The sequence below is a fragment of the Pleurodeles waltl genome, chromosome 8 (genome assembly GCF_031143425.1).
Source record: "Pleurodeles waltl isolate 20211129_DDA chromosome 8, aPleWal1.hap1.20221129, whole genome shotgun sequence".
NCBI classification, from domain to species: Eukaryota; Metazoa; Chordata; class Amphibia; order Caudata; family Salamandridae; genus Pleurodeles; species Pleurodeles waltl.
In genome coordinates this window covers 790,648,851-790,793,029 of record NC_090447.1, presented here as the reverse complement: position 1 = coordinate 790,793,029, position 144,179 = coordinate 790,648,851, and the positions used below count along the sequence as shown (strand labels likewise).

The 144,179-nt window shown below is 43.7% G+C and overlaps 1 protein-coding gene across 1 annotated transcript; it reads right to left on the bottom strand.

The window, feature by feature from the left end:
- Positions 1–30,856: 30,856 nt before the first annotated feature.
- Positions 30,857–143,318, bottom strand: SYAP1 (synapse associated protein 1). The gene is made up of 9 exons (XM_069205037.1): positions 142,944–143,318; positions 115,803–115,921; positions 96,044–96,110; positions 82,187–82,260; positions 70,278–70,417; positions 63,404–63,549; positions 61,870–61,928; positions 48,080–48,224; positions 30,857–33,474 (listed from the first exon to the last, which is right to left on the bottom strand). The coding sequence occupies exons 1-9, from the start codon at positions 143,149–143,151 to the stop codon at positions 33,350–33,352; spliced, it is 1,083 nt and encodes a 360-aa protein (XP_069061138.1). The 5' UTR covers positions 143,152–143,318; the 3' UTR covers positions 30,857–33,349.
- Positions 143,319–144,179: the final 861 nt, after the last annotated feature.

The window sequence follows — 144,179 nt, the reverse complement described above, 5'->3', positions numbered from 1 at the left end:
GGTGTTTTACCTCCGGGCCTAGAGGGCTGGCCCAGCCCAGTCTTGAAAGGTCTCGGACAGGTGCAGACGGGCCCGCCCTTGGCCTGGGCTTCGTCCGCGCGTGTCCCACGGTGCGGGGAAACAGGCAGCGCTTTCAAGCACACGATGGAGCCTGGCCTGGCCCCGCCCCCAGTCTCCTCTGGCAATATGGGACACGGAGTCCCCCACAACAGCATCTCTCCTTCCCGCGGCGCGGGGAAACAGGCAGCGCTTTCAAGCGCGCGATGGAGCCCGGCCCCACCCCCGGTCTCCTCTGGCAATATGGGACACGGAGTCCCCCACAACAGCGTCTCTCCATTCTGTATGTATGGTAGAGCAGTCAGGTCAGTATCTATAGCTGCATATTCAAGCCAGTTTCTACAACGCAGGAGTATGCCACGCACACGTTTCTACAATTCTACACAATAATCTTTATTGCCCCAGTAATTAAAGCGCCTTGTCTGGGCAGCATCCAAACTACCACAGTAAGTAAAGCATGGTGCCTAGGCAGCGTCTTTATTGTGTATGTGAAGAACCACGCTGGGGCCTGTATCTGCAAATCCCCATTATGGAATGCACTATCCACATGACAGAATCCATAACGTTCCATCATATATAGTAACACAAGTGAGCCAGAATGTAATAAATAACACTACCCCTTCGTGAGGCCAATGTCTGAAATGTCCCTGTATGTAAAAAAAAGTTTAACGATCAGGAGTTTGGAATTGTTTGCCTCCTCGCAAGATTTGCTCAATCCAAGCTCGGTTCACGTTGGATGCTGTAATAGCTCTCTTTCTGCCGGCTGAAGTTATATGGGTTTAGTTTTGCTTTACTAAATAATATTCACCTTAGGGAGTCATATTTTTTCACTCTGTGTTTTTTAGGTTAGATATTTAGAGGCACCCAAAAGGCGCTAAACCAGAGGCATTTATTAGCAAACTATTGATTATGTCATTGATAGGGACAATTGGAAAGTAACGGGAAACACATGTCATTTCTAGGCAGAGAAATAATATTCACCTGCACTGCAAGGGAAATAATAACTATTAGTGTGTGTAGCATGGTGAGAAAAACAGAAAACACTCTGCCAGAAGGGTAAGCTCCCTGCAGCGCCAGAGGCACTCTCCCTTCCTCTCCCTACAGAGAGCGCCCAGCCTGTTCCCACATATCCACATACATACCTCATCCTCCTATACTAAATATAATATCATTACCCATCTTTCCCCTTCTCCAGCCCGCTTAGGGGCATGCCAAAACCTCCACCTGCTTCCCCATCTCTCAGAGGCACAGCTATAGTCCCCCTCTCCCCTCGAGAGCCACATCTAACTGCCCCCTCCTCGGTACCCAAAGAGGCAAAACCACCTGCCCAAACCCTCCTGGGAGTGTCAGTGCGGTCTCTCCTACCTCTACTCCATCCAGCAGGTTCTGGGGACGCAGCTGAAATAAGTATGAACATAAAAATATAATGATAAAAGAGAGAGACAGGGGCGTAGCTTGGTCAGTATGATTGGGGGATGTGAGCTTCAGATTTTCCAACCATCATGCGGGCATATGTTATAATACATTATAAGACACAGAGGGCTCATGAGAGGGGCTTAAGGGGCAGTGGAAAGGGAGAGGAATACAGATAGATAGGGGTACTAAGTAAGAGAAAACACAATATTTTTCTAAAAACAAACATTTTTGAATACTCCAAAACAGAGAAAGGGAGAGAGAGAGAGAGAGATAGAGAGAGAGATAGAGAGAGAGAGAGAGAGAGAAAGGGAGAGAGATAGAGAGAAAGGGAGAGAGAGAGAGAGAGAGAGATAGAGAGAGAGATAGAGAGAGAAAGGGAGAGAGATAGAGAGAGAGAGAGAAAGGGAGAGAGAGAGAGAGAGAGTGTGTGTGTGTGTGTGTGTGTGTGTGTGTGTGTGTGTGTGTGTGTGTGTGTGTGTGTGTGTGTGTGTGTGTGTGTGTGTGTGTGTGTGTGTGTGTGTGTGTGTGTGTGTGTGTGTATATATATATATATATATATATATATATATATATATATATATATATATAAACACATCCCTGGTAAAATCCAACAGACACTTCACCATGCCCGACTGAAAGCCTTTGTACCCAACTATTTATCCGAAAATGCATTCATTAGGGTGTGTAACACCCCAAACACCCCGGCCCCTTGAAGCTACACCCCTGGGGAGAGAGCGAGCACATCAATCAGCTACTAAATTCCGCCACATTTTGCTCCTGCATCTTTGTACCCCAGACCTGCATACCCAACCTGCATGTGATGGCTTCTGAGGCTCTGCAAGTCTCTGTTTTAATGGTTTCCCTTCTGGTGATGTCGACCTGCATGTGGTGGCTTGTGAGCCTCCAGACCAGCACCTTGACTGCTCTGACTGAACTCCCAGAATTTTCACAAGCACATTGCAATCACTCTGCATCAAGCACCACTATTTCCCTAAAGCGAGAATTATAACCAGAAAGGTTTGCGACCTTAGCCCCTCATTGGAAACTGCAACTGTCGCTTCTTGGGCTGAAGCAGAGAAGACAAGCATTGGCAATACCAATAGGCTTGGCTTATTAATCCCCTGTTGAATTTAGGTTGTTAGTTAACTGGTGAGTCAATCTTAGTCAAATAACAACCACGTTCTAATGAGGGTAAGTGTCAGGCAACCCTAAATTAACATATGCTCACCCTCTAGTAGCTTAGCCTGGCATAGAGCAGTCAGGCGTAACTAAGAGGCAGTGTGCAAAGTATATTTCAACAGTAAAACAGTGGGGGGAAAAAGGCAAAAAGAATCCACATCAGTTAAGAAAAATAGTGCAGACTTTAATAAATAAAACAAGACCAAAACAACAAAAATCCAATGAGTAGAACGTGAATTATGATTTTTTCAGAGATTAAACAGTAAACTAGCACTTAGAAGCAAAAAGTGCCACCAAGGGAAATCTGGTCACACCGTACCGGGACAAAGTCAAAAGTTCAGGCTGATGCGAAGGAGCGCAGGCTGCCAACATGGACCCAGCTGGGCTCGATGAGCCATAGTGCTTTAAATCCAGTATGCAAAGCAATGTGTCAGTTCTGAATCACACAGTAGAGCGCATACATCACATTGTCAGGTATCGTATTTGACTCAGGATCTTGGTAGCCCTCCCTGAAAGTCTTGTCAACGTTTCCCAGATTCTGGTCCTGAACCTGGCAAAATGAATTGGTAGTGGACACCCTATCTGTGGAACACAAAAGAGTTTCTTGATTGTAATTGGTGTGTAGACCCCTGCATTCTGGTGGAGAAAACTTGGCTGCACGTTTTTGGCCCATCTTTATATTTAAGTTGCAGACATTGGTGTATTCCATAAGCCTGCAATGAGACCGGTTCTGAACAGTTATGGCCATGTACTTATTCCAGTCAAGGTCTTTGTTACAAGGTGCTAGCAGGAAGGTGGCTGGAGGGTTTGTTGGAAGTTAGCAGGTAGGACAAAGCCAACACAAAAGTAAGGGAAGTTGCCCCACGTACTATCTGTTAACTTGGGGAGGGGGTAGCCCTTGCAGAAAGATAAGAGGGCAGTAAAGAACAGGGGGAAACTCCCTGGATTCAAAGAGCCCCCCTGTCTCCTCTTTTTGACACCCAAAGCCTGAGCCACTAAAAAAACACCTCGGATGTCTTGGGAGAGCTGTACAATTCATATATACTGCCTGGGCTTTCTCTATCCCTCCATCTTAGGTAAGCCTTGAATGTAGCAAATACAAAACAGAACCTAGTGATAACAGCCACACTTAACACCTACCTTCCAAACATGCATCTTCTTTACATCTAGATAGGTGAACACATACAACAGCTATGTTCCTCGTGGGTGGGTCAAGAACCCAGTTGCAGGGGACTATAAAACCAATATAAAAAAGGTGGGAGAGGCCAATAGGGGACTCTCCAAGACATGAACTGGTAAATACAGCTGCCTTACCAACATAGACAGTCTCACTGCCAGTACTGTCAATCCCAATAGCCTGGCAAGTTGATGGAAGCCTTAGTCAGGAAGAGGAGGATGCACATGGTATATCCCCCCCCAAAACCAGAGGGCACCCTCTGGGTCTCAATTTGGGTCACAAGTATGTCTCCAGTGGACATGAATAGTCTTTGAGTGAACAAACTCAAGGCATGGGAGCATGTGCCCTGGAACCATGCAGGAATCCTTTCTCCATGTAGGATTTGATATAATTTAGCAATTAAGCAGCTTGAGTGACCCTGAGCTGAAATGCTAATTGCCCAGATTTTTATTTATGAGAGATGCAAGCAAACATGAGGCAAGTTCTGTTATGTCATGTCATGCCATGCTATGTCATGTTATGTAATGTTATAGGTTTTATTAAATGCTCTAATACTTCTACAGTTGCCCTAACACTAAGAAACGGAGCTGAATGTTATGTGGAGGAAGAACTACTGCCTATAAAGACAAGTCTTTAAGGCATCCCTAAAATGTAGCAGTTCCCAAGTTGTGGGCAGAGTTACCAGGAAAGTGTTTAATAGTTCACCAGAAAAAAGTGACTGAATCTCGCCACACCAAGAAGAGATGCATTGGTAGAGCGAAGGATATGCCCCAGTACATATCGGGTAAACTTATTCCAGAGATATGATGGATCTGTGTGTTGTAAGGATCTGTGAGCCTAGGAGACCAATTTAAAAGCAATCCTCTTTACCACCGGGAGCCAATACAATGAATCCAACACAGCAGATGCATGTCAAGGAAGACCAAGAGCCAATTTGGCTCCAGCATTTTGGATGCACTGTGTGTTTTTTAAATAAGCCCAATGACACACCCAGAAAGAGGGAAGTGTGGTAGTCCATATGACTCAAAATGGTCACCTGGACTACCACCAGACAAGCAGGCACTCGAAGGAGTGCCAATATTTTCCTCAGCATTTATAACAACGAGAAGCATGATGATGATAGATGATTAACTTGTCTTTTAGGAGATAGACCCAGCTCCAAATTGCAGCCCATTTTTTACTGAAGTAGCTGAATCAGATGAAAAAGGCCAAGACTACAGCCAGACATTGGAGGAAAAATGTCACAAAGTTTGATGGTGGTGAATCCAAAGGGAACCTGAGGATCGCAGGGGTAAATTGGGTAAGTTTGTGTACAGGAAACACTGCTCCTAAATTCAAAACAGTAAAATCAATGCAATTAAACCAAAAGGTTATTTTTATAATTTGTTCTGATAAATTATATATGAAGATTTTTACTTTTAAAAAAACTTTACTTTTTGAAGGTGCAGTGGGTGTGTAGTGAGAAACGTGCTCAGTGCTCTCGCCAAGTGATACCCACGTGAACAAATTCACTGCCCCAAGTTGGGTATCTTAAAAAAAAAAAAAAGAACACCACCACCCATTTATTTTATATAATATATCTAGGGTCCGTAGTAATAGAGGACATTTCAGTCCCTCGTGAGGTTGGGAGGAGACCATCATAAAGTGTCGTAAGATAAGGAGGAGCCTGAGGCAAGAAAAATGTGGACTGAAAGTACACATGAGGCTGATAAGATAGTGTTACGGTGTGAGGTGTAAACTTTTATACAAGAATAAGTTTATACTCCCACTGTAACTAGTATAAGGGTATACTCAAAGAACGGAGAGTGAAAGTTTCTAAAGGGAAGAGAGTCGCCATCCCTAAAATAAGAGGTCAGGGTTAAAGACATAGCTGGCAAACTGCTCAACAATAACAAAATGTGGAACTGCGAGGAAAACAAGGGAGGGATGAAGAGGTAACAAAATTATGATTGCGATGTTTATCCCGCTGAAGTATGGCTGAAAAGACAATAGAAAAGGGGAGATAAAAAAATCTTTAAATGACCAGTGGGAATGAGTGTGGATAAACAAGAAAAGAATATAAAAAGCATACCTTGCAGGATTACCAATTATAACGGGTGGGAAAATACTGCTGAATACTGGGTCCCAGGGGAGATGTGGAAGGTAATCTAGGGTTCCAAAGTGTGAGTGAAATGAAATTATCCTTAGTGCATGCTACAGGAAAAGTAGAAAGAAAGGCAGATGAGGTGCACACTGTTTCTTACTGTATGCGGGCACAGAGTGCTTCTTTGCGCTCAAAAAAGGAACTGGGGATTACCACACAGTGGTCAATGGACCACAGGTCTGCACATAGGTTGTGCAGTTTGCAAAGGGAGAGCTGTGCCAGCACCGCAGGTCTGCCTGCCAATCGGGCAATTTGAAAAGGGAGAGATGTGCCCGCCTAGAAGCAGAAGCATCCCTTGCTGCACATGCTCCATGAGGAAAGCACTCACTACAATGGAAGAGTAGTGGAGAGTAAAAAAAAAGACTACTTGATCAGAGGAGGATAAATTGCCACCATGTGGAGAGAACACAACTATGTATGTTCATGGGAAGGAAACAGAAAGAATGATAGGATTAAACAGCTGAATCAACAAATTAGAAACATTTGTTAGAAGTAAGAAATCAACAGAGGTCACATGTAACACTACAATATAGTATACATGATGAAGGAGTACAAAAACAGCGAAATTAGAACACTGGATCAGATCCAAAATGTCAGTAATAAAGTGCAGGGCAAAGCCAAGAGAGGAATGATGTTGGAGTCCAAAGCAGTCAAGTTGGAAATTGAAAGCTGATCTGAGGAGAATTCAAGGGTCCAAAGAGAATATGTTCATAATAGAACACTGTAGTTGCTCATATCAAATTAGCCTATTCTTCCTGTCGGTTCAGGTTAGTCCTCATCACTTCCATTCTAAGGATCCATTTTAATTCCTCCTTTTTGAGTAGCTACTCTATCAGGTCATTTTACAACACTGATCACTTGTCATCTCATGTTATTCTCTGTTTGGCCTTCAGCAATAAAGTGCTCTATCAGGGGGATTGGGGCCTTGCATCAGATATAGCTCCGGTGTTGACATACATATTGTAATCTTGCCCACTATTCAGTTCACCACAAGGCACTTTATACTGTAAATTACATTACGGGTATTGCAATTAGAGAGCCCAAGAAGAACTATCTCAATGTTGGCCTGCTGAATTGTTCTTGATTCCATACAGAACTGGCATATTTACACTGGCCACATTTAAAGTGTCCAGTGACTGGGGGTAGTGCACTATAGTGCAAGGGTGCCTAGTTCTAAGCAGGATTGTTTTTGTGCAGGAAGGGACACCTTTTTGCACCAAAATAAACCTGAGAAGCATTTTCCTCTTTTTCTGTTTCCTGCAGACATAAAAAGAGGAAAAAATGAAGAGAAATAAAGATACATCTCCTTGATACGTCTCCCTGGGGAGGCTTGGCATTCTGAAGCACTTACAGGTTTACCAGTATTGGTAAATCTGGTAATGTTTCAGAATCCATGGGTGGATGCATGGGAACAGCCACGCTCCACCCATGGAACACCTCCCAGGGGAAGAGCAATGCAAGACCTTGATTTGTCCTGCCATGCAGGGCCATGCAATGTGGCTTTGCGTGGCTTGATAAATCTGACTTTAGTGTTGTGTCGCCCTTGTGCGGCGCAAGGGTGACGCAACAATATCATAAATATGGGCCTAAGGTTAAAATTGGAGAGAAAGTAGTCTCACCTAAACATTTTCCAGTCATTTCTCCCTTGGTTTTTGGAGTAAGTTACATCTCCCTGAGGCAGTACCATGCCTTTTTTAAGAGAGGGGTTTACAAGTCATTTAGGATAACCGCTGCTGATAAGTTTTTCACCCAATATAGCAGCTTATTTAAAGAAGTCAGATCTCTGATGCCAATATCTATGTATTCTTAGCAGCTGACTATAAGTTAAAGAGTCTTTCAAGGAGCAGGGTGGAAGCTTAAGTATTGCAACAAGGTATTTCTTTCAGTGGGTTCACGGTAGAGTATAGAGTCAATATTTACTTTGTCACATCTAGAAATGGGATCTCCTTGTTACTACTTGTCAAAGTAAAAATCATCTCATAACAATTTTGATTTAACCAAGTATGAAAAGGTGGCCACTGAATCAGCCTTGTCTGCTAGAACAAGGAATCTTGATGAATTCTTCTATAGAGAGTGTACCAAAGGGAACCAGGCAAGGGACTAATGGCGCCTCTCTAGCAACTGCGACCCCACTAGGGAGTAATGGTGTATCTCTGGCAGCATCAACCAACCAGAAGTCAGATGAGCAAGATTGGGACTCACTAAAAGTATGGGGGAGATGAGCAACCGAGGCTTTAGTATTTGGCAACAGGTTTTGTGTGGGAGGTCCCAGCAAAGAACAGATAATAACAAGTTTACCCTCAAAAAAGTTGGCGAGCTTATCTGCCAGTCCCCGTTCATGGTCAACCACTGATGAAGCATACTTCGGGGAAGATAAGGGTCGAAATATTGGGAAAATGTCCTTTGAGGGAATGCCAGCTGATAGGATTTTGTTTTGGTTACCAATCAACTTTCAATAACACAATCATATTTATGGTGCTTCAAGGCCATTTTATTATCCACTTTGGCCGAAGAGTAGTCTTGATGCCAGATTCTTTTCAATTGCTCACACCCACACTTGACCCCTTTCAAAGAGGAAGTAAACAAAGGGCTGAAGGCCTATATATGTTGGAACTAACATTCTTTCGAGGCAGCACTGCATCTAAAGCTGTATCAAACCAGTAGGCATAGCTTTTATAATCTACAGTAGTGGCTCCAGATGTAGGAGCCCTATTTACCATAGTAAGCCTAGGGACAAAGTCAGGAATGGATAACCTACCCCAGGGCATATCAGGAATGGATAACCTACCCCAAGGGCATATCAGCTGTGTCAAGCTAGGTCTATTCTGTTTAGAGGCTATCTTGTTCCTTAGCTTGATGGTAAACCTGACTAGATGATGATCGGACCATCGAGGATGTAATTTTCCGCAATGCACTGTCTTCTTTGGACCAAACATCAACTCTAGCATGCGACCTTTTTAATGCTAAGGACTCAGAACTCTCTCACTGATTTCCAAGAAAGCCATCCTTTTAATAAATTTAAAAGCCATTAGAACTAGTTGACAGTTGAAAGTGGAACAGGTAGTAGCTCAGAAGAGGGTCCCAAGAGAAAGAAGAGCAAGTGGTGATGTGGCCATGGAGGATTATCAGCGGAAATATGTGTGACAGCGTTGAAGATTTTTTTTTAATATGTGGGAGAGCATGGAGGCCTCTATTTTGCCTTTTACTAGATGAGCTGTCTGTACAATTTAATATTCTGTGGCTAGCCTCAACAAGTGACAAGAGAACCTAAATGATGTGGGTCTTTTGCTCCAACCCCAGAAAAATACATGAGCCTGGAGAACATAACTGGCTTCTTGGTACAGTAAATACGGGGCGATTGTTAGTTTACTAAACGTAGGGTGTTCGTTCCATACAAAACAATAGAACAAATAAATCCTCTGTTGCATGCTTATTATAATTGATGTTAATGGGTGTACTATCCAACTTTGAGATATATGCTCTTTTGCTTTCATAATGATCCCACTATGGTCAATTGATTTTGAACATTTGTGGTATGCACTGAGTTTCATGCGTTGTGCCTGGAGACTATTGTTTATAACCGAAGAAACAGATTCTACTACTGGATATATATGAGTAAACATACGTTTTTTTAGAGTATAGGAGCATGGAAAATAATCACAAAAAGATGAAACAATCAGCTGGTGGCCATGTATAGACCGTGTTCTCAGTTGTAGAAGCAGAGCATCTCAGGAAAACGAAGCATGAATTGGCTCACAGTACCAAAGGACGTCCTAGGGGCAAAATTGCCTTTGATTTGATGATAGACATTGGACATTTGCTAAACATGACAAAAGAGGTAAGCTGTTGTTTATCATGCTTTCGACACAAGCGTTTCTCCCACAAGAAGCAGGTCGCTCTCCAACAGAAGAGGCAATCACCCTTTGTTTAAGCTGCACAAAGTCTCTGGATGTCCCCTCTCCACACCGGGAGCTAGAGCGAACCAAGGCTATCCTACTTACTGTAAATACATTCACTAGATGGCGAGGAATTGCACTGCTCATACCACCTGCCGAAAACGTACTGAACATACTGTATCCATACTTGATAGTTTGCTTGAAATCACAAGGGTGTGCTACCCACTTTACTCCCACAATGGTACAAGACCTTTGTGGTACGATTTCCACGGGTCAGAAGTTTCAGAATCATACCACTTCCAAACTGCAGGTAACACTCAACATGCGATTAAAAAGAGACTGCATATGCACATGGCTTTCAGAGGACTATGGGATGAAGCAAATACCTTTTTCCTCTTATCAGTCAAAACCCGAGTTTTATCACAGTAGTGTCCCCCTAAGAGGAACTATTTGGTACTGCATAGCCAAAATGGCATAATTGAAAGGCCCCACCAAGATACAGAGAACAAGATAGCATATAATGCATTGGTGGTGAATACGTTTTTCTTCCAAAGTATAAGGGTGGTAAAATGGTTGGCTACATCACATTTGAAGGCTGCACCAAAAGGAAAGGAAGATATTCTCCCAGAGAAGAACATTCCTAAAGTAAGGCACCTACAGAAACCAATACATGATGCATGAATTGACGATTTACAGGAGGAGCTTGAGGGTCGGCCAAAAAATGAAGCACACAGTAAAATTAAATTTTAGTCTAATGCTGGGACGAAGATAATATCTACTCAATCATCTGTTTCTCTATCACTAATAGTTCTCAGACTCTAGCTAGCAATTCCTTAGCCAAAGGTATCCCTTTGACTCAGAGGGCAAATACAGTCTGCTTCACCACACAGAGGATCAAGACTATCTGCTTTGCCCTGTAGCACCCTCGTAAAGTGTTACAGGGATCTGCCTGTAATAGAGGCCCCTAACGTGACTACTTCTAGAATCCCAGGGAAAAATCACACCATAAGCCCTAACTATCTGATAGCAATCTGGTTTACCACTTCTTTCCAGAATCTTACCAATTTTGTGGATCCCCAGAATCGATTGTTCAGGTGCCTTCCTTCCCACACCCACTCCAGTATCAGTCAGATTTTTGGAAGTCCCATACATGTATCTTTACAGGTGTGCAATACGAGCGCATCTCCAATGTAAAGGGATTCTGTGAATTTAGTGTTTCTGTCTGCTTTGTGTGTTCTAAGAAAAAAATATCTTTAGGTTACCCAATTCCTTCTCCCGATGTCACTTGAGCCACCAACCTTGGAACAGCATACACAGGTATCGGAAAACTGAAGTTGTCAGAGATCTGATGTCTCTTTTGTCCGCCTGCTCCCAATCACCATTCAAATGGGTGAACTAGATACGGTGCATTTCTGCTGCCTCCCTTTCACTCAACACTGCGTAGCAACTTTGCTGCCCTACATTGTGTGAAATGTAAGTAGATGATGCCTCTAAGATCGTTCTTCAATGTTTTTGCGATGAAGTACTGTTATGTATCTCTTTCAAATCCCATAGTTTGTAAACTGGATTCTAAGAATTGCACATGACGATGCCTCAATGATCACCACTTTTAAGGCACCCCTCCGGATACCTTTGCCCATGCCATTAGTGTCTCTAAGCACCATCTTCTCCACTAGCAAATTGTTTTAAATCTTAAAGAGCTTTGCTGGTGTCTGAAGCCAAACATTTGGCTAAACACTTAATTCTACTCCAACCCATCCAAGGCAGACTCAAAACTTAGCCATACTGCTAAATTTATATTACCTAGCAATCTTTCAGAGAGATTTTAAGCTGGCCACCTAGACCTAGATTTACTAAGTCTTTGCATCGCCCTTGCATCGTAAAAGCCGGCTCAGGGCACTGTATAAGCTTACTTGGGATTTACAAAGCCATGCAACGCCTGATTTGAGTGTCCTTGCATGGCTTTGTAAACCCCAAATAAGTCCATTATTTTTTTGTAAAGAAAAGTAATGCAGCACTACAGCTTGCACTCCATTACATTTCACATTGGAAAGTGTTCTATAGGTGAAGCACGGGCATTCTCCTGCATCAACTCATGGACTTCATGCAATTCCAGATCAACTAACACTTGTAAAGCTCAGCTTGTGTGCAATCAGTACACTGACCACAGAGAAGCATAATTATAACTTTCTCTTTCTATGCATGAATTCTGCATCACCCATAACAAGGGGGTTATGCTCTTTACATTGCCTTTGTGCATGAAGGTAATCCTTTCCGGCGCAAATACAATCCTGCCTGAAATGCAGGCACCCTCACACCATAGTGCAAGGGTAGCTCCATTGACGATTGGCAGCCACTAGTGCACCAGCCATGGGAGAGTGCTGATGAGTGCAATATCTTAGCACATATGGAGCTTTCCAGATCTCTCTAGTTCACCCCCAAAGCACTGCCCTGTGTTGTGTGAACGTTTGATAAAAAAAACAAATGTCCCTAGCAAGATTAGTATCCTAATTTAAATGTGTCCTTGCTCCTCTGTTCTCTCAAGTGCAGTTCATCCAAAGTCATTCATCTTGTTAACAAACTGAACAACGTTTTTGCTTGATCTCCAGTAGCAGCCTCACAGGTCCATTTGAATGGTGTTAAATTTGGATTTTAACTCCTACAGAAAAATGTTCCATATGGACTTGTGAAAGTTGACTTGAATCTTCAGTCAGGGAAAGTTTGCAGTGCTGTGCCAGGATGACATGGAGTCTGTTTTGATGCTCTTAAATGTAGCTTGCCTACTAACTGTTCACATTTCTCATTGCCTCCACTCTTACATGTTCACAAATAGAGCATGTTTACAGTTTATGGCTATAGAAGTCTTCTCAAAACAGTGTGCCCCCAAAACAGTCTCTTTCTGCTTTAGGCAGATATGATGGGGCAGAGATTCATATCTAACAGCACGCTTTTTGTAATTGAACCATAAGCACTTGATGGTAAATGTTTATTAAGCAACGCCTCATATTACAACAGAAATACAACATGGTATAGTTAAATAAAAACTACATTTCAAAACAGCAGGTTAATCAAAAACTTGTATGGCATGCTGATCCTACGTCAACTGGATCTGAGCAAATCTCAAACACACATGATTGAGAAAGAGTAATGCAATTTTCCAAAATTACAGTTTCTGTGCAGTGGATGACAGAAATAGAACACAGCCCCTTTCAATATGGTTTTTGTAGTACTTTACTCAATCTCACTAATGTCTCCTGCCAGCCAGCGATAAAGATGAGGAACAAAATATCGTCAGGTGAGGCTAAGTGGCATGTGCAAAAAGGACAGATGGATGGAATGTTGAACAATGTCATACATTTGCCCCCAGTCAGAGAGTTGGGCCTAAATCCATAGTTTTTTGCTCACATACGATTCCAGTCTGGCCCAGCTATATGCAAATCAGTCTTGATCGTGCTTCCCATGTGAACAGTCCAGTCCAGACTACAAGGCCAGGTCCTCCCTGAACCTTAAACACACATCCTGAGACCGGTTTCAGGGTATCAGCCCTCATCAGCCAGGCTAGCTTGAATCTATCTGGGCATACCCATCCCACTTAGGGTGACAAATGCAAAAGGAACAGCTGATGGACGGAATGCTGAATAATGTCAAACATTCACCCCATTCAGAGATCTGGGCCAGAATACATAATTTTTAACAATGGATTAGGATGCAGACTGAATAATTACCAGTGGCTAAGATTAATTCAAGCATTCCATCCATCACTTTTTGTATACTTTAGTATGTCACCCTAAATGGGACAGGTATGGCCAGACGTGGGTCCCATGCACACTGTGTCACGGGAACCTAGCTATACGCAGCTGATGAGTACATAAGGGCAAAACCAGTCCTGTGTTGCTTGTGTTATGGTACAGGAATGGTCTGGCTTGGCAGTACAGGCTGCACTGATCCAACTGGAGCTGAGGCAAGACTGATTTCCATATAGCTGGGTCCAAACTGAGGTGGCACGGTGTGCAAAATAATGATGGATTGGGATGCAGCCCGGGTAATTACCAGGGGCTGAGATTAGCTCAAGCATGCCATCCATCACTTTTGTACACTTTAGTGTGACCAAGTGACAAGGGCATAGTGCACCTCCCCAACCCCACTCCCACCTCTCCTCCCCTTCCACCATAGGCAGCTACAGCAAGATGGAGTTCTTAATTGCCTAATCCATCTGCAAATCAGAAGATAAAAGATCAAACTGATGCCAAAGAAAGACCAGGTCGATAGAAAAGGTAACAAAGGATGGAATGTTAAAAGGAAGGATGTGTTAAAGGATGTGTGGGTGGGTGAAAGGGTGGTTGAAAGTGTGATGGGCGAAATGATGATTGGGTGGCTGAAAGAGTAGATGAGTGCAAGGATATGTGGGGTGAAAGGGTGGATAAGTGAAAGGTACATGAGTGGGGGAAAGGTTGGCAGGGTGGATGGTTGAAAGGATGAGTTGGTGAGTGGATGAATGGATGGGTGAATGGATGGATGATGAAATGGTGAAAGACTGAATGATGGATGTGAATATTAATGAATGACAGAATGTAAAGGTGAAATGGTAGGTACCAGAGGGTGGACAGAAGGATTAAAGGACGAATAGATAGATAAATGCTTGGATGAAAGAACCAAGGAATCTCAGATTCTTCTCTTCGCTGGTGCAATCACAGCTTTGATTTACAGTGGGGAGGTATTTTAATTTCTTTGACACATCCTGGTCAAGTGGCTATGGTCAGACAGCTAATACACCCCCCCTACTGGCAGCATGGTCCACTGGGATTGCAGATCTTTAGATCCATCACTGGTGAATGTTCCATAAACACTGGCGTGGAATTATTTGTCTGCGTTAGATAAAGGGGGTGAATACAACACTTCAAAAATGACATCTTTTAATTTACTAACATAGGTGGGGAGACAAGGAGGGAAGCAAGCCAGGATACACCCTCGGAGAATGATATAGTCTGTTATTCAAGATCAGTTTTGGTCCACTTTCCAAATAAAACCAAACTTTTGAATATAAATAATTCCTTCACGCTAGAGAAAAGGTGGGTGTGACAATTATGGTATGATGAGGTTTGGCAGAGGAGGCAATACTGACAGTCTTCTAATATCCTTCTTGACTTGTTTCAGAACTTCGAAATGCTGGCTGAAATATGAACAGCAGGGTGATAAAGGTCACTGTGGTGTGTTGAACCTGGTATCAGCTCTGTCTCTAAGAATCGATCCGTTTATTTGAGGATTTGAAGACAGATATGAGGACTATATGCGGTATGGCACTGCCCCACCCAATGCTTAAACTGTAAATAAAAATGTGCCAGTGCCCAAAGCTCTTGTCTGAAACATGAGGCTGCTGCAATTAAATACTAAGGCAGCATACTCCTGAAGCCATCTCGGGCCTCTTTAATCCATTTACAGCCACTCCCTGTCCCTTCAGCTCACTCTAGCAGCTTTCTGCTTTTCCCTTTGCGATGCTTTTTAGTGTTTCTCTTCCTCGGTCTTTCTCGTATTGTTTCTTTTGCTTGCAGTATGGAAACCACCAGCTCAAGTTAAGCACTGGTCCCGCCTCACTCATGAGGCACAGTTGTCATTTCTGGACCCCAGGGATCCATGGACGATGTGTGAGGCTGCACCAAAGGGGATCGGCCCCTCCATTTTCTCCACAAGTACTAAGCACTATATAGCTCACCTACATGTACAGACTGCACCTGACGTATCTGTGTCTGGCTCTCATGAACTGAAGCAATTTGCAGGGAATGCACGCACTTCAACAAGCCTAACCAAAGCGGTCTTATAACTGGATGTTAGACGCTGCTGTCATCCAATCATAAGGGAGCACAGCTCATAGCAATCAGCTGCCGGTCCATTATTGTGTAAGCAAGGTTTGAAAGCATATCCATCGCTGCTTTCCTTGGACTTTCTATTACTTCGCAAGCTACATGCTTCTTACCCTCTCTGCGGCACAAACAATGCTTTAAATGGGAAATTGGAAGTTTAGGTACTCACTATGTAGGGTACCTGTTTTCTCCTCAGATGTGTTTTCTCTCCCATTAAATGAATTGCAGAAGTGAGGAGAAGTGCTGGTACTCTCCCTGTGAAGTTATAAGTGTAGGTACTGAGTACTGGACAGTACCTGTCCACTTAAAGCCCCGGCGCACAAGAAAATATGAAACATAACCAAAGGCCGGCAGGAAATGTAATCAAAACCAGTAAGTTAAAACACACACACCTGTGCTGCCCACCGTATCCCTATTGCTATGCAAGAGATGGAAATAAAGGGAAGAAGAAGTGGGAGAAGAGAAAAGTGTACCTCTGTAATAGTGTTTTCAGTGCACCCACACCAAAAACAATCAGGGCAAAGCCAATAGGTCTCCACTACAGAAGATCTGTTTAATTTGTCATGGTTTTTAGTGATGTTGTATGGGATGGTACAGTCAGGGCTACTGGAATTATGCAATTGCACGGCTGCTGTGTTTTCTGCATAAATGTGTATTTAATCTATTTGTACTGTTTTTATATAGAAAATATTCGACCAGAAGGTACCTAAGGCTTTACATAAGCTGCAGCAACGTCACGTATTTTTCAGAGCACTGTGAGACGGATAGAGCGCTGGGTGCAGCGCTCAAAGAATGGAATTGTGTTGTTCCTGGCCGCTTGACTTTTCAGTCAACTGCACTCTCGTTTCCCACCACCGGGTGGCGCATGAGTACCAAATGTGAGGACAGATTTCTTATGGTTTTTTTTTCCTACAGAAGCACTGGCGTGAATCTTGGAGAGTCAGCTTTCAAGGAAAAAAGATAACATTTTGGTGAAAAAAATGAAGTACAAAAAATTAAATGAGGATGAAAATGAAATGTTTAATTTAATAGGGCGGGGACCTGATAGCAACATCCATTCTGCAATTTCCCTTTTTACGGGCGAGCGCAAATCGCTCCGTCCCGTGTTGTAATCTCTTTTTGGGTTTCAAACTACACCCATGCTACGTCAGTCTCTTTCATTGGTTCGTGGGCCTGCCTTTTAAAATCTGCTTGCCTCCATTAGTGGAAAGCTTACATAAGTCATGCCTTTTCCAGTGTTTAGCCCTCCGAGCACAGCAACCAAGTCTCGCTGGGCAGAAGTCGAGCGCTTTGCATGACATCGACCCTGTTACATAGTTAATTGCACTTTTGCAGGTTAAGTAGATAATTGCACTTTTGCCGGTTACATGGATAATTGCACTTTTGTCGATTGGTTTCACTACAAGTGAACTTTTATTTCCCTTTGTGTTTCTGCTTTACACTGACGGTGGCCGTCAGCTCGCTTATGTGAAACATTTACTTTTCTGTTTATATGGCAAGAAAAGTCCATTAAGTTATGTGAAACTGTTTGATTTTCATTTTCAATTTATGGGGCAAAAAAAGTCCGGTTAGGAGTTTACAATGCTAATTGCTCGAGCTCAAGCAAACGCGAGACCCATTGCTTTGCAAATGCTTGTTCTACTTCCTCCCTGGTCTCAAGCACCCACCTTGCTTCGCCAGTACTTCTTGCTTTGTGTCTGTTCAAGATCGTTATTGAAATGATGTTTCCAAACAAGAAATGCAAGCAAGATCATGTGTTCCAATAACAATCACAGCACGGCTTAGTAGCTTTCAATACACGAACCATAGCCCACTGAAGATGACACACGTAATGCATGAACGAGGTTTCTCACTCACATGAACAATTTGGTCTGCAGCAATGTCTATTATTAATGCGTGTGTCAGTTCTAAAGAGGTGAAACCAAAAACCACCCCCAAAGCCCTCTGAGCAGTCCGGAGAGATGGAAAAATCAAACCAACTGCTGTCACTGATTAATGCAAATCAAAGAAATGAGGGTGACGAGGAAGCCTACCAATACTAAGTAATAGGTGGACTTTGTAGGAGACTGGCCTGGTTTGTAGTGGGTACCTTAGGTATGTACACCTTATACCAGGTCCAGTTATCCCTTATTAGTGAAGTAGTAGTGTTCTAGCAGCTTAGGCTGATAGGGGTAGCTATAGCAGAGCATGCTGAACTAGGAGACATGCTAAGCTCATGCAATACCACTTATAGTTACACAGTACTTACACACAAGCAAAGACAATACTCATTGTTACCAAAAATAAAGGTAGTTTATTTGGGTGACAGTACCAAAAATATCTTAGAGGCAATACTCTTTCTGGAGGTAAGTATTATACACAATGTATACACTAGACACCAAAATAAGGCAAGTAATTAGACATAGGATAGTGCAAACAATAGGAAATGCTATAGAATACAATGGGAGAAAATAGGTCTAGGGGCAACACAAACCATATACTAAGAAAGTGGAATGCGAATTATGAATCCCCCCCCCCCCCCCCCCAAGACAAGTGTAGTGTGTGCAGAATCGCTGGGAGAGTAAGAATACAGCAAATGTAAGTAAATTACCCCACCCCAGAGCCCAGAAAAGCAGTAGTAAAGTACTGCAAGTTTCCTTAGGACACACTACACCTCGTGATATGGATTATTGCAGTAACCAACCAAATCTGCAAACAACAACTGCTGGATTTGTCGACCTGAAGACCTGCAAAAGAAGGGGACCAAGTCCAAAAGTCGAAAGAAGTTCCAGGAAGGACAGGAGCCCCTGCCAACCTAGAAGAGGGTGCAAAAGAAGAGTCCCCGGTTGGACGAAGACTGCAGGAATGCACCCTAGGAAGATGCCAGCGGGTTCCTGCGTGATGCCAAGGATGTCCCACAACGTGAAGATGGATGCAGACGTGATTTCATGTTGGAAGTCGCCAACAAGCCTTGGTTACAACAAAAGTGCGTTTTGCGTCAAAATGGCGCTGACTGGACCCAGGAGGGACCTGGGGACCTCAACTTTGTGTGAGGAGGAAGAGGGGGCTCTCAACACTTCAGAGAGCCCTCAGAATGCCAGGCAGCACCCACGGGAGTCCCAGGACACGGGTACAAAGGAGGTGCAAAACGCCGTTGGTGCAGCACTACAAAGAAGGGTCCCACACCGCCGGAGGTCAACTCAGCGAGTTGAGTGTCGCAGGATAGAGGGCTGGGGACCTGGGCCAGGCTGTGCACGAAGAAATTTAGCAAATAGTGCACAGTGGCCTCAGGAGGTGACGAAGACGCGGTGCACTGGGTTACTGTCGCTCTCAGGGAAGGCAAGGTCTTACCTCCCCCAAATTGTCAGCAGGACCTCAGGACAGTCCGTGTCAATGGGGTCCACCCTCTGTGTTTCCAGGAGCATGCTTGTCGCTGTGGGAGGAGTCCAGGAGGGCCAGTTGTCGACTTAGGTGCCTGCGTGAGCAGGGAAGTGACTCCGCCACCACACAGGAGATTTTTCGGGCCTTCTGGTGCAGGATGAAGACAGGGAGTCCTCAGAGCATACGCACCGTGGAAACTGTTGCATTTGCTGGCTGGAGCTGAAGTTGTTGCTGTTACAGAGGTTCCTGGAGCAGGCTGCGGTTGATCCGAGGTCAGAGGATGCAGTAGTAGTTGCAGAGGATTTCTGCTGGAAACTTGCAAGTAGAATCTGGAGAGAACCCACAGGAGGGACCCTAAATAGCCCTGATAGGAGGATTGGATACCTTTTCAGGTAAGGACCTATCTGGAGGGGTCTCTGATGTCACCTGCTGGCACTGGCCACTCAGAGCCCTTCAGAGTGGCCCCACACCTTGCAAAGCAAGATGGCTGAAGTTTGGGACACACTGGAGGCGCTCTGGGCACCACCCCTAGGGTAGTGATAGACAGGGGAGTGGTCACTCCCCTTTCCTTTGTCCAGTTTCGTGCCAGAGCAGGGAACAAAGGGTCCCTGAACCGGTGCAGACTGGCTTATGCAAGGAGGGCACCATTTGTGCCCTTCTATGCATTTCCAGAGGCTAGAGGAGGCTACCCCTCCCCAGCCTGTAACACCCATTTCCAAAGGGAGAGGGTGTAACACCCTGCTCTCAGAGGAAATGCTTTGGTCTGCCTTGCGGCGACTAAGCTTCTCAGACCCCAAGAGGGCAGAACCCTGTCTGTGAGGTGGCAGCAGCTGTAGCTGCAGTGCAAGCCTCAGAGAGCTGGTTTGGCAGTACTGGGGGTCCATAGTGGAGCCCCCAGGATGCATGGAATTGGTCCCCAATACCAGATTTGGAATGGGAGGACAATTCCATGATCTTAGACATCTTACATGGCCATAGTTGGAGTTAGCATTGTGAAGCTACATATAGGTATTGACCTATATGTAGTGCACACATGTAATGGCGTCCCGCACTCACAAAGTCCCGGGAAATGGCACTGAAGTATGTGGGGGCACCTTTGCTAGTGCAACTTTGCACCTAACCTTCAGCACGTAAAGGTTAGACATACAGGTGACTTATAAGTTACTTAAGTGCAGTGAAAATTACTGTGAAATAGTGTGTGCACTATTTCACGGAGGCTGCAATGCAGGCCTGTGGAAGGGTTTGTCTGAGCTCCTTATGGGTGGCAAAAGAAATGCTACAGCCCGTAAGGATCTCCTGGAACCCCAATGCCCTGGGTACCTAGGTACCATATACTAGGGACTTATAAGGGGGGTCCAGTGTGCCAACTGAAATTGGTAAATGAAGTAATTAGCCTACAGTGACAAATTTAGAAGCAGAGAGAGCATAAGCACTGAGGTTCTGATTATCAAAGCCTCAGTGACAAAGTCAAGCACTAAACAGACACACACATTAGGCCATAAACTGTGAGCACGGGGTCCTGACAAGCAGGATGCCAGTGAGACAGGCAAAAACATACTGACATACAGGTAAAAATGGGGGTAACATGCCAAGGAAGATGGTACTTTCCTACAGACTCCAAACCCTTTACAGATTTTTTTTTTTTTTTTTTTTTTAAAGAACAATAGCAAAAGTGCATGCACTAGGCGAGATCTAAAAATGGCAATGCACAGCTTAGCAAGAAGCAGCAACAGGGCTGAAAAGTGGTTAAGGCAAAGATAGTATTTAGTTTTGTCCAGTACTTAATTTGTAAACAAAAATGTGCCGGTGCTCAAAGCCCTCCCCTTAAACACGCGACTGCTGCAATTAAACGTGCGAACACGGAATACTGAGGCAGCATAATCCTGAAGCCATCTTGGGCCTCTTCAATCCATTATAAGCCACTCCCTGCCCCTTCAGCTCACTCTTGCAGATTTCTGCTTTCTCCCATTGTGAGGTTTTTTCGTTTTTCTCTTCTCCCGTCTTTCCCATGAGTGTCTTTTGCTCACAGTAAATGCTTGAGGCAGAAAAATAGGTGCAGGCCCTCAAAATAAGCACAAACGAAGCACTGGTTTTGCCACTTCTTAATCCCTTAGGTCTTCTTTATTAACACTACAACTACCCTCGGACGCCTACTGGATGCCCCACAGAAAAAAGTATTATAAAAAGGTTGCACTTGGCAGAAATAAATGCTTCCTTCTCTAAAGAATCAACAATGTGAAAAATAAATAGTGAAGTTTAAAGTTCCTGCTCTAATTTTTTAAGTTTATGCCTTTGAGAAGGTTTTAGCGGTCTTGCCAGATTATTGGTTTTAAAAAAACATTACCTTAAAGAGCATACAACGTAGAAGAGCTTTTGCTCTGGCGGATTCATCAATTGGTCAGTTAAACTGTCATTCACATTTTGCTTCCACTTACCACAGTAAACAGCACGAGGCAATGGGTCAGCTACCCACTTTATCTACCCATTGGCTCGGTCTCTTCACTTTAGAGTGACTACACAAAGCCTATGCAGCTATTTAAATACCAATAAAGTCATTTGCCTGGATTGATTTTCAAAGTTTATAATAAAGTGCTTAAGTGGGATTGTAACATTTGAGGTGACATGGTTGAGTGTTTGGGTTGGTGGTAATTTATTATTGTCTCCTTCAGAAATCTTGATATTAAAATGCAAGGAAGCCCTGCTGAAAAAAGGCTTGCTGTTTAAAAAGCATCATTAGTAAAATAGCATTTTGCAGAATGTTTGTAAATCTATTTTTTAATTTCAAGCATAAAGTAGTCAATTTTAGGTGATGGCATATTTTTTTTCTCCCCTTTTTAGGGTTGAGCTTGCAAGTGCATGCACTACCGCATACATCTCTGTGGTGTTCAGACGTAAAAGTTTAGGTTATGTTTGAACATAGAATGTTCTAGTATCTGAACATAGAATGTTTAGCGATTGAATGTACAGTTTTTGTAATACTCTGGGTGACAGCTGGTGTATGGACTAACGTGGTCATGACATGTCTGGTGGCTCCTAAGGATTAAACCTACCTTCTTCTTCAAGCGTGGTAATTATCTTTATACCATTCACCACAGTCTCGTTTGTGAGACTCTGTTGTGTACAGTAAAGAGCTTGGAGCCCACCCATTACTTACCATTTATTGGCTTGCATGGCACTCTTTACTGCCTCATAATTCCTCACTGCAGGCCAAGCATCATTTCTGTTCCTCTCAATGGCGCAGAGACCGAGGACAAATTGATTAAACTTAGTCAGTGCCCATTCACTACTCCAGACATGTTTCAGGTACTATTTTGTTCTTTTTAACTTTTAGTGCTCTGCAAACAGAAAGCTTGTTACTGGCAAAAAAGTGCCCAGCAGGACAAACAAAATTGCAAAGTTTTATTACTATATTTTATTTTATTTTATTTTATTTTGCCAAGTCGTATTTTCTCACTTTGCAATCATGGTTTTTGTTTTTGCTTGTATGCGAGGTTCTCAAAAGATGATGATTGTCTTGTTCTAAATATTGCAAAGTGACATAATTCTTTCTTATATGTAATTTCTGAAATGATGCTCTAACACATGATCGACCAGTACGCCCTGATCTACCCCACTCCAGTCTGCCCCACTACAATCCATGTCAATCCACCCCACACCAATGCACCTCACTCCAATCCAAACCCCCTCACACCAATCCAATCCACTCCAACCCATCCCAATCTAATCTGTCCCACTCAAATCCAAAACAATCTGCTCCAATCCAAAAGAATCTGCACCACTCTAAAGCAAAACAATCTGCCCCAATTTAATCCAATGAAATATGTCCTACTCTAATCCAAAACAATAGGCCCCAATCCCATCTACCCCACTTGAATCCAAAACAATTTGCTCCACTGCAATCTGCCCCAATCCAAAACAATGTGCCTCACTGCAATCTGCTGCACTCCAATCCAAAACAACCTGTCCCACTGAAATCCAAAATAATATGCCCCACTCCAATCTAAAATAATCTGCTCCACTCCAATCTGGCCCACTCCAATCCAAAACAATTTGCCCCACTCAAATCCACCCTACTTGAATCTGCCCCACTCAAATCCGTCCCAATTAAATCCCAAACAATCTGCTGCACTCCAGTCCAATCCATCTCATTCCAATCCAATCCACCCCACTCCATCCCAATTCACCCCATCCAATCCACCCCACTCCATCCCAATTCACCCCATTCAATCCACCCCACACTGACCCAAATCCATCCCACTCCAATCCAAAACAACCTGCCCCACTCCAATCCAAAACCATCTACTCCACTCTAATCTTCTCCACTTTAATTCAAAACAATCTGCCGCACTCCAACCTGCCCCACTCAAATCCCAAACAACCCACTCCAATCCAAAAGAATCTGCCTCACTACAAACAGCCCAACTCCAATCCAATCCACCTCACCCCAATCCAATCCAATCCAATCCACTACATCCCAATTTATCCCACTCCAATCCAGTCCACCCCACACCAATTCAATCCACCACAATCCAGTCCAGTCCAGTCCAGTCTACCCCCTCCAATCCAATACACCTCACACAATCCAATCCCCCCCTTATCAATTGTACTCTAATTCACCCCACAACAGTCCAATCCACTCCAATCCAAAACACCCCAACCCACTCCAATCCAATTCAATCCACCCTACTTCACTCCAACCCACCCCATTCCAATCCACCCACGCAAACCAATGTCACCCCACTTCAATCCAATCCACCCAGTTCAATCAAGTCCACCACTGCCCAATCTACTTTACTGCAGTCCAATCTAGTCACACTACCCCAATCCATCCCATTCCAATACAATCCACTTTAATCCACTCCAATCCAGTCCAGTCCACATTAATCCACCCAATCGCAGTCCAGTCCACCGCACACCCAACCACCTTAATCTATCCCACTCCAATCCAGTCCATCCTACTTCAATCAATCCAACCCACTCCAATCCACCCCACTTCAAACCAACCCACCCCACTCCAATCCAGTCCACCCCACTCCAGTAGACCCCAGCACAATCCTATCCACCCCAATCCAACCCACACTTAATCCAATACACCCACCCAAATACACCGCACTCACTCCAATCCACCCAACTCCAATCCAATTCACCCACCCCAATCCAATCCACCTCACACCACTCCAATTCAGCAGAGTTCACCCTACTCCAATCCAATGTACTTTCATCCATCCCACCCCCTCCAATCCACTCCCTCCAGTCCACACCACCCCAATCCAAAATAGCCCACCCCAATCCCATCTACCCAACCTCTAGTTCACACCACCCCAATCCAATCCACCCTGCCCCACTCCACCCCAATCCACGCTACTCCAATCCAGCACACTCTACCCCAATCCAATGCACCCAACCCCAGTTCAGTCCACTGTACTCCAATCCAATCCATCCAGCCTACTCCACTCCAATTCACCCCACTCTGATCTACCCATGCCAATCTACCCCACCTCAACCTAATCCACCCAAGTTCAGTCCACCCCACCCCAATCCATCCAGCCCACACTACTCCAATCCACCCTACTCAATCCAATTCATCCCACACCGATCTAATCCACACCACCTCTATACAATCCACCCCAATCCAACCCACACCACTCATATCCACCCCACCCCAAACCACCCCTCTTCAGTCCAATGTAATCCACCTCACTCAATCGAATCTACTCCACCCCACTTCATTTCAATCCACCACACTCCAATCCATCCCACCCCTATCACTCTAATCCAAACCACCCACCCAATCCAATCTAATCCACCTAACTTGAATCCACCCCAATCCAGTGCATCTCATCCCATTTCAATTCACCCCACTCCAATCTAACCCACCCCAATCCAATCCAATCCAATCCAATCCAATCCAATCCAATCCAATCCAACCCAATCCACACCCCCTCCCCTTGACTCTCTGCCACTAAACCACAGAGTTCTTCTGAACTCTATGACACTCTAGTTCCCCACTCCACTCTGACACTCCATGCCACTATTAGCCATGCGCTTCAATTAAAAAAATATGCTTTACAGCATCTCGGCAAGTGCAGGCCTATTGACTTTGACAGTGTTTGTTGCTAGATATTGCCTACAGACAGATTTGACTGTCTCCCAAACCTCATGTAAGCAAAAACCTTCATGAATATAATATTACATACACTGATGGGCTTTGCTTGGGTCATCCTTTTTCATTCATTTGTATCTTCAACTGTCATCCACATTCTGCTTCAGCACACATTTTGATTCAGTACACACGACGTGGCAATGGTCCATCACACATTAGCCACTGGCTTTCTGGTATTGTGAATAAAGGCTTTTTAATTGATCAGATACATTTTTGCCTAAAAAATGAATTTTGAGCCAGAGTTAGTGGGCCAATATTTTATTTTGACAATTTGTTTTTTCTATTCTTTATACTTTATTTTTGTGGTCTTCCTCATGCATTTATGCAATGTTTTCCGATGATGGGAATACAAAACAAATAGTATCTTTTCTTTGTGCAAATTAAATTAAAATGTTCCTGTGATGTGCATTAAAACTAAATAGGGGTTTTATAGCTGCCCTAAAAGCACCATCCTGCCAGGAAGGACCCATACTGTTAAAGCTGTATGCCACTTTTTTTATTTTATTTTTTATCACAAACATTAATTAGGCTGCCACTTTTAGATAGTGCTATGGTTTATTTTTTTGTGCATGCCTATGCAATAAAAAAAAAAAGTTAATCATGGCACCTACTTGCCAAGACCAGACCTATTGGTTTACCAATGCATGCCAATGTACAAAATTGAGAAATTTGAATGCACATTTTTACCATTACTTCTGCAGATTTCAAAAATTTCCCACATATTATAGCAAATAGGTTTGTAGACTGTGAAACATTTTTGCAGCTTTGAACCGCCTCTAGCAGTATCCTTACTGCAACATTGACTACTAATATGGTTGTCTTAAATAGATAGTGGATAATTTAATAAATTTGGACCACATGGCCCCAAGTCGATGCCGAATTAGCCGCTCTCTTTGATTTTGCCAAAAACGGATAGGTCTTTCCAAAGGTTTAGATTCTTTTCTTCACTTAATCAAGAGGAACCGTGGAACAAGATACACTAGAGAAGACAGTGTTTATCTGTCACCACAACTGAACTGTCAGCAAACTATCAAATATAGTTCTGAATCAGTTACCCTCAACTCCGCAAGAAGGCTACACCACCAGCAGGTGATGGTTTTGAAAAACCCATTGAGTGAGGTAACACTTCCTCAGTAATTATAATGTAGATCTACTTGTGAGGGTCCCAGGTACTGATTACCGGTTCTGGTAGTAGGTTACCTGTAGTCTTCTGTGGTGTGGATGACACTGCATTTTGTTGTAGACACAGAAGACTAATAATGGTGAGACCCATGCAAGTCAGCTCACCGTGGATACTCCTAGGTTTCTAGTTTTCAAAAATGTGCAGGCTGGCTAGGTTTCTCTAGGTGCCGGATGAACTAGGGTCCAAAATCTAGAATTACCCACATTGGAAAAAAAAGGGTAAGTTTTCAGAGGAAAAATGCAATGTGCACATGTGGCATTATGAGTCGTTTCCTGTCCTGGGCACTAGGTCTACCCACACAAGTGAGGTACCATTTTTATTGGGAGACTCGGGGAAATGCTGACAGGAAGGTTTGTGGCTCCCCACAGATTCCAGAACTTTCCACCACAGAAATGTGAGGAAAATGTGTTTTTTTGTCAAAGTTTGAGATTTTCAAGGGATTCTGGTTAACAAAACGTGGCAAGACCAATGCAAGTCAGCCCCCTCTGGATACTCATAGATTTCTAGTTTTCAAAAATGTACAGGTTGGCTAGGCTCACATTTTAAATGTACAAAACCATAGAAATTCACCAGTTATAGCGCTACCTCAAGTAACTATAACTCGTTCCTAAGGTGACTATAATTCACGCGCTGCCATACACAGTTATGTGATCAATTTTACTGTAGATATTACAGTGACTATCAATTATGTTATCAAAAATGTAATGAGTGCTGTAATTTGTCAGGTAGTTAGTAGTGCATGGTGAGGGCACGAGTTATAGTTACCCTAGGGCACAAGTTATAGTTACTTGAGTTAACTATAACTGGTGAATTTCTATGGTTTAGTACGGTTAAAATGTGAGCCTAACTATAAAGTCGCTGTAACCTGTGTTTTTAGGTGAATATCTATTTTTTTTAAACTCTATTTCCTAACTATAACGTCTCTGTAACCTTTTTTCAGTGAATTTCTCATTTTTGTTTAACGTATACTAATTTCTATTACTATATGTTAATCCAACCACCGCTTGGCAACAGGGCTAATCCCCCATAAACACCCAACCTTGCACCAAGCACGGCCTTAGCCTGGGTGCAGCGGAGGTTACCTGAAAGACCTAGCCTGCAGCCAGACCCTGCGGCCAACTCCTTTAACCACCCAACACCATGCTGTGCACAGTCCTTTGGCTGTGTGCAGCAGAAGTTGGCCGTGGCCTATCTGGGTGTCAGAATAGGTGTGAGAGGGTGCATCTGGGGCTGAGAGTGGCTGTGAGAGTGTCTGTGTGGGTGTGAGAGCTTGTACATCAGTGTTTTAGTGGGTGGGTCAGTGTGTGCGCGGATCTGTGAGTGGGTGGGTGCATGAGGCTCTCAGTGGGTCTGTGAGTGGGTGTGTGAGAGTCTGAGTGGGTCTGTGAGTGGGTGCGTGAGGGTCTGACGGGCTGTGAGTGGGTGCAAAAGGGTCTGAGTGGGTCTGTGAGTGGGTGCGTGAGGGTCTGAGTGGATGTGCGAGTGGGAGAAATTGATTGAAAAAAAGTCAGAGAGATAAAAAAAAAGTGAGGAGAGAGAGATAGAGTTTTTTAGGCTTTGATGTATGATTTACTTAGAATGAGATATTTCTTTACAAATTAAAATAAAAAATGTGTCATTTTTTAAAATAAAACTAATTTGTACTTTAAAAAAATCTAAAAAATCAACACTGAGCTATAGGTTTTTGTTTTTTTTCTTAGCCCTTTATGGGCTATCTGGAACTGCGGGGAGCCCTCAAGAGCTCCCCCGCGGTCCCTCCATATTTATTTATTTATTTAAATTTTTAAATATATTTTATCATAAAAATGCCCTAACGGGCTATCTGCAGCGTGGGGGAAGCCTTAAGGCTTCCCTCGCTGTGCCATTGCTTCAGCAAACAAGGAGCTGCGTTGAGAGCAGCTCCATGCTTGCTGGTGCATTTCATCTCTGTCCCCTGAATGCGTGTAGGGCACAGAGATGAAAGCTTCGGAATTAGACCGTAGAGCAGGTCCCGCTGTCAAAACCTGAAGTGTTTGCTGTGGCTTGTCTGCAACTAAGCCCTAGCAAACAGCTATGTCCAGCTATGTCCTGGGGGTGGGCACCCTGGGACATATCAGGAGCTGGCCCCAGGGACCACCAGTACCGCCAGTCCCTCCAGTGGAGGGAAACTGGCAGTGCCAGCGGGCCGACCGTGGTCAAACCGCCACGGTCATAATGTGGAGGTCTGACCGCCACTGCGAGTCTTAGGCCTCATTATGAGTCTGGCAGTCCTAAGTGTATTCTCAACCTTGATGAGGGAACTGAAGAGCTCAGAAACAAGTGCGCTGTTTATTTCTGACCAGCAGAACCAGGAGTATCCAACTTTTCTTTGTTATAAGAGCTACTTATGTTTAATGAAAATCATCCCGAGCTACTAACGTTACTAGTGTAGTAGTAGTGACTACATCAGACAAGATTACATTAGTGGCCACCCTATGCAAGACTAATAGCTGTAATCACCTCAGTGCGTCAGGCAGTGTTGCCTGCAATAATGTAAAAAAAAAAAAAAATTAAAAAAAACTGTCAATTTGGAATACATCTACATGGGTAATAACAGCCATAACTGCAATGCCACTGGTACCAAAGCAATAAAGTTAATTATAAGCCTCCCCACTCTCACATGACTTATCGCTCAAATATCAGTGTCAAAAGTGTTTTGGTAATTAGGTAATTTTTATGAAAATATTAGCTAAAAATATAGACATATTTGTCTCAAATATACACTATCAATGTTGGTGTATATATAATTTCGCCCAAGCTAACACTTCCAATTAAGTAGGATGAGCTGCCCAGAGGAGAGCTACATACAGGTAGCTGGAGAGCTACCAATAGCTCACAAGCTACTCGTTGGAGAAGCCCGAGCAGACCACTGCTTGAATACTCTAGCAGCCAATAACTGTGTCTGATGCCAGAACAGACAAAACACTGAAGTGGAGAGATCAGCCGATCAGAGGACTGCCTCCAACGGCCCTTGTGATACAGCAGAAGCAAAGTACATAGCCCATAAAAGTGTGCATTATAAGGCCGTTCCTGCAAGGTCACTAACCAAGAGCATTCAATCATGCACAGACAGATCTTGAAAAAACAATCTCTTGTGTGCACCAACCAACATGTTTATCATTGACATCTCCTAAGCCAACCATACAACTGTTTCTGTTGACAACACAAACCACACCCCTTGGCTAGTTATTTGCCTGTTCTGACAACTTCAGATTTTATATGAAATTAAGTGTTGGCTCAAACGTCATACATATTCTTTTTGTCTAGCATTCTGTTCACACAGTTATGTCCTTCCGCCAAAGCTGAGATCATGCATTTGTTGATAGCACAGCTCTTTTGTTAACAAGCACTAGCAAAGGCAATAGTGCTTGGCTACAACAGCTATTGGTTTTTCAATGTGTTTAGCAATTCTGTACAGCAGCTCAGCTAAAACTAATAAAAGAAAAAATGTCTATGGTGTGGCCGGATTTGGCCATGTCATAGGGCTTGTATCATTATCTGCTTTACTGGTGGGAGGAAAGGAAGGGCGGGTGGGTGCATGCGGGACTACACGAACAAGGATGGATGTGGGGAAGGAAGGGGAATATGCAGCGAGAGCAGGCCTTGTCAAGGCACTCTATTTTTTTATAATAACAAGGTGGGGGGCGGCAACATGGACAACGGAGGGAGGGAGGCGCTCAGAGCAAGCAGAAGCAGACTAACTGAGGAATGGAGGGAGGGGCTGAGAAGAAGCACATGGACAATGGAGGGTGTGATGGAGGTACTGGGGGGAAGCAGATGAGCAGAAGGTGAAAGGCAGAGGATGGGGCAAGCAGAGTGGCAATGGATGTTGGGGGCAAGCAGAGGAACAATGGTGGCAGGGAGGGAATGCGGCAATCCGAGGGCAGAGAAATACATGAGAGAGATGGCTGAAAAAACACTCTCTTCTAAGGTGCCTAAACACAAAGAAAAAAGTAGCATCTACATAAAACACCAGTGGAAGGATACAAGTAATGCACCATGCTTCGGGGAGGAAGGAGGCCTATAGCGGATAGCCAGTAAGAATGAAGAAAATAAAAGTGTCAATACAGCCACCTAGTGGCAAGCAATGGGAAGCCTCTCAGCTCAGTGTTCGAAAACAAAGGATTTTGATGAGATAGCACATGCGCTGTCTAGGCAACACCTAAAAAGCAGCTTGAGAAAAAAAATATATATCTGCTACCACCTAAAGCTGTAGACAGTTCACAGTGAATGGTATGTGTTTGTACTGCTTTTAGTAAACCTGTGAGTTCAAGAAAGGGGTGAACACTACCAAAATGTAAGGTAATTTAGCCATTGTGCTTTCTACCTTCAATAACATCAATATGTTTGAGTACTTGATTCAAATGCTGATTTATTTCCAGACCTGAGAGACAATAAAACATGGAAATGCTTACTGAAAATTTATTTAGTAGAACGTGGTAAACTACTATTAAGATTTTAGGGTGCATTTTATGAAAACAATCATACAATTTTACAGGTCATTTACTATGTCATTTTTGAAATAGCGAAAGAAAATCATACCTGTATCTGAAAGTTGTCATCACACCAGGTGTAGACAAGAATTCTTTACATCAGATATTTTAACCCTTCATAAAATCACCATGGATTTACGCTGTCAGTGTTTACTTTTAATAATTTAGTAAGAGGATTTTAAGCGTTTTGATAATGTAACTAGACCTTAAGCGTTTCGCTAATGCGGCAATACTTGGCTAGAAAACATTTCCCATGTCATAAACCCCAAACACAACATTCTTAACTAAAAGGTGAGTAGAAGACGTTTTGCGCTAATTACAGGAAAATGATCCATTCAAATTTGGATAGTCCATTTAAGAACTATCTCAAAGTGCTATAAAGAGAAACTTTGCCCTACGATGTTAGCTGAACGTTGGTATTCAAATTCTCAATTTCCATATGAAAGCAACAGTCAATGAAAGTAAAACCGTAACAAAAGAAGTACTAAAGACCCAAATACATGTGAAAAAGGTATGCTTGTTAGCTCATACACCTTATTACCGAATCCATGGATTAACTGCAATCAAAACTGTTTACTCAGTGATGTTTTCATATCAATTGCACAAAATCCAGACCTAATGGACTCCTGCATAATTTTCATAAAATATCACCTGTGAAGGCAAAAAAGCAGGTCTTACCGAACAAAATCACATGCAATCGTACGAATTTACTCTATTTTGTAGGGCTGATCATTCCCTCCAGCCAGAGCTATAATTAGTTTGACCACATGGGTCAATTTAAATATCCACCTAGCATCAAATGATGAATTTAAAGGCTGGGTACTGTTTAAGCAGCAGCAATACCAAAAGGTTCTTGTTGTGTGACATTGGTGTGATGTTCTTATGCGGAGATACACAATTACAATACACTGGTACACAAATAACATACACAAAACTATTGGTTAAGGGCAGCAGTGATGCAAGAGAACAGCAAGGCGACTGCTGGAGGAAAAGGTGCTTATTACAATAAATTAAATATAGGGGTATGTTTACTGCTTCTAACCAAGCAGTCTCAGAACAACAGATTTAAGGTGTGCATCTCACACAATAATGGATTATTCTAGTAAAATAAAACAACAGAAGCGTGTTGAAATTTGAAAGATATCTATAGAGAAGCAACATGTTTGAGTCAGATGGGTTATACAGTTCTTCCATTACAATGTAAAAAAATATGAGCACAAGTGGTTAATAAGAATAAAAATTATGCATAGGGACGCATTTCATGAACTTACTTGTGAAACGGAAAGGGTGGGGGAAACAGCAAAAAAAATGGATTATTGAATCCACAAAACTGTGGGCATGAGCCAGTTTAAAATTTGTAGAGGGAGATGCAAATATTGAACCACAACATTTGGTGGTAAAAAAGAAATAGGGAAGGCTATGCATGCAGGCAGGCTATGCTGTATATAACGCATGCCTACATGATATTGGATCCCAAAGCTCAGATGTAACAGCATTCTAAGCCGTTTCTGGTCCCCAAATCTGATAGCATGCTACACACATACATTTAGAATGAGAAAGAGCCAGGACCTAGAAGCCTATATGAAACATTGGCACAATTTACAGTTTAAAAAAACGTACACCTATTCGTACCATGCTTTGTTTAGTGCGCAATGTGACCAACCGATGATTTCATGGAACGTAACTAGAGGTCATTCTCCCAAAGTACAGCAACTGCTTGAAAAATAATAAAACACAAAGTCAAAATACTTAACCGTTTTGAATAGGATGGACTCAGATAGCCACGCACAACCAGAACTGTCAGAAAATGCACTATATCCTCATTTTTATTAGCATCGACAAGTCACACTGCACAACAAACAGAACATCCTCTGTCCTAATGAACACAATCGCTACCTGAGATCATTCAACCAAGCAAACTGTTAGGAAAAGAGGCCTATATAATGAATATAAAATATAAAATGACCTGAACAATCTCAAGAGATATATACTGATTGCAATTAGGATTCTTAACTAAACACAAGCAGGATATTTCTCTATTTAGTGCTTACTTCAGCAAACTGCAGCTATAGCTCATTTACAAATGTTGTAACTTCATATAATTAATTCCCTTGGTAGCCTCAAAAAATCTGTAAGGTTAACATTCTTGTGTAAATATAATACCACGTTCCAGATTACAAAATGTGTTTCATTTGAGTGATTAGGGTGTGAGTCACTTGGATGGCATAGCTGCGAACTAGTTCCTGTTTGCGCCTGCCAGGGCACAAATGCTGGTGAAGTCCTGTAACAACACCAGGTGACGTTTCATAGACACCCTTCACTTTCTTCCGTATCATCTCCAGACACTGAAGGTTAAAACAGATACCAATGTCAACTTTGTACATAAATCGCTCTTCGGGAGGGCTGTTAATTGTCTTGCAACATGTCCTCAATTTCCTTGTCCCAGTTGTCATCTCGCCTTTCTGATTCTGAAACAACCTCGTACTCCTGGAGTTCTTGCTGCAGTTCCTTTTCCCAATCTGCCGAGTCATCTACAAGGAAGGGGAAATAGAAAACGTTTGCTTCAGCTTTACTAGGAGATAAGCGTTCACATATAACCTGTATATGAAAACATGAAAAAGTTTATTTCATGATTTCCTAAGACATGTGGTGGCCTATTCTGTCATATTTAAGAACTTCCACATCAGTTAGTACAAACCGTTGTCCATCATAACTTAAATCAAGCAGAAATTAACATATTCATTGTTGCCGAACATCTAATATTACGTCTCAACATTTAATATGCATCTACAGCTCACTTTTAGAACCCAACACTGTGAAAACCTCAACTATTTTATGGAGTAGCAAAAAACAAAATTAGCAAAGGTATGCAGATTATAGCAAACAAGGTAAATTCTTACCAGACTCCAAACTCTATGCTTAACCAGGATACATAAAATCAAAAAAGGTTTCCAACTGTACAACGATATATGCAGTCAAAAGTCATTGTCTCCGAATTAAGGTTCCAAGAAGGACTGTCAGAGACTCCACTGATACCTTTGTTGTTGAGAGGGCACACAGATTGCTAATGTCGCTGCCCATACCTGAGCCACTACTGTGGCCGATTATTGCCAGACTCCTCAATTTCAGAGATTGAGATACAGCGTTGCATCTTGCTCGAGAGAAGGGTCCACTGCTATGCCAGAGAGCAACGCTGTCACTATTCCCTGTTTAAAAGCAAATGGTCTAGGATGCATGGTGTAAGTTTACTGATGTGAAGCATATGCTTCAGAACAGAGGAGTCAAATATGGTATGCAGTACTCGGTGCATCTGCAAGTGAAGATGGATAGATGACATTATGGCCCTCATTATGATGTCGGTGGGTTACCCCGCCGACAGCCACGCTGATGGCCGATGGAAGACCGCCAGCACGGCGAAGCCCCCGCCAGCCCTATAATGATGTTCCCCCTGGAGTGGCAGGCGGAAACAGTGTTTCCACCGGCCGGCCCAAAACAGGGCCTTTAGATTGACGCCGGCTCCAAATGGAACCAGCGCCAATGCGTCAGTGCGGTGGGCGCAGCAGCACCTGCCGCGCATTTCACTGCCCGTAATTCGGGCAGTGAAATGCACGACGGGGCAGTGCCTTGGGGCCCCTGCACTGCCCAAGTGCATGGGCAGTACAGAGGCCCCCTTGGGGGCCCGAGTCACCCATTCCACCAGCCTTTCCCTGCCAGTGTAAACCGCCAGGAAAAGGCTGGCGGAATGGGACTCATCCACAGGGCAGCGACCACGCCCCATCACAGCCACATTGAATGTCCCCAGCTCCACTCTGATCTTCAGCCACTAGCGTTTTTCTGAGAATGCCCACCTCAAAGATTTCCGCACAGAAGTCTATAACACTATACTTGACTATTTTGCTACTAATATTGGGTCTGTATGGACATACTCCACTTTCTGGGAGGCCTTCAAAGCATATATCAGCAGTATCCGCATTGCCAAACATATTGGAGTTCTGTGTATCCATAATGACTTGACCAAAGTGGACGGTAAACTGCACAACACTGTCCCATGCCTCGCCCACTACTGGTGCCACCCCTCTACTCACTGAAACTGAATTACTGCGTGAGTTTTGGTACCTCGCTGCACATGAGGTTAACTATATGGGCAAATATGCTAGGGCTCATTGCTTCGGCGCAGGCAAGAGACAGGGCTGCACTTTAACACGTCTTCTTAGCCATATGCAATGCTACGTTTGTGACCAGTCTCCAGCGGGCCGGTGGTACGGTCACTACCGATCGCACGACTATTGTGCCTGGCGTACTATAAACACTGCTATACATTCTGTGTGCCCGACAATGAGGCAGCCTTGTCTCAATATCTGTCCGAAATGGTCTTGCTTGAGTCTGGTCAGCAACAATTCCTTGCAGCTCCTATTACCTGCGAGAAGATTGCACAAGCGATCGATGCCCTGAGCGGTACTTATGCTCCCAGGCTGGATAGCTTCACTGGCAATTTCTACCAAGCTTCTAAGACAATTTTGGCCCCACGCCAGCTGGGATTTTTTTTTGTGTGCTGCTTGACAATGTTGTTTGCTAGCGTAAGTGAGAATTTGCGTCCCCCAGCACGATTTTCAGGCACTAGAACACCTCCTGGCAAGATTTCTCAACGCGGGCGGTCACGGCAGGTCAAGACTGTTTGCGTTGGGAAAGCTGCCGCTCACGCAGAACATCTACTCGAGCGGCAGAAAGAAGAAGCGCCCCTCTGGTGCGCCGACTGGGAGCCTTTCACGGAACAGGCTCCCAGTGCTAAAAATCAGTGTGAGCAGCATGACGTGACAAATTCTGCCCACTCGCGGAACTCTGCATAATCTTGCTGAGTTTGTATGTGACTTCGCTGAAGTCCGCAGAGAAAAGCTCCGCCCAGGTTTATTTTAAACCACAACAGGAACCAAACCATGCAAGGAGGAATTCCCCTGGGTGTTGCTGGCTAGGTGGCTGCTTTCAGATCTGAATGGGCTGCATATCCAATGTGAGAAAGCGCCTATTCCACCTGTGTCAGGTTCTGCTGTCAAACCTTGGGCCCCAACTCAGTCACCTGTCAAAAATATATGCTCTGGGATGTTTAAAAAAATGAATCGCTGTAGAACAAAAGCAGTTCAAGCATAGAGAGGAGAAAGGAGGAGAGGGCTGCCAAACTCTTGATGGTAAAGGCAAACAAACACAAATTATGGACGGAATGCGGAACCAATCAAACATTCACCCCCCAGTCACAGACCTGGTTTTGATCCATCAATTCTTTTGCTCACCATGCCAACCCAGTTTGGACCCAGCCATGTACAAATCGGTCTTGACCCTGTTCCCCATGGGAACAGTCCAGCCTGAACTGCCAGGCCAGTTCCTCGCTGGACTGGAAACAAGCATCCTTGGACCAGTTTCAGGGTATCACCCTTCATCAGCCAGGCTAGCTTGAATCCAGTGGCACAGTGAGAAGGGGACCTACGTCTGGGCATACCCGGAGCCCACCTTGCGTGCTGCTATGCTCGACCTAAATAGCTGCTTCATATTATGTCTGAACATAGGGTAATACCTCCCCCGACTGGTATCCAATTGAAATACAGATAGTTTTACCCCAGAGGCCTTCTTGTTCAAGACAAAATGCCTGAAAAGTGCTTCTAACTCTGTAAAATAACACTTCTTAACTTTAATGGGGACATTAGTAAAGACAAATAACAGCAAAGGCAGGATCGACATTTTAATAAGAGCTACTCTACCCACTAATGTTAGGGGAGTAGTGTCCATCTATCTAGCAATCCCTTAATCTTCTTGAACTTTGCCACATAATTCAAATGAAAAGGCTCACACTAGTTATTTTGTTATGAAGATCCCCAGATTTCGAATTGTTTTTAGTAAACTAGCCTGTTGCTGCAAACAAAGAGGGAGCTCACTAGCTAAAGAATTAAAAAGAAGCATTTCTGTTTTGCTCTGATTAATTTTATCCCCCCCCCCCACCCTTCCCCCCCAAATCACTTCAAGCTGTTCAAACTCATTCAGCACCTCTTGACTAAACTGCTTCTCTGGCCTGAGATATAAGATATCATCCGCAATTTTTTAAAATTTAGGCATCCCCTTTCCCGGGACCATAATACCCTCATTCTCCTGAATCCTAATTGCCAAGAGCCCTATAAGGAAAGTACCTAAATTTGTGGACAGAGGACACCCCGGTCTCGTACCGCTATTTACATTTACCACCTCTGCCAGACACCTTTGCTTGTGCCCCTTGATACAGATTCCACAGCATTAAAATAATTATGGGAGGGAATCCAATTCTCACCAAACCATAAAAAAACGAGTCCCAGCCCACCAAGTCAAAGGCTTTTTCTGCATTGACCATTATTACTGCTGCAGGAGTCTGATAAACAGTGAAGTAATCCAGTGCATGTACTAGGAAACCCGTATTTGCCAAAATCACCCGACCCGAGACAAACCCAGTCTGATCACAATGTATTAAAGCCTGGGCTGCCGGGGTAATAAGTTAGGCCCATATTTTCATTAGAAGCTTATGATCCATATTTAATAAACTAATTGGTTGGTACAAATTGACTTCCTTTGTGTTTTTATCCTTCTTTAAAAAAATAACACCCGAAGACTCCTTAAAGGGTGCAGGGACTTTCCCCCAATCATTCACAAAATTAAACAGCTCCTACAAAAAGGGAACAGGTTCACTTGCAAATGCTTTAACTCAATCAAGAACCCATCATTGCCACATGCCTTACCGCTAGGCATTGTGGCAAGAGCTTCCAAGACCAAAGATTTCACCCTGGACAATTGTCAGCTGCAGAAGCCTTATGGACTGAAAACATTCAGATATATAAGCCTGTGAGATAACATATTTACTTTCGTACAGGGCCTTATAATGCTGCAGGAAAGTTTGGGATACTCCAGCCTTACCAACGACCAGCTCCCCAGAATCTAAGTGCTGTAACTGACTAACAAACGCATCCTTACATTTAACCTGAACTGACCAGGCAAGAAGTCTCCCAATCTGGCTTTCCTCATAAACCTGCTGCTGAAAGGCCTTTGAGCTGTTAATCTCTTCCATAATGAAGAATTTCCTGAACGCCTGCTTTGCTTCAGTCAAATGGCCTTCTAAATGTGAATCTCGTCCCTAATGTCAACTCTTTGCCTGTAGAGCACCATTGAACTGCTGCTTGAAGCTTAGCTATATGCTTTGCCCACAACTTTGATCGCTGTGCCTTACAGGCAATAATCTCCCCCCGAGCTGTAGCCTTAAAGGTTTCCCAAACCGAAAAAAGTGATGCTGTTTGCTTATTCAAAGAAAAAAGGCGTGAATAAACATTCTTATATCTTCCAACCAATCTTTGTTTGTGAGAAGGTATCATCCAACTGCCACCTGGGCCTTTCCCCTTTGACAGTCTCCAACTTGAGAGTGATAACAGCCAGAGAATGATCAGAAAATAAGTTTGCTCAGATATCTGAGCTGACCCACTTAAGTGAAGGAGAGGTTAAGAAATAATCAATATGAGAAGTTGAATGAAAGCGGTGTGAGAAACAAGTATATTGTGGCAAACCGGGATGATCAATATGCCAATGATCAAATAATTTAACATCTTATTTCTGTGCATCAACCACTTTTTTCGTTTGGGACCTCAATTGTTTTTTAAAATAAATTTATTTGATGTATCTCTTGCCAGGTCCTTGATGAAGTTGAATTAACCCCTAAAATTATGGGGCCAACTGCTTCTATTGCAATATTGTAAATCTGGCTTAATGAATCGGGTTCATCGAAAACTGGGGCATAATAATTGACCAAATTTAAGGGATTCCAATTCACGCTAGCTTTCAACCAGATCCACCTTCCCTGGGAATCTCTAGTCACATGGAAAACCTGCCAATCAAACCCTCGACCTAAGTAGACTGCTGCTCCCCTCATCATCAAACCGGCTTATGCAAAATAAACGTTTGAATAATACTTCGGAATAAACAATTCGTGGAGTAGTTTTTCACATGGGTCTCCTACAAGAATAACACTTCTGGAGAAAAAGGTCTGCCATCTAATGAGCCCCCCATGCTTCCGCTTATTTGAGATGCCATGAATATTGCACAAAATACATTTTCCTTAAGACCCCATTACATCAATACTCTTTTCACCATTAGGAACATACCTGCATACATTTTAGCAAAAAAATGATAATCAATCATGATTCTACTCATTTTTACTATGTGTGCTCCCCACCACCCCCACCATCTGCCACCCAAATCCACACACCAACACCCCATATGCCTAAAAAAAAAACCTGACCCCTGCGAGAGGGAAATTTCCCACAAATCCCTCTCGCAGCTCCTCGCCTCACTGGGTGCCATGGAACTGCACCCAAGACGCACGAAGATCCCGCCCCTTTCTCCAGTGCTCCTGTTCAACAAAAGCTGTTAGGCCCCTAGACATTCTCAACCACATAACCGGACATATTCTCTAGTGAGATCCTTGTCTGCAGCAACAATAGCCTACCCCGACCCCTACAAATAGCCACTTAGGCCTAATTCAAATTCAATTTGTTTAGCCGAACAGCTTATTTAGATGCAGGAGCTCCTGTGCCTTTGTCAAGCTAGTAAACATATGAAACTGTCTTCTGACAAAAACCTTTAGCTTTGATTGCTATGTAATAGTAGCTTAAGCACCCTAGGCTTTAAAGGGGTGTAACATTTTCATAAACTCCTTGCGACGGAAGCTGGCACAACAGATACATCAGCAAAAATACAACAGTGAGTGTTGAAAACTGTTTTTCCCTCAATGACTTTAGCCAATATGCGCTCTTTAACGCAGTAGTCAGCGAAGTTCACCAAAGTACATGGAAAATTATGAATTGGGAAAAGATTGTGTAGGGACCCAATGGGCTTGAGTAATGGTCAAGTCTCCTGAATAATCCAGCAGGACATCAGTCTTAATAAAAGAGTTGACCCATTGAGTAATCTAAGGGCCCTCGCAACCCTCTGGGCCCTCAACTATCAGCAGATTACAACGGCAGATTACAACGTTGTGAGTGGTTTTCCAACTCTTCAATGTTTTAATCCAATGAGGATCTTTGCTTCCTGAACTGACTTCTTCCTTCATTATATTGACTTGGTCCTCCAACTGCGATATTCTAGATTCGGCTTCCTGCAACTTTTCTGGAAGCTGCATTATAGTTTCTTTAAATGTTTCTGATGCAAGGCTGCAATTTCACTCACCTGCGATGCCTTTACATCCCTAATTTCATCCAAAATAATATTGAGCAATGCCTTGATAGCGCATTGTGCAGAGACTCTTGAGTCCCCACGGACATTCTGGTGCAGCGCCTCCTGAGATTGAGATGAATTTGCTATCTGAAGCTGCCTTTGCGATTTGGTCCCTGGAGAAGGGTACCTATTGGTAACCTGCAACATCCGAGATCCAGGTTCCTGTGACAGAACTTCCCCTAAATTCAGATCTGCCGCCAGGGCATGCAGATTTGTTAACGCATAGTTATCAGAGGGCTGAGATGCCCCATACTGACCCAATGACACTGTTTTGCCTTTAGCAAACAAAGGGTAATCTTTAATTTTGGCATGCCGCATCCGCCATGCCAGCCATAAGAATCTCAACCTTCTCGCTCTCCTCATTATACTCCTTGTCCTTGTTTTTATTGATCTTATTGGTCTCATTAATGTGGTTTCCAATTTTCTCCCGAGAGAGTGCATTAAATCTTCTACAGCATCAGCTCATGGTGCGAAAGAGACACTACCAGACCCTAGCCTCGCTTTCTTTAAAGGCAGCCATCCCTACAGTTTCTGCCTTCAGTCATAGAGGCATATTGCTCGCTCCCAGCTTCTAGTAGGGAAACCCAGCAGACCCTCACGGGACGATTGAAAAATGCTTGAAGATTCTTTTTTTAGGGCTAAAATTAGGGTGTACCTGCCCAGCAACCCACATCCACGTCAAATGCAGTAACAAAGGCACTTACCCAATAATGTGAAACCCAGCGGTTCCCCCCCTCTACTGAAGACTTCTCAAGGCCTCAGTGCATTTGCCGATACTTCAAAAGGGCTAATGCTTATCTCCTTAAAGGGTGCTGACTTGAAGGTCGTCGTTGTGAAGCAGGCACTCCCCCCCCCCTCCCCCCTTTGCCACTCACTTGGATCGGAACTCACTCAATTACCACCTGTTGTGCTGTACCGATGAGGATTCATTCCTTCTGCTATGCCTCTGTGTTAAATACCACTAGCTCTGCAACCAACCGCACCTTGCTGCAACAGCGCCTACTTTTGGCGTGCCTGACCCAGAAACAGAAGCAGCATGGAGGAAAGGGGATGAGCTGATCTTGCCTCAGCAGAGGATAATGTGGGATCCGTCCCACAGCCCATCCCCCCCATAGAACACCCCTTCATATAACAATTTCAATGATCATTTTTATTTCGGCACCCTGTATGAGATCAGCCTGGTTTATCCTGTGGCATAAATGTTTCCCTGATGTACATGCAAATGTTCTATGTCAGATACACAATTTTCCAACTGACGTGCATTGCTTTCATACAGTAGAAGAACCAAAGCTTTTGGAATATTTTTTGACCGGATGCAAACTGTCTCCCTAGAACTAAATCCAAGGAAACTGAAATTCTTTAAAAAACACTTTACCTCAACGGCTACAGTGCAGAACACGCAATGAAGTGGAAGGGCTGCAGTGCAGTAGTGTGCTGAATGCAAGTGTTTTATTAGTGCAATTTGTACAATAATTTATAGTAAATTCCCAACCAGGAATAATTCAGGAATGTGAATTAATGAATTCCAGTGCTGGAGAAGAAAATGAGTTCATTGCCTGTAACTTCAGTTATCAAGTATTGGTATCTTTCATAGATTCACATGCCTGAATCATTCCCTATCGTCGACATGGGTCTCCCATATCCACAACGGGGAATGATTCAAGCATGTGAATTTATGAAAGTTCCATTACTGGATAACTCTCTTTTTTTTTTTTTTACAGCTCCACTTATGTAAAGGGATAAAATCAACTATTTCAATTGCAAACGCCCATTAGTTTGTGAATGCAAAGACTGAGGCAAATTTCTTTATGCTAAGCTGCCACAAACCTTAGTCGCATATAAAATATATTTTTCACTGATTAGTTTACTTAATAATAATTTTTTTACTCCCCTTTTTAATTTATAAACTCATCACTGCTGGGGGTTATGCTTGAAGAAAAACAAAATGAATCATTTTTTTTTTAAATAGCCAACAACTAAAACCACACTTCAAATCAGGCTCTCCCGCTATACTTCTAAAGCTGTTAGTTAAACACTCAGTCAGCACCTCAGCCTTGAGCCGAAAAAAAAGACTAGTTGTAAGCAAATTATCTCAAGTTCTCCTATTATTGTTCTTGTTCTGCTACTCTAGGTACACTACCCTTCTAACATTTTTCATTCTTATAGTGTACAGATGGAAACTGGTTAGGCCGAACTCAAATAATTTAATTGGCAAATACATAGGAAATATTTTACTGCTGTCATCATCCTCTCCGTGCTTCGGACAACATTTTAAAAAAAATGAATGGAACGAGTGCGCGTGCAGTTGGCGCAACTCGTAGTCATAGAAGGTGTGGCGTAAGATGCATGCACACACACCTCCGACACTGGATGACGTGGAAAAGGCCTGCCTTCCACATACTCTACACACTGAACAAAACTGTGCTTCTCCAGTGTCACACCACAAAATTATAGCTTATGGCTGACTTCTATACTGGCAGTTAAATGCTCTCACCGTGGTTGCATGTCAGAGATGCAGGAGAGAGCCTACAACAAGAGAGAGGGCTCTTAACAATAAGAAAGCCACTGGGTTTGAATGTTATTACAACGTTTAATCTATATAACATACAATGTTCTAAATTAAACAGGGGAAGAAACAAATAGACAGCTATTGGAGTGTTCCAGCAAAAGACCTCCAGAATCATTATTCACCATCTATCATAATACTGTCTTCAATGGAGCAGCGACATTTCTACACACAAATTATGCGTTACTGCTCTCTGCTTTGAGCTTTCTGTCTTTCAAGCTGCTTTAAAGGGGATTACTGTCAACTACCCATCGCGGCCCAACTTGAAATAAATAATCTATATAAACACTGTTAAAGAAATTGAAACGAGTTAATGATTAGTTTAATGAACAGGCTATAGTGGAATCTGTCTGGTCTGACAGTAAAAGAAATGCTTAGCACATGGATAATTCCCTCATTAATTATAACAAATGCTTTCTCAAAGTCAGTTTTGAAAAATTACCAGCCAGGGAGAACAGCATTGCGGCCACGTAGCTGAACAAGACATGTCAGTCTATCCTTAAAAACGTTAAGGCAACTAAAAAAGATTCAACTGCCTCTGGCGAAGTTTTAGCTTAGGCTTTCAAGACAGAACAAAAATACATTTGCCTAATTTCACTGCCTTCTGGATCCCAAGGCTATGGAAAGGGCCACTAGAATTATGTGACTCTGGGGTCATTGCACTGTCTGCATAATTATGGGGTTGCCACATAATCCATCATCTGCATATAATTGATAGATTTTGCCAAAAAATGTTTTTTGCTCAAACATCAAAAGTTACTATAAATGCACTGACGTGTTGCAGCGCAGTTGAAGGCCCTTCGTAAAAGTTGGCTGGTCACCTTCCAATTTTCTATTACTGTATTTGAGCATTAACCCCTTTGTCGCCATGGACATAATGGTTACGTCCATGGCAGCGCCCGTGTGGCGCCATGGACGTAACCATTACGTCCTGTGACCGGCCCTCGGGGGAAGCGCTAGTGCTCCCCCCGAGGGCCGCCCCCTCACCCCCCCCCCAGGCCAGAGCTGAAAGGGTAATCCCTTTCCCCCCTGACCCCCCCCCCCACCCACCCACCCGTGACGTCAGCGTGCGAGCGCGCGCTGACAATCACAGAGCCTCCCCCATCGCGCTGGAAGCTCAGCTTCCAGCGCAATCGGAAGAGAAATGCTTTGCATTTCTCTTCCGATCACGTGGGGGAGGCCGAGAGAGGCTTCAAAGGGAAGGAAATGTATTTCCTTCCCTTTGAAGTATCTCTCTGCGTTTTGGCAGCCAGATTGAAAGCAATCCGGCTGTCAAAACGCCCACTAGACACCAGGGATGTCTTTTTTTATCAATGAAATTGGCTTAAGGGAGCGACCCCTTGGGCAAGGGTCGCTCCCAGGGGGGGGGCATTTTTTTTTTAAGGCCTTTTCTGCCCCCGGGGGGGGCAGAAACCTCTAGGCACCAGGGAGAATTTTATTTTATTTTTTTGTTTCGTTTTTTGTTTTAGGTGTGGGGAGCGACCCCTTAGGTAAGGGTCGCTCCCATAGGGGGCAAATTATATTTAGGCCATTTCTGCCCCCCTTGGGGGCAGATTGGCCTATTTTTATGAGGCCAATCTGCCCCCAAGGGGGCAGAAACCACTAGACACCAGGGAGTTTTTTTTTTTGTTTGTGAATCTCACGTAAGGGGAGGAACCCCTTAGGCAAGGGTCGTTCCCCTGGGGGGCAAATTTATTTTAGGGCATTTCTGACCCCCAGGGCGGCAGATCAGCCTATTTTAATTAGGCCGATCTGCCCCCAAGGGGGGCAGAAACCACTAGGCACCGGGGATTTTTTTTGTTATTGTTGTTTTAGAGATGGGGAGCGACCCCTTAGACAAGGGTCGCTCCCCTGGAGGGGCAAATTGTATTTAGGCCATTGCTGCCCGATTTGGGGGCAGATCGGCCGATTTTAGGTCAACCACTAGGCACCAGGGATCTGTTTTTTTGCACCGTCACGCAAGGGGAGCGACCCCGTAGGCAAGGGTCGCTCCCCGCTGGGTTGGGGGGAGCAAATTTATTTTAGGCCATTTCTGCCCCCCCCTTGGGGCAGATCGGCCTCTTGTTATTAGGCGATCTGCCCCCGGGGGGGGCAGAAACCTCTAGGCGCCAGGGCTAGTTTTTTTTGTGTTTTTTTTTTTTGTTTGTTTGTTTTTTTCGAGATGGAGAGCGACCCCTTAGGCAAGGGTCGCTCCCCTGAAGGGGCAAATTGTATTTAGACCATTTCTGCCCCCCTTGGGGGCAAATCGGCCAATTTTAGGTGAATCTGCCCCCAAGGGGGACAGAAACCACTAGGCACTGGGGATTTTTATTTTGCGACGTCACGCAAGGGGAGCGACCCCGTAGGCAAGGGTCGCTCCCCGGTAGGGGGTGGGGGGGGCAAATTTATTTTAGCCCATTTCTGCCCCCCCTGGGGCCGGCTGAGCTAGAGGCTAAAATCCACAGGTAGGCACTGTGCAAAAAACACCTCTATTTTCTGTGAAAAAATGTGATGTGTCCACGTTATGTTTTGGGCCATTTCCTTTCGTGGGCGCTAGGCCCACCCACACAAGTGAGGTACCATTTTTATCGGGAGACTTGGGGGAACGCTGGGTGGAAGGACATTTGTTGCTCCTCTCAGATTCCAGAACTTTCTGTCACCGAAATGAGAGGAAAAAGTGTTTTTTTGGCCACATTTTGAGGTTTGCAAAGGATTCTGGGTAACAGAACCTGGTCAGAGCCCCACAAGTCACCCCATCTTGGATTCCCCTAGGTGTCTAGTTTTCAGAAATGTGCTGGTTTGCTAGGTTTTCCCAGGTGCCGGCTAAGCTAGAGGCCAAAATCCACAGGTAGGCACTGTTTTCTGTGAAAAAATGTGATGTGTCCATGTTGTGTTTTGGGCCATTTCCTTTTGTGGGCGCTAGGCCTACCCACACAAGTGAGGTACCATTTTTATCGGGAGACTTGGGGGAACGGTGTGGCGAAGGAAATTTGTGGCTCCTCTCAGATTCCAGAACTTTCTGTCACCGAAATGTGAGGAAATGTGTTTTTTTAGCCAAATTTTGAGGTTTGCAAAGGATTCTGGGTAACAGAACCTGGTCAGAGCCCCACAAGGCACCCCATCTTGGATTCCCCTAGCTCTCTAGTTTTCAAAAATGCACAGGTTTGGTAGGTTTCCCTAGGTGCCGGCTGAGCTAGGGGCCAAAATCTACAGGTAGGCACTTTGCAAAAAACACCTGTTTTCTGTAAAAAAATTGGGATGTGTCCACATTGTGTTTTGGGCCATTTCCTTTCGTGGGCGCTAGGCCTACCCACACAAGTGAGGTACCATTTTGATCGGGAGACTTGGGGGAACGCTGGGTGGAAGGAAATTTGTGGCTCCTCTCAGATTCCAGAACTTTCTGTCACCGAAATGTGAGGAAAATGTGTTTTTTAAGCCAAATTTTGAGGTTTGCAAAGGATTCTGGGTAACAGAACCTGGTCAGAGCCCCACAAGTCACCCCATCTTGGATTCCCCTAGGTCTCTAGTTTTCAAAAATGCACAGGTTTGGTAGGTTTCCCTAGGTGCCGGCTGAGCTAGGGGCCAAAATCTACAGGTAGGCACTTTGCAAAAAACACCTCTGTTTTCTGTAAAAAAATTGGGATGTGTCCACGTTGTGTTTTGGGCCATTTCCTTTCGTGGGCGCTAGGCCTACCCACACAAGTGAGGTACCATTTTGATCGGGAGACTTGGGGGAACATAGAATAGCAAAACAAGTGTTATTGCCCCTTGTCTTTCTCTACATTTTTTCCTTCCAAATATAAGAGAGTGTGTAAAAAAGACATCTATTTGAGAAATGCCCTGTAATTCACATGCTAGTATGGGAACCCCGGAATTCAGAGATGTGCAAATAACCACTGCTCCTCAACACCTTATCTTGTGCCCATTTTGGAAATACAAAGGTTTTCTTGATAGCTATTTTTTACTCTTTATATTTCAGCAAATGAATTGCTGTATACCCGGTATAGAATGAAAACCCAAGGCAGGGTGAAGGTCATTTATTGGCTCTGGGTGCCTAGAGTTCTTGAGGAACCTACAAGCCCTATACATCCGTGCAACCAGAAGAGTCCAGCAGATGTAACGGTATATTGCTTTATAAAATCTGACATTGCAGGAAAAAGTTAGAGTAAAACGGAGAGAAAATTGCATATTTTTTCACCTCAATTTCAATATATTTTTTTTTCAGTTGTTATTTTCTGTAGGAAACCCTTGTAGGATCTACACAAATTACCCCTTACTAAATTCAGAATTGTGTCTACTTTTCAGAAATGTTTCGGTTTCTGGGATCCAGCATTGGTTTCATGCCCATTTCTGTCACTGACTGGAAGGAGGCTGAAAGCACAAAAAAATCGTAAAAATGGGGTTTGTCCCAGTAAAATGGCAAAATTGTGTTGAAAAATTGGGTTTTCTGATTCAAGTCTGCCTGTTCCTGAATGCTGGGAAGCTGGTGATTTTAGCACCGCAAACCCTTTGTTGATGCCATTTTCAGGGAAAAAAACACAAGCCTTCTTCTGCTGCCCCTTTTCCCTATTTTTTTTTTTTAAAAACGAAATTTTCACTGTATTTTGGCTAATTTCTTGGCCTCCTTCTGGCGAACCCACAAAGTCTGGGTACCTCTAGAATCCCTAGGATGTTGGGAAAAAAGGACGCAAATTTGGCGTGGGTAGCTTATGTGAACAAAAAGGTATGAGGGCCTAAGCGCGAACTGCCCCAAATAGCCAAAAAAGGCTTGCCACCTGAGGGGGAAAAGGCCTGGCAGCGAAGGGGTTAAACAGTTACTAATGAGGTGAGCCTTCGCACTGTGTTAACGTGTAAATATGACAAAATAAATAAATAATACAGACACAATGTGCTGCATTGCACCACATAATTTGCCATGTGTGCTGATAAATTGTCATCCCTGCATCATAAATCTGGTCCTATCCTGTCACATATTTCATTGACCCTGGCTATAGGATTTCAAGCCTTATTCTTGAAACAAGTGGTCCGTGCCTGTATGAAAGCCTTCACCTGGTTACACTTGATGCTTTGAGATATCTTGACCAATTCTCAGGAACATGTGATATTAATAATTTAGAAGGCAAAGATGGAAAACTCTCGGTCCATAAAGACAGGTGTGAAGAACTTTCATGAGGTGCTTCAATGCTAGTGGAACTATTTACAGGAAACACTGAGAATTATTTTAGTATTTTACTCAGGTACTGAAATATACCTTTAACCCTGAAAATACATTCACTTGGGCATTTATTTAAAATTATGCTAAGGTGTATTTTTCATACCTTCAGTTGTGCATAGTTCGTCCTTTTTGTCAAGCACAAGTTGCTTTATACCTTCTCTGAGATCTTCTTGATTTAAGTCTCGTGCATCAAACGCATCACTCACAAACTCTGAGACACCCGGACTTGTGGAAATCTCGTCATCTTCCTAAAACATTTTTGCGTTATAAGATACGATTATACAATAAACAGTAACCAACTCACATTCAATAGAATAAAAACAAAGTTAGATCGAATTTTACATTTAAAAATCACATGAAAACACACATTGCTATATTGAGTAACTTAATTACGAGTGAAGGCATCACATTCTTTCTTGAAGTTTAATATTTAGGACGATTCAATAGTAAATTTAGCTTTGTAACGCTATGTTTTTATGCAAAAACATATTTCACTACCATAAAAGGTTAGGCAGATTTTAGCACCAATAGATGATCTAAGTCAAACTTAATGCATAGTTGACGAGCAACTGTACAGTGCTAAGGCTGGTGTGTAGCTTGATATCGGACTGTTCATTAGAACAATGTACTCCATTTAGAAAGAACGTGAATTGAAAACAGACTTAGAGTATGTTAAGTTTCATTTTCAGTGTTAGGGTGTAGTCAATCTCACTCAGGGTGGACTTTTCTGATGCTGAGGCACCTCTCTGTTCAGCCTTTTTAGATTGCCACTGTCACTCAATTCCTGGTGGGAGACCTTTTCACACATTCATAATAGTATTGAAAGGCAAGGAGAATTTTTTGAGGGATTCACCATCTGTGTTACATAAACAGATACATTACATGTGCTTCGGTAAGCTCTAACATCTACCCTCAGAAATGTATCCAACATACAGGATAAGGCCATCAGACTTGAACTTGCAGGACACTTCCAGATAAGTCAGTGCTTTCTAGCATGTACACCGATCTCCCACAAATGTGTTGGCAAGTTATACTGCAGCGATACTGACTGTCTGAAAGGAGGGTGGATAGTAATTTATATAAAGAATCATATCCATACTTACCTGCAATTTTGAGTTAGTTCAGTCCATCAAACGTTTAGAGTACAATCTTTAATATTTAATGATAAAAGCAATATCCCAGTAGTGATAGTATTTTCAGAGAAAGACAAACAAACAAAAATCCACTGACTTTTTTGCAGTTACCAGAAATAACTGCTCATGAGAGTGTGGCCCAGAACTCTCAATTGGCTACTTAAGTTCAGATGGAATGTGACTGGGAGGCCTCTAAGGTACTGGCAGCATGCACTGTGAAGAGGTGGGACACCTTCAAAGGTCATGTCCATTCGGAGGCCTGATCATCATTAGAGAATCTTGTGGATCGCGTTGACACATGTCCAAGAAGGACATCAATGGTACCAATGACCCTGCCCAGGCAATCTGTAGTCTCCACACTGCACAGATAACAGTTCTTGCCCCATTCAATCTATCAAGTATCATCTGGGCGAAAAGGCCCTAAGATTTTCCAGGACCACCAGCAAGATCTCGTTGGCAATGTCGTAAAGGTGTGTGATGCAGCTCAGCAGGATAACTGAATTTACAGGCCTCAGTGCTAAACTAGCAGAAGAAATTATCAGTTTGCTAAAAGTATCAATCTTCTTGGATTCCCTAGCTGGAGGAGTGGTTGGAAATGAGTTTGGATTTACTGTACTAGTCAAGGGCTGCACACTAAAACTTCCTGAGGTGGAATGCTTTGCGAGAAACTCTGTCTCATAAGGTGACTAACTGGAGGCCCCTACTGTCCTGTAGGGCCCAAAGGCCTGTCTGAGGGGGCAGGGGGTGTTCAGTGATTCAGGGTAAGTCATGACCACCTAAGAAATTGCTTCTATGTCCGAAGACCTCAAAGGGTGGTGACTCATGCCCTGACGCACTCAAGCCTTCTCCTTGGAATCAGAGTGGTGCAATGGGGCCATGTCCCAGTTCACCTTCTTATAAATGAGCTTGGTTTTGACTTCATGAACAAAGTTGAATAGTCACAGGACTAGCCACCATCTGGGACCAAGTCTGGGCCCACAACTTAAAGAGCGGTACTTACAAGAAGGCTTCGCCTTCTAGCGTTTGGTGACATACAATCTAGCCTCCTGGTCCGGGATCACCTTAGAATGCATGAGAGCACTCTTATTACACAGTCTAGAGTTGCACATAAAACTCAGGCACCAAAGACACGCCTCATGAGAGTCCATGACTGACGCCTGCTTCCCACATTCATGCACAGCTTGAAATCTGTCATAATCGGTGGGGGCAACAGTCCACAAGCACTCAGAGAGTTTATTTAGAAGTCGCCAGAAAACCAACAAAAAACAGGAGTATCTACATCGTAAGGCACAGAAGAACAAGTTACTTACCTTCGGTAACGCCTTTTCTGGTGGATACATTAGCTACCTGTGGATTCCTCACCTAAAGAATTTTCCCCACGCGCCAGCATTCAGCGGAAATTTTCTTCTAGTTCTGCACGTCGACGATGACGTCACAATTGCCCGACTCCCACGTGACGCCTTATGACATCATCAAGGCAATAAGAGGTCCTCGTCGAGGTGCAGACGTTAGTTATCAGCATTTTTTTACGTGCCTTTGAGGCGAACAGGAGAACATTAACACTACAGATGTGATATGAACACATCAATCAAACTTATATACCAACATTTATTTCCACTAATATGAAACATAACCAATAGAAATAAACAACCCACTGCATACAATCCTACAATACGAAATATATGCATAAATATATACATATATACACGTCCTTTTTTTTTTTTTTAAATATATATACATAAACAAATATATACACATATATAAATCATTGCATCAGAATATACGTATGTACAACATACAGGTGCTCACCAAAGGAAATCTTGGTAAGACCAGCCAGGCAACGGGGAGGCGGGTGTTACCGTGAGGAATCCACATGTAGCTAATGTATCCACGAGAAAAGGCGTTAACGAAGGTAAGTAACTTGTTCTTCTGATGGATACAACTACCTGTGGATTCCTCACCTAAAGAATAGAGTCCCAAAGCAGTACTGCACTCGGTGGTGGGTGCCTGAATGGTCAAACCAAGAAATCCTGCAGCACTGAGCGTGCAAAATGGCCATCCATCCTAACTTCAGAGTCCAAACAATAATGCTTGGCAAAAGTGTGGAGGGATGCCCAAGTTGCCGCCTTGCAGAGGTCAACCACAGGAACACCTCTAGCTAGGGCCGATGAAGCCGCCTTAGCCCTGGTGGAATGGGCTCGTAGCCCCACAGGAGGTTCCTTCTTTGCTAAAGAATAACACAATTTGATACAAAGAATGACCCACCTGGAAAGCGTTCTCTTGTGGACAGCTTTGCCTCTCCTCTTCCCCACGTAACCGACGAAGCGCTGATCGTCCTGTCGACGAAGAAGCTCAACGCTCTTCTTGGGTCAAGTTGGTGAAGCCTCTCTTCCTCCTTTGATGGATGAGGTGGAGGATAAATGAAAGGGTGTAACAACCTTCGGTAAGAAAGCTGCCTTGGTCCTTAACAACACTTTGTCCCTGTAAAAGGAAGTATTTGGGGGTTCCACACTAAGAGCCTGGAGCTCACTCACTCTTCTAGCAGATGTAATGGCAACTAGAAAAACAGTTTTTAAAACCAAAAGCCTCAAAGGACAAGAATGCATCGGTTCAAACGGTGAACCCATAAGAAAGACCAACAATAAGTTCAGATCCCACTGTGGCATAACGAATGGAGTGGGCGGAAACTTGTTAGTGAGACCCTTAATGAACCTCAAAACAATTGGGGACTTAAACAAGGAGGGTTGGTCTGGAAGGCACAGAAAGGCCGACAGCACAGATAAATAACCCTTAACAGTGGCAACTGCACAACCCCTCTTTTTCAAGGATAACGCAAACGACAGGATGTCAGATAAGTGGGCACGCAAGGGATCAATTTGATTCTCTCCACACCATATCACAAATTTAGCCCACCTGCTTGCATAGATAGATTTGGTGGAGTGTCGCCTGGCCGATAATATAACTTCCACCACATCAGGTGGGAGAGAAAAAGTACTCAGATTGCCCCGTTCAACCTCCAGGCATGTAGGTGCAGGCTCTGGAGGTGGGGGTGTAGAACCTGCGCCTGCGAGAGGAGGTTTGCCCTGTAAGGAAGACGGAGCAGAGGGTACAGAGAGAGTCGGAGGAGGTCCGAATACCACACCCTTCTTGGCCAATCCGGAGCTATTAAGATGACTTGGGCCCGGTCTTGGCTGATCTTCCTCAGGACCCGAGGAATCAAGGGTATGGGGGGCAACGCGTAAAGCAACTGACCCTTCCACGACATCTGAAACGCGTCCCCCAAAGCTCCTTGCACCGGATACTGGAGGCTGCAAAATGACGGGCAGTGAGCGTTCTCCTGAGTGGCAAACAGGTCTATCTGTGGATACCCCCACACCTGGAAGATGTAAAAGGACCAGGTCTGGATGAAGACGCCACTCGTGATCGGTCGAGATGCGCCGACTGAGACCGTCCGCACGCACGTTCAGAACTCTGGCCAAATGGTTTGCTACCAAGCAAATCCGATGGTCCTGGACCCAGGACCTGAGCCATAGAGCTTCTCTGCAGAGAAGATACGACCCCACTCCTCCCTGCTTGTTTATATACCACATCGCGGTAGTGTTGTCCGTTAGGACTTGAACCAACTGACCGCGAAGGGAGGAAGGCCTTGAGAACCAGACGGATCGCCCGCAATTCCAACAGATTGATGTGAAACCTCTGTTCCACTGGAGACCAATGACCTTTTACCTCCAGGTCCCCCAGATGAGCACCCCACCCTAGAGTGGAGGCATCCGTTATCACTGTGGCCATCGGAGGTGGCAGCGAGAACGGCTTTCTTTGGGAAAGGTTGCCATCCGCAGCCCACCATTGAAGATCTGCTGCAGCATCTCTGGAAATCTTTATCGATTCCTCGAGATCTCCTTTGTGTTGAAACCACTGCCTGCGGATGCACCACTGAAGAGCCCTCATGTGCCAGCATGCATGAGTGACCAGCAGAATGCAAGAAGCTAACAGACCGAGCAGACGAAGAACCTTGAGGACTGGAACGACCGCTCCATTCTGGAACATTGGAATCAACGCCTAAATGTCCTGAATCCGCTGCAGCGGAGGAAAGGCCCGATTCAATGTTGTGTCCAATACTGCCCCTATGAACAGGAGGCGCTTAGAGGGCTCCAGGTGAGATTTGGGCACGTTCACCAAAAAGCCCAGATCGAACAACAACTGAGTTGTCGACTGCAGGTGACGCCACAGGAGCCCCGGAGACTTGGCTTTGATCAACCAATCGTCCAGATAAGGGAATACTGCTATCCCCCTTCTTCTGAGCTCTGCTGCAACCACCGCCATCACCTTCGTGAAGACTCAAGGTGCCGAAGTAAGACCAAACGGAAGGACCACAAACTGATAGTGTTGCGACCCCACCACAAACCGGAGATACTTCATGTGCGACTTGAGGATCAGGATATGAAAGTAAGCATCATGCAAGTCGACAGACACCATCCAATCCCCTTCGTTCAACGCCAAAAGAACTGTGCTAGGGTCAGCATTTTGAACTTCTCCTGCTTGAGGAACCAATTCAAAATCCTAGGGTCCAGGATTGGCCTCAACCGACCATCCTTTTTGGGGATTAGGAAATATCTTGAATAACAGCTCTGACCCCTCTCCTGCTCTGGAACAAACTCTACTGCACCTTTCGACAAAAGGATTAGCACTTCCTGTTGTAGTAAAAGAAGATGGTCTTCCGAACAGAAGGATGGGTGGGGAGGGATGGGAGGGGGACACTCCTGAAAGTAAAGACTATAACCTTTCCCCACAATATCGGTGACCCGGAGGAAGAGGAAGAGGCAGAGTGCTGCTGGGTGGCCCCTCTAGTACAAACTCTACCCCTGCCCCTGAATGATCTATAAGGGTGAGCTGTCGAAGGTTGCTGTCCTACTGCCTGGAATCTCCCTCGAAAGGAAGAGCCACGCCCAAACCCCCTAAACCTCCTAAACAATCTCAAGGAAGTGGAGGTGGATGCTTGCAAGTCCAAGGATCTTGCCGTGGCCCTATTCTCCTTGAACCGCTCCAAGGCAGATTCAGCTTTTGCCCCAAATAGTTTATCCCCATCAAAGGGCAGGTCGAGTAGGGTTGTCTGCACATCGGGAGAGAATCCTGAAGACCGTAGCCAGGCATGTTGTCTTGCCGCTATGAATGTGCCCATAGCCCTGGCCACAGAGTCCGATGTGTCAAGCCCAGATTGGATAACCTGGGTCACTGCCGCCTGAGCGTCCACCAAAAGGTTAAGCACCTCCTGAGGCAATGTAGAGTGTGTCTTGGCCTCGTCCATGAGAGCATAAATGTACCTTCCCAGGATACAGGTAGCATTTGTTGACTTGAGGGCCATGCTACATGAAGAGAACGCCTTCTTAGCAGATTGGTCCATTCTCTTGGACTCCCTGTCCGTGGGAACCCCTGGAAAAGATCCCGGAGCAGAGCGTGAGGAGCATGAAGACTGCACTACCAAACTCTCCTGAGTCGGGTGTCTGGACAAGAACGCTGGATCTCCAGGAGCCACCCGATACCTCCTTGCAACAGACCTGTTTACTGCCGTCGAAGTCACAGGCTTCTTCCACACTTCCATTATTGGGTCAATAAGTGCCTCATTAAAACGGAAGAAGCGTCTCTGCCACAGCTGAAGAAGGATGCAAAAACTCTGTGAGAATGTTCGTCTTAACACCCGCAGCTGGAAGAGGAAGGTCAAGAAAATCCACCGCCTTCCTGACCACCGAATGGAAAGAGGCAGCCTCCTCAGTGTACTCCCCTGGAGATGCCAAGTCCCACTCTGGGGAAGTGTCCAAATCACTAGCCGTGCCCAAGCCTTGCAGGTCTCCCAGGGGCTCCACAATCTCACCCTCCTCCAAGAGCTGCTTCTCATACTCTTGCTCCTCTAACAGCCTCAGAGCCAACCTCCTGGAGCGGAGCCTGGATTCAATCCTTGGCGTCGATAAGGCATCTGCCGGCGCCGAAGACCTCGGACGGCATCGACCATCGGATTCATTGGACGCCGGATCCATCGGCGCGTAGGCTTCTTTAGAGTAGATGAAAGCTGCAGCAAACTCATCGGCGCTGGGGCAGTAGATGTCGTCGGCGTCACAGGTCTTCTAGGTGACGCCATCAGTACCGGCGCCGAACCAGCACTTCCCGAAGGAAGGAAAGGCATGAAGGGCATCCATCTGTATGAATCCGGAACACCCATGTCATAGGCCAATGGACCTGAAGGTCCCGAATGACCACCTCCCGGAGCTATGGTGGCAAAGATGTTGAACATCGCATTAAGAAATGCGGCAGGGTCTGTGCCTGGTGCCAGGAACACCGGATAACCTTGCAGAGCCGGTGCATCAGGCGAAGCCGGCGTCGGCTAGGGCATCTCCGTCTGAGCTGGAGAGACCCCCGGCTCCTGGTGAGGATCGAATACGAAGACCGACAGCGGAGACGTCGGAGAAGTAGGAGTCGTCCGAGGCAGAGTTGTCACAGTCGGACTAACTTCCCAAGTCGTTCGACGCCGAGCCGACTGCGACCTTGAGCGGGAACAGTCCTTACTTGACCGGCGCCGTGAATCATGCTGCCGTCGGGAGTCCCGATGTCGCCTGTGAGATTTTGATTACTTGGAAGAAGACTCACAACGATGATGTTTTTCCTTCTTCTTAGACCTTGCCAGGAACAACTTGGCCTCCCGCTCCTTGAGAGCCTTCGGATTCATGCGCTGACATGAACCGCACGCTTCGACCTCATGGTCAGAGCTCAGACACCACAAACAATTCTCGTGTGGGTCTGTGACCGACATTCGACCTCCGCACTCCCTACAGGGTTTAAAACCCGACTTCCTTGGCTGAGACATTGTTACACACAAAGTGAAACAGTAGCTCCCCGGTAGCCTCAAAGAAAAAAACGTTACTCGAAGGCACGGAAAAAAGGGAACTGACGTCTGCACATCGACGAGGACCTCTTATTGCCTGGATGACATCATACGGAGAAGCGTGGGAGTCGGGCAATTGTGACGTCATCGTCGACGTGCAGAGCTAGAAGAAAATTTCTGTTGAATGCTGGCGCGTGGGGAAAATTCTTTAGGTGAGGAATCCACAGGTAGTTGTATCCATCAGAAAGAAAGAAACTGACATCTGCACACAAGGCTGGCCCTTTCAAGTGGCTCCACTTTCCCACTTCCGGAGAGGTAGGGAGCCAGCATGGAGATGTACAATGGCATTTAGATCGGCCACAGGAGCATTCTTGTGGAACAATTTCCAAAGCCAGTCTGACACCTGGGGAATATCCAAACGTGAGGATTCTGTGGTTAGAAGTATCTATCAGAATGATAGTTTTAATAAAACAAGTCAAGGTGGCCCATGTACTTTCCCAAGGGGTGTTTTAATAAAAGTTCTAATGCAGTAGGGATCATATCAATGGGCTGATCCTGGTTTGCCAGAAATGACAAGGGGGCACTGGAATCCATCCACTTTTTTTTATTTCACTTCAGATATTGAGGATGGGCTTAAACATTTTTTTCAATGGACCGAGGCACTTACAGTGACTCTAAGAATGCTAAAGTTACAGTTTGTCACAGTTTAGTGTAAAGCATCCAGAAAAAAAACAATTCTTATCTGGTTAAGGTCATCACCTAATAATGCAAAAGGATTATGTTATTTACCCTGTATGCATCTGTTCATGGCATGTGGTGCTGTAGATTCACATGCTCCGCATACTCCTGTATTCAAGTAGGTCTGGAGTGGTGAAAGTTGTTTTTCTTAGAAGAAGTGTTCCCAGTCATGAGATTGAGTGACTTCTCATCTCAGTGATATTGCACATGGGCCATCCACTCCTTTGCTGGATTGTTTTCCCGCAGGCAGTGAGAAAAGAGTGCAAGGATGGGATATATAGAGAAAGATGTCCATGCAAGAAATAAATATATATGTACATATACAAAACAATATTGTAACTGTAATGGCCACAGGTGTCCGGGGAGGAGTGAGGGAGCATGTGAATCTACAGCACTATATGCCACAAATAGATGTTTATCAGGTAAGTAACAATCCGTTCGATGACATGTGTGGCTGTACATACACATGCTCTGAATAGACTGTAAAGCAGTCCCTCCATAAAAGCGGTGGCTAGCCTGTAGGAGTTGCAGTTGACTGGATAAGTGTTTGTAGCACAGCCTGGCCTACATTGTCTTGCTGGCATGCTAGCACATCCACACATTACTGTTTTGTGAATGTGTGTGGTGTAGACCATGTAGCTGCCTTACAAATGTCAGCTGTTGGAATGTTTCTAAGAAAAGCCAATGTAGCACCTTTGTTCCTAGTAGACTTTGCTCTAGGGTATCAGGTAACAGTCTCTTTGCTTTAGCATAACAAGTTTGTATACACAAACTGGCCATCTAGCTATGCCAGAATTGGATACTGGGCTGCCTTTACACGATGATGAAAAAGCCACAAAGAGCTGTTTAGTTTTCCTAAACTCTTTAGTTCTGTCAGTGTAAAACATGAGAGCTCTTTTAACATCTAGAGTGAGAATGGCTCTTTCTGCAACAGAATCAAGTTGCAGAAAGAAGACGGGTAGTTCAACAATTTAGTTTATGTGAAACTGAGAAACTACCTTAGGTAGGAACTTAGGATAGTACGAAGGGCTACCTTAGCCCTATGAATCTGGAAGAAAGGTTATCCCAAGGGTAACCCCTGGAGCTCAGTAACATGACTTAGTGATGTGATGGCAACTAAGAAAGCTACCTTTCAAGAAAGGTATTGAAGTTGACATGAATGGAGTGGTTTAAAAGGAGGACCCATGAGTCTGGTGAGTACAGTGTTCAGGTACCACAATGGTGCAGGGGGAACTCTAGGTGTAATGATGTGTTTAAGGCCTTCCATGGAAGCCTTAATGGCTGGAATTCTGAACAAGGAAATATGTTGTCTGTTCTGTAAATATGCAGATATACCTGCAAGATGTAGGACAATGGAAGTGTACACTAATTTTTTTTTTTTAAATGGATCAAAAAACAATCTCTTGAATAGTAGCTTTCATGGGGTCAATATGTTTGGGTTGACAGTAGCAAAAGAAACGTTTCCATTTTGCAGCATAACAGGGCCCTGAGAATGTCCATCAATTCCACAGGCAAGCCTAAGTAACCAAACTCTAAGGCCTCACGAGCCATATTGCAAGGTTGAGTGATTAGGGGTCTAGCTATCTGATTTGTCCTTGGTTTTGAGTGAGAAGTTCCAGTCTGTTGGGGAGCTTCTCGTGGGGGACTACTGACAGGTCCAGAACTGTGGTGAACCATGGTTGATGCGCCCAAGTGGGGCTACAAGGATCATGGTGAAAGACATTTACCGGATTCACCAAACCAGAAATGGAATGAGAGGTGGAAAAGTGTAGGCAAATATTCCTGACCAATTCATCCATACAGCGTTACCCTTGGATAGAGGGTGTGGATAACTGGAGGTGGAGCTTGTACATTTTGAATTTTCTGCTGTGGCAAAAAGGTTGTGTAAGGAGTTCCCCATTTTGCAAAGTATGATTGAAGGACTTGTGGGTTGAGTTCCAACATGTGGACTTGTTGCTACAACCTGCTGGCCAGGTCTGCAAAGTCATTGTTCATCTCAGGGAGGTACTCTGCCACCAAGTGAATGTGGTAGTGGAGGGCCGACTTCCATATTGTCTGAGAAAGTTGTGATAGATGAGTCAACCGTGCACCTCCGCCCCACAAAAAACTTTCTGTAAGTGATACATGGCTGTCATGTTATGACAACCTTGTGGGAGAGGTGAGGAAGAAATGCTTTCAGGGCAAGAAAAAAGGCCTAAAGCTCAAGGTAAATTATGTGTAGTGACTGGAGATTGAGATCCCAGAGGCCCTGTACCGTGAGGTCTTGAAGGTGGGCACCCCAATCTGTGAGTGATGAATCTGTGGTTAATGTGACCAGAGGCACAGGGTATAGAAATGGCAGCCCTTTCAAGAGGTTAGTGGTATTCTACCTTTGCAGAGAGCAGTGAGTCTGGTGGTCTAACAACACTAGATCTTCCAGGTAACCCTGTGACTGACACCACTGACGAGACACATTGCTGTAGGGGACGCATGTGAAGTCTGGCATGGGGAACTATGGCGATACAAGACGCCATCATCCCCAGCAGACGCATAATTGCAATGACTGTGTAAGTATGTTTCTCCTGAAATTGAGAGAGTAGAGTCCGAAAGTTCTAGACACGAGCCGGGTTGGAATATGCTAACCCTAACTCTGAATTCAAGATGGTCCCTAGATAAGGTTGTACCTGAAGAGGCTGATGATGAGATTTGTAAGTGTTAAAAGTGAAAACCAGGCCACTGTCAACTATGTGTGTTTTTGGCAATGGTGTAACACGCTAGCTTTAATGAGCCAGTCATCGAAGTGAGGGAACACATGAATGTTTTGCCTTCTGAGGTGTGTGGCAACTTATGCTAAGCACTTTGTGAAGACTCTGGGAGTGGTAGTGACGTCGAATGGAAGCACCTTGAATTGGTATTGTTTGCCTGCAATGAAGAACCTTAAGTATTTTTGATGTGCAGGGTGAATTGGTATATGAAAGAAAGCATCCTTTAGATTTAGAACTGTCACAAAGTCGCCCTGCTATACTAGTGGAATAACGTCCTGAAAAGTGACCATGTGGAAGTGTTCTGACAGGATGTATTTGTTTAATGGTCTGAGGATGAGTACATGCCTGAGAGATCTGTCCTTTCTTAGGAATCAGAAAGTATAAGGAATATACTCCTGCGCCTTGTTGTTGTAATGGAACCGACTCTATGGCCCCTTTGAGAAGAAGGCATTAGATCTCTGGCTTGAAAAGGGTCAGGTGTCCCTGAGATAGCCTGTGAGTGTGAGGTGAAATATTGGGAGGAGTGGTGATAAGCGTCAGACAATAACCATGTTGGATAATGGAAAGGACCCATTGGTCCGAGGTAATGTTGACCCAGTGTGAGTAAAAATGTTGCAGTCTTCTGACTAGGATGGTCAAGGGGGAAGGTGGAGGACGTTACTGCTTGGCAGTGGAGAAAGAGACGCGTGAGGTGGAGCCCTCCCCTCTCCCCTTATTACAGGTACCTCTATAAGAGCCTCTGCAGAAACTTTTAGAATAGGTGGATTGCGGCTGCCTAGGATGCTAGGTGGACACCTCAGAGATGGAGGGTTTGTAGGAACCTCTGAACCCAGGGAAACATAAAGTAGTCTTTGTGTAGGGAACTGAAGGGCACCTATGGCCTTAGCAGTGTCTGTATCTTTTTTAAGTTTCTCAAGTGTGGTGTCTACTTGAGGCCCAGATAGATGCTCCTTATTAAAGGTCACATTAAGGACTGCCTGCTGGACCTCAGAATTAAAACTGGAGCAGTGCAGCCAAGTATGTCTGTAGAGAAGGACGCTGTGATTAATGCTGAGAGCTGCAGTGCCTGCGGAACTGAGTTCCTGGAAATCATCTGCCCCTCTGCAACTAACTGCTGCCTCCTTTTATGCTGCTCATCTCATAAGAACTGGAGGAGCTCCTCCATTTCATCCCATTGAGCCTTGACGCACAGGGCTACTAAGTCTTGTGAGCTGGCGATACACCAGTGATTTGCGGCCTGTGCGGCAAATCGCTTGCCAGCAGCGCCAATCTTTTTACTCTCCATCTCAGGGGGAGGACAGTCCCCAGTGGCCTGACTAATGGCTTGCTTACAAGCTGTGGTGGCTACAATGGAGTCGGGTTGAACCGGAGACCTAGAGTAGAGAGAGTCAGAAGGAGCTGGCTTATATCCATCCTTGGTGTGATAACCCTAGAGCAGATAGGTGCTTTAAAGATCTCCTCTGCATGGCAAAGAATGCCAGGGAGCATAGGGAGATATTGTATGCCCTGTGAACGGTAGACAGTGTATCATACAGGAAATCCTGCTCAATTAGGTCCTTATGCAGCTCCTTGTTTTGGAATGCAGCTGCCCTAGCTACTACCTGCTAGCATGAGGTAGTGTCTTCAGGCGGTGAGTGGCGTGCAGGATCATAAGTGTCCCAAGGGTCTGCATTGTCTTGAGGCCCCCCAAAACCCCCAGTGCAAAACAAAGGAGAACCCTGGGATTTGTAATCTCCCGGTGAGGGTGAAGTGGGAGAATGGGGAGAGGCATTAGGTAGCGGTGAAGTAGGAGGTGAAGGAGGAGGTGGTGGAGGAAGAGATGGATAAGGTCGATGTAGAGGACTAGTAGCCTTATCCTTTGTCCTCTTTTTGGCTGGTAGAGGAATATCCAAAGCCTCCAAGAAAGAGAGCTTCTGCTTGAGAGAAACAGGAGAGGAAGACGTGGTTACAATCCGACCTGTACCCTCCTGTAATTAGAGGCGGCACTGATAAGCATCCATGGTTTCCAAGATGGGCTCCACAGGAGAAGGGGAAGTAGAAGATTAACCTGAGTCTATGTTAAGAGGATTTTGGCTCTGATTATTTATATGCCGAAGATTTTGGTCAGTGCGGTTTGGTCAGCACTGAAGTGCAGGCTGATGGTTGTCGGTCCGAGAAGAAAGAAGACGCCAATGCCAATGTCAAAGTCTTGGACTTGTCAGATAGTTTTAGTGAGGAGTAGTCACTCAGCTCTTGACTTGGAACAATTCTTTGAAGAAAAACAAATTGCATCACTCCAGACCCAACACTAGGTGGCAGAAGTATGCAGAGGATGTGTATCTACAGCTACATATGCCATCAAACCTACTTTTTACAATTCCAACTTCTGGCGATGTTAACAATAAACATAAAAATATCCTCTCACCTCATGGGGTTTTCCTTTTGATTTCACAGCAACAGGTGGTGTTTTGGGACGTACCGTTTCTTAAAAAGAAATAATAATAAAAAAAAGAAAGTGTGTGTGTGAGTAAGAGACATGGACGACGGTTCCTCTGCAAAGCAATCAGTTTCCCCATTTAATAAAATTCTACTAACCGCTCATTTCTAAAAGTAAAATATTTCACTTTGGCCTTTTGTAAACAATGTTAAAAGCTTTCCTTTTTGAACGTTTACAAGGCTAAACAAATGGCAGTGCTTATTTCAGAACTATCATTCCTCATAGTAAGACAGGACACATTTTAATTTCCATGATCAGAAATACTACACCCTTCCTCTTGCATGGTAGTGTCCTCTTCCTTACAAATGCTACTGATGGAAACTCAATGCTCTTCTAAATACAGCCAAAAGGTTTGGATGCATCAGTGTTGCTCCCATAAAAAAAATTGTTGCAGGTTATGCTACCTTTCATTTGAAATGAAACACAAGAACAACATGCAAAACTTCTCAGAATGGCACAAGTATATTCCATACTTGTAGTAGGCGTTACAAATGAGGGGTCATATTAAATAACAGAAAACCATTCTGAAATACAAGTGCCTTCCCTGCTACAGTCATTCTTCCATGACGCTTTGAGATCATTGCCATAAACACTTAAACAAATAAGAAGTAATCAAAAACAAAAAACAAATAACACTGGCCTCGGCTAGACTATTTTCTACCTGATTCACACTACAAGTTCTCCAACTTAAAGCTAGGTAATTTGGTACCAAGAAGTACATCATAAAGAACAAAACTAAGGACAGTATGTGAACTATCCATTACAATATTGGAGGGTGACACACTGACAAGGAACTTTTATAGAGGAAATTAATGGCTGTTGTACTTAGATACAAAAAGATTTAAATTTAAATTAGATTTCAAGATTTTGATAATCAAAAGAAAGTGCCAAGGATGGATGGAAATAACTTGCGAATATGGGTGATACCTCATTGGGATCATACGGGTAATGTACTAGAATAGATGACAATTGTGATGTATTCATTGAGATAGATGCTCCCTGTCTCATGCTGTGTGCTTTGCCATACCACCCCTTTGTGGACACAAATACAACCCCTTACAGGCACTACTGGATACCTAATATATGGCTCTGCAAGTTTGTTTTGCAGTGTGTGTATATTTGCCAATATCAGTGTCTGCCAACGTGAGAAAGGGGACCAGTCACTCTTCCTCTGTCTGATCCTCTAGTTATCCTGTCCAATATTTACACCACACAGCAACATAAAACTCTCGCTTTATTGTCCTTCCCCTCCATCAACTCCCCTGCGTCCCTCTCTCACTTCACATTTCCTCTTCCCACTCCTCTCTTTCATTCAGAGCCCGCCTGGCGCCCTATACCATCTACACCCCACCTCTGCAATCCATCTACAGAAGAGTGCTGGCTCATTGTCGTTGTAACACTGCACATCCTGGAAAGTCCAGTTATTAACCACAAAATCATGAGTCGGTGGTAATTAAAGTACCTGGTAAGTCGTTCTCCTGTTTGGAGCCATTCTTAGCGTCCTTCTCCACAGCATGCTGCTGAGCTGCTAGTGCAGTGAGCTGTGCAGACTGTCTGATGAGGGAGACTCGATAAAAGTAATTTCTCCAGAATACATCTTCTTTGACACTACAGGAGGGAATTAACAAGTGTTATAACACTATGCAACATGAAATATAATTAACAAAAAGAGTAGGACATGTTGACATGTCAATACTATTTTTGCACACAAAGGGTCGTAACCAAACAGGGAGCACACCTGAAGTTAGAATTCTTTGGGTGCACTTCTCTATTCATGCTTGTACACATTGTTTGTTAACCTTTACTTATCCTACACACTTTCCACCTTCCATTTAATTTACTAATCCTATCCTTACTAGGTGCCAGATCTCCCTCACGCTGATTGGCTGACTGGGAGATAGCACTGAACAAGACAATTGTCCGATTCTCTGCAATTTGTTTTACCCAAAACATGATGGCCTGATTCAGTCGTCCTCGCCCTATGCTTGGCCCAAATCAAGGTTTCACTAGTTCTTCTGAGGGTGGTGTTATTAGGCATGTGGGTTTTCCATGGGTTTGAAAAGAAATTCACAAATTAGAGACCACGGAATGTTTTTGATTGGCGCCAGAGGGAGCATTTCATAGATGATCGTCTGCAGTATTGGGCTCTGGGGCAGAGGGTACTCAGGGAAACCTACCAACCCCAGACATTTTTGAAAAACAAAGTTATGGGGAATCCACAGTGATGAATCCCAACATGTTTTATTACCCAGAATCCCCCGTAACAAACTATGGGTAGAAAAATCATAATTATTCCATTTTCTGTGAAATAAAACTACGGAACTTCAGAGAGATGGCTAAATTCTACCATTCAAGGTTGCCACACGTGGGTGGGCTTTTTACATGGGACAGTAATATGACAAATCTATGACCCTGTGAATATCACAATGACACTATATTGACTTCACAGGGTTCCATAATTGGGCTGCTTCTCTTTTATTGGTAGCAGGGTAGGAATGCTGAAAGGTTGGCGTTCTGACGTTCCCCACACATTCCTTTACAGAAATGTGAGGATTTTTTTTACCTATGTATTGCATTCTGGGTAAGAAAACGTGGTGACATTCTCGCAAGCCACACCGACCATGACTCCTCCAAGTATATAATGTTCAAGTATGCCTGGGGTTTGTAGGTTTCCTTGAAAGTCCAGACACGAGTGTCTTTCTTAGGTGTAAATTTAAGATAACGTCCGGCACCTCACTGGGGGCAGATGCTTGTGCCCCTGCCCCTAGGAGAAGATGGATACTATTTGGATTCTTTCTTAGGCTAAGAAAAAAATCTAAACAGTGTCCGGCTCAATGCTAGTGTGCAGAAGTGTGTGTCTGATAAAATGATCTGATCAACTCCATGGAAGCCAGATAGCATATATGGTCAAAGGCAACACTGACTCATATGCCCTATGAAAAACACCTAGGATTACTGTGTTCCCTCAGATTTCTCGTGCATGCATAAATCAGTTATGTATTAGTTTTGTATATCACTAATCAATCAGTAATGGACACCGAAGCGGCCTTGCTCGAACAATGAAAGTATTGAACAAGGCATAGAGAAATCTAAGAAGAGGTAAATGGCATAGATGGTGCTACCCTTTCAAACCATTCACTTTAAAGCAAATGGGTCTATTTTCCAGTCTAACTTAAGGCACAAAATGTAGAGTTTATTCTAAACATGCATGTATGACTTTTCAACTGGGGGGGTCGTATATAAACCACGCTAACATACATATGTTTTCATTGCAAAGACCTTTGTGCTTAGGATGGCACAAGAACTACAATAACAAAATATTGCATGTTTCATAAACATTCAGTCATACAGGTTATGCTGTAAAATACACATTGAGGAATGCAAAAATTGCTTTAAGAAGCTATGCATTCTTATTCTCCATGCCGATATATCTGAAACCGAGAAGGTATATATCCATGATAATATACTTATTTGTGCAACATTTGAGAACGTGTTTCATGGGAAGAGCACTTTTAACTTTGGGGAAAATATGGGAGTGGGTTTTCATTTTATGATTTTTGTTAGTGGGCTTGAACAGTGCATCAGCGTGAGAGCGCTATGCGAAAAACGACAAATGTAATGGGTAATATCGTATGTAAACATTAAAAGAACATTTAAACGTCAAAAGAACAATTAAAAGTTGTTTTACCTATTGGCAATAAAGTGTATCGTTTCCTCTCATACACGATAAAATGGTCTTATAATGATTTCCAAGTGTCAATATTTCAAAATATTTTAAAAATAAAGGCAGAGGTAAGCATGGGAGGGTATTTAAAGAAACATTTTCACTTAGCAAATCAAATGTTCTGTGTACATTTGTTTTGAAGTGATTATGCTCATATAAGAGTGATAGATGCCATGAGTGCAGTCCTATATGTATATCTCAAGCAGCCTTAGCATTCATACTCAACCCAGTTAGGAAAATCGATCACCCTGGTGAGCCGGATATGAAAGGGTTCCTGCCCGTCTGCTCCCTCCATCCTAAAAAAAACCTTCTTTAGCTTCTGGCAGATTAAGACAAGAGTTAACTGTTAAGTAACAGTTTTTCTTTTCACAGAACGTATACGAATGATTTCTAAAAACGCATGGGAACTTCATTCTCAAATGTTCCCACCCACTTTGACGTCAAAGTGAAATGAAGACGATGAAAGCTCCATTCCCCACAAGCTTTGGCAGGGCATGCACTATTGACATGTAAGACAGCTGACAGATGAACCTCCGGGACTCCCAGCTTACACTGCATACATGCCCACATTTCGAGACAGGAAACAGGAAGCTAGTGAAAATAAAATGAAGGAATTCACGTTCCTCATTGACTAAAACTGAAATTGACTCAAGTTTAGGTGGGAGACAGTTAAAATGCAGTTTTTACTTTAAATATCGGGAGTCTCCGGCCTGAATCGGGTTGGTATGTATGCCTGCCTCCACATTCCATTTTCTGGTTTCTTTTCGCTTGTTAGCATCTTCGATCCAAGGAGCAAAAAGAAAGTTCAATAGAATAAGCCCAGGAATGCCATCATGTTTGCCTATGACATTTCAGCTTAAGATACCACATTTTTTCAAATTTCCTCAGACCATTCAATCATCATAAATCAACCTTTATGCCAGCATGCATCAATCCATATATGAGGGCCATTCTGTAGCTCCAGGGAGAAGAAATATCGCCTCTAGCCAGCTTTAGTCACATGGTTATATTTTCATAGTGTTCTCACCCCACAGTTCCAACAATAAAATCTTATCAGAAACTACAACAGAGAATTGTAACACCACAGAGAGAGCGTCGTTCACCTCACTCAATACTTTACTCTCAGAAGCTAAAGGAGTATTGCGTGTACAACAGTACCTGCTTGAAATCTGCCCTTTCTTCAGGGTATCCCCAGATTTGTTTTTTCATTTTTGCTGAACCCGGTTTTTGCTGGTTATAGAACAGATGCAGTTTACCCCTGCTAAGCAGTGTCAAAGTGATTGTGCTTCTCCTTTCACTATTATGGAATTGGCATCCCACTGATTGGCATATTTAACTTACCTATAAGTCCCGCCTAGTATATGGTAGCAAGGGGTACCCAGGACTTATAAGTTAAATGTCACAAGTGGCACAAGCACCTATTGTGCCATACACTACGGTGACAATGTAAACATGAGTGCAGGCATTCCACAGTAGCCTGGTTATGCAGGTTTTAACTACAAATTTGACCTATCCAAATAACCCCTACTGACAGGTCCACACCTTCCTTTTAAAGACTTACTAGTCATCCTTAAATAGGCTTACTGCCTATAAGGAAGGGTACATGGTATTTGAAATTTGACATGTAAACATTTAGGGCCTGATTATGACCTTGGCAGATGGGATACTCCGTCACAAATGTGACGGATATCCCGTCTGCCATATGACAAGTTCCATTATATTCTATGGAACCTGTAAAACAGCAGGCAGGATGTCCATCACGTTTTTGACAGAGTATCTCATCTGTCATCGTAATCAGGCCCTTATTGTTAAACATATCTTTTTAGTGAAAAAGCCATAGAAGCTATATTCACTGAAGCAGGGTTGGCAGTTTCATAGGAAACCACTGAGATACAATATTAATTTTAATAAATTTTACCTCCACCTAGGAAACATCTACAAGTTTACTTTGTAGACTTTTGAAATATTTATTCCAAGTCCAATTCACTGGTGAAGTTGGAATTGTAAAAAAAAGTTTCCAATAACGACTTTTGGAAAACTACCTTTGCCATGCCCGAAGTTCCTGGAAGCTAAATCTTCATTGAGCTCTCCCTCTTCTGCCGGCTAATAATAGCATTTCAATAGGAGTGAATGAGGTGTGAACTTGCTCCCAGGACAAAAGGCACTGGGTGTGGGGTAGTGTTGTGCCCTTGACCTGGGCCCAAGGGCCCGATTAACTTCAAAGACACCTACTCTGTGACAAGCAGATGCAGCTAACACGCAGGCCTACAACATTGTTTTGTCCCCACCCCCACCCCTCCAGCCACAACGGCCTACATTAGTGGGCCTCTTGTTGACATCACTGTGTCAGATCTTGCTTGACAGTCTGCAGGAGTTTTTCACAAGACATTGGGGTGCACTTCAAAGGAGGGAAACAGAAGTCCAAAACAATTTATGTGCATTCACTGTCTAGTTGCTAAAATCTCAGCTTTGTTCTACCAGACTTCTGATTCTGAGTTTGTGGGTAGTACAGAGACTGCCTAAAACTGGATTTTAGAGTTGGATGTGAGAAGACACTGGGATTATCATAATATACATCACACATACACCCCAGCCCTCAGAGCTCAAGTTTAGTGCGGCAGAAGACTTCAGCCATCTTGAAAATCCCAAAGTGGGTAGGGGTAGACCCGGGAACCTTTAACCCACTGGTTAGGGCATCCCCATGGGTCATTTTTACCTAACAGCTCATGCCAGGCATACTGTGGTATCTCTAGGTACCAACTTCAGAACACTCCTGGACCTGTGGAAGATCGATAGAGGACTGAACCTGCTGCCCGACACCTGAGTAGAGGCCAGAACACTGGACCTGCTGCGGCTGCTCTCCATCTTGTGCCCAGGACAAGGACAGAATCCAAAAGGTAATAACGCTGATCTACAGGGACACAACAAACTACAAGAGGTCTTCTCCTGTAGCTGCCCAGCTGATTAGTTGAAACTGGGCCTATACTAACCCTTCTGGTGATCTTTGCCTGCCACCTTGTGAATCTCTAAGTGCATCCCCTGAGGTCCTGGGGGGCTTTAGAAGTATACTTCTGTGATATAATAGAACTTCTATATTACTGAAGTCATAAGGTGAAATCTTTGACCAGGGCGAACCTTGTTAGCGTATTCAACCTGCGCTCCATTGCGGTATGCACCAAACTGAGCCTAGGTTCTGTTCTAGTGCGACCACTGACTATAATAAGCACTTTGTGCTTTTTGGGGGTTTTTCCATTTAAAAAAATTAAAATCATATCTTTGGTTCCCCTTATTTGATTCTTGTAATTTTGGTGGCATTTTGTTATTTGTCATTTTGTTGGCATTTTATTAAATTTAATTCTATTTTTCTAATTTGTTTTTGCATTTTTATTATTCTGTATTTCAACTTAATTACTGTTTTAGCACTGCATAAATACTTTACGCATTGTCTTTAAGTTAAGTCTGTTTAATCTGTGCCATAGTTACCAGGGGCTTGAACTCAAGTGAACTTAGTAACTTTGAGGTTTTACCCTAACAAGGGCTGTGATGAATACTTAAGGTATGCCCCCTCAACTAATAACCCAATTTGATACAATACCCTTGTTACCAAATCTCCTTAAACAGGAGTCAATACTACAACTTCATAATTTGCCAAAACCAGTGGACAAATGCCAGTAAAGCAGCTTTAACTAAACCAGTTGAAAGCCTATATGTACAGCAACTTCCCTTGGGTACATCTTCGCGTTCTCACTCTCCCTCACAAAAATGTCCCAAAGCAACCTGCCATCTATTTTCAAGCATAGGAAGAGCTCATGAGGGCATGACTGATCAAGATCATGTATAATGACGATATAGCCTTCTTATTGAGCAGTTACAAGAGAACTTCATAATTCACATTGAGTATTCTGCAGCAAAAACACCTCATTGAGAACACCAAAAGGCTTCAAAGCATTCACAGCCCGCATTTACCTAACCTTAGAAATCCCAATCAGGTCTTAATCTTTCAAACCTATTCTGTGCTCAGAGGTCCTGTAGAACAGAGTTCCAAAGTGGTTCTCCCTAGGATAACTACTCCCGCCGTTGCATTCCAGGCTCAGACCACAATTTCAGTCAGGATGGGTGAGCAAGTAGAGGATCTGCCACCATATATGAACCTGGAATAACCCTGTTTGCCTAATGCCTAATCCCAAAGTGGAATGGCTGAACCTGAACATAAAAAAACACATTGTTCAAGGCTACAAGCTGAGATCCCTAACAATATCTTCTAACAGCAAGAAAGGCGATACTGCCAACATAGATTATATGGGAGGGGGAGGCAAAAGAAAGTCTTGGTATCCCAGAAAAAGGTGCACACTATTGCACCAAGCCCAAGGAAAATCTCTTCTCCCATCCAGAATCCAGGTATGCTGTACTATTAAGAAGAGCTAGAGAGATGACGGGGGGAGGCAGGGGAGTTGGAGGGGGACACAATCATTTTGTATAATGCTGCCCGCTCCACCCTCCCTAAAGGAAAAACAGCGAAACAGTAATTTCTTCAGTTTCTCCAATCTTAAGGGATCAAGCTCTAAGTACCAGCAAAAAAAAAAAAAATCATAATTGAAAATAAACTGCTTACTGCTTTGGAACAAGATCAAATCTCATTCGGTTCAGGAGCTCATCTTCCTGCAACATTACCAGGGCAACAGGATACATTTGATCAAAGTCAAATTGAAAATGAACTCCTGCTGGTGGGTCACGCAGAAAGTTTCGCCGATCCTGGATGTCAATAGGGTGGAAAGTAGAGAAACATTATTCAAATACTGTTTTTTAACCGTGTGGGCAGGAAGACATGCATAAGTACATCAGAAAGATACGGGAGGACAAAAAATAAACCAGAATGAAAATGTCACTTACCCAGTGTACATCTGTTCGTGGCATCAGTCGCAGTAGATTCGCATGTTCTGCAATAGCTCGCCATCTGGTGTTGGGCCGGAGTGTTACAAGTTGTTTTTCTTCGAAGAAGTCTTTCGAGTCACGGGACCGAGTGACTCCTCCTTTTGTCTCCATTGCGCATGGGCGTCGACTCCATCTTCGATTGTTTTTCCCCGCAGAGGGTGAGGTAGGAGTTGAATTGTAGTAATAGTGCCCATGCAATGGAGTGACTAAGTATGCACCTATTTAAGGTTGAGATGATACATATATAAATAATTGAAGGTAACTTCCAAACTGCTACAGGCTCCCGGGGAGGCGGGTGGGCACATGCGAATCTACTGCGACTGATGCCACGAACAGATGTACACTGGGTATGTGACATTTTCAGTTCGATGGCATCTGTCGCTGTAGATACGCATGTTCTGCATAGACTAGTAAGCAGTTATTTCCCCAAAAGCGGTGGATCAGCCTGTAGGAGTGGAAGTAGTCTGAAATAATGTTCTTAATACGGCTTGACCTACTGTGGCTTGTTGTGCGGATAACACGTCTACACAGTAGTGCTTGGTGAATGTGTGAGGCGTAGACCATGTGGCTGCCTTACATATTTCTTGCATTGGGATGTTTCCTAGAAAGGCCATGGTAGCACCTTTCTTTCTGGTTGAGTGTGCCCTTGGTGTAATGGGCAGCTGTCGTTTAGCTTTAAGGTAGCAGATTTGGATGCATTTAACTATCCATCTGGCTATACCTTGTTTTGAAATTGGGTTTCCTGCATGAGGTTTTTGAAATGCAATAAAGAGTTGTTTAGTCTTTCTGATGTTTTTTGTTCTGTCAATGTAATACATCAATGCTCTTTTGACATCTAATGTATGTAGTGCCCTTTCAGCTACGGTATCTGGCTGTGGAAAGAACACTGGAAGTTCCACTGTTTGATTTAGATGGAACGGTGAAATAACCTTTGGCAAAAATTTAGGATTGGTCCTTAGGACGACTTTATTTTTGTGTAGTTGTATAAAAGGTTCCTGTATTGTAAACGCCTGAATCTCGCTTACTCTTCTTAGGGAAGTAATGGCGATGAGAAATGCCACCTTCCAGGTTAGGAACTGTATGTCGCAGGAGTGCATGGGTTCAAAAGGTGGACCCATAAGTCTAGTTAGGACAACATTTAGGTTCCATGAAGGAACAGGTAGTGTTCTTGGTGGTATAATTCTCCTAAGGCCCTCCATGAATGCTTTAATGACTGGTATCTTATATAGGGAAGTTGAATAGGTAGTCTGCAGGTATGCAGATATTGCTGCAAGGTGTATTTTAATGGAAGAGAAAGCTAGGTTAGATTTTTGTAAGTGAAGCAAGTAACCCACTACATGTTCTGGAGTTGTGTGTAATGGTTGTATTTGATTAATATGGCAGTAGCAAACAAACCTCTTCCATTTACTTGCATAGCAGTGCCTGGTGGATGGCCTTCTGGCTTGTTTTATGACTTCCATACATTCTTGGGTAAGTTGTAAGTGCCCGAATTCTAGGATTTCAGGAGCCAGATTGCTAGATTCAGCGATGCTGGATCTGGGTGTCTGATCTTTTGGTTGTGCTGTGTCAACAGATCTGGCCTGTTGGGCAATTTGATGCAGGGTACCACTGATAGGTCTAGCAGCGTTGTGTACCAGGGTTGCCTTGCCCAAGTTGGTGCTATCAATATGAGTTTGAGTTTGCTTTGACTGAGTTTGTTTACCAGGTAAGGAAGGAGAGGGAGAGGAGGAAAAGCGTAAGCAAATATCCCTGACCAGTTCATCCATAGGGCATTGCCTTGGGATTGTTTGTGTGGGTATCTGGATGCGAAGTTTTGGCATTTTGCGTTCTCCCTTGTCGCAAACAAGTCTATCTGAGGTGTTCCCCAGAGTTTGAAATAATTGTTCAGAATTTGGGGGTGAATTTCCCATTCGTGGACCTGTTGATGATCTCGAGAGAGATTGTCTGCGAGTTGATTTTGGATCCCTGGTATAAACTGTGCTATTAGGCGAATTTGGTTGTGAATTGCCCAATGCCAAATTTTTTGTGCTAGCAGGCTTAACTGCGTGGAGTGCGTCCCCCCCTGCTTGTTTAGATAATACATTGTTGTCATGTTGTCTGTTTTGACGAGAATGTATTTGTGAACTATTATTGGTTGGAAAGCTTTTAGTGCTTGAAAAACTGCTAGAAGTTCTAGGTGATTGATATGCAGTTTTGTTTGATGTACGTTCCATTGTCCTTGTATGCTGTGTTGATCGAGGTGTGCTCCCCACCCTGTCATGGAAGCATCTGTTGTTATTACGTATTGTGGCACTGGGTCTTGGAAAGGCCGCCCCTTGTTTAAATTTATTTTGTTCCACCACAGAAGCGAGAGGTAAGTTTGGCGGTCTATTAACACCAGATCTAGAAGGTGACCCTGTGCTTGAGACCACTGTGATGCTAGGCATTGTTGTAAGGGCCTCATGTGCAGTCTTGCGTTTGGGACAATGGCTATGCATGAAGACATCATGCCTAGGAGTTGTAATACCATCTTTGCCTGTATCTTTGGTGTTGGATACATGCGTTGTATGATGGTGTTGAAATTTAGAATTCTTTGTGGACTTGGAGTGGCTACTCCCTTTGATGTGTCTATTATGGCTCCTAGGTATTGTTGTACCTTGCGCGGCAGAATGTTGGATTTTGTAAAGTTGACGGTGAACCCGAGTTTGAAGAGGGTTTGTATGATCTGATTTGTGTGATTTGAGCACTGTATGAACGAATGGGCCTTGATTAGCCAGTCGTCCAAATATGGGAACACATGTATTTGCTGCCTTCTTATGTGTGCAGCGACTACCGCTAGACATTTGGTAAAGACTCTTGGTGCGGTTGTTAATCCGAAAGGCAGTACCTTGAATTGGTAATGTATTCCTTTGAATACAAACCTTAGGTATTTCCTGTGCGATGGGTGTATTGGTATATGGAAATAAGCATCCTTGAGGTCTAAAGTTGCCATGTAGTCGTGTAGTTTTAGCAATGGCAATACTTCTTGTAGTGTGACCATGTGGAAATGGTCTGATTTGATGAAAGTGTTCACTACTCTGAGGTCTAGGATTGGTCTCAGTGTTTTGTCCTTCTTTGGTATCAGAAAGTACAGTGAGTAAACTCCTGTGTTTATTTGTGTGTTTGGCACTAATTCGATTGCATTCTTTTGCAATAGTGCCTGCACTTCTATCTCCAGGAGATTGGAATGGTGTGTTGTTAAATTTTGTGCTTTTGGTGGTATGTTTGGGGGGAATTGTAGAAATTCTATGCAATAACCATGTTGGATAATTGCTAGAACCCAAGTGTCTGTAGTGATTTCCTCCCATGCTTTGTAATAATGACCTATTCTTCCCCCCACTGGTGTTGTGTGGAGGGGGTGAGTGACATGTGAGTCACTGTTTAGTAGTAGGGGTTTTGGGGCTTTGAAATCTTCCTCTATTTCTAGGGAATTGCCCTCCTCTATATTGTCCCCGAAAACCTCCTCTATACTGTCCCTGGTAACTGGACGGTGTGGCTTGTGAGGTGCTGGCTTGTGTGCTTTGACCCCGAAACCCCCCTCGAAAGGGCGTTTTACGGAATGTGCTGTAATTCCCTCTGCTCTGCGGGGAGTAGAGTGCGCCCATGGCTTTGGCAGTGTCCGTATCTTTTTTGAGTTTCTCAATCGCTGTGTCCACTTCTGGACCGAACAGTTCTTTTTCATTAAAAGGCATATTGAGAACTGCTTGTTGAATCTCTGGTTTAAATCCAGACGTTCGGAGCCATGCATGCCTTCTGATAGTTACAGATGTATTAACTGTCCGTGCAGCTGTATCTGCAGCGTCCATGGAGGAGCGTATCTGGTTGTTGGAGATGGTCTGTCCCTCCTCAACCACTTGTTTTGCCCTATTTTGTAAGTCCTTGGGCAGATGTTCAATGAGATGTTGCATCTCGTCCCAGTGGGCTCTGTCATAGCGCGCAAGTAGTGCCTGGGAGTTCGCGATGCGCCACTGGTTTGCAGCTTGTGCTGCGACTCTTTTACCAGCTGCATCGAACTTGCGGCTTTCTTTATCTGGGGGTGGTGCATCTCCAGATGTGTGAGAGTTGGCCCTTTTCCTAGCTGCTCCTACAACGACAGAGTCTGGTGGCAGCTGTGTAGTGATGAAAACCGGGTCTGTAGGAGGCGCCTTATACTTTTTTTCCACCCTTGGTGTGATTGCCCTACTTTTGACCGGCTCCTTAAAGATGTCTTTTGCGTGCCGGAGCATACCAGGGAGCATAGGCAGGCTTTGGTATGAGCTGTGGGTGGAGGAGAGTGTGTTGAATAAGAAATCATCCTCGACCTGTTCTGAGTGGAGGCTTACGTTGTGAAATTGTGCTGCTCTAGCCACCACTTGAGAATACGCGGTGCTGTCTTCTGGTGGAGATGGCTTTGTAGGGTATGCCTCCGGACTGTTATCTGACACTGGGGCGTCGTATAGGTCCCATGCGTCCTGATCTTGGTCACCCTGGCTCATGGTGGTGTGAGCTGGGGAGTGTGATGGAGTTTGTGCTGGTGAGACGTTAATCACGGGCGGAGGAGAGGGTGGTGGGGTAACTCTTTTCACCACCTTTGGTTGTGGTGTCTGTTCCGTCTGGAACTCCAACCTTCTCTTTCTCCTAATGGGGGGAAGGGTGCTTATTTTTCCTGTCCCCTGCTGTATGAAGATACGCTTTTGCGTATGGTCCACATCAGTTGCTTGTAGCTCTTCCTCAAACCTATGCTTCTGCATTTGGGAGGTTAGCGAGTGCTCCTCTGTATAAGAGCCTGAAGCTGGGTCGCTTGCAGTCTGCGTGTTTTTTCGGCTCCGAGGTGACTTTTTTCTTTTTCGGGGCCGAAACCTCTCGGCGTCGATCTGTTTCGGTGCCGCTGTCTCGGCGTCGAGCCGTGTCCACACCGGCATCTCGGTGTCGAGGCTTGTCTCCAGCACTTTCTCGGTCCCGAGAAGGCTGCGTGCCGGTGTCTCGACCGGAGTCGGACGATCTCGGCACTGTTTGGGCCTTTTTCGGTGCCGACGGTCGGTCACCGAATTTATGGGTGGAGCCATGGCCGGATGGCAGTGGCGTCCCCTGGGCCTTGTAAATGTTTTTCTGTGTGGTTTTCGACGTCTTACTCACGGTTTGTGCATTGTCGAATCCTTCGGAGTCTGAGTCTTGGATCGAGAAGGTACCTTCCTCTTCCTGTTCCTCGAACTCCCGTTGGGCTGTCGGTGCGGACGCCATCTGAAGTCTTCTGGCTCGACGGTCTCGGAGTGTTTTTCGGGACCGGAACGCACGACAGGCCTCGCAGGTGTCTTCGCTGTGCTCAGGTGACAGGCACAGGTTGCAGACCAAGTGTTGGTCTGTGTAGGGGTATTTATTGTGGCATTTGGGGCAGAAACGGAACGGGGTCCGTTCCATCGGCGTTCTTCAGCACGCGGTCGGGCCGACCAGGCCCCGACGGAGGATCGAAAAACTACCCCGAAGGGCACCGGAGCTCTTCGATCTTCGATGCGGTGTGGAATCTAAGTACGCCGATCCCGAACGCAACAATACCGACGAAAATCTTCCGAAATTAGCTAATTTTCCGTTCCGAAACACGGAGCGACAGGAACACGTCCGAACCCGATGGCGGAAAAAAAACAATCGAAGATGGAGTCGACGCCCATGAGCAATGGAGACAAAAGGAGGAGTCACTCGGTCCCGTGACTCGAAAGACTTCTTCGAAGAAAAACAACTTGTAACACTCCGGCCCAACACCAGATGGCGAGCTATTGCAGAACATGCGTATCTACAGCGACAGATGCCATCGAACAAGATATTTCTATGCCAGCACAAGTAATAAACTCACAAGACTGATAGGCCTGCGCTTCACAGAAGAACATTTTAGAGTCCAAGGCTGATGTTGAGTTTACCGGTAGCAGCCAGAGTGCTAGTTGCGCTTAAATGAGAACAGTACATACAGACAGAAACCTATTCTTTGTAAAGTTTTACTGAGAGTTCTCCAGTAGGAGAAAACCATGTACTGAGCCAAGCATCATACAGAGTCTACAACCTGAAGGGAGACATAACTGAGAGATATGTGATCTGCTGTTGGAAGTGTGGCATTTAAGACCTATCTAGACAGTGTTGTCATCTCATCAACAGCTGTGTAACACTAGGGACATTTTGCAGTCTTGTACACTGCTGAGCAAAATAGCCCAATTAAAAGGCTTTAACTGTAACGAATACTGAATAATGAGCAGTCCTAATTCTTAATCAGATATATCAAAAGAAGAAATATACTAGAAATGTCAGAATAAATCTATTGCATACAACTGCTTTATTTCGTTGGTTTACAGGATGAAAAATGTAACAGAACTAAAAAATAAAACTAATGTAAGGCTTAGGAATCAAATGTCAGAAGGTAATAAGAGGTCAATTAAACAGTTAAACACAGATTCTCCAATAAGGTCCCTTCCATTTGAAATGATTCATTATGTTTAATTCTGCAGCTTTTGGTAACTTGCATCACCTATAATACTCCTATAAAGAGGAGGAGATGTATTCAGAATTACATTTTTCTTACATTTGATCAAAAACTATAAGACATGTCTGTGTTTTCCTTCTGCCTGTAATTGCCATCAGTTTAAACAAAAAATGGTCTAAAGAACAGTTGCCCATAAATGTAAAAATACCAACTAAAACAGCCATAGTAAAGGTTGCATTTTATGATGTCTGGAAATATTCTGTCTATAATAATAATAGTAGATGTACTATTTCGCACAGAAACAATGCTTCTTTGCAATAAAATGAAAGAGGATTTTATTCAATTGACCTTAGAGTGATAATACCATGGGTGTAGGAACTGTATGGGATGGGGGGATTTACACCCCCCAAAGATTTTTTAGAGAGGGGGCGCACGGGACAATAACCTCACAAGATTCTGAAGCACAAACTGAAGAATAAAGAATGTCAGACAGAACATATTTCTTTGAAGTACTGCAGCATATCAGCTAGGTCTCCTTGGGGCGCTGTAAACTATTAGCAAACTCTGAAGGGCTTCAGGACCTCTTTGTTTTGTTAATTATTTAATTGCAGTCGTTATGGTCTAGGGCATCCCCTAAGTAGGCCCGTTTAGCCAGCAAGGCTTACCTTAGGAAGGCAGTAGATGTATTGTTTTACGTTAATGTTGCTGCTGCTGTGGCCAAATTGAGAAAAGATGGCTGTTAAAAGGGTGGCTCAACACCTCAACCACAATATTAAATATTTAGGAAAAAGAAAGAGGTCTTCTATCGCCCATAGGGCTTTCTCTTTAGGGTACAGTATGATTTCAAACGGTCATGTTCCGTTACTTTGTTTAATCTCAGTGTATGTTGAAACAGTCCAAACAGAAAAGCATACCTTTACATCTTAGGAAAAACTTCCAGGGATTTGTGTGTGCGTATAGTGTCAATTTGATTTAAGTTGTGAGAAGTCGTTTCATTGAACTCTATACACTAACGATAGTTGCATGACAATTTTTCAAATGCTCAAATCCCAGCTTTCACAAGTTACAAATTGTGTGACTCATGGCCCATCGCACTACTTCAGTATGTATCATTTTACCTAACTAACCAGTTTGACAGGATACTGAAGTAATTCAGACTTGATCTGCTCTATACAAAAACCGCACTTGTATATGGTTAATGTAAAATAATCATGTTTCACATTTAATAATAATGTAAGCTATATAAATGAAGAACTTGAGAAACTGACACGTTTCAGGAAACTCGTGGCAATATATTTAGGCCGTGGGTTATTCTTTGAATTTTAACAAAAATAGAACTTTTAAATAAATGTCACATGAATGCAGTCATATCGTATTTACTTAATTGAGACACTGATAAATGTTTAACAGTAGATTTTTTTCATTTTAAAGTATTTACTTGTATTTTTCCTGATATTTGCTTCCTGATTTACATCTCTTGGTGGCTCGGCTCGTGCTTTGGTTCTTAAAACCAAGCTAGGCTCCTTAATATTCCCCAAGGATGTGCCCGTGTCCCACCAGAAATGTATTGTCTCAAGCGCCCTTGAAATAAAAGGAATCCATTTCATGACTCTGCAAGTTGTGCACACATCCCAGCAGCAGCACACAATAAATTGGAACGCTTTAACAAACAAATCCTTGGCTAATAAAAAGTTATATTTATGAAGTGGCAACAGCATACAGCATTTATAATAAAAACATGTTTTACTTCATAGTGCTTCTTGCAGCAGTCTTCACATAATGGTAAATAATAGGTTTTTCTATTACCCAATGAAACTCATAATATAGACACTGAAAGGATGAGTGACTGGTTTCACTCTGCTGGAGTCAGTGACATTATATATATATATATATATATTTTTTTTTTCTTTTTTTATTATTATTATTATTATTGATTGCATAGAGACCACTACAACAAACAGCTTGAGGTACAGTCAATGGTTACAGGTTAATTGACGACACACAGTTTGGTTCATTCTAAATAGCATAGGTTTCAATATATCCCCATAGGTCCCATTAGTAGGCAAAACAATGAGAAATAGTGTTGTTAGTTAAGGGCATGGTTAGGAGCCAAAATACTACATGGATTAGTATTTACCAGACCCGGCCTGTGATCGGCCTATGGGCAGCATATTCTGGTTGAGAGTGCTACGGCAAGAACTAACGTGCGGTGTTAGCCACGCTTGTTTTTAGCCCGCTGTCTGTGATGTGGTGGTAGCTGACTTAGTTATGGGAGAGAGAGACATCTGTTCTGGGTGTAAAGGTAATTGCGGAAGGGGCCCCATATGTCCCTGGGTTGGGAGCTAGGTGGTAACAGTTCACCATATTCATCTAATTGTTCTTGGTAATATATAACATCTTGCATCTAGGCGGCGACGGTGGGGGACGGGTGCCTACCCCAGTATATGTCCACTCTCCTTTTTGCTAAGAGGAGTAGCATGGCTGTGAGGTGCCTGCACTCGGCAGGTACCTGCGCAAAATGGCCTAGTAATGCCACTAACGGGGCCCTAGGTGGGTCGTGTCCAGTTATCTGTATGGTATCAGAGACCGCCTCCCACAATGCCAGTATCGGCGGGCATACCCACGCCAAGTGTAGGATGGAGGCCTGAGCCTTACCGCATCTGATGCACCTCACATCTGGGACTAAGCCTATTCTGAAAAGTTGTGAAGGGTTTCGATAGAGGCGGTGCAAGTATTTAAAGTGTATGAGACGTAATCTGTGGTTAGGGGAGAGGTGTTCTAGTTGGCCACAACAGTAGTCCTATTGTTAGTCCGAAAGTGTTGAGGAGAGGTACGCATCCCAGCTTGCATGGGCATCTGATATGAAAGTCAGGGCAGAAGCCTGGATGGAATTATAAAGACGAGTGATCAGACGCCTACGGGATGGGGCCGAAAGAATAATTTCTAATGTGGTAATGTGGATGGCGCAGAAGGGAAGGTGGGGTGTAAGGTGCGCCATGTCGCCTGAAGTTGATAATAAAACAGGACATCTAACGGTGTGTGACTGGTGCCCTCTGCCTCAGGTAGTTGTGTGATAAATTGACCATCGGGATATATATCGGCAAATTCAGAGATTTTAAGTTTGATAGCCCGTACCCTGGTGCCATATCCCTCATTGGGTTCTCGAGTAACTATGGATGGTGCATTTAAAAGGCGTAGTCCACCTTGTCTACATAGCCCCTCCTATGCCCATCGCACGCAGGCGACCGTGTTTATTTCAGCTCTGGGTGTCTTGTAAGGGTTGAACAGTGCCACAATGTGGGAGCTTGGGGCTGCTCTATCTGCCTCTATGGCAGTATGCGGTTGAAATGGGGTTGGGTGCACCCAAAAGTGGAGAGCACAGTAGGCATAAAGTGTCATGTCCGGCAGCTATAGTCCACCCCTCACCGGCGGTAGAGTGAGAAGCTTCCAGGATGCTCTGGGTTGCTTCCCCGCACAGACTAGGGTGCATAGATTGAATTTTAAACGTTTAAGGATGCAAGTAGTCAGGGGAAGGGGACTATTGAGGAACAGATAGAGGAACTTGGGAAGGACCACCATCTTTGCTACAGAGATGTGGCCTGTGAGGGATAATGGAAGGCGAGACCATAATGGTAGCCATTTCCTCCAACCAGGTCATTGCTCTACCATAATTTGCTTGCCACAGAGCATTAATGTCTCGGCTAAGCCAAATGCCTCTGTAGCGGACCGGATGTGGTATTCTGTTTGTTGGGGAAACATTTATGTATGCAAAATGCATTTCAAGGTTTAGGTTATTATACCTCGTCTCTTTACCCTTTGTTTATGTTTGTTATGTGAAATGGTATCTTCCTGCTCTCCCTGCTCTTAGAACGGTACTGCCTGGAATGTTGTATTGGAGGCAGTTGAAGAAGGAGCAGAGCAGGAGTGGCTGGAGTTTTTATTCTTCCAGACTTGAATAAATAAACAAGTATTTTTACTCTTTGAATTGGTATTTTTCTTCAGGATTCACTTCACCGGCTCGTCCGAACATTGAAGGGGTAATTCAAGGGAGAAAGGCAGAGTCTGATCAAAGTTCTCCAAAAATATTAAAGTGACTTCGAGTGAGACAAGCAATATCGATTTAGTCAACAGTCTAGGGCTGTTTATGCAGAATGTTGTATTTCCTGCAGTTCTATACCATGAAAACACAGATAAACATCACAGTGACTTCCAGGGTCATAATTTAAAACATTGCTTGGGTTGGCATACAAAAAAAAAAGCGGTAGGCCACAGGTTAATGTGCTGTTCACTGAAACACTGCATATATTATGTTCAATTATAAAAAATAATATTTACTGTTAAAGGGAGGCTTATTAGAGGACAGTGAAAATATCACTGCAAGAAAAAAAACATACAAACATGGAAAATAGAATAGTGTATGCATGTAGTGGCCATTGGTTTAATGTGCTTCCTGCTTTCTGGTGTTACTTCTTATCATGTTAAACATATCACAGAAGACCAAAATAATACTAGATACATGAGCTAAGAAAGGTGGCATTATAGACGCCTAAAACTAAAGTACTGTACATTGTTGTAAGTGGACATAAACTATGATACTGTTTGCTGGTCATCCAGAATGCTAGTAAGAATGATAGACACATGCTAACACGTCATCATCCAACCAGTCACCTGGGTACCACATTAGCTGCCAATATGGTGTGCTTTTAGATACCTTAGATACTTAATTTCTCCATCAATTACTCCTTAGTTAAGCTGAAGAGAAAGTAATATTCTTCGTCCCAAAAGGATTGTCTGCTTTGGCCACTGGGACTACCATTCTGTGTTTGTGAGAGAAGGCGGGCCTAAATTTCATACATCAGGGCGTTCAGCATACCAAAATTATGGAAACCAACAACAATTTTTCTATGTACAAAAGAAATATTTCTCAGATAGGTCACAACACACACTTCTTAGAACGACTCAAAATGAAATGCCATGTAAATACTCAATGAAGCCCCTTTACTTATATTTAATACCAAGTCTTTGCTTGATTAACTTTACTAACTACAAATTGCAAGTCGACTTAGTAAGATTTCTGTGACTAGACACAAACAGCATAGTTTAAAATATATTTTAAAAATACATACAGCAGATAAGGCTAAAATCTGTTGTTGAATTGTTTCTTCCTCGTTATATCCAACCCAAGGTGGAACAGCTGCATCTGCACAAAATAAGTAAAATAATTAATTAATCTTTTGCAAGCTCAGTACAGGCTTGTATAATTTTCTGCTATCATACCTCCTTCACAAATTATTTGACATAAATGTTTCATCAGTTTTAAAAACAGCCTTAACCCCCCTGGAGCTAAAAAAAAAAAGAACTCAAACCTCTTAAGTTGGGTGTGGATTTGGAGCAGCACAAGACAAGGGTTAAGAATGTGGTCCGTGTACATAATTGACATGTGAAGACCCCATTCACTAAAACTACCGTATTGGCCAAACAAAACCATAGTCCTAAACAATAGCCATGATACAGGTTAGACCCAAGGACGCAGTGTGGTTCTGAGAACACTGCACCTGTTTTTAAGGTTACAGAAGTGGTTTATTTTGATTGTTGTATTCCCAACAAAGGCACTTCAGTTAATATAGGTTTACATCAGCACCAGCACTTGGTATATTAACATTTTTTCTAACACGTCCAAAAAAGTCACAGCTGAAAAATCGCCAGATATATCAAATTCACACATAGTACAACCTGCTGCATCAACCAGAAACCCCGTTTTGGCTAGGACTTTATCCTCACTGGCTCCCAACTCATACTGGCCTCTCTAAAACACAGGATTCGTTGAATTATGTAGCCTTGCTGCCAACACTCTTTATGCGGCATTTTACACTATCTATCTTCAATGAGTTTTGCTTACTGCCCTTCGTCACTTGGTAAAAAAGAAGCAACAACAACAAGGTGATGGATGGGACGATTGAATTAACTTAAGCCACTGGCAATCATTCAATCTCCTTTCTAGTCTGTAGTTTTTTTACCCACCATGCCACTCTAAATAAAAGCCAGCCTTACGCAAATCATTACTGACCCTGCTCCTCATGGGAATAGTCCGTCCCAAACTACCAGGCATGTCCCCCTCCAGCAGGAACTACAAGCAACCCCAGACTAGTTTCAAAGTCCTTAAGTCTCCTGAGTAAGGGATAGCTTGGGGAGGGAAACAGCCATTACAACTCGGCCATTACCACACATGACTGTTACCACTAAGCTATTACCACGCATAAGACTTTACCACGCATGCCTTTACCACGCATAGGACTTTACCACTAATATACCTTTACCATACATGCCTTTACAACAAATTTTGTTCTAAAGGCATGAATGGTAAGGGCATATGCGTAGTAAACGTTTTAAAGGTAAGTATTTTTTTTTATTTTGTAAAGGCACAAATCGTAATGGTATGTGCATGGCAAATGTTTTACAGGTAAGTATTAATGGCCAGGTTCATCAAAATCCCATTTTGCATTTCCTAAATAGAGAATTTTAAGAAATCGCTATTTAGCCCCTTCGCTGCAGGCCTTTGCCCCCTCCTGTGCCAGGCCTTTTTTTGGCTATTTGGGGCAGTTCGCGCTTAGACCCTCATAACATTTTGTCCACATAAGCTAGCCAAGCCAAATTTGCGTCCTTTTTGTCCAACATCCTAGGGATTCTAGAGGTACCCAGACTTTGTGGGTTCCCCTGAAGGAGGCCAAGAAACTAGCCAAAATACAGTGAAATTTTCGTTTTTTTTAAAAAAATGGGAAAAAGTGGCTGCAGAAGAAGGCTTGTGTTTTTTTCCCTGAAAATGGCATCAACAAAGGGTTTGCAGTGCTAAAATCACCAGCTTCCAGGAACAGGCAGACTTGAATCAGAAAACCCAACTTTTCAACACAAATTTGGCATTTTACTGGGACATACCCCATTTTTACAATTTTTTGTGCTTTCAGCCTCCTTCCAGTCAGTGACAGAAATGGGCGTGAAACCAATGCTGGATCCCAGACACCTAAACATTTCTGAGAAGGAGACAAAATTCTGAATTCAGCAAGGGGTCATTTTTGTAGATCCAACAAGGGTTTCCTACAGAAAATAACAACTGAAAAAGAAAAATATTGAAATTGAGGTGATAAAAACAGCGATTTTTCTCTACGTTATACTCTGTAACTTTTTCCTGCAATGTCAGATTTTCGAAAGCAATATACCGTTACGTCTGCTGGAGTCCTCTGGTTGCAGGGATATATAGGGCTTGTAGGTTTATCAAGAACCCTAGGTACCCAGAACCAATAAATGAGCTGCACCCTGCAGTGCGTTTTCATTCTATACCGGGTATACAGCAATTCATTTGCTGAAATATAAAGAGTGAAAAATAGCTATCAAGAAAACCTTTGTATTTCCAAAATGAGCACAAGTTAAGGTGTTGAGGAGCAGTGGTTATTTGCACATCTCTGAATTCCGGGGTGACCATACTAGCATGTGAATTATAGGGCATTTCTCAAATAGACGTCTTTTTTACACACTCTCTTATATTTGGAAGGAAAAAATTTATGGAAAGACAAGGGGCAATAACACTTGTTTTGCTATGCTATGTTCCACCAAGTATCCCGATAAAAATGATACCTCACTTGTGTGGGTAGGCCTAGCGCCCGCGACAGGAAATGCCCCAAAACACAACGTGGACACATCACATTTTTTGAAAGAAAACAGAGGTGTTTTTTGCAAAGTGCCTACCTGTAGATTTTGGCCTCTAGCTCAGCCGGCACCTAGGGAAACCTACCAAACCTGTGCATTTTTGAAAACTAGAGACCTAGGGGAATCTAAGATGGGGTGACTTGTGGGGCTCTGACCAGGTACTGTTACCCAGAATCCTTTGCAAACCTCAATATTTGGCTAAACAAAACACGTTTTCCTCACATTTCGGTGACAGAAAGTTCTGGAATCTGAGAGGAGCCACAAATTTCCTTCCACCCAGCGTTCCCCCAAGTCTCCCAATAAAAATGATACCTCACTTGTGTGGGTAGGCCTAGCGCCCGCGACAGGAAATGCCCCAAAACACAACGTGGACACATCACATTTTTTCATAGAAAACAGTGCCTACCTGTGGATTTGGCCTCTAGCTCAGCCGGCACCTGGGGAAACCTAGCAAACCAGCGCATTTTTGAAAACTAGAAACCCAGGGGAATCCAAGATGGGGTGACTTGTGGGGCTCTGACCAGGTTCTGTTACCCAGAATCCTTTGCAAACCTCAAAATTTGGCCAAAAAAACACTTTTTCCTCTCATTTCGGTGACAGAAAGTTCTGGAATCTGAGAGGAGCCACAAATTTCCTTCCACTCAGCGTTCCCCCAAGTCTCCCGATAAAAAATGGTACCTCACTTGTGTGGGTAGGCCTAGGTGTTTTTTGCAAAGTGCCTACCTGTGGATTTTGGCCTCTAGCTCAGCCAGCCCCAGGGGGGGCAGAAATGGCCTAAAATAAATAAATAAGGTTTCTGCCCCCCCTGGGGACAGATCGGCCTAATAACAATAGGCAGAAATGGACTAAAATAAATTTGCCTCCCCACCCCCCCCCCCCCCACCCCCCGGGAGCGACCCTTGCCTACGGGGTCGCTCCCCCTGCGTGACACTGGCACCAAAAAATCCCAGGTGCCTAGTGGTTTCTGCCCCCCTTGGGGGCAGATTGGCGTAGCAAAAATCGTCTGATTTGCCCCCAAAGGGGACAGAAATGGCCTAAATAAAATTTGCCCCCTAGGGGAGCGACCCCTGCCTAAGGGGTCGCTCCCCTTGCGTGAAATTCACATAAAAAAAAAAATCCCTGGTGTCTAGTGGTTTCTGTCCCCCTTGGGGGCAGATTGGCCTCATCAAATTAGGCCAATCTGCCCCCAAGGGGGGCAGAAATGGCCTAAATATAATTTGCCCCCTAGGGGAGCAACCCTTCCATCCCTGCCTTGGGGGGGTGGGTGGGGAGCACAGGGGGGGGGGGGAGCGCTAGCGCTCCACCCCAGTTCCCGGGTGTAGGACGAGGTGACCTCGTCCAAGGCACCCGGGAACCGATGCCTTGGACGAGGTCACCTCGTCCAAGGCATGCAAGAGGTTAGGGAATGCAAAATGGTATGTAACACTACAGAATCGCAAACTCTATTAGGGAATCGCTATTTGGGATTTCGTCTCTATTCCTTCCTATGGGAAGGCCCATGGCTGTGAATGGTTTTGCTTTACCTAAATTGAGATTTCCTACTGGGAAATCACAGAATTGGAAAATGCAAAACCAAGGGTATTCAATGTAAGTATGGGATAACTGAGAAGTGGCCCTGCTCTCTCATCCACAGTAGTTAGTTTATCCCCTTCACTAAATATTCCAATATACACAGAAATGTGGGGAGAAAAAACTCAATACTAATATAGTGATTTGTCTTGTCTTTTTGATACAATTAATTTGCATTAATTGAATAATATAATAATTCTTTTTCAATTATTTAATATTTGTGGTGTATTTATTTTGTTTTTGTGTAAATGTTTCTAGTATTGAGTTTTTTCTCCCCACATTTCTGTGCTATAGCAAAACCAAGGGTGCCGAAGGCCTAAAGCCCCCTTTGATGCACACTGAATATAATTTGTGCGCGTTAAGCACACACATGCCCTAGGGCATATGTATGGAAAGACTATTTTGCATTTGTAAACAGTCAAATTTACCAATGCGCACCATTTGCACATGCAAAATGGGTCAATAAATCTGGCCACAAGTGCTTATTTTATATATATATATATATATATATATATATACACACACATACATACACACATACACACACACACAAGTTTTATGGAGATTTTAGGGGTATTGATTTTTAGGTGGTAAGGGCATTTTTAGGTTTTATGGTGGGTATGGGGTTTTGGGTGGTGGGGCTTTTAGGGATTAGGGTTTGTATGGGAGTGAGGGGGGTAAGGATATTTTAGGGTTTAGGGTGGGTATGGGTTTTTGGGTGGTAAGGGTATTTTTAGGGTGGGCAGGGTTTTTTCATGGCTAGGTGATTATATATATTATGGATTATACCTACCACTTACATTTTTACCACACATATGCCTTTACCAACCATGCCTTTACAATGAAATGTTTGTGGTAAAGGCATATGCGTGGTGAATTTTTTTTACTGTAAATGCATGTGTGGTAAAGACGCATGCGTTGTATTGACCGCGTTGTAAAGGCAATCATGGTAACTGCATTCATGGTTCCGTCATACAACCGCTTGGGGCCTATGGCACAGTGAGCACAGAACCCACGTCTGGGCATACCCATCGCACTTAGGGCGTAAACTGCAACAACAACAAAAGTGATGGCCTGGGAGTTAGGGCTAGACAGTTTCCATTGGAGTCGGGTCACAAATGATTTGCACATGGCTGGGTGCAAACTGAGGTGGTCTGGTGTGAAAAATAACGAGGGACTGGGATGTGGCTGGAGTAATTACCAGTGGCTGAGATTCACTCAACTATACCATTCATCACTTTTTTGCATACTTCAGTGCGATGCCTTGAATGGGACAGGCAAGCCCACACGTGGGTCCCGTGCACACTCTGCCACTGGAACAAAGCTACAGCCGACAGATGCACCCTAAAAAGGACAAAACCAGTTTGGATTGCTGGTGTTCCGGTTTAGGGAGGATCTGGCTTAGTAGATCGGTCTGGACTGTTCCCCTGGAATCTGGATCAAGACTGATTTGCATTAGGCTGGGTCCATACTGAGGTGACATGGTGTGCAAAATAACAACAGACTGGAATGCGGCTCTGTGTAATTATGAGTGGCTGAGATTAATTTAAGCATTCCATCCATCACTTATTTGTAGTGCATTGTAAAGAAGAGACTATTCCTGGGCAGGCTTCTGCCTGAATCAAACTCACACGTTCGAAAAACTCAAAAGCACATCAGTTACTCCTTGGTATGTTCTTACTTGATTAGTGCAACATACACAAGCTACAGTATGACCCTTTGTGAGTGAAAGGTTCTATACATTCTGCAACCCCCACCCCAAGCCGGAGTATAGAACTTTAAGCCAGGGCTGCTTAAAATTCCCTCAGTCAAAATAGCCAAAACCCCTCATAACGTTCTTTGGAAATGATGGGACATCACCGAGAGTAAACCGTGTGCCCCCATCAGCATCTATGATCAATAGCTAATTACGGTTTTCACAAAAAAAAGACAAATGGTCCATGCCTGCTATGGCATACGCTTGAAATGTGGTACGGAGAAGCCATTAATGCCTAGCATTTCATTCATCAGATCTGCATGGCGTCCCCTGTAACGAAGAGCAGCAACGTGAATACCTGAAGTGTATATGTGCTTTTAAATAGATGACCTGCTAAGCGTTTTGCCCATGCTTCTTTTTAGTTGCCTGTTAAGTTGAGTGGGTTGTTTTCATTGCCTTGTAGCATTCGGGGGTCTTTGGTCCACTTTCCTCACGTTTTAGTTAGTTTACTTTGTTATGGTATAATTAATTTGTGATTTATATCATTTTTAACTCGTTTATTTCTCATGCTTGGGTTAGTTATATTTGATTTTCCAGTAGCTGTTACATTGTGGAAGCGCTTTGTTTGCAGAAGAAGCATCTGGGCTCTGATTACTATTCCTGTAGGTTATTTTATTTTATTCTCTTTTGATTATTCCAGTTGCTTGGCAACCTGCACTCCCACCTACCGCGTCTCTGTTATGGCAGCCTATTTCAGTCCATGTCCCAAAACGTATTGAAGCAAACTGGATTGTTCCTCGTTCGCAGCCTCAACCAGAGTTTCTAATCGCGGCATTGTCGATTCTGTTCCAGGATATGGTATTCTTGTGTGGCTCTTCACAACTTTTCACCCTGCAACTATATGCTCGCTCATTTCCATTAATCACACGGCATCTTTGACTAACCTCAGGGTGCACAAACAGCTTCGTTTGGGATGTGGGGTGGTCCTAAGTAAGCCAGATGGTACCAGATAAGGTAGGAGTGGTGGTATTTTTTATTAAGCTTTGCTCAATATCCACAACTGAGACAACTTATTTTCGATGTTAAGCTAGATTCAATTTTCTTTACAGAAACCAATGTCAGATGCTCTTCTTTCTTCGACTTTGCTATTGCAATATCATGTACTTGCCAGGTTCTGCATAAGAACGGGACTGATAGGTTAGCAATCACAATTATTGTTTGCAAATCTTACTTCTTTTCCATAACTACTATGAATCCACTACTCGAGACCACATGCCTTGTTTTTAACTTTTCTCTTAAAGCATCTACAACGTATACATGGATGTTAGTGTATGGTTCGAAATTTGCTGACTTCATTGCACCTTTTGTAGTAAATTCTTTAACTTTCTAATGCTTCGTAGCTTCAATCAGGAAGATAATTCTCTTACTGCTGCCAACGCACCTTGGATTCATGCTCTTTTACTGGCCTATCACAAAATACCAGTGGCTCCATTCATCAAGCAGGAAAATTGCTTGCCATGATTTTTAGCTTGTCAGTCTCTATGATCAAACTATCTGCTGTCCTCTTAGTTAGTATAATCACACCAACCATCTGTTTCATTAATTTGCCTTCTACCATTTTCCTTGTTTTGTAAAGCTTCTCTAACTTGTAAAGACATTTTAAAACTATGAACTTCTTCAAAAGTTTACACCTCTTTCTCAGTCTGTCAAACTAGATCTTGGAAAGTGAACTTGTTGAGGAATAAGAGGCGCCTAATTCAATACCTCGATCCCTGAAGCTTTACATTAGGTTGTGCCACTTGAATCTAAACTGAGTAATCACACTAAGCCCTCTGTGCCTTGGTATACAGAGGTAAGCCCTATTACCTAAAGAACTGTAAATCTCTAGATCAAATATGTCAATCAGAATGACCTTCAGAGGACATCCGTAACTATACTATAGCCACCAATTAATGGAGAAAATTGGCTTGACTTGCCTAGAATTGAGGACCGAAGAAATTCAAACCTAGGCTTTTAAGATATTTAGTTATTTTTCTCAGCCTCCTCTTGTAAATCATCAATTCCTCTCATTAAAACTTTGAAAAGCTATGGCATATGTTATTTGATTCCAACATCAAAGCCATTTAATGTTAATTTAAAGCTAATACATGCTATATTGGATTTGGTCTCCAGATTAACTGCTGCCCGGAATCCAAGCCCTCTCTCACTCTTAGTAAAAATCAATTTAGCAATTGCTGCTGCAAAATCAAGAGCATATGGGTGCTTGATCATTTAGGACCTTTATGCAGCCTTGAATACAGTGTCCCAAGCAGTCCTGATCCCCATGCTGCATGAGGCCAGGTCTGCAGAAAAACCTATCCGCTGGTTCTACTGTTTCTCTATGTAGTCCTCCAATTGGGGTCTGTCAAAACTGGGATCTTGTTCAGTTTCAGTATCCCATGGGTGAAACTGAAGATTTGATCAAGACTTAGCTTGATTCTCCCAGAATAACAAACTTACTTGCTCTTGTTTCCTCTACCTCATAGCCCATAAGAAGAGTACTTCTAGTTCCCCCCTTGATAATGGCTTTACTGATACAAAGGTGACTGTGGGATCGCATTCTGACAAAAGCCGGCCCCTGTATCTTCAGCGTCCTTCATACTAAATAAAGAGGTGTACAGCTTATTCAAAATTCCGCTGCTCACCTGCTACTTGGTTTTCCTCATTGATTCCCGATTTCTAGCAAGTTTGCACCCTTCACTGGCTCTCTCCAGCCAAGCGATCCGCATTCAAATCCATACGTGCTGTCAAATAACTGTATGGCCACAGTCCAGAATTAAATGAAGCTATGTTTACTGCCTATTCCCTTCCTCCTTCTTCTGCTGGTCTTCTAAGGTAACCTAGTATCAGCTGCGCTTTGAAGGGCGCTCCTCCTCCTTCTTGGTGCCGAGAAGTGAAATGTATTACCACATGATATTTATTACATCGTAGAGCACCTTCCTCTAAGAATCTGCTTAAATCTAGCTTTTCCCTATGCAATTAGGTTCAGTTTATTCTTACCAGTTCAGTATGCTTGAACGTGCTTTTGCATGCTCAATAAAAGAACGAAATACGATAATTACATTTAAGATCAAACATTAGCACTTGGAATTTGTGACTTGAGGGACAGAAAACAGACATTGTTTCTGGGATTCCTTGAAGATGACTTGAACACTGATTCCCCATGGATCTGGTAGTAAACGGAGGCTGGTAACCCAAGTCACACAAACTCTACAGGGATGCTCACTACATCAGCGAGAGGCCCTAATTAGTCTCCATGGCTTCACCACAAAACGTATTTTACAGTCTGAAGTCAGAAGTCGTTGTCAAGGACAATTACAGACTGCTTTTCAAAACAAGGGAGAAGGCTGCTAAAAAAACAAACAAAAAAAACAAAAAATACAAAAAAACAGCAATTAGATTAATGTTTTTCTGATACTTGCATTTGATGTATAACTCATCTGAAGGTCTTTACAGTTCTATATAGCAATTCAAATACAGAGGCAAATAAATCCATACACTTTTAGTACTTTTACATGCATTTAATATTGCATGTCTAGTGATCCAGGTTTTCTTCCTCTATGCTTCATCTCTATGCACTGTACTTCGGTTAAACAAAGATGGAGCCCTGCCAATCATGCTGCAGGTTCAATAGGGCCCTCTGACCCTTCTTAAAAGAGAGAAATTGCAGGGCAGGATGCCTGACTTCAAATACCAGCATCCATACTGAACCAAAATTGGGTGACCATGATGAATCGTTCGTTACCTCACGACGCCACGGGTCCCCCAACTATTAAAAAAGGTACGATTAGAAACAGGTTGAATAGTAGTGAACAATCTAGAAGCAAGCAGGTTGGCGTGAAACCGTCATCGTAAAGATATCGCCTCAAAAAACGGGGAAAATTGTAAATAAAAACATGCACTTAAGTTAAGTAAAAGGGTTTGGGGGCAAATAATGAAGTGATAGGCAAGTATACACTATTTATACCTAATTACATATGATGATACAAATGTGTATATTATGCGTGTGTGCACACAAACACACTGAGAGACAAGTACATACACAGAAAGTCGAAGAAATAATTAAGTAAAGGTGGGAATGCGCTCTAGGTCGTAAAAGAGCAAGATAAAAGAAAAATAAGCAAAGGGTCTGGGGATAGTGGGGCATGTTTCCGCAGTAAAAAAAATAGTAGAGAAAGCAACACTGCCTCCTAACGGTTAAAAACTATAATATCGCATTAAAACAATATTTGTGATGCACTGTTTTTTTTTTTTTTTTTTTCAAATAAAGGAAAAACAGAGGACCCTGAAAGTAATTACTCCATTAGTAATTCCCCAAGATTCATAAAAGGGTAATTAATGGATTCGATATAATAACATGGAACCACACATACTTGTATTTCAATGTGCACTGTTGCATTATAAACAATAGTGGTCATTATGAAATTGGCGGTGTGGCCCGCCATGCCGGCGGTGGCGGGAAAACCCGCCAGCTGGCATGGCGGGCCACACCGCCACATAATGCACACCTTGAGGGCTGCCATCGGCAGCCCTCACTCACCGCCAGCCCTCACTCACCGCCAGGCTGCCTCCGTCAGGCAGCCTGGCGGTGGTCGGAATCATTATCCGACAGGGAAGTGGTGCTGCCCCTCGGATAATGATCCCTAATCCTCCAGCCTTTCCCTGGTGGGGAAACCCACCAGGGTAAGGCTGGCGGAGGGAGTGCCCCGGGGCACCATGCACTGCCCATGCACTTGGCATGGGCAGTGCAGGGGCTCCTGTGCAGTACCCCATCGCGCAGGTGATCTGCGCGATGGGTGCAGCTGCACCCACCGCACAGAGGCATTGGTGGCGGCTCCATGTGGAGCTGCTGTCAATGTCCCGGCCAGTCATTCCTCTGGGCCGGCGGGCAGAAACAATGTTTCCGCCTGCCGGCCCAGAGGAATGTCCCTAATACAGCCGGCGGGGATCCGGGGACGCTGGCGGTCAGTGTTTTGACCGCCAACATGAACACCGCAGTTTCGACTGCCGTGTTCATAATGAGGGCCAATATCTTACTGTAAGTTAATCCATGCATTACACCGACAATGCGTCACAAGCATGCAGAATGCTAGGCAGGAAGGGAAGCAAACTACATCAGGGAGAGAATTCCCCTCTTATCATTATCCTATTTTTACTCTGCTTCATTTCTTTATTTTTTGAACCGCCTAACAAACCAATTGAGATACTGAGATTGCCTTTAAAGGGGAGAATTTCGCTTAGTCAGTTAGAAACATGACTCAACCGCCCTAGTCACCAAATAGTACCAAGACAAAAGGGGGCAGGTCGCCACTGAGGCATTGGCCAGCACTCATAGTTGTCTTAGGGATTTTTATGGGCCGGGCCAAAAATATTCTAGGGCCTCTGTTCATAATAGCTTTAATTTTATTACCTACTTTTGTGCAAACTCTGTGTGATGTTATACATTTATTAAAAACTCAACCTGTTGTTTGTGTTTTGGATACACCTTTGTCCTGCTTTTCCTTCCCTAGGTTCCTGTTCTTCCTGGCTGATATTGCTTGTGTGCCTGTAGTTGTGTGTGTGTTTGTGCTGCTTGCTGCTCCATGTGCTGTTTTTAGAAGTATGTGAGTTTGTGTGCAGTGCTTGTGTTCCCCAAGGGTAGGGTGCATGTTGTGTGATGGGTATGTGTATGTAGATTGTATGTTGTGTCATGGTATTGTGTTGTGTTTGTGGTGGTATGTGTTTCTTTTTGTGTGGTGTGTTGTGGGCATGTATATTGCCTGCCCTGTCCCCTGATACGGCTATTGTCTACATGTAGTGTGTGTGTGTTCTTGAGTTTTGTCTCTGCAGACCTGGAGTGTGTTGAGTTGCAGTAGTTTGCTTAGCATTTGTGTGCACATGTGTCCATTTAAATGTGTGTCCCTCACAGCTGGTTGGTGTAGGGGTATGTCCCATGGAGTGTGAGTTGTGTGTTTTGCTGCCTTTCCCTTCCCCCTTTTATGCATGTGCATGATAATTGATATAGGTAATCATTGTCCCTGATGATTAATTGTGGTCAATTGCGATGCACATGTTGTTTGTGGCTTGCTCAACATGAGATGTGTCCCAATGCAGTCTCCTTCCAAGTATGGTTCTGCTGCTCCCATCCCAGTTGTGCAGGTATTGTTGTGGTAGTGCACTTTGTGTCTTTTGTCTATTTGTGTCTGTGTGCATTGGGCACGGCATTGTTGGTCTATTGTGCTGTGACTGTGTGTGATGTGTGTTGACTCCAATGTTGTTTTTTGGTGGTGTTGTGTGTGTGCCATGGCAGATGGATATATTTGTGTGTTGTATGTGTGGGGTGTCCTTGGCCAGTGTTGGGTGTGAGATGGTGGAATGTATATGCGCAGTAGTTGTGTTTTTTAGGGAGGAAGGGATGTGTGTGTGTGTATGTGTGGGGGAGAGTGGCCTTCAGTTTCCCTGATCCTGTGTTGTGTAGCCGTGTGTATATGTGTGATATTGCCATGCGGTGTGTTTTTGTGCGTGCTGGCTGACACGTGAGTGTGTCTTGGTATAATAGGTGTAGCTGCTGCCCTTGGCTCTACCCTTCTATGATGTGTTTTGTGGCGGTACGGTTTTGTTATCCATGTTAATAATACAGCTAGGTGTTGGTACTTATGGTTGGTGCCATCCACATCAACATTGGATTCACTGTCTTTCGGTGAGCAGGAGCGGCGGCATGTCATTCTGGAATGGCTCCATGGTGGCTCTGGACGTGTATTGCTGTGTGCAGGTGAGTGTCTCCCTTTATATAGCTCGTTACCGCCTGTTGACCCATGATGGTTGGCCCGTGGCGGTCACATTGGCTGTGTGCAACCTCGTAATGAGTCCGGCGGAAGCATGGTCTCCGCTGGCCTTTTTATGTCTCCAGGAGACCACAGTGGTCTATGCTTCCTGGTGGTGGCGGCGGACCTCTGGCAGTCTTCTATTTCCTCGCCCGCCAAACTCAAAATGCAGCAGTCCACTCCGCAAGACTGTTGGAGATCAGACCATCCCTGCCAACATGGTGGTCACGGGACTGCCAAACTCGTAATCAGCCCCTTAATGTCTGTCCAACTCAACAGCACCTGCGTGAGTTACGACTCGGCTCGAGCTGTGTACAAAGGATATGGTGGTGGCTTAGGGTCGGGCTTCAATCTGAGCTACAGCCCCTTAGATGCACGCTCCTACACTGCTCTAGAGGAAGACATTCAAATTCACTGTGTTTATTATACTGGAAACTGTACTAGCCCAAAGCACGCCAGCTCTTCTTTCACAATGTGGCCAACGTGCACCCAGCATACAGTGAAGCTTTATTACCACAGCTACAGCATGTATCACAAATCAATATGCAATGCGCACAGGCACTCTGATGTGGTTGGTATGAGAAGAGTGCCTGGAAATAGGGCCAGGGACATGGTCATACGTTTCTTGCTCCCGACTTCCTTGACATCACTTTCTGTCTGAACAAACAAAATCAAATATGACTGCTGCAGGAGAGAAACCCAATTACGGTTCACCCATAATTGGGTTTCTCTCCTGCAGCAGTCATATTTGGTTGTGTTTGTTCTTACATACCAGGGGCTATGTGACTGCTCTCTATCCTCCCCCTCCACTCCATCTTCTCATCCATATCAAGACTGTCCATTGAAACAGTGCGGATTCGCCTTATTCAAACATCTACACATGGATTCCTTGAAGGCAGTCTCTTTGAAGACGTGTCAAGAGTCACCACATTAGGAACTAACCAACAGCCCAGAACGACAGACATTGGTGCAGACTCATTTTTTTCGTTTACTAAGTCTATTCTCCCCTCAGAATAAAAATGATTCAGTGGACCAAGCACACTTGGGTAAGGAAATCTAAAAAGGTGAAGCAAAATCAGTTATGTTAATATCGAAGCACAAAACACGCAAGAAAACACTACTAACACCTTTGGATTAGACAAAGCTGTGCTTGTTCATGCAAACATGGAGAATACCTGACTTCTTGATGTGCTGTTCTTGTACAAACTTCTCTTGTTCCTTTTGAAAATCTCCAAGAATGGTCTAAAACGAGATTTCAAAATATTAACCTTCGCAATTCAAAACCCATTATGGCAGACTTTTCCAGCAACAATAACAGCTAAATTGGAAATGAATGTACATTTATGCAACTACGTATCTTGTTGACCGTTTTTATATGCTTCTCAGGAAAAATATCTCTAAGCATGCCCACACCGAGTGTTTTCTCTTTAATGATCGGAATAGTTACACAATGGGACCCGAGTAAGGGAAACCAGTTTCATTTCTTTTAGTGGATGGTCTCTCATGCTCCTGCCATCAGACTACATTTACACACAAACCTGATAAGTTGACTGTACAGCAATGAGTGGCATTTACTCCTTAGAGCTGAATCCTATTTTGACACACCCAAGACCAACATAGGCATAGCTTGGGATTCCTAATCTTTGAAGGCTCAAATGCATGGCTGGTGTGGCCAACTACCAACAGCTCCACCAGTAAGGCGCTCAGGTGTTTGACAGTAAAACCGAATAAGGAGTTTAAATCAGCCTGTAGTGTTCTCACAAATTACAATGGCTTTTATGCTGATGCAAAAGTGGATTACTACGTGTTTACCCCCTTTTTTTGGTCCAACTACAGTTTTAGTCGTCTGAAAAGACCTTTTGTTGGCACAGCCCATTTATACCATCACACAGCATATAACATCTACATAAAGGGGCTGTGGGTCAGCCTTGCTTAGTCTAGTCACTGGATCGTTTAGATGCATGCCCTTCAGGGGTTAGTGCCATCCGTTCCGTTTTCTGTTCTGAACCATTCCATGACATATGGCAGATACATACATGTTTTGGCGTCCTCTGAATTGGCGATTAGTATCAGAAAGGAGTCCTTCTCTGTGTGGCAGCAATGCTCTGTTTTCCTTTAAAAAAAAAAAACGAAAGAAAATACGCACTTGAAGCTACTGTCGGCCAGCTCTCGTTCTCCTCGCACTAAACAAATAGGGAGCGCAAAGCCAAGGAAGCAGCACAAAGCTTTGTGGCGGGTAAGAGTGCGTTGTGTCATTCACAATATGGCAACACCATGCAGCTCTCAGAAGAGACATGAAACCCTGGAAGAACTAGTCTACACTAGAACTGATTCAGGTTAGCCCCTTTGAGATTAAAGCTTTCTGGTGTATTTAAAACTTAACCATATCCTTATTCTTTCTTTTTGGTAGTGCTAAAGGTGATTTTCCGTAACTTTGATATTGTATTTGTTCTACTGTATTATCACAGTCCCCATTATTTGGACTTCTGATATCTTTTCGCTGTTGAGTTTCAATCTGTGCAACACATGTTTTTTCAATCCATTCTCCTCAGAAGTCTAAAGCTGTCTGTTTCATTATTGCCCTCTTTGTCACTTTCACCTTCACTTCTACAATGATTTTTTTGGGTTATTAATATTAACTTTTTCCTTCCGATTCTTCTCTCTTCCCACGCTACTTAAAACTGTACGCTGACTATATATATGTATGCATGTATATATATATATATATATATATATATATATATATATATATATATGTATTTCCTTTCCTTGCTCCTTTATACACATGCACCAGGTTTTCAACGGAACCTTCATTGATCATGAACCCACTTAAGATCAGAAGAGAAATCTTACTGCTTTATGTTCAAGTCTGTCTAACTGAATGTTTCAGTCGTGAAAAAGCAGCCTTTGGCTCAGAGACATGCTGGTTGTTCATGTGTACATTAGCTATATTTCTGTGACTATGCTCGATTTGGATTATGGGGGCTTAAAGTATTTGACTATATTTGTGTCACTTTTGGCAATATTTCTGTGGTTACATTAACTTTGGATTCTACATATTTAAAATATAATATTTTTTCTATTATGATTATTACTATACATTTTTCTAAACATTTTTTGCAATAAAACAATATATAATTTCAGCTAAACGGTTCTTCAGTTATAATTGTTTCTGTTACATTAAGGCGTTCCAAAATCTTCTTTATTCTGTTAAGGTGATGTTTCAGTCAGTACCCCCTTCTTGTGTGTGGAGTGGACCATGAAGTGTTCCACTTAATGTTTCTACTGCACTTGCATAATACATTTGTAAACATCCGACAATCCAGCTTACCTTCCCCGACTTTGAAATAGGTTAGCCCAGGCATGTTTAAGTAATTGATACAAATAAGGGTTTTGTCTTCTCCAATCTTTTTGCTCTGTCAATACAATACGTCAAAAACGTTCATACAGCTAGGCAGTGTAAGACCCATTCTGCCTAATCTCACAGGTTGTGCAAGAACGCGTCCAATTTCACAACCTGCTTAGCAAGAAAAGGTTAGAGTTATGTGTAAGAAATAGGGAGGTTGCACAGAACCACCTTGTTTTCATTCAGATGAAAAAATATGGTTCCTCTCAAGATAATGCTTAGTACTCACAGACACTGAAGAACTAACTGCAACAAGAATCAGGGCTTCCATGTTAATGCTTGGAATGGAAGTGTTTTAAAGGTAGTCCAATTTCGCTTGTCAGGACAGCATTTAATACCGAAGAGCATGAATGGATAGTTCTTGGAGGTATTATAGTTTTTAAGCCTTCCATAAACGTTTAGCTATAAGTCTTGTATATGTTCTAAGTGAGCAGCTACTGCTGCCGGGTAACCTCTAATTTACCTATAGGCAAATTCAAATTGTGGTAAAGATATAGGTCCTTCACAATGTCACTTTGAGGCACCCTTCAATGGATCACTGGACAACGAAGCACAATAAGAGGCAAAACCTTTCCATTTAAGAGCAAAGCAAGTTCTAATAGTTGGAGCCTTGCAGTCCATAAAAAAAAAAAAAAACAATCTTCCACTCTCAAGGCAACTGTAGGTAACGAAACATCAAGATCTGAATACCAAAGTCACTAAATCGAGTGCTTGTGGTCTGAAATGACAAACATGACCTTGCGGGTGACTGAACAAACCTGGGTGAAGTGGCAGTTTGCATTGTGGCTGAAGGAGTACGTTTTTAAATTGTGTAAACCAAGCTTGTCTTATGCATGTGGGGTCAACGACAATTAGCTTCTTGGCCGCCTGCCATATTTTCTTTACCACATACGTACAGAGTGGGAGAGAGGGAAACACTTAAATATCCCTAAAAAATGTATCCACAGGGCATTCCCTAGGACTAGGGGTGAGGATATCTGGACATGAAGCTGTGTCATTTTCTGTAACACATCTGTCTACAGCTCGCACGTGTTTTCTGACTGTCACTGCTCAGGTGATCTCCAATGTAGTTGTTTGGCCCCAGGGATGTTGTGTTTGAAGAAATATTTTTGGCTAATGTCCAGGGCTAAACCTTTTGCGCATGTCTGGACTGCCGGAGTGAGTGTGCCTTGCTGCTACTGAGTAAACCATACTGTCATATTGTTTGCTCAAATGAGGACTACCTTTTCTTTGAGATATGTCTGAAAAACTTTCATAGCCAAGCAACAAGGCTGCATTTAACACCAACACTTGGATGTGCTGCTGCTTTTCTCAGCTGATTCAGCTGCCCTGAATTACTAGGCCTATCGGGTGTGCTCTCCATCTAGTGACAGATGCATCAATTGCATGAGTCTGTTACACCTGAGGGTTAGCAAATTGTCAGTCCACTGAGAGGTGTCTCCTACTTCACCACAGCAACCTAAGTCCTACACTGGGTGATGATAACATTCTTGCTAGGCACTCCTGTAAGGAACACACATCTAAGCACAAATAAGGAACTAGTGCAATAGATCACATTAACGTAATAAGCACGTTAACTGTCAGAGACTGTGATAAATGGTGGAGATGAATCATTCTCTGAAACTCAGACACTCTTTTCTGTGGGACAGAATAGAGCATGGATGTACCGTATTGGTTTTAGAAAACTATGGATCTGATTTGTTGTAGATATGATTTTTTAACAGTAAGGGGAAATTGTAGTTTGTCAAGCAAACATACTGTTTGTTGGCTGCGCCCAAAGCACTGGGGAACTACTCACTTCTATAAAAGACTGCCATCTAGATAATGGTATACATCTATATGGTGTTAACAAAGATGCATCGCAACCATAGCAACATATTTAGTAAAGATGCAAGGAGCAGATTTTATTCCAAATGGTGAAACTTCGAATTGGCAATATTTTTCACCTACCACAAACGTGAGATGCTGGTGAAGGATTGGATGCATTGATAGGTGAAGTACCTCGAAGTCAAGAGTAGTTATTAAATAACCTTGTATCCGCAGAGGAATGACCTACAGCAGCAGTTTCAAATAAAAGTGAAAAGTGTTCACACAAGGTTGGAGTAGGTTCTCTTTCCATCCTTTTGGGGTTTAAGAAAACACAGTGCATACCCGTGTTCTGCTGGCTGTGAGGTTACACATCAATTCCCTCCTTGGAAAACAGCCGTGCAATTGCCTTGAACAGCAGTGGCAAATAAAGTTTCAAATGGTGGAATATGTGGAGGAAGATGTTGGAATTATATGAAAGATCCACCTTCCACCACGGCTATTACCCTGGTTTCTGTGGTAATGTCTTAACAAAGTTAAGGGAAAATTGGTCAGTTGAACTCATACCAGTGTCTTGGGGGAGCATACTGTCAGAATCTTTGCTCGAGTTTAGAAATCTCTCTGCCTTGGGTCTCACCATCACAGCGATTACTTGAACCGCGTTTTCCCCTCAGACAAGTACTGATTTTGTGGCTTCTGTTGAAAAGTGGATTGTGGTACCTGACAAAACCGTCTATCTGCTTTTAGTCTTGGTATAGACCTACAGTGAGTCAATCAATCAAAGTTTGTAAAGCGCAACTACTCGCTCATAAAGGTCTCAAGGCGCTAAGGGGGTTGTAAAATTTTATCTAGGCAAACTTTGTTTAGGGCCCTCTAGCCTGGCGAGACAGCTCCAGCTGGCAAAGAACAGGTGTTCTGTTCATTCAGAAAGTGAAAAAGGAATAAAGACAAATTTTAATCTGGTTTTTATCTTGTCACATTTGCTGTGTAAAGCCAGAGGTCAAACATCAGGTAATGTCTTCTTTAAATGGCTGCTTATTTTTTCCTGGGGATTTTTTTCTCTGACTGCAATGTTAGAGGATTTTTTAAAGTGAATTGTCTGACAATCATGGCGGGCACACAAACTTTAAAGAGCCTGTAAATGAACTGTGACTGTGCTGTCTCGGACGCTTGCCAAGGTGCCGGAGGCGTTGAGAGCAAGAGCTGTAGAGGAGGCAGCGAGCCGCACCCCGTGCGGGAGTACAAGGCTACGCACCGGCCAATGCCCGCTCGCCTCAGTGTCCGGTGCTGGGACCAGCTCAGCCGGCACCAGGCAGGCTGCAGGAGAAGCATCTGGTGAGTGCAGCCCGTGGGGAAGCGTGCCAAGGAGGACAGGGAGGCTCTCCTGCGAGGGGGCTGGAGTAGAGCGGAGTGCGCAAACACGTACTGGGGACCGCTCTCTTTCTTCGATGAGGATAACCTGGTGATTCACTGCATACCACGCTCAGCGTTTTCATCTGTCCCTCTGGGACTTTTTCCATGCTTCATGGATTCTTCGATGTCTTGCGTGGCCGCTTCTACTTAGCTCCCGAAATTGGTCCTACATGGAGACAAACAGGAAATTGCTGCTTCTGTGAAAAGCGGTGGGAAAGGCGAATGTTCTTGAGAGCTGGCAGACTAGAGGAGTCTGCGCGTGAACTAGAGCGCGAGCCCCGACAGACAGAGGGAAGCGGCAGGAACAGTACTAGAAAAATTACTGCAGACCGAGGTGCGCGAGCCAACAACATACATCAGTACAAATCCCGGTCTGCGGAGCAGTCTGTGCGCTGTCAGAGAAGAGGCACGAGCACTGGACAGAGGTGAGCGAGCCAGCAACGGAAAACGGAGCGAGCTGCTTTGGAAGAGGCGTGCACGCCCTGGGGCAGGAGTTCGGTGCTGCTCTGCTCTGCCAACTGATGAAGTGACTGCCTGGCTGGCTGTTGCTTAGAGGCTCTGAGACACTGAAGCCCGGGGTGGGACTTCATCCCCCAGGCTCCCTTTCCACCTACCTGGCCTCATAATTAATCCCTACTTCACACTGCCTCTCTTTGCCCGTCATCGCCCGATAGAGGCTGGGCTTGGCTAATTTCTGATGTGAGCAGTAAGCACAAAAGATTTTTATTTGGTATTTAAGGATTTATTTACCACTTACTCAACCTTCTGAAATGGGGAAACGGAAAGCCATTAATACTGCTGCCCCCATGAGCGGTATAAAAAAAGTTAGGAAAACAGCAAGTAACCAAGTAAGCACAGGCACCCCCAAAGACTTGAGTCCTCTTCATGCTATCGACTTATTATTTGAAGAGGTCGATGCCTTATTAAAAACTAATTCTCATTTATCGCCTACTCGTAGTGGAGTGCCTAGGAAAGAGAAAATCCCTGAAATGTTCACAAAGAGCAAGAGGACACAGGCTATTTTTACTCCTGTTGAGACCAGTATGACTAAGGATACCCACACTTTAGGGGGAAATCCCTCATACACTCCTTTGACACCATCATGTTGTGATTTGGGAACTTTGACATGTCAGAGGACGCTTTATCTACGGGTGCTGAAACTTTCCCCCTTCCATTAAGCCCAGTAGTCAAGGTGGTTTCCAATATCTTGTGTTCGAACCGATTTGAGCTATTGACAGAGGTTGAAGATCCACTGGCTCGCATAATACATTCTGCAATAGGAACTGCTACTGACATTAATACTTTGACTACCTCTCCTTCTGTTCCAGAGGGCTTACATCCTTTGGGTAAAGGGACTGATTTAGCAATTGTTCTCCAGAAAATTGATGAAATAAAATCCATGGTGTTAATATTAATGGGACTTATGAAGGAGAATATAATGCAGAAAAAGAGTTGTAGATGTCAGCAGCCACATGGGGAGATAAAAGAGGATGGTAGTACTGTTCCATTAAATTTAGGACTAGAAATTGACACCCAACCTCAAGTGTCAGCTCTGCCCCCACCCTTAAACAATCCAATTTCATCTAGCATTGGGGATAACCAGGTAGCACCTGCCAATGTCGGGTGGAAGCACAATCAAATTCCCAATTTTAGGAACCATGAGGGATTTCATGCCCCTGCTTCCGCTCAGTTACATGTTACTAATGATGGGCCACGGAGAGAGGATATCCCCTTGCCTCCTGGTAGTAAGGATAACTCCCTTATACCCTCTGCCCATTTTTTCAAATCCTATACTGATATTAATACTCAGTATGATCAGAGTTTGGGGATGGGACATAGTGATTGTACAATGTATATGATTGATGTGCCCAAGCTACCGCTTGGTGCTTTTGAGAACCATGAGTCTTTGATTAATAAAGCCATTCATTGGCTACGCACCCGACGCAATTGTCTCTCAGTTATCCGCTCTGATATTCTTAAGGTGGAAAGATGTTGCGTTCCAGGGTCTATGTATGATTTTATTTCAGTTTGCTTTTCCAAAAAGACCTTGGTGGAGCAATTAATGGATTTTGAAGCACGTACTCATCACTTAAGGGTTTCGAGAGGGATTGGTATTAGCCTTGTCCCCCACCCTCCTTGTACTCGTTCTATGAGGTACTCTATCCCCATTCCAGTTCATCAATCTCATATGGAACCTAGAACACCCCCTGCATCAATAGTCTCTGGATGACTAAATGTTGCTCAGGAAGTGCCTCTGGGGGTATATCAAGGGGTTATACATTCTGAGGGTCCTGTGACTTCTACTGTATTGTTAATTCTGGGTTGCCTAAGGCTGAGATACTGTTGATGTCATGGAACCTAGCAGGATTAGGCAGGAAATAGGGAGATCCAGAGTGGATTACCTATATTAATCGCTAGGATGTTTGTTTATTTCAGGAAACTTGGGCTGATGAACAGATATATATATATATATATATATATATATATACACAAGGGTTTATGTCATATAGTATCCCCGTCCCAACCTCCAGAGAAAGGTTTAGGTCTCGCAAAAGGAGGTTTATTGATGTTATTAAATAAGAAGCTACACTGTGACCGTTCACCATTAAAGATAGATTCCGTGGATATTATGGGAGTTCAACTTACATTCCATCAGTATTTTAGGATCATTTGAATTAATGTTTATGCCTGTTCGGTATCTCGGGGATTGGTGTCTCAGACATTATGTCAGTTGTTCGAATTTTTTGATTCTTTGCACCCCTCGCTTTTGTTAGTAATAGGAGGAGATATGAACTGCACTTTTGAACCCTTGATGATTAATAATTGGTTAACTGATGAAGAAGATGAATTGTGGGGAATCCCGCAATTAATGAATATCAGCCAATGTACTCATTCCTGTGTGGCCACTCAGTTGGCTACACTTTGTCTAAAATATGGGCTTAGGGCATGCAATGGACGCACGCCCTCAGATTTACATATGGCACCCACATTCAAAAGAGGTATCTCTTCCAGTACTATTGACTACTTCTTAGTGGATGTTAGGTTGTGGCCTCTATTAAAAGATATGAAGGTGGAACCCCGCTGCGAAAGCAACCATAATCCCTTGCTTCTTACCCTATGTGGAGATGTATTCAGGAGATCCTCACACACTCAATGTACAGTGCTTCCTACTCTATTGCCGAGCAATAATCATAGAAGAGTTTGCTGGCCGAAGGTATTGTCCAACCCCTATTAAATAACTGGGATTTATAAAGCTTTTATCGATGTGATGGCAGATTATGAAGAATATGAAGATAGTAACATTCCCATCCATAGCATTCACAAATCATTGTTGAAGAAACTGCAGAGTTTCTTCTATAAAAACATCTCTTCTAAATCTTTAGCTCCTAATATGATGGTCACCAATGTATGGTTTAATGAGGATTGTGCTAAGGCAAAGTTGGCACTAAAAACTGCAATTATAAAAGGCTCCCTGTGGGAGATTCGATCGACTAGATGTACATACAAAAAGGCCACAATCCACGCCAAAAAGGTATGGGAAGATTCTGTCTGGCAGGATCTGCTTGTTGCAATTAAATTAAACAAGAACACGTTATTTGGGGAGTTACTATCCAAAAGACAAAGAGGGAATAAGTGCAGCATTAGGAATCACATACAACCAGAGACTTGGGTAACTCACTTTTCCCAACTGTATGCTGGTCCCCCGAATCCATCTAACAGCAGTTTTTGTGACTCAGCCCCCACTTACTTCCAGTGATAGCCTTGACCTATCCGGCCAGGATACTTACACTCCAATAGACTACACTTTTTTCTCTTTTGAGGAAACATTAGATGCAATTCATTCTTTAAAATCAGGCAAGGCACCTGAACCAGACAAAATACCTACAGATTTATATAAATCAGAACCAACTATTTGGCCCTGGTATATAAATCTGCTCTCAAATAAGATTGCCAACGGTGGTGCTATCCAGAGTACCTGGAAAGGTGCTGAAATAGTTCCAATTTATGAAAAAGGAAATGCTAACTTGCCTGTTAACTATAGACCCATTAGTCTCATTGATAATCTCCAGAAACATTTTGCAAAACAGCTTTTGGAGAGACTCACGAATTGGGCACGAGATCCAGCACCATAGACCAGGTATTTAGATTTGTGCTTCTATATTGGAAGTACATAGTTCTTGCAAAGCAACCTTTATATGTTGTTTTCGTGGACTCACGATCAGCTTTTGATCTGGTCCCGAGGGAGAAGCTATGGGAAGTACTACTTAGGCTAAAAGTTCCATTTAACATAGTTGATCTTCTACGGCGATTACATGAGAACACTTATGCACAAGTGAGGTGGGGAGACCAAGGAGAGTTGACAGAAAAAAATCCCATTCAGAGGGGCGTGCGTCAGGGTTGTGTTATGGCCCCGTTTCTATTTACTTTACTTATCAATGAGGTGGTACCAATATTGCTCTCTTGTCACAATAATGCCCCTATATTAAATGCTCAAAAGATCCCTATTTTACTCTTTGCCGATGATTCACTCCAAATCTCTAAGACTCCGATGGGTCTTCAAATTCTTGTTGATAAGTTTAAATCTTTGTGTTTGGATTATGGTTTGGAGTTGAATGCTAAGAAAACGAAGTTAATGGTGCTTGGCCCGTGTTCCCGTGGGAGATGCCCCATTGACTTAAATGGGTCTTTATTGACTCAGGTTCACTCAATAGATTACTTAGGTGTGGGGAAATCAAGTAATTTGCATTGGGAGGACCAGATCGGCAATAGTGGAGGGCTTCTTCAGCCTAGGGCAGCCACTATCTTGCGTTTTTATAAAAGTTCTGCCAAAGTCTGTGATGCACCATAGAGCCATGAGTCATTGGCCCCAATTAACTTCCCGGTCTCTCCAGATCCAAGCTATGTAGTAGTTGGGAATTCCTATCGCCCTGACACCCAAGCTATATTGTTTTGCATCAAAAGGTAATAAATTATCATGTTAATTTTATCCCCTGGACAAGTCAGTTCAACCCCCTGCTTGGCAAACCCTCCAGCTAGCAGTTTACAGTGCCACAGTATGGCTGCGGAGAAGAGGACTGCCTACTGCTAACGGAAGATATGCGCCCATATATCTGGCTCAATAATACAAAGCAATTACTGTTAGGAGAGAGTACTCCTAGGAAATACAGTGACCTTTAAGTACAGCGTGCCTTACTGACAGTGGTTACTATGTAAAAGAGGGTTCATGTTTGCAAAACGTAACTATTTGAGGTTATTTACATTCTATGAAGCTATGAAAATACATGCAGAAGAACGGAAGCAGATTAGTGGTTGTTTGTTTTCAAAATAAAATATTTGCAACTTGAAAAAGAAATTGACTAAGGAAGCTATTTTATTCACGCATTATATTGTTAAGCATAGATACCAAAGATGTAATATTTTATGCTGCAGCAATTGGCCAGTCAGTAATTGCTAAAAAAAGAAAAATGGGAAGATCGCACTCTTCCCCTGTTTAGCAATAAGTGTAAGGATTTTAATGAAACATTTGAAATGGATATTGCCAGGGGAACACTGAATGCATTCGAATTTTGATTAAACCAAATGATTAGTCATCTAAACAGTTAAAAAAAACAATTCCGTCAAAAGATTTTAATTCAACAGCCCAAAATGTAATCCTCTGAGACATTAACTAGTTTTGCTATGTTTATCATTGCTTCTTTGTCGTGTTTCTATGTATACTACTTCCGAATTTAAAAATAAAAAACAGAAGCAGGCAGTTTTGCTAGACTACGGTGCAATTTCATAGCATTTCAAATAAAATGTATTCTAAAAAAAAAATTATGTTGGGGGGAAAAAAAAACCCAAAGGTTGAGATTTTGCTAAACCTTTGGCCAACTTTCAATGACAACTGTAAACACTATTTGCCTAAGGCATCCTTTAATTAAACATTTTGGATGCATCCCACAAATTATTTAAAAATAAATAAATACATTTAAAGCAACTATGATATATATATATAAATAAACAGTGGACCATACTTAAAGAAATTCACAAATTGCACAAGCGGTCTGTGATCCTCAATGGGTGGAGTCTAATGACAATCTTCACAAGAGTTTACAGGCATAGCATTGAAAAAGATGCACAAGTTACAAGTGAACAGGCGTACTTCAAATTTCTATTTTTTGCGTGTACAAATTCAGCCATATAATTGCTCATGTGAAATTTGCCAAGTAAGTGCAAATTTACTTGTTGAGATGATTTTCCCCCTTTTTTCTCACGGGGAAATATCAATGGAGAAGCTCTTATCTCTTTGACCCAGTTTGGTGGGGAGTCTCTTTCGAACTTGGCAAAGTTCCCTGATCCTTTCAAAGGGAAAGATGGGTTTCAGAGGAGATGGTGAATATCTATAACATGTAAATTTAGGGAAGTTTACAAACTGATAAAGCATTCCAGCTTTGAAACTATGGCTTCTTGTCCGCTTTCAGGTTGTGGGAGTAGATTGAGTCGCATGAAAACCCCTGTGAGAGTAAATTGTTTTATGAAAGCAAAACCATGTTGTGCATGTATGAGCCAAACGAACGAGTTACTTACCTTCGGTAACGACTTTTCTGGTGGATACATTAGCTACCTGTGGATTCCTCACCTCATGAATACTCCCATGGCGCCAGCATTCTACGGAAATCTTCTTACTAGTCTCTGCACGTCGACGAGGACGTCACTGTCTCGCACGCGACGCCGTCTGACGTCATACAGGCAATAAGAGGTCCTCGACGACGTGCGGACGTCAGTACCAATCATTTTTTACGTGCATGAGAACAACCAGGCAATGCAATGAAAGAACAAAGCAACATCCATTATAATGTAAAAATACACCACATTGTATGAATAACTGTAAATCTTTTTATGTACATATATATATATATATATATATATATAAAACTCTCTCTTTTAAAATATATACACACACCAAGTATATACATAAAGATATATAGACATATACCTACATATATATAAATATATTATATATATACATCTATTGCACCCTCAAAGACCAAGAGGAGCACACTCAAGGATTACTTGGCAAGACCATAAAGGCAACGGGGAGGCGGGTGGGACCGTGAGGAATCCACAGGTAGCTAATGTATCCACCAGAAAAGTCGTTACCGAAGGTAAGTAACTCGTTCTTCTGATGGATACAACTACCTGTGGATTCCTCACCTCATGAATAGAGTCCCAAAGCAGTACCACGCCCGGCGGTGGGTGCCTAAATGGTCAAACCAAGAAATCCTGCAGCACTGACCGTGCAAAATGGCCGTCCCTTCTAACCTCAGAATCTAAACAGTAATGTTTTGCAAAAGTGTGAAGGGACGACCAAGTTGCGGCCTTGCAGATGTCGACCACAGGAACACCTCTGGCTAAGGCCGAAGTGGCCGACTTAGCTCTGGTGGAATGAGCTCTAATGCCCTCAGGAGGATCCTTCTTTGCCAAAGAGTAACATATTTTAATGCAAAGAACAACCCACCTGGATAGTGTTCTCTTGTGGACTGCCTTTCCTCTCCTCTTGCCCACGTATCCAATAAACAGCTGATCCTCCAGCCTGAAATCCTTTGTTCTATCGATAAAGAAGCTCAACGCTCTCTTTGGGTCCAGACGGTGCAGTCTTTCTTCCTCTTTGGAAGGATGAGGCGGAGGATAGAACGTGGACAAAGTAATTGCCTGAGCCAAATGGAAGGGTGAAACAACCTTCGGGAGGAAAGCAGCCTTGGTCCTCAACACCACCTTATCCCCATAAAAAGTTGTATAAGGGGGTTTTACTGATAAGGCCTGCAACTCACTCACTCTCCTTGCTGATGTTATAGCTATCAGGAAGACTGTTTTTAAAACCAAATACCTCAAGGGGCAAGAATGCATAGGTTCAAAAGGGGACCCCATAAGGAAAGTCAGGACTAAGGACAAATCCCATTGCGGCATAACGAATGGCTTTGGAGGATATTGATTTAGAAGACCTTTCAAGAATCTGATAACAATAGGGGATTTAAATAAAGATGGTTGGTCTGGAAGACATATGAAGGCTGACAAGGCCGATAAATAACCTTTAATGGTAGCCACTGCACAGCCTTTCTGCGCCAGAGATAGAGCAAAAGACAAAACGTCCGATAGATGAGCATGTAAAGGATCAATCTGCCTCTCTCCACACCACGCAACAAATTTAGACCACCTATTAGCGTAGATAGATTTAGTGGAGTGTCGCCTGGCCGCTAATATAACATCCACTACCTCAGGCGGGAGAGAGAAGGAACTCAGGTTGCCCCGTTCAATCTCCAGGCATGTAGGTGCAGACTCTGGAGGTTGGGGTGTAGAACCTGCCCCTGCGACTGTGAGAGGAGGTCTGCCCTGAAAGGGAGACGGAGCGGCGGGCACGTTGAGAGTTGGAGAAGGTCGGAGTACCACACCCTCCTTGGCCAATCCGGAGCTATTAAGATTACTAGAGCCCGGTCTTGGCGAATCTTCCTCAATACTCGAGGAATCAAGGGTATGGGAGGAAACGCGTAAAGCAACTGGCCGCACCAGGTCATTTGAAACGCGTCCCCCAACGCTTCCTGCATCGGATACTGAAGGCTGCAGAACAACGGACAATGCGCGTTCTCTCGAGTGGCGAACAGATCTACCCGAGGAAACCCCCACTTGTGGAAGATTAAACGGACTTGATCTGGATGGAGACGCCACTCGTGGTCTGCCGAGAAGTGGCGACTGAGACTGTCCGCACGCACGTTCAAGACTCCGGCCAGATGGTTTGCTATCAAGCAAATCCGATGGTCCTTTGCCCAGGACCATAGTCGAAGAGCTTCTCTGCAGAGAAGGTACGACCCCACTCCTCCCTGCTTGTTTATGTACCACATCGTGGTAGTATTGTCCGTTAGGACCTGTACCGACTGACCACGAAGGGAAGGGAGGAAGGCCTTGAGAGCCAGACGTACAGCCCGTAACTCTAACAGATTGATGTGAAAAATCTGTTCCTCTGGAGACCAAAGACCTTTGATCTCCAGATCCCCCAGATGAGCTCCCCACCCTAGAGTGGAAGCATCCGTTATGACTGTGGCCACTGGTGGCGACTGCTGGAACGGCTTTCCTTGTGAAAGATTGTTGCCTGCAATCCACCACTTCAAATCCACAGCAGCATCTCTGGAGATCTTGACAGTACCCTCTAGATCCCCTCTGTGTTGAGACCACTGCCTTCGGAGGCACCACTGAAGAGCCCTCATGTGCCAGCGAGCATGCATGACCAACAGAATGCAGGAGGCAAAAAGACCGAGCAGACGAAGGACCTTGAGGACTGGAACTACCGCTCCATTTCGAAACATTGGAACCAAATCCTGAATATCTTGAATCCGCTGAGGCGGAGGAAAGGCCAGACCCAATGTTGTATCCAGTACTGCCCCTATGAACAGGAGGCGCTGAGAGGGCTCCAGGTGAGATTTGGGCTCGTTCACCGAAAAGCCCAGGTCGAACAACAACTGGGTTGTTGACTGCAGATGACGCAACACAAGCTCCGGGGACTTGGCTTTGATCAACCAATCGTCCAAGTAAGGGAATACTGCTATCCCCTTCCTTCTGAGCTCTGCCGCAACCACCGACATCACCTTCGTGAAGACTCGAGGTGCTGAAGTAAGACCAAACGGAAGGACCGCAAACTGGTAGTGTTGCGATCCCACCACAAACCGGAGATACTTCCTGTGTGACTTGAGTATCGGGATATGAAAGTAAGCATCCTGCAAGTCGACAGACACCATCCAGTCTTCCATGTTCAACGCCAAAAGCACCTGTGCTAGGGTCAGCATCTTGAACTTTTCCTGCTTGAGGAACCAATTCAAGATCCTCAGGTCCAGAATTGGTCTCAAACGACCATCCTTCTTGGGAATCAGGAAATACCTTGAGTAAACTCCTTGACCCCTTTCCTGCTCCGGGACCAACTCCACCGCGCCCTTTAAAAGGAGGACTTCTACCTCCTGTTCTAGCAACAGGAGGTGTTCTTGTGAACAATACGAAGGGCGGGGCGGGATGAGGGGCGGAAACTCCCGAAAGGGAAGGGTGTAGCCTTTTCCCACAACACTGAGAACCCAAGTGTCCGACGTAACAGTCTCCCATTTGGTGAGAAAATGCTGTAATCTTCCCCCTACAGGAGAGGAGTGAGTGGGAAATGGTGGAAGCCTAAGGCTGCTTCCCCTGCTGCACCCCGCCAGAGGATGAGGAAGAGGCAGAGTGCTGCTGAGAGGCTCCCCTGGTGCGGACCCTACCCCTCCCCCTAAAAGATCTATAGGGGTGGGAAGAGGCAGGTTGCTGATATCTTCCCCGAAAGGAAGAGGAGGAAGAGCCACGCCCAAATCCACGAAACCTCCTGAAGAATCTGGAAGAGGCCGTGGAAGAAGGAGCTTGGAGTCCCAACGACTTAGCCGTGGCCCTGCTCTCCTTAAAACGTTCCAAGGCCGAATCAGCCTTAGCCCCAAACAGTTTGTCCCCATCAAACGGGAGATCCAACAATGTGGACTGTACATCTGCCGAAAAGCCCGAGTTACGGAGCCAGGCCTGTCTCCTTTCCACCACAGTTGTGCCCATTGCTCTGGCTACCGAGTCGGTGGTATCCAGTCCCGTCTGGATAATTTGGGTCGCAGCAGCCTGGGCATCAGAGACAAGATCCAAAAGACCCTGGGGAAGCTCTGTAAACGAAGAGGAGATGTCATCCATCAGAGCATGAATATACCTCCCCAGGATACAGGTCGCATTAGTGGCCTTTAACGCCAGACTGCAGGACGAAAAAATCTTCTTGGACTGCGCCTCTAGCTTTTTTGAGTCTCTGTCCCCAGGCACCGTCGGGAAAGAACCAGGCGCTGACTTGGACGAACAGGAGGCCTGCACTACCAAGCTCTCCGGCGTAGGGTGCCTAGATAGGAAACCAGGATCAGTTGGAGCCGTCCGATACCTCCTGGCCACGGCTCTGTGAACTGCTGGGGAAGATGCCGGCCTCTTCCACACCTCTAAAACCGGATCCAGCAGAGCGTCATTAAAAGGTAACAGAGGCTCCGCCGCGGCTGAGGCCGGATGCAACACCTCCGTCAAAAGGTTTTGTTTTGCCTCCACCACCGGCAAAGGCAGGTCCAAAAAACTAGCTGCCTTCCGTACCACTGTATGAAAGGAAGCAGCTTCCTCAGTATATTCCCCCGGGGACGAAAGGTCCCACTCAGGGGAAGTGTCCAGCCCACTGGCCGACTCCAGTCCACGCAGCCCATCACCCGAGTCCTCTAGCTCTCCTTCCTCTAGGGCTCGTTGGTACTCCTGCTCTTCTAGTACCCGGAGAGCACGTCTCCTCGAATGAAGTCGTTGTTCAATACGCGGAGTCGACAATGCCTCCGCCGAAGTCGAAGATCGGCGCCGATCTTCAGAAGCCACCGACGCCGCGTCCGGCGCCACATGTAACTTCGGCGCCGACGAAAGAGCAGCTGAAGCAGATGGACCCACCGGAGTCACAGGCCGAAATCCCGACGTCGACGGGATGGAAATCCCCGGGGCCAATCCTTCAGAAGCCACCGGAGCGGCCACCGGCGCCGACACTGGCGCCGAGCCCACGTTCCCAAACGGGAGAAAGGGCATAAAGGGTGCCGGCCGAAGAGGCGCAGGATCACCCAAAGAAAAGGCCAAAGGCCCAGCCGGAGCACCCCCTGGAGCCATCTGTTGGAAGATGGCATACATCGCATTCAAGAATGCGGAACTATCGGCTCCAGGGGTGGGAAAAGCCGGATACTGGGGTGCCTGTCTCGGAGGCGACCCCGACTCCGGCCTCGGCGTCTGCGCCGGAGAAAACACTTGAGGCTCCAATACCTCAATCACCGACGCCTGTCCAGGCGAAGTTGGTGACGCCGGAGAGGGCAACGGCGTCGAAGGATGCGGCGTCACCGTGGGGCTGACCTCCCATGTCTTTCGGCGCCAATCCGGAGACCTGGAACGAGCCTCCCTTGAATGACGCCGAGATTCTCTACGGCGCCGGGAGTCTCGATGACGCCGATGTTTTGGAGAAGACTTCTTGTGATGCTTCTCCTTTGACTTGGCCATAAACAGCTTCGCCTCACGTTCTTTAAGGGCCTTCGGATTCATGTGCTGACATGAATCACAAGTCGAGACGTCGTGGTCGGAGCTCAAACACCAAAGGCAATCGGAATGAGGATCCGTCACCGACATCTTGCCTCCACACTCACGACAAGGCTTAAATCCAGACTTTCTCTGCGACATTATTTCCACGGAGAAAGAGTACGCAGCAAGATATACACTGTAACCGCAAGAGTAACAGTTGCTCCCTCGAAGATAACCGTTTCGAATGCACGGAAAAAAGGGAACTGACGTCCGCACGTCGTCGAGGACCTCTTATTGCCTGTATGACGTCAGACGGCGTCGCGTGCGAGACAGTGACGTCCTCGTCGACGTGCAGAGACTAGTAAGAAGATTTCCGTAGAATGCTGGCGCCATGGGAGTATTCATGAGGTGAGGAATCCACAGGTAGTTGTATCCATCAGAATTACTCTTGTACATGCTTCGAGAACAATGCATAACAATTTGACTCTCACAAGACCTTATAGAGGTCATCCATTATTAGTAAATATAAATGCCCAGTCATTGATCTAGTGCTTCGTATTTGCTCATAGTTACAGCAAACATGAGAACTGGCCGAGAGTAACATGAAGTGTTATGCACAAAAATGAAACCACGTGATGAATTGGAAAGGTCCGATTTGAAAGGGTCATCATTTGGCAACATAGGCACTGGACTGCCAGTCTAATCTGTTTATCTACAGTAACATTTTATGAAAGTGAGTGAATGCTTAAAAGAAACAAAATTACCAAAACAATTCACAAAATGCGTAATCATAAAGTGAAAAAGAAAACAGTGGTACAATTTTAAGACACATATCCTTAACTCAGTTATAATTAGAACTCTGGGATGATGAAAGGGCTGAAATATTCAGAGCTCTACCGTGATCAGAAAGCTAACATAACAGAGCATCTGCATATGCAGAGACTGCGAATATTCAGCGACCTCAAACAAATAGAATCCTGGTAAGTACAGTATAATCGGAAAAGTTGACATCAGAGCCTTACTGGAACACAAAATCAGACATACTATGCGCCATGGAATAAACAGGGAATCTATTTTTAGAACTTTAATGACAACTCTGCCATAATTTGTCACCTCTGTGCATGGCGTTAAATGTTCATTCGAAACCTAAAGATTATTACGCGTAGTATAACTTGGATATCTCCTTTTACTTAAAGAATACCAATACCATACATAGCATGCCACCAGTCGGTGGGTAAAGTGTCTTTTCTTATTTTTTTTAATATAACCTCACAGGTTACCTGGTAAAACGGACAATAAGATCAAATCTTCCCTGGGCCCTCACACCATGTTAACTGTGTTGGTATTTAAAATGGCCTTGACAAAGCGTACTTCATAAACAGATCAGTTGTAAAGCCAGTAGGTCTCCCTTTTAGCTTTGCTAAAGCTTGATTTTTTTTTGTCTGGGCTTCTGTAAAACTTTATTTCAGAGGAATCTGCGAGGCCCTCTCCAATAAAAAAAAAAAAAATAAAAAAAACTTACAATACACATCTAAAAGCAAAGGTTGTTTTAGTCTCAAAACGCAAACACTGCCATTGAAGCCCATGGCCAGGATGAGACATCCCTGGTGTGTGGACATCCATACTGTGAAAGAGCAGAATGCCATCGCTCACAGTGAAAATAACCAGTGGCTGAAGTAGGCTGACCAAGGGTTCCACGCTGTATGCCACAGCACATGGATAAACATGTAAAGGATAAAACATCTGATCAATGGATGACGAGGTCCTGCTGAAATCCTCTGTAAGTACATTGTGATATTCTAGTAAAACCAAAAGGTCTTAGCTAAGACTAGACCTAAAGATTGGAAACATCTTCCAGGGTCAAGAACAACGCAAAGCAAACGCAAAGCACACACAGAGCTGTTTCGTTTCTCCTGGCAATAGCATGCATATTTTTGCCAAACCATAACCCGAAAGCTAAAAGTCTCAATAAAGACTATTTTGTGTTCATTTCGAAATGGAGATTGACCATTTTTAATTAGGTTTCTTTCATTAAGAGATTCCATTACTTTTAAAGGTATATCTGGTTACAGAGTTTTGTTGTCATACTTGGAATGCGGAGACCAGTTTTCGATCCGGTTCTACTAGTTTTGAAGCTACATGCCAAACAGAACAGTTTGCAGCATTGCAGAAAACACTTTAAGAAAAAACACAAAATCACTTAGTACCTTATCGATGATACCATCAATTTTCCCCTCTTCTACTGATTTCTTAATGGTGTGTGCAGTTTCAGCAACGGACTCCGATATTTTCTTTGTTGCAACAGAGGCAAAGTTCAATAGATAACCTTTTTTTATTAAAGAAAACAAGCAATTAAAATGAGTTTACGGATCATACACTTAGGTAAACACAAATGTACTTATTAAACACATTATCTCAACTATTATAAATGGGCTACCAATGCCTTTTCGAATTTACCAACATTAACCAGATTTAAATTAATGTAGAGCCCAACCATTTACATTAAAAAATATTAAGGAGTTTTAAATTAAACTGCAGTCTCCCTGGCACCACTGCTGCTGCTGAACGATAGTGTTTGAAAACCAAGAACAAAATAAATTATTTGAGGGTAGTGCGGTTCCAGGTGGATGAAGAGAAGGCCTTGTGTGTATAATTCTTTAAATGTTTCCCTGGGTAATAGAGGGAGGGTACATGAGGGTACGTGCTAAGCTCCTCTTTTATTAACAGAGTCACCTGACTGGTGACACCAATGAGTGATGCGTATGTGCATCAGTCTAGGGGCAGCCCTCTTATAGGAGGGGGCAGCATAATAGCACTTCACAGAACACAAACTTCCTCCCAAAAATCAAAGTAGGTTAAAAAGGACTTCATGATACAAAATGTTCCACAGTTTTAGGCCCTGCACCCCAAGTATTTGGACACAATGTTGTAGTTGTATGAATGATTGTTTCTGGATTAAGTCAGTAACGGATTAACAGTCAGACTCTGCAACAGAGCTGCGGGTACCAACTCTTCTAAGTGTCCATGGTCTGTGTTCCAATAGGCCAGATTTCAATAGAGCAATCCGAGACGGAACCCTCGGCTCACGGGTACCCAAATTTAAGGCTTTCACAGTTGTCTAACATGACCTTGTTTTTGCATTTTCGGCATAAACTGGTAGCTGCAACTCCTCAATGAATTTTTTAAAGAGGCCCAAGTGTATCACATTACAGAAAGTCACTAGGACTCGTGCTCTCCCTATCCAGTACAATGTTGAAGTATTCAAGGCTCCCCGAATCAGGAAGACCTTTTTGGTAACACCACATAGCACAGTTTGGTTTGAGGTCCAAATGAGGTGCCTGAAGACAAACACTACGTTTCTTACTTTCTGTGATATTGTGGATGAAGATCCAACAATGAGCCAAGTTAAGTGGTCTTGTGTTATTGTTCCAGTGTGTCACCTAGCTAGATCTGTAGCTAGAGGTCATCTCAAATTGTAGATGATGTGCAATTAACTGTGCCGCATGCACATAATTCTGTTTGACCTACTTAAAAGGTCATATTCTTAGTATGCTTGTTTTCTGCCAAAGGGGAAGACTCACCCTCAAAAAAAAAAAAGAAAGAAAAGAAGCGATCCCCGCCCCTTTCATACTTTCTAAAGTGAGAGAAGCAGGCCTCGGAAAGAGAGGTTGCGAAACTACTCGGTGGTATCCAGACATCAACTTTGTTGACAGATTTCAAGCTCTCTAGCCTGCGGACTAAAATTAAACTCTTAAGCAAAGATCACAGAGATGTACATTGAGTGGAAAAAAAGAATTGCAGGCTTCATAGTTGATGCGGAGAACTTTTTATAACTAACAACGAAATGAATCACTACATGGACGTCAGATCCCACTTCACTAATGCGGGCTTGTTATAAACAAACTTGTGAAAACTCAACTTTTCCCTCTATTAAACAGTGCCGCGTGGTGTAATAACCAGTTATGAGGCAGCGAGCGCGGTTTATAAATAAGTGATCCTACACAATGGCCACCCAGCAAGCGCCTCTTCTACACTTACAGCATTACCTAGTACTAAAGAATGGAAAGACGACTTTAACAATTTTCCGATGTCACAGTGTACTATGCAAGATGGACAATTATAAAAGGAAAAGAATTTCAAGCACAATTGTTACAACTATGTTTTAAATAAATAAATACATAAATAATGATTTTTGTGTCTAGCCTGGACAATTTACATATCAGGTGCCCTATCTGCATTTATGAATAGATCTTAAGCGTGTAGTGGCATCTTCTCACTGAGTCCTCAAACAGTTTAGGCCATGTTAAACTTTGCACACAAAATCTGACCGGCAAGCGCCGTGACTGCTGGCCTCAGCAGTTCCTTACTGGGGCAGCCCGAGAGCTGCGACACTAGAGTGACCTTTCAGGATATTTAACAAAGACGGTGATCTTAAAGCAGTAATAAGTGCTTGGTTATAGGCCACTCATTCGGCGTTACCGTCTCGTGCCCGAGTGTGTAAAGTGTACACTCCCATGTTTGCAGCTGGACAATTCTTAGCAAATGTCAAACTGTAGTTGCAACGGAAAGTGTTACTCGCATACGATTACTTACAAGGCACATTTCACAGGTTACTATAAACACATTATACCAGGCCACGTAAGGTCTTTTTTAACCAGAAAACCTTCATTTATGCATCAATCTCATACAATCCAACACCAAATGGAATCGGAAACAGGCAAACCAAGGTTTCACACGGGATGCTTGCTGCACAAACTTACTTATTATTTGTCATCTCATTACTGAATTACAGTCACTAGCAAACTCAAAGCAAGATGCCTTATATACAACAAATACACAATAAATATGAACATTTATCATCAGCTTTAATCAGCAAGATACCCTTATTACACAATAAACTCTAGCTAACACAACAATTAAACACCTTAAAGAGGATGCAATCTTTATTCTGCATTTCTAGAATGAGAGATAACACCCCCCAGGTCATGAACAACATATTCAGACTCAAAGTGTCTTTTCTCTAATACGTTACAACATACATCTATTCAATTACAAATTGTGACACATCAATCCGCCCTTTGCTACAAAAAATGTAATGTTCACAACTTCAGCAAAAACAATGGAATTCTCCCCTAGGAGTGGAGTCAGTCAGTGTCCCCAGAAGCTGCAGACCTCCTGTTCCATAGTAAAATGCCTTATTCCTCGAACAACAGCTGCAACCTACAGTTCCCACTCTCCCGTGAAGCGCCTTCTCTCACAGGCAGCACGATGCGCATCAGAGTAGTGTGTCCCTTCAGGACAATCCAACACACTTTGGACAAACAATGTCACCTACAAAACGCTGAGCCAATATGTTAGTTCAAACACAAGCCCGGATGTTTCGTCACATACGAATCTCTCAGCACAAACCTGCTGTATCAAGCCCAGGATACACTGATCTCAACCTCTCTCAACTGCTCAAAATAAGCTTGAAATTCAGTTACAGGTGGCAGCCTGGATTGGGGCCAAATGTTCACACAGAAGGTCATGTCGTTCTTACCGAGCTGCCAAGGTCTTTAGTTATTAAAGCATTGTGGCGAACGTGCAGTGTCGGACTGGCCTGTAGGCTGGGCCACTGGAATTATGCGGCAGGGGAGGGTCAAATTATGCAGGAGGGTTGAGTAAATTATGCAGCAAGAAAAAACAAATTATATTGCATAATGCGGCATGTTTTCTGATAGGAATACTTTGTTTTTTCTCCCACTTTTACACTCGTTAATACTGCCTGGGCAACGGCTGTACTTCACTAGTACCAGTTTAACACCCTAATAAAGCAATAAGCAACAGAAATTTGACCGGACAACCTTTGCAAAAAGCCTTTCACTGCGCAGCAACACGTCGCTGCGTGTTTAGGAACTTTTGAACCATCTGCGCTAGAAACTATTTTTTGGTTAAAATCAACAGATTATGAAGCATCTGATGGATTATGTGGCAAATGGGGCAAATCTCTAATTCCGAAAAAATAGCAGTGGCTACACAATTGCAAAATTCCAGTGGCCCTGCCTATGGGGCGATTAGGCAGTGCCAGGTGGGCTGGACTGACAGGTCAGAGTAGGGCCAGATTTTTGTCTCCTTCTGGGCCTGTTTTATAGTCTGCTGTGCCGGTTTTTACTGTTGCTCTCCTAGATATTAAAACAAGCATTTCCTGCGACAATCACAAATCTGTGCAGGATTCCTTACCTTAAAAACATTTACACAGAGTGTCTTTACAAGTTCAAATCGGACCTAATTTACAAACTAGGGCCACTTTTGCTTCGATTTGATTCGCTAATCGGGGCCACTTATTTTGGTGCCCGGGCCCGTTTTCTGTCCCAGTCCGACCCTGCTAACTTGCAACTAAATCGAATGTCTGAACACAGGGCCACTATACATGTTATAGGCGTTACACGAAGACAAACCATCGACGTGGCCGATTACATTTAACTGCTGTATCGTGAAGGAACTAGAGACAGTCCGAGTACCGCTCCTCTAATGGAGGTACAATAAATGACACACTGTCCATGCCTCAGCCAGTGCGGTATATGCTCTAAAGGTTCTACTCGGGGGCGTGTCCATCTTTCGCCTTTTAGCCCAATCAAACGCTGTGATATAGCAAGGTAGAATCAAATCGAGATAGAGGGTTTTCCTCCAGCGCTATTCCATCTTCTGACTGGGCAGAGTATAATCGGGTTCCGAGGTCAACTGAAAGCGGTTATAAATTCCAGCATTAATGTGTTCCTTCTTCTGTGCCGACTGCAGGGTAGGAGCAGTCAGCAGTGGATCAAATCAAGAATCCAGCATATGCTTTAGGGGTAGCTTCAGAGTCTGAAAACATGTATGCTTTTCGTTTGTGAGCATACGCATGCCTTGATGAGATGAATATGTGCTTGTGGTAGAGGGGAAATGTCTGAAGACTGGCTGTAGGCAGGGGTTAATGGTAACCACCCTTGCGGTCCGAGGGGCATTTTGGGCATAATTGTGCCTGTCGTGGCATCATGCCTGCCACAAATTACAGTGGCTCTGTGCTAATTGGCACCATCTTTGACCTACTATGAGACCTCTGCCATAACGTTAGTGCACTAGCCAAATAGTATTATCATTGATATATTGTTAGCATAGCTGACAAATGTGTACCTACCGCTGGCATAATGGTGCTGATCCTTGACAGGTTACCATTCGAGATATATATGTCACTATCACAAATATAATGTTGTCCTCGTGATATATGACGGTGTCCTGATCACCATAATGGGCACTCCTACGTGGAAACAAATTATCCTTTTATTTAAGATGATGGAGGAGGACGCTGGTTGCAACAAATGGTGTTTCCTGGGTTCTTACTGGGGCAATGGTGTGGTGCTATGGATTGAACTATTGTGAAGGGCTGCATTACGCAGTGTGCCTTGACGACTGTGGCTCTAGAAGCATCTTTAGGATGGTCACGTCAGATGATGAAATTTTGGCGGGCCTTTTAGATACCGGTGGTATTATAGACAAAGTTTGTCACAAGTACATAGCCTGGAAGCACACACATCATAGAGATGATCTTGAACAGAACTTCCCTATCAGGCGGGATTCTTGTTTGAATTCTTCACATCCAGGTTATACCTTTAAGAAGAACTCCTAGCATGATTTTTTTTTATTAAAGCGTTTGTGAGTTGATATGAGGTACAACAGTGGATCAAGTTAATGCACCAGGCTGCAGACACATTTGGTTTAGCACTCCAGTAACTTTGCACAACTTACACAAAAGCACATCTCAGTTACCACTCACAGGAACAGCCTGCCTTCTCATCAGATAGACGCTTGGACCACTTTCAGGGTACAGCCAGAGCACTGGCAACTGATGATTCAGCAGGGGTTACTCTCAGTGCCCTCCTGTCATGAAACCTAAATTCAAAACTCAAGTCATAAAATCATATTGGACGGGGTGGTACGTGCTCGGGAGAACTTTTCACAGGCATGTGCACTGCCCAGACAAAATGCCACAGAAGGCTTCAGTTCAACACTAGCAAAGGTCGCCGCCATTACAGCCACCTGGGGCCCGGAAGGAACAGGTCAAACCGGTTTTGGGTCACGGTCGAATCCTCACCTTTTGGTTGCCTTTAACACCCAACCTCCCTCAACCGTCCCCCACCAGGTGCCAAGTTGGGGGTGGAGGGAGGTGCGAAGGACATTCAGAAGGCCAATAGGGGGTTTGAGTTGTTCAAACCCCCAATGAGGAAGCAGGAGGATATCTGCAGGGGGCCGGGGAGGCACCATTTATGTCACGCTGTCCCCTTCAAAGGGCAGACAGGCGACCGGGGACAGCGCGCGAAGAGGAACTGATCGTGCAAAGAAGGCTTCTAGTGAGGTAAAAGAAATGCCACCAACCCTTCTGCCAGAGAGCCATAGTTCTGTGGCATGAACCAACTCACTGCTTGAAACACAAATTCTGGCACAATGCAACTTCTGATTCCTTTACGTTACCCTAGGAGAAACAACATGTCATGGTTTACCACAAGCACAGTGAAACAGCCGCGGATCACCTTTGTTTTTAAGGCACATTAGAGTCGCAGGCAACAGCGCAGGTGCTATCTCAGGCACGACCTAAAAACAGACAAGCAAGTGGCTAGCTCATGGTCAGATACTTTAAAGGACAGGTCAAGTGGATTTGCTTAACATCAAGTTTTAGTAAATGGTTCTCATCTTATATCCAAGGCTAAATACATCCACTGAGAAGACATGCATGGTTGCAAACTGAGACGGCACATCTCAAGACGTGATTGCACAGGTTCAATGTCGCCTTCCCATTCCCCTTCCCCCTAGGTGTATGCAGTGACACAGACATTTTCCCGTCAGTGCATGGGTGGTGGGGTAGGGTAGCATCGCCTGTTGGGACAGCAGCAAGAATCAGCTTAGTGCTAATTTCTACTTGGGACATGTTAGCAGATTGAGCATATCTATGGTTATCTATGGCACAATTATATTCTGGGAGGATTATGCCCTTCTTAAGGTATAGTTCTTGAAATAACAGAGGTTGTATGTGGTATAATGCAGCCCTACCATAATCGTCCTATCCTAAACATTTTGCAGACATTCATGATATAGGTCTTCTTGTCTCTCACATAATGATGGGAGAAATCCGTGCCACATGATGGGCATCCCTGGAATTTGATGGAAAGAGATGTTCAAAAAAGCCAGAATGAGTGCACTAGTAACATCGGTTAATGTTGGTACTTGATGGAAAAGGGAAAAATTAGATTGTGGACCAAGAATTTACTTACTTATCTGAAATGCAGGATATAGTAAATATGCCTTTTGTGCTTGCTCACCCTGGATTTTTCACCTTTTGCTGAACCATTTATTTTTGTTGGCTTTAGAACTCTGTGCACTTTACCCCTGCAAATCAGCAGTAAAGGAAATGTACTTCTCCTTTAAACATGGTCAATTTGTTATATTCCTAATTGGCACGTTACTGGTCTATAAGCCCCTCGTATATGGAACAAAGTGTACAGAGGGCCTAGATGTTAAATGCCACTAGTGGAATGCAGAACCTTTTGTGCCATCCACTAGAGAAGTAGCACAAACGTGGCTTAACGCCTACCCTTGTAGCCTGATTGCAGCAGTGCAAAAGTGCAATTCAACATGGCAAAATAAACCCTTTTGACAAGTTTAAACCTTTCATTTAAATATTAATAAGTCACCTCCATGCAGGCCTTGTAACCCACAAGGAAAGGTACATGGTACTTTAAAGTAAAACATGTAGAAATTTAATGTAACATGTCTTGACTGTGACTAGCTATTTTTCACTGTGGAAGGCATAGCTGGTCTATGTAGAAACCCAGAGTACATATTAAAGTCCTAACACTGTATCTCAGGAATGGAACAAGTTAGAAAAATGATTTAACAAAACGCCGTACAAGCATATTAAAGGTAGTTATGGTATGAGCAATAAACAATAGAAACATACATGGCACTGGTCAAGGAAGTAATAGTTAGAGTGGCAAAAACATGAAAAATAGCACCGGGTAAAAATAAAGGAAAACATACTCTCTCTGAAATAACGGCATGGACAAGACCCTTCTGGGTGTCTAGGCTTTCTACAACAGTCAGCATACAGATGGTTGGAAAACAGAAAATAGGTTCAGCTCCCAGGTGGTGTTGAATGTAGAAGCGATAAATAGAATGTCAAACAAGGAAGGTAACCATGAAAAAATAAACAGGCGCAAATAGCGACACAACTGGGGGTAAGGGAGGTATTTCCTCAATGTAGAAGGAAACTGATAGTTGAAGTTTTACTTCTTTTTGAAGATGGGTTTTGAAGGGTTGGATCTTGTATTGGGAGGAAGAGTTACAGATTTTTAGGGAAATTCTGGAGAAGTCCTTTTGTTGAAATATTGTGGCTTCAGTAAAAGGGAGCTAGTGCCTCAAAGATTTGTTTCCGCCTAATAGGGTCAGTATCTAGGCCAAGTAAGAAGACGTATTATGGTGGAGAGCTTTGTGTGTCATGCAAGCAATTTTGAGGTGGATCCTAACCTCATAGGTTAGCCAATTTAGTGAATGGAGGTCAAGGGTATTATGATCCTTTTTTTTCCAAACTTGTGGTGAAACTAGCTGCCGCATTCAAGATACCCTTCAACAGTGCTAGTTTGATTTTGGAAGGCTCAGAACGATAGCACTACCATAGTCTAATTTAGATATCACAAGTTCTTAAACAGCTGTTTTGAGATCTGCAGTGGAAAGGAAAAGGTTTTAGTTTCCTTAATGCATGTAGTTGATGATTAGCCCCTCTGGTGGAGGCACTGATGTGGCTCTCCATGGAAGATTATTCCTAGGGGTTTGCTGAGTCAATGATGTGTGGGGTACAGTTCAAGGTTGTAAGATGTGGGAGCAATTATTTGATGTTAGGAGACATACTGGTTGGTGAGATTAATAAGAGTTCGTTTTTTAATTGCATTAAGTTTGAGGTGGTTATGAGTCAGCCAATGCTGAGGTTTTGTCAAAGTGTTATTGAGATACTGATGTCTTCAGGTCAGGCAATTTTCATGTAGATTTGCATATCTCCAGCATCTAAGTGGTAGGAGATATGAGAGAGTTAAGGATTTCGATCAGGGGCGCCATGTACAAGTTAATGACCCCTGACCTCCAGTCACTGAACTACCCTATGAGGCTAAGATCCACCTCTTGAACACTGCTTACATGTCAAATTATGCTTGACAATTCTTCTGGGTTCACATATAACACCAGGGCCACACTTGAAAGCAGAGAGAACAGGAAGCCAAGACAATTCTTGTGGGTCCAAAGCCTGGTTGTTGAAGGACTCGGATTTAGTCCTACCAAATTTCGGTCTCTAGATTTATTGTGGGTACGGTGGCTGCATCAAACTGGATTTTATTGTTAGATTTGGGAAGACACTTATTATAGTGCACTCTTCACATACATCTCCAGCCCCCAGAGCCCATGTGCAGTGTGTTAGAAGACTTTCACCATCTTGAATTTGGGTGGGTAGGGTTGGCCCCAGGAATTTGCACCCATTAAGTAGGACGTGTCCAGGAATTATTCCCACCCAGTAGCTAGTGCAGGGCACCCATTTCAGAATATTTCTTACACCAATGAAATATCATGAGAGGACTAAACCTGCTGTCTGTGACGTAAGGGGGCCCTGAAGGACTGAAGCTGATCATTCTTGTAACTAAGACTAAGTAGTGGGCTATAAGGTTCATACAATTGACCTCCTGATCAAGCCACAGTGGCACAACATGCTACAAGAAGCCTTTTCCTAAAGAATCCAGCCAACCAGTGGAGCAGTGTAATTAAGGCCCCATCCTGTATATGTCAAGAATATACCTTTATATCGTCACATACAACCTTTACATTCAACGTATGACAATTTCATTAATGTGTGTGCTACAATTAAACAAATTAATAGTGTGTAACTCCTGCAAATGCTAAGGATTTATACATAAGCGTATCAAGCTGATTAACTGACTAATAGAAACATGTTCTTTTCATTTTTTACATTTTAACGTTTGCTTCCATTACAGATACATGATAATGTAACAGGCATCCATTCTGATTCTGAGATGACTTAGCTGGACAATAGGCCTTTACTTGAAAATGTCTGCTTTAATGTGGCCAGCATGTTGATTCTTTCTTCTTCTGGTGTGTTATCATGCTTCTTATTGGCTAGAGAAAAGCTTATGGTTTGTATTAGACTACTGATAGTGAGGCCTGCAAGGAGGAAATTGATAACAAACTCAGAGGAATGATGGTGAGAGGAGGCCTTCTGTTCACGGCACACTAGGATGGCAAAATGCTCAAGGCTACCAGCTGCATACCTAATTCTCAGGAGATGAGAACTTAGGGAGTATGTTGACTCCCCCCACATAAGGTTATTGGATTGGCTCCTGGTGGTGGGAGAATATATGGATTTTCTTGAAGCTACTGCTTATATTTAATTGCCGTTTCCATAGATAGTTAGGCGGACTTGCCGTTGACTCTGAAAGCGAATAGATCTTTTTTGCTGAGCTTTTCCTGAATGTGAAGCTTCATACTGACCACTTCTCTTGCTTTTCTCTGAACTTCTACCAAAGTTCGACTCTATGCTGTAACATTCTATGCTCCCGGCTAGGAATCCCTGTCAGAAAACCTTGGTCTCAAACTATGTTTAGTTAGAAAAGGGAGGTTTCTTTATGGAACACCTTATTGCATCAATCGCTTTTTTTTGCATTGTGGCTGTTTTTATTTTTTATCTTCTCTTTTTAAGATTTAACTTACTGGCACATTTTGGCCTTTAAACTGTATTGCTACATTGTCTGAATTTATTTTTACTTTGCATATATACTGCTTGGATTAATGTACTGAAATTAATCCATATATTTGGCTATATCGATTCTTGCAACCAGTGGTGAAATATATTTGATGACTTTACTAAGATACTGAAGTGCAGATATCCGTGTGCCATCACCAGTGACAACTGAACCTGGACTGGACCCTGCTAGTGGCATCTCCACGACACCCTGTCAGACTCCCCGAAATTCCTAGCTGGAAGGGGCAGTCCATTTTAAAGTTCATCATCGTCAAAAAGCTGCAGAGAGTGACAGGTTACTTTATTTTTAAAATGTTCTGTTTCCTACTGCGCAAACAAGACCCAGTGAGTCTGGCCGGGCTTTACATACAGGGAGTGCAGAATTATTAGGCAAGTTGTATTTTTGAGGATTAATTTTATTATTGAACAACAACCATGTTCTCAATGAACCCAAAAAACTCATTAATATCAAAGCTGAATATTTTTGGAAGTAGTTTGTAGTTTGTTTTTAGTTTTAGCTATGTTAGGGGGATATCTGTGTGTGCAGGTGACTATCACTGTGCATAATTATTAGGCAACTTAACAAAAAAAAATATATACCCATTTCAATTATTTATTATTACCAGTGAAACCAATATAACATCTCAACATTCACAAATATACATTTCTGACATTCAAAAACAAAACAAAAACAAATCAGTGACCATTATAGCCACCTTTCTTTGCAAGGACACTCAAAAGCCTGCCATCCATGGATTCTGTCAGTGTTTTGATCTGTTCACCATCAACATTGCGTGCAGCAGCAACCACAGCCTCCCAGACACTGTTCAGAGAGGTGTACTGTTTTCCCTCCTTGTAAATCTCACATTTGATGATGGACCACAGGTTCTCAATGGGGTTCAGATCAGGTGAACAAGGAGGCCATGTCATTAGATTTCCTTCTTTTATACCCTTTCTTGCCAGCCACGCTGTGGAGTACTTGGACGCGTGTGATGGAGCATTGTCCTGCATGAAAATCATGTTTTTCTTGAAGGATGCAGACTTCTTCCTGTACCACTGCTTGAAGAAGGTGTCTTCCAGGAACTGGCAGTAGGACTGGGAGTTGAGCTTGACTCCATCCTCAACCCGAAAAGGCCCCACAAGCTCATCTTTGATGATACCAGCCCAAACCAGTACTCCACCTCCACCTTGCTGGCGTCTGAGTCGGACTGGAGCTCTCTGCCCTTTACCAATCCAGCCACGGGCCCATCCATCTGGCCCATCAAGACTCACTCTCATTTCATCAGTCCATAAAACCTTAGAAAAATCAGTCTTGAGATATTTCTTGGCCCAGTCTTGATGTTTCTGCTTGTGTGTCTTGTTCAGTGGTGGTCGTCTTTCAGCCTTTCTTACCTTGGCCATGTCTCTGAGTATTGCACACCTTGTGCTTTTGGGCACTCCAGTGATGTTGCAGCTCTGAAATATGGCCAAACTGGTGGCAAGTGGCATCGTGGCAGCTGCACGCTTGACTTTTCTCAGTTCATGGGCAGTTATTTTGCGCCTTGGTTTTTCCACACGCTTCTTGCGACCCTGTTGACTATTTTGAATGAAACGCTTGATTGTTCGATGATCACGCTTCAGAAGCTTTGCAATTTTAAGAGTGCTGCATCCCTCTGCAAGATATCTCACTATTTTTGACTTTTCTGAGCCTGTCAAGTCCTTCTTTTGACCCATTTTGCCAAAGGAAAGGAAGTTGCCTAATAATTATGCACACCTGATATAGGGTGTTGATGTCATTAGACCACACCCCTTCTCATTACAGAGATGCACATCACCTAATATGCTTAATTGGTAGTAGGCTTTCGAGCCTATACAGCTTGGAGTAAGACAACATGCATAAAGAGGATGATGTGGTCAAAATACTCATTTGCCTAATAATTCTGCACTCCCTGTAGAAACAGCTAAATACTGCAGTCAAACAATCCACACAAAACGTTACATTTCTCAACTAAAATGAATCATCCTGAACTGATCTTCTAAGGGACACGAAGGTACAAATAGCAGTTTTGTTCATTTGCTTGCCATTTCATTTTTGTCAGTTCTGCAAGGAGACTACATTATTCCTTTTGTGAGACAGAGCTGTGTCCAACTTTTATTTTGATACACCACACTGCTTTCCTGATCAGTATCGTGACCTCTGGCGTTTAGCAGTAATGATGATTGTACGCCACTAATTTTACTTACACAATTAGTAGAATATAGTCCTCTCATCGCTATTTTTTCAGAGCTTACATATTTATCAGTGATCTTAAATTCTTCTTATAAAACACCAGTTTAAAACGATAACTCAGGTTATGTTTTTTACTCCAGATTCTCTCAACCAGTTATTTTACTTCTATGCAGGTGGCCTCCAAATTAAAAATGAAAATCCCAGGTCAGATATTGCCAGTGGTCTGTCTGGTGCAAATGTAACATACTTCTCTGGCCCTGCTGTGTATTCCTCTCCTGTCGACAAATCTTCATTGTTTTCTCTTCACAAATGTCACTTTTAAGACCCCAGATACAATAAATCCATGATCACTCTCTTGGTGGTGACCTTTCGGACCTCTCTTACCATTTAGTAATGTTTCTCGGGATGTCTGCAGTGCAAGGTGTTTATGTCCCTCCTCCCCCCCCCCCATTTTAAAATGACCCATATTGCTTTCACTAACACTCTAGATTTGCATTCGGATGAAATTCATTCCATAAACGTTCTCCTCATTAAAATCACACCGAATGTACTAAACTGCCATCAGTCTTCCTACCTACTGTTTTGTGAAGTGGGACAACATCTGCCTGTTCTAGGATAGCTGTCCACGTCCTCAAACTCATTTGCTATCTTAAGAAATATTCCATAATATCCTAATTAAGGTATCTTTTTTTGTTACAGTTCGCTTACCAGGCAGTGCAAGCTGTCTGGTTGGGAAAGACTTATTGTGGGCTTTCCAAAAACATACAGGGGCTTGCAGTCTGTCCACTGCTTACCACGGATTGGCTTTACTGTCCCTCTTATTTGCTTGCTTTCAGCTGGTTTTCTTTGTGTCAACTTGTTCATTTTGTGCTTATCTCTTCCATGGAGCATGGTCTCTTTACCATCTCTGACTGGTTGGCCTCCATGCTTCCTCTGCTAGATTTTAGGAAACATTTTCTCTCTCTGTTTAAGCACTCCCTGAGAGTTCATATGTCTTTCAGCTGCGCCCCTTGTGTGCTTTTCTCCCCTGTACCTATTGTTATCTCTCGCCCATGTGCTTCTCAATACCATCCGCTCTTTTGTTATTCTCTCTCACTCGTGTGCTTCTACCCCACCATACACAGTGTTCTCTCCCTCATTTCTTTTCTCCCCCAGCCCACTGTGTTGCTTTTGCTCTCACCTGCCATGTTGCTTCTGCCCCCCACCCCTGTTGCTTCAACCACCATCCACTTCACAACCTACTAATCTGTTTTTTGTAAGCACTTTCGCTCTACGTTTTAACAGAGCGCTTTTAGCATGGGTTCACCTACAAAATAATGCAACAGTTGCATCTTCACTTTTTTTAGCCACAGTGCACAAGCAGCCAGATGCTGTACAGCATCTCTAAAAAAACATTGGCAAAGCCAATAACTCTCAAAGGTGAAAGCTAGTGGCTTTGTCAATGCTCGTTATAAGTAAACTAACATACTGATCACTACTGTGGCCTTGTTGCACCTTACACCTGGACCCTCAATTGCACAAATCAAGCTGCTAACAACTTTATACAGGTCTTTAAAATATTTCACTGGAATTTACAATAGTATGTACTCTGGCAGGAGCAACAGTTGCAGAGCACAATCATTTTACTCAAAATTGCTATGCACATAAATTACAGAGAAAATCAGAATGAGTTATTTTTTGGTTGGCCATGAGATCTATATGGCAAATTTTCAAATTCTCTAGTAGTTTGGCCTATCTGCGGAAGTAATAGTATGTTCCCATTGGGGTGGCACTGGCCACAATTGAAATGCAGTCCTGACATATACCACAGTCTTTAATCATGTCTGAGGCTTCACAGAAATAATCCAAAGGCATTGGAAATTGGGCCTCTAGTTGGCACAGATATGCCCCCCTGTCCAAACAGGGACCACAATCCTAGTCAGTTTAAATCCCAACACAACCTAAATTATCCTGTGCTCACCCTCCGGTAGCTTGGCACGGGGCAGGGAGGTTTAACTTAGAAGGCAATGTTTAAAGTATTTGTGCAATAACTCAAACAGTAACCCAGTGAAAACACCAAAATAAGTAATCCACACCAGTGTAGAAAAATAAATAATGTTTATCTGAATAAAACAAGACCACAATGACAAAGGTCCAATATACACAGGTCAAAATATCACTTTGCAGAAGTTCAAGTAAGTCTTAATTAACAGAAATCAATGGATGTATCTCTTTAGCACAAAGTACCAAGGACGCGTCAAAAACAAAGACGATGCAGGCAACAGAGGAGGAGAGGGGGCACAAAAAGCAAAGCGATGTGTCAGTTCTTTAGTGGGCAGGGGAGGTTAAACGACTATTCTTTTCCACAGGTGAGACGATGCGTTGGTTCCTTACTGGCAGGGGAGGCCATGCATTAAATCTGTCCTCACAGGAAAGACGATGCGCTGATTTCCAGACATGCAGCCTTGGTTCCTCGCTGCGGTGCAGAGTCGATGATGAATTGGTTCCCAAAGACGATGCGTGCAAAATCCAGATGCTGTGGGACGATGGGACCACTGTGAAACAGCCGCTGAGTCGATTCTGCAGGGGCTGCAATGATTTTTCAGGTGTACAACAAGTGTTTCCGGCACGGCCCGTTGAGGCGTGGATTTTCTCTTTTAGGTGATGTCTTTGATGGTCCTGAGACACCCTAACAGGCGGCAAGCTGACAAACCCTTAGAGAGCACGTGTGCTGGGAATGCATAGTCCTTCTAGCAGAGTCAGGGAGCAGCACAGCAACTAGCAGAAGAGCAGTCCTTCAGCTTCTTCAGAGCCCAGACCACAGCAAATGCTTCTCTTTCAAATACACTCTACCTGTTCTTGTGGAAGTAACCTCTTGCTAATGAAGGCTACCAGTTGCTCTAGGCCCTCCTCATTCAGCTGTGCCAAGACAGCCCCTATGCCATGCTCTGAAGCGTTCATCTGCACAACTAATTACTTGGAGTATTCAGGAGCCCTGAGCACAGGTGCTGTGCACATGGCTTCCAGGAGTGAATCAAAGGCTTTCTGACAAGTCTCTGTCCAAATCACCAACTTAGCCTGCTTCTTGGAAGACAGTTCAGTTAAGGGGGCAACAATGGTGCCATAGCCCTTAATTAATCTTCTGTAGTAGCTTGTGAGGCCCTGGAAGACTATAACATCAGTTTGGGTTTTAGGTGGTGGACAGCCCATGATGGTTTCAATCTTGGCCTGGAGGGGCTGCATCTTGCCACCACCTACCAGGTGTCCCAAATACACCACAGAACCCTGCCCAATCTGACACCTGCTGGCCCTGATTGTCAGGCCTGCCTGTTGCCGGACCTGAAGCACCCTTTGGAGATGATCCAGGTGTTCCCCCCACTGGCACTGTAGACGGTAATATTGTCCAAGTAGTCGGCCCTGAAAGCATCCTTGCCAGCTAGGACCCTGCTAACCAACCGTTGGAAGGTTACAGGGGCATTCTTCAAGCCAAAGGGCATCACCCGGAATTGGCAATGGCCCTCTGGGGTTCAGAATGCTGACCTCTCTTTTGCTCCCTCAGTCAAGGCAATGTGCCAGTACCCTGATGTTAAAACAAAGGTACTGAGGACTTTGGCAGCGCCTAGCCTGAAAATTAGCTCATCAGCTCTCGAGATACGGAGGGCATCACGGAATTGAGGCCTCTCTAGTCCATGCAGAACCGAAGCTCTGGTTTAGCGCTTAGTGGGGGGCCGGAACAGGGACTGCTAAAGGGTTCAATAACCCCAAACTCTAGCATTCTGGAGACTTCCTCTTGGATGCTGGCTCTCACCTTGTCTGACAATCTGTAAATTGTGTTCTGTAGAGGAGAACTGTCTCCCTTGTCAATGTCATGGACGCACAGATGTGGGAGTCCAGGGATGACTGAGAACAGTGTGGCAAACTGTCCCAGCAACTTGTAACAGTCATCTTGCTACTCTGGGGTCAGGGTGTAGAGAGGCTGACACCCTTCACAGACTCATCGTGTTCCTGTGCAGAGAGGAGGTCAGGGAGAGGTTCACTCTCCTACTCTACAGCCTCGCCCATCACAAGGAGCATGTTCACTTCGGACCTCCTAAAGTGATGCCTGAGTCTGTTAACATGGAGCACCCTTAGGGGGTTTCTAGGGGTCTGGAGATCCACTGAGTAAGAGAGCTCCTCTTATGCTCTTTAATTTTATATGGGCTAGTCTAGCTGTCCTGGAGAGATCAGGGCTCTACTTGTTCCATTACCTGTACTTTCTGGCCAGGCTGAAACTCTACCAGAGTGGTCTTCTGGTCATACCAATGTTTCATTACCTCTTGGCTGGCCTCAAGGTTGTTCTTGGCCTTTTTCCAGAAGCAATGCATCTGGTTCCAGAGAGCTAACATGTAGTTGAGCACATCCTGGGGGAGGTTTCCTGGGAACTTTCTCCCACCCCTCATTGACAATGCTCCGACGTCCTCTGAGAGGGTGGCCATAGAGGAGTTCAAAGGGACTGAACCCAACTCCTTTCTATGGCACCTCCTGATAGGCAAAGACAAGGCATGGGAAGAGGATGTCCCACTGACGCTTCATGGTCTCAAGTAGGCCTGCAATCATGCCCTTCAAGGTCTTGTTGAACCTCTCAACTAGACTACTGGTTTGGGAAGACAGGGGGTGGTGTACTTATAGGTTACACAACACACATCCCACGTGGATTAAATGTACGCTGACATGAAGTTAGTGCCTCGGTCACACACTATCTCTCTGGGGAACCCCACACTGGTAAAGATCCCCAAAAGAGTTCTGGTCACCACAGGTGAAGTCACTGTCCTCAGCTGGATTGCTTCTGGGTAGCGTGTGGCATGGTCCATCAAGACCATGATGTTCCTGTTGCCTAGAGCTGTCTTGGGATCCAATAGTCCAATGATGTTCAGCGCTCGAAAAATCCACTCGACCACTCATGTCTTTTTGATCAGGTCGGGCTATTCTTAATACTTACTCGTCCCTTCTGGGAAGTTGACATTGAACAGGTGTTCTGTTCAGTTGAAAAGTGGAGAGGCAATAAAAGATGCCTTTAAATCTTGTTCTTACTTCACATTTGCTCTGTGTTTACAGACAGATGTCAAAAGTCAGTTTTTCTTACAATTAATTTTCCTTCTGACTGCAGAGTTCCAGGGCTTTGTAAGGTGAACTGTGTGACCTGCTGCTTACAATATCAAATAGAAGGATATAGGGTGTCAAGTTTTTCCTAACACACAACATTTAAATGGCTAAGTCAACTGTGCAAACAAATCAAAATATATTTCAGTAGTTGTGAAAGCCCTTTTTTATATTTCTGTGCGATGAAAACACATTTTAATAGGATGAAAACAAATCTTAATACTTTACATGTTGATGGGCAAAGGATATGTTTTCTCAAACCCAATTTTCACAGATAGTTAGTACACTACATGGTTTTATCAGTAAAGCTGCAAGTTAATGGAGAGCTTTTTGGACATTTCTTAGAAAGTTACTGTTTGTAGATGGCAATATGTTACCACATCATGGTTTAGTAATATATTTATTAAAACTGAGTGTTTAAACAAACTGAGAAGCACTCCTGCCCTGATGGCAATGTTGTTAGAAAACTAAATAAGTCCTAGGTTATGTGGTCTAGACCTCATTGGTATCTGGGCTAGATTCTTATGATGCATGCAGCAAACTTTAGTCTACTTAATCAAACAAAAGATGTTTGTACTGCAGAAATGCTGAGCTCACATATTTGAAGGTGCAATAATATGTGAGAATTAAGAAAGAGGCGACTCTGTAAACTATTTGCCTATGGTCACACAATTTGAGACCCGTTTACGGGTCAAGTATATTACAGTTAGATCAAGTAGATTATTTAAGTTACTCGACCCTCAGGTCTAGTAACATTTTTATGCTTTTTCAAGCCCTGATGTTGATGCCCACCTTTTTTAACAGGGTGCCAACAACGGGATGTGGGATCAGGGGAGCTTTCACCTTTCACTTTGACTTCCACGGACCTGGTAGGTGAGACAGGACCTGCAGAATGTCACTGAGACTGTCTTTATTCCAGGCCAATAAAAGTGGGTGGCAAGCCCAAAAAAGGTCTTGCCTTAAATGTCCTGCCAGGGGTATGTCATGAGCCAATCCCTTTAGGAAGGTCCAGTAACACTGCGGGGCAACCAGCACAAGGGTTACCCCACTAACCAGAGCCTTAGGCTCGATGTAGAGGAGATCACTCTGCCAGAAGATTAGGTGAAACCCAGAGGCTTCACCTGCTGTATGGGCCAAGGGCTGTTGCCTCAAGCCCTCACGAGTGGCAACTCTCTCTCTGCGCTTTGCAGAATTCCTCCCTGATAGACCCACCATCAACTTGCCATTCAGCAAGCTCAGGTAGGTCCCCTACGGCAGAAATGTCCTCCTCAGTTGGCTGATGAGCCTCCTCCTTAGGGACCCTGTCAACTTCCACTGCAGAAATTTCAGGGACCAGATTCCTGCACCCCTTGCCCCTTTCCTTGGCAGTTTTCTTGTCCATTGTTCCAGGCTCCAGACGCCCTTGAGTCCCTTCACGGGCCGCCACGGACTGTGTTGTCATACAAACCCACTCAGGCAATCCCATCATCTCCAAGTGAGACCCGAGGTCTACCTCCCTCCAGGTACTATGCTCCATGTCATTGCCTAACAGACAATCTACATGCATGGTAGGGCTCACAGCAACATTCCAAGTACCAGAAACATCCCCCCACTTAAAGGGAAACAGAGCTACCGGTAGATGGCTCTCATGATTGTCGGCGACTGTGACTTGGCGAAATGTGTTTGGTAGTACCTACTGTGCTGACACCAGCTAAAACTTGACAGTTGGCATGCTGGCTCCTGTGTCACGAAGTGCCTCCACCCGCTGCCCATTAATTGTGACCCACTACCTATACTTAGAAGTAATGGCAGTCACATGGGATTTTGGCACATTATCTTTATCCCCCAGGGACACTAGGGTTCCCCAAAACTAGCTGGAACTACTTCCTACCCGAGAGCCACACTGGCCAACCCAGGTGTCTACCCATCAGTGGAGCACTGCGCCCTCTTGGGACTTTTGGAGTCGCCCTTAGAGTGACCATACTTGGAGCACTATGTGCACTGGGGTACAAAACTTGCTGTATCATGGTCAAAGAACCCTTTATTTTTAGGATCAGACTGGGACTGGTTACCACTACTCCTTTGGGAGTTATTTTGGGGGCCTTTAGCTCCTTATTTGTAAGTTTTCCTCCCCACTCTTTCTTCTGGTGGGAACCCTGACCACCTTTGTGGACGTCCCCAGAGATACCTTTTTGGACAATCGGTGCTAGCCCAGAGGTCCTCCTCCTCAGCAAGCTTCCTGGGATCAATCAGCTTACTGTCAACTAGGTGCTGGCAGAACTCTGTAAAACAGACACTGAACATGTGCTCTCTCAAAATTTAACTGTACAACCCAACATAATCATTGATTTTGTTGCCCACACACAGCCATTGAGTGCCATATGGGAGTAATCAATGAAATCTAGTCAGGATTGGTTGGTTGGAGAGCTTATGGCTGTCCCTAAATCTTTGGTGATACTTCTGAGGAGTCATTCCAAATTTGGCAATCAGAATGGCTTTCATGGGAGTGTACTTGGTCTGGTCCCCAACCCCAAATGTTAGAAGTGTGTCCCTCCCAAGTGTTGGCATATGTTCCCACAGACCCGCAGCACTCCACCCCCCTCCCCCCCCAACAGCCCACCTAACCCCCACTCCACCCTCCAACTGCTCTTCAGGAACCCTTTGTACCTTCAATGCAACTTCATAAGTAGGAAACCACTCATCAATGTAATCTCCCACCACATAACTGGGCATCAAATCCTTGGGTATACAACCCTTCTTGTCTCCATTAGGTACTGCATGTATGCTCTCACCATCACTGCTGGACTCAGGCTGCCTTGCCTTGAGGACTAGCTCTTTTAGTTCATGAGCCAGAGGTAGTTTCTTTTCTAGTAAGGCACTTTCAGCCTTCCTCTCCTCTGCCTCATATTTAATTTTGCCAACTGCAGCTGGAATTCTCTTTCCTTTCCTCTGGTCAGGCCATGACTAAAGACACTGCTTCCTGTCTCCCTCAACTGCTGCAGGCAGCTCCTCGTAAAAGTCATTTACATGCTCCCCCAACTCATCATTCTCTTGGGAATGGGATTCTGTCCAGGCCCTCAGCGCCATTTGAAACTCCACCTTCTTGGTGGCTCCTTGGGCAGGTACCCTCATCCCTCTGCAAAAGCCTTTCAATTGGTTAACTGTGTACTCCTCCAGCTTAGCCACCTCAAACTCCATGGCTCTATTTGTAGAACCAGCCAGAGACATGTTGTATAGGATGTATTAAAAAATGCAAAGCAGGGAAAAGAAAAAAAATTGAAATGCTCTTTAAATGTGGGTAAGTAGTGTACACGTAGCTATTGTTTGGCACTGCACAAACACAAGTCCTATCCTCATCACTGATCACCAATGTTAGAAATTGGGACTCTAGTTGCCAGAGGTATGCTACGTGTCCAAGTAGGAACCACAATCCTAGCCAGGGTAAGTCACAACACAATCTAAATTATCCTGTGCAGGCTTAACTTAGAAGGCAATGTGTAAAGTATTTGTGCAATAACTCATACAGTAACACAGTGAAATCACCACAAAAGTAATCCACACCAGTTTAGAAAAATAGATAATATTTCTCTGAATAAAACAAGAACAAAACAACATAGGTCCAATACACAGGTCACAATATCACTTTTTAGAGGTTTAAATTAGTCTTAATCCATAGGAATTAATAATGTATCTCTTTAGTACAAAGTACCTAGGGTGTGTCAAAAACAAAGACGATGTGGGCCACAGAGTAGGTGAGGACCAAAAAAAAAGCAAAAAGGATACGTCAGTTATTTACTGCGCCAGGGAGGTGATGCATTGATTCTTTTCTCACAGGTGAGACAGTTCCAAACTGGCAGGGGAGGTGATGCGTCGATTTCTGGACATGCAGCCTCGATGACGAATTGGCGCCCAAAGACGATGCTTGGAAAATCAAGATGTGCTGTGATGATGGAAGCCCAGTTAAACAGGCGCTGCAATGATTTTTCAGTCACATGACAAGGGCTGCGTCGGTTCTGTGTAAAAATGTAGAAGCATGGGTCCCTTCTCAATCAAGTCTGATGGACATTACTGAGAAGTGCTACTCTGCAGCATTCCTTCATCTCAGAAAGTATATTTTGTTCTGAAACGAGGTACTTTGGTCACTGCATGATATCCTTCCCTGGTTGATCATACCCTGTGTCCTTTCTGACAATATCAGACCCACAATGTAAAGGTATTTAGAAAAAAAAAGAGGGGAGTCAGCCTGGTAAGCAATGTTGGCTGATTATGTTAAAGCAAAAAAATGTAAAATCAACTAGTACATGTTACCACACAGGCAAAGAGCTAGCTATCTGATTAACTTTTTTTTTTAAATGACATATCAGTTCTCTGTTTAGCAGATATAATTTCTAAAGGACCACATCATCCCTAGGATTTAGATTTGTTTTGCAATGAAATGACCCGTGCAATGTCATGTTTACAAAGGGGCTCAGCAAACCAAACCTACACTGGTCAATAATACGTTTTGGTTGTACATAAAATAAATAATCTGCATTTTTTACAGTGTGGTACATAATGGGCCTCCCCAGCATATATGTCCTTTTTCTATAATTAACTTGTGTCTCAGAGTGTGTGTTTCTTCTATTCAGAAATCATCTATTTGATCATCTCTTTTGTAGTTTGTTTTACTGGCGTCCATTCCAAAATACAATTAAATACTTTCAAAACCTACACCACATGTGTATTTGGTGCCCAAGTTTAATGGGCATGAAAAAGCACTTGTGCAGTTGTTGAAGCACTTCAGAGTGCAGAATAAGGAGGGTAAAACTGGCATCCAGGGAAATTGTGCCAATACAGGTGGCACGTCTGGTTAATACAGAGGGGGTGGGAAGCAACTAACGCCTTGAAGAGGAACAGGAAAGCAGTTAGATCACAAAATCCTATTGAAACAAGTATGTCTTTGTTTTTGTGGGAAACTAAAGGATATTTCGCTCTCCATGCAGGGCCATGGGAGCAAATTCCAAGAGTTGATAGCCAGAACTGAGACATTTCAGATATCCTAGTGTTATTTTAGGAACCATGGCATGAAATGTTCAGATGTAGTATCTGAGATCTCTGGGGGATCTGTAAAAGACGTTCTTAAAAGTAACTGGGAACCTTTTCCTTGCGGAGTGTTCTGGATGTGCAAGAGTGTCACTCTCAAGCTGAAGACAATACTGGCTGCCCTGGTTCTGTATAATCTTTATTTTGACGAGCTGGGAAAACCAAGGTGAAGGCGCTGCCATAGTACAAACCGGAAAGGGTGACGACCCTAAAGAGGGAGGATTTCAAATTATTTAGTCAGAAAGAAGTCCAGTTTCCTGCCAGATTGGGATTGTGGCTTTAAGATTTACAAAACGGCTTGTCTGAACCAACATAGATTTAGAGATTGTGCGATATGGTGATAGTCCTTAAAGTATTCAGCTACTTCCAATTGTTACAGATTTAAAGCTTCTTCTACATTGATATGCGCCCTAAAATGCCACCTCAGCATGGTCAGCCTTGGCTTACATACTTAAAATTCATAGAGAAATTGAAAATGATTAGAAGAAGTAGCCCAAATACTATGTATATACCATCATGTACACCCGCATGTGTGTTAAAGGTATATTTAGGTCTGCACAGTAAGAGTGAAATAATTAAAAATAACCCATTTTGAAGATTTGGAACCAGACACGTATCCACTATCCACTACAGTTGCTTCATCACTTAATTCATAAACTCAGCACGCACATTCTATAGGAAGGTGTGTTAACTGCTCTACGTTCTGGGTAATAGTGTTTATAAAATTCCCACTTTACCCGAGCAGGGGAATTTTTGCTAGCACATTTACATCATTATATCAGCACAGAACAGTAGGCATTTACTTTGAGATAGTCTGACGGACATGTAATTCGAACACAAACATTGGCAAACACCACAATCGCTCCTATTACCCCAGGCCAAAAAATAAAAATGTTTGCGCTCTCCAGACATCTTCAAAGGGCCCTACACAATCATCACTTTAGAATTAATACATATGATACACTTGTTCCTTAAAGAAACTCAGTGTTTTATTGCAGCAGGACTTGGCATGTGGGGCTGTAATAAGACATGGTTCAGCATCCTTGGTTTCCGGCTACATGTTCCCTAAACACTTGGCTGCCTGATTAATTCGGTTATTAAAACTGACACCATGTTGTACACCATAGCAAATATCGGTAGAAATTGTGAGTTTGTACCAAAGAGGAGAAACAATTGATTGAGCCAATCTAATTTTCATAGCCAGCCAAATACATCTACAGAGAAAAAGTAACACTAAACAAAGCACATAGCCTGAGTAAACATTGGAAATACAGAGAGGAACTGCTTGCGGGTTCACGGAGTTAAAACACCGCCAGGTAGCAAGAAAAACAAAAAGTTCATGGCTGACTAAACGTGTTCATGCCTACCTGAAAGATTGTGCACAGGGAAAATCTCCAGTCCACTTTAAATACTCCTGTAAATAAACGCCTCATACTTACTGAACATCAGAGTTAAGGGCAATGCTTAAGTTTTTATTGGAAAGAATGCATCTAGTCACACAAAAAAAAAAAAAAAAACAGTATAAAACATTGTGACGGGCTGACTCAAAACATTAGGAACTAGGACTGGCAAATTCAGTACGTCTGGCATTGGCCGCCCCCTTTTGCTTTGTCAAGGTTTCTTTTTTTCTGTCATGGTTTTTGCAAAACTTCACTGTTGGAGAAGCTGCCGAGCCCCCACCAATATAAAAACAATGTCTTAAAACATAGATTTTTGGTCTCAAAAAGCACACTTTGCCATGGAAGTGCATGGCAATTAAGAGAACTACTTTGTATGTGGATGTGCTTCTTTTGAGAGGGCAGAATGCTGTCACAGAGCAAAGTTAGCAAGTTGCTGAGGTGAGCTGCCCCACTGCCCAATGCTGTACTGGGCGACAGAAAAACATAACTGTCAAAATAAGAGAACAACAGACGAAGAGGGCTGGATGAAAACCCCTATCAGTATATTACATAGAGACCCAGACCACAGATAATAAATGACGACTGTCAGAGACCTTAGATTCCAAGCATTTGACAAGAACGTGATTCACAATACCTCGGTACACAGCTGGAGCATTAATCGTTGTATTAGTCAGCCTTTCCAATTCATGAAGAAAGCACAACTTTCGCCAAGGACATGATTTTAACTTGAGAGACCAAATCAGCCTTGAAAAAGGCCAAGGCGTGCAGGCCAACAAGGGACGAAACATGTGTAGGCTTCCCATTTGAGAAAATAACTTGGACTTCAATAAACAGAGCCACGGAGCTACCATCAAGAAGGTGACAATGTGTTAATTAACAGTACAAGCGTCGGAATGTGTATGATATGAATCACAAATGCTTGTTTAGATACTACCTTAACTAGGGGCTCATGATCATAAAACTCGAAGAGGTAAATATAACACTAATGCAATGTATACATTTAAATGAAAGCACTCCCTATTTAAGAATAGTATACATATAAGGTTAGTAAAATCATAAGATCTTTGTTAACGTAAGATATAAAAATACCGGCTGCAGAGATAAAAATAACAGAAACAGAGTGCTTTATCTGTACAGCTAATATATCACAAAGAATGGAATGTGTGATGGGTGAGACGGTGGAATGATACACCAAACAGCTAGAAGCCTCAAGTGAGGACACTCCTCTGTAAAATGGTCAAAGTCCACTCTATTTATATTACGTATTCAGTAACAATAGGTCTCGCAGACACCTTTGCAGTCAAGCCCAGCCTAAAAATACATAAAATGTGCACAACAGCACTTTCGTCAAAGTGTGCCCCTCTAGGAACAGGGAGAAGCTGATGAGCTAAGAATGGGAAAAAAAACGGGGAGAACACAGATGTGGGTGAATAGGAGGAAGCAACACACAGTGGCCAAGGAGACTGAGAAAGAAACCCTTGCACCGACCACAGCGTGCTAAAATCGTAAGAAAACAAGTAGTTTACCTGAATAAAAACAGTGGAAGAATACAATTTACACAAACAAAAGGTTGTCAAGGCGACTATGATCCACGGGAAGGAAGATCTCAATAGGAAGGAAGAAAGCCATCAAATAAGAAGTAAGCAAATGAGATTTAGAAGAAAGCCAACCAATGGTAAGTGCTGGCTAAAGGCTGAGTGTAAATTTTGTTAGGGTACACAATGCGTTTTTTCGACAAGTGACAACTAAAGGTTGTTGTAGGCGAGATCTAAGGACTACTGTGCTTGCAATAAGTGTGCTGAACCTTAAAATCCCAGTCAAACACTAACTTTATGTGGTTAAGTATACTGGGCACATTTAATGTTCTGTTTTCATAACTGTCTTTCTCTTGTGAGAGTTCTTAATGCATGCAAAAAGGTAATTCAAGACTGGTCGTCAAGTCCTACAATAAGTTTTACGTAATAGTACAGGTGTGGCCTAAAATGACCAAACTGCAATGCATAAAACAAACATTATGGGCTTTGCTCCTAGAAGACGGTTCCACTCAGGAAATGACCGTTACGTGGTCGGGCGGCCTGTAGGATTGGCAGGGGAATAATGTGTACGCAGACTGCCCGTGAAAGTAATCTCCGATAATAACCAAACTATGCAGATTAACAATACAGCACATTAAATGCCCAGGGGCACGCTGAGTCAGTCGAACCTGCGTCGCAGAACATTGCAAATCTCGTACATGTTTAAGCTACACAAACAGTAAAATACCTTCAGAGAGAAGGTAGATCCGCCAACCAGGGCAAAAGAAAGCATATCTGTAGTCCTTCTCTCTAGTCCAATTCATTATCTTCCTATTCAAGAAGTTTGCGAACAAGAGACAGCACGAGCTAAACAAAAAAACGGTCTGGAACCCAAGAAGATTCGGAATGCCTCTCCCTTCGCCTTCGACGACTCGACTTTTGTGGGAGCGGAACCACTGAAAATAATGGAGATCACGCATGTCTGGAGTGTGAGGAATGAAGATGTGTAGCCAACTAAGGGTACCCAACTTAAGTATAAGGGAAACAACTATCTTGCAAACAAGTCAAATAAGTCTGACATTCGCTAGCCGGGGATCAGTTGGGCGATATACACGGATCGACTATGCTTGATCCAGTGCACCTCCCCGATCGTTCCCCGGAACCCACCCCCAAAATAAGCACACACATCTGGCCCTCCCAACGGTTACCATGGTAACGGACGAAACTATGACACTTACTCCCCAGCCCTTTGGCTTGGCTCATCAGCGCCTCCTGGTCATCGGGGTCTACTGGCCGCTCAGGATCGCCGCTCCCCTCCTCCTCCGGCTGCTGCGGCCGCCGCTGTTCAGGGCTGTCTACCCCGCTATCAGCCTCAACTTGTGCCGGGCTTTGGGCAGGATGTTCCTCTGTTTCCAGACCTAGCCAGCTGCCCAGACCCCGCAGCATCCCTGCGGTTTGGGAGCGCCGAGCCCTCGCCTGCTGCTGTGTCTTGTGGTGGTTGTTATTGACAGTTCTACTTCCTCATTCACAAGATCTGTCTGTGAATGTGACGCGGCAGCAGGATTCAGGAAGTCACAGTTGGAAGTGAATAGTGCTGTGAACATAGAAGAGGGGCATTTTTGAAGCATTTTTGAAGCATTTTTAGCTCTGCGTCCGTCTGTCTCTCTAATCTGGCGCCATCTTACAAAGGCAAAGTTTCATAGTCTTTTTAAACTTTCACAGAAGATCCGAGTTTAATATACATATTAAACCTTAACTTTCAGAATTTTCTTGTTTTGATGACTTACACTTCAAAACTGTGATCTACAAATAGAAGAAATGCGATTACGCTTCATAGAAACAGGGACACGTCTCATTCAGTTACCTTGAGTAATGTGTCTCTTTTACACGCGGCAATAGTTGTCAGGTATTAATTTTGTCCTATTAAAGATTTTTATGGTTTTGTGTATTTTTTGCAACATTAACAAAACGAAGAGTGCATTTAAAAACTTGATTTCATATGTGCAGACTAGTATAATATGATTGGTTTTGAAACGAATTCTATTGCAGGACCGGAGGCTTCGATTATGCCTCCCTGTCTTCACTTTTAATTACTTGAGCAGCTAATCAGAAAGTCAAAACACAAAAAACTACAAATCCCGTGAATTGACATATCACGTGATTCCCATAGAGCAGCCCTCCTATAAAATGCTTGCTACAAAGTAGCAACTCCTCTTTCTTTGCTGCTGTGCAGCCAGTTAAGTACTATCGATTCTTGACATTATTGTTTTCAGGACATATTGCTGTGTTTATTGTTGCCGTTAACAGTTTAGCACGTGGTTTCTATTTTAGGCAAGCTTGCCGATTTGCACGCTGCCGTGTTGCTCACTAGCCGGGTCACATGTCATCAAACCGCTTGCTGGTTTTATTTTTGACTGTCTTTACCTCCCATACGCGGCCTTTCCAGACCACATCTTCACAGTGTAGTGAGGACT

Excerpts from the sequence above, each read along its gene's own strand:
- SYAP1 (XM_069205037.1), bottom strand. The coding sequence starts at position 143,151 with ATGCTGCGGGGTCTGGGCAGCTGGCTAGGTCTGGAAACAGAGGAACAT. Across the intron at positions 63,550-70,277 it reads TTTGATCTTGTTCCAAAGCA|TGTCAAAGAAGATGTATTCT; the intron begins GTAAGCAGTTTA and ends TCCCTCCTGTAG. Across the intron at positions 48,225-61,869 it reads CAAAAGGAAAACCCCATGAG|GAAGATGACGAGATTTCCAC; the intron begins GTGAGAGGATAT and ends AAAATGTTTTAG.